At 45.7% G+C, this 114,344-nt stretch overlaps 3 protein-coding genes and 1 pseudogene across 9 annotated transcripts; all 4 read left to right on the top strand.

Moving 5' to 3' along the window:
- The first annotated feature begins 2,763 nt into the window (after positions 1-2,763).
- Positions 2,764-7,979, top strand: LOC129821660 (NLR family member X1-like; annotated as a pseudogene).
- Positions 7,980-8,916: 937 nt separating this feature from the next.
- On the top strand, positions 8,917-28,123 carry nherf4a (NHERF family PDZ scaffold protein 4a). The gene is made up of 11 exons (XM_055879483.1): positions 8,917-9,057; positions 10,265-10,447; positions 10,594-10,655; positions 10,830-11,041; positions 11,357-11,561; positions 25,577-25,713; positions 25,909-26,116; positions 26,424-26,620; positions 26,891-27,109; positions 27,389-27,613; positions 27,717-28,123. The coding sequence occupies exons 2-11, from the start codon at positions 10,434-10,436 to the stop codon at positions 27,747-27,749; spliced, it is 1,512 nt and encodes a 503-aa protein (XP_055735458.1). The 5' UTR covers positions 8,917-9,057; positions 10,265-10,433; the 3' UTR covers positions 27,750-28,123.
- A 3,711-nt stretch (positions 28,124-31,834) lies between these two features.
- On the top strand, positions 31,835-53,979 carry LOC129821808 (ubiquitin conjugation factor E4 A-like). 2 transcript variants are annotated; one of them, XM_055879481.1, is made up of 20 exons: positions 31,835-31,949; positions 33,702-33,873; positions 34,196-34,366; positions 35,190-35,302; positions 35,658-35,810; positions 36,676-36,835; positions 37,387-37,589; positions 37,807-37,998; positions 44,379-44,712; positions 44,850-44,976; positions 45,508-45,815; positions 47,106-47,238; positions 49,054-49,244; positions 49,361-49,461; positions 49,613-49,726; positions 50,339-50,513; positions 51,627-51,807; positions 52,106-52,253; positions 52,348-52,505; positions 52,762-53,979. In XM_055879481.1, the coding sequence occupies exons 2-20, from the start codon at positions 33,744-33,746 to the stop codon at positions 52,895-52,897; spliced, it is 3,228 nt and encodes a 1,075-aa protein (XP_055735456.1). In that variant the 5' UTR covers positions 31,835-31,949; positions 33,702-33,743; the 3' UTR covers positions 52,898-53,979. The 2 variants fall into 2 exon arrangements, with proteins under 2 accessions (XP_055735456.1, XP_055735457.1); XM_055879482.1 differs by lacking the exons at positions 31,835-31,949; positions 33,702-33,873 and having other exon boundaries at positions 34,281-34,366; positions 35,672-35,810.
- A 6,466-nt stretch (positions 53,980-60,445) lies between these two features.
- On the top strand, positions 60,446-114,073 carry kmt2a (lysine (K)-specific methyltransferase 2A). 6 transcript variants are annotated; one of them, XM_055879477.1, is made up of 35 exons: positions 60,446-61,440; positions 73,555-73,627; positions 75,460-78,830; positions 79,632-79,809; positions 80,053-80,287; positions 80,404-80,468; positions 80,554-81,117; positions 81,341-81,420; positions 83,476-83,715; positions 84,483-84,629; positions 85,350-85,448; positions 85,683-85,803; positions 86,966-87,079; positions 87,433-87,617; positions 89,076-89,129; positions 89,511-89,684; positions 90,047-90,157; positions 91,777-91,850; positions 96,889-97,091; positions 97,285-97,385; positions 97,480-97,617; positions 100,166-100,324; positions 100,636-100,753; positions 101,220-101,298; positions 101,392-101,552; positions 101,766-101,933; positions 102,041-106,652; positions 106,785-106,853; positions 106,939-107,117; positions 107,342-107,416; positions 107,583-107,757; positions 108,284-108,388; positions 108,621-108,704; positions 108,901-109,030; positions 109,367-114,073. In XM_055879477.1, exons 1-35 carry the CDS (start codon positions 61,195-61,197, stop codon positions 109,640-109,642), a joined length of 12,963 nt encoding a protein of 4,320 aa, XP_055735452.1. In that variant the 5' UTR covers positions 60,446-61,194; the 3' UTR covers positions 109,643-114,073. The 6 variants fall into 6 exon arrangements, with proteins under 6 accessions (XP_055735452.1, XP_055735451.1, XP_055735450.1 ...); XM_055879476.1 differs by having other exon boundaries at positions 83,473-83,715; positions 85,353-85,448; XM_055879475.1 differs by having other exon boundaries at positions 83,473-83,715.
- Positions 114,074-114,344: the final 271 nt, after the last annotated feature.

Genomic DNA, 114,344 nt, shown 5'->3' with positions numbered 1-114,344 from the left:
TGATATAGTGCAGATGGAAGAAATCCAACTGGATCATAGTCCCTCATCAAGATTAATACCCAGATATTTTTCCCATCTAAGTCGGGGTTTATCTAGCTCAGGCAGTGTTAGTCCTGACATAAGAGCATCGTGAACACAGGAAATGGTCTTGAACAGTGGTTGGTCTGCATGGAGTTGTTCAATAGGTGGCATCTTAGGTAGGTTCCATTGTCCCTTGAGTTTCATCCTAATTAAACGTTGTAGTTGTTAGACAAATGGTACTTCTGTTTCAGCTGTTGAAAGACATAAGAATTCCCTCCTCATAACAATGTTCCAGAAGAGTGATACCCTTATCGGACCATGCTCTAAAGTGACTATTCTGGAAATACATAGGAAGCAATCTATTGTTCCATAGAGGGGTTTTAGAAATCCCTCTTGTCTGAACAGCTTGTGCAGTCTGCACCATGCCAGGACAGAATGTATAATTAAAGGGCTGCCTGTGGTCGTTTTATAAAGATCCCGGGTCCCATTTGTAAAACAATTCTACCCCAGTGTCCTCATGTCTCTCAAACTTGTCAATGTTCAACCATAAGGAGAAGGACCATTATCAAACCTCTGAGCCACAAATCTAGACTGTGCAGCTCAGTAATACATTCTGAAATTAGGGAGGTTTCAGCCCCCTTTTTAAAATGTATTTTATTTAACCTTTATTTAACCAGGTAGGCCAGTTGAGAACAAGTTCTCATTTACAACTGCGACCTGGCCAAGATAAGGCAAAGCAGTTCGACACATACAACAACACAGAGTTACACATGGAATAAACAAACATACAATCAATAATACAGTAGAAAAAGTCTATATACAGCATGTGCGAATGAGGTAGGATACGGGAGGTAAGGCAATAAACAGGCCATGGTGGCGAAGTAATTACAATATAGCAATTAAACACTGGAATGGTAGAATGTGCAGAAGATGAATGTGCAAGTAGAGATACTGGGGTGCAAAGGAGCAAGATAAATAAATAAATACAGTATGGGGATGAGGTAGTTGGATGGGCTATTTACAGAGGGGCTATGTACAGGTGCAGTGATCTGTGAGCTGCTCTGACAGCTGGTGCTTAAAGCTAGTGAGGGAGATAATATCCAAATTGAAACTGTTTTTACCTCGGATAAATATTGAGGGTCTTATTCTGGTGACATGATGATCGAGGCTTGACAGCCGTTTGACAAATAAAAATATTATTGCTATTATCCATAACAATCTCATATTGTAGACTATACCCGCACAGCCTACCCGCACTGTATCTGCGAGCTTCTGGATAGAGCGCATGTGCTAGAACAAAGCAGGCACATTTGCTTTTTAACGCAACAGTGTGACAAAACTGTGACAAAACTGTTTGTAGAGTTGAAAATACATTTTGTGTGCATTAGGTCATCACACACTGATTTGTATCTGCAAAAAGTCATTTTGGTGGAAACACACCACTGGTGGGAGAATGTACATATTTTCTTTAATGCGGATTCTAGAGTATTTCGCATATAAATCTGTCGCCAATTGGATGGAAACCTAGCTAGTGGCAGAATAAATTCAACCACACATTTTCTTCATCACATAACCTGAGAACAACCTCTGTCCGGTCCATAAAGCATGCATGTAACAAACAGTTACATGACCTACAGCATGGTCAATCAAGTTCATGTTTCCGACATTTTCGGACTACTAAACAACTATTGATTTAGAACCATAGAGAGTTACCTCAAGTTGCAAAGAAAGCAGGAGCTGCCTCCAGTAGCTGTGCGTGGGTACCGGGGTGCCAAGCCGGGGGAAAATAGACAAATTACAACCTGTTGTGATAATTGTTGTTTGCTCTATAACCAGTTAGTTCATATGCCTTGACACTGTGATATATAGGCCTCAGGCCAAGACAATAAGAAGACAGTGGCAGAATAAATTCAACCACACTTTTGTTTCATCACAAAACCAGAGAGACACCTCTGTCCGGTGAAGTCCACGAAACATATTGAATGTTACAAACAGGTACATGACCTACAGCATGGTCAAGCAAGTACATTTTTCAAACATTTTGAGACTACTAAACAATTATTGATTTAGAACCACGGAAAGTTACAGCGAGTCGCAAAGAAAACAGGCTCTGCCTCCACTATTCCAGGACCATTTCAACTTTAACATAATCTAATCACCTCTGCTGAGTCATAATACAGTGACAACTAAAAGATACCAAAAAACGATTTAGTCCAAATCAACGTAAATTAAATATGATGTGGCTGTCCATGGCCCTGATTTGTGTGTGTGTGTGTGGGGTCTATGACTGTGTCATACAGTACAAGCTTTTAGTTTTTGTTATCCTAGGCTACCTGGCTAAAATGCTTGCTCGCTAGACTAACTTCCTTTCATGGGCAACAATGTGCCAAGCCTACTCAGCTCAACTCAAATCAAGTGAACAGGTCTAGACTTTATAGTGAAATGAAATTCTTACGAGCCTTCTTCCAACAATGCAGTTAAAAAAAATTATGGATAAGAATAAGATAAAAGTAACAAGTAATTAACTATTACATCTAGCTATATGTTGAACTTCCATCATCTCAGTCCAGGGCCACAATGTATACATTAATGGTTGGATCAGAATCGCCACTATAATCATTTACTCTATACTGTATGTATTATGTATTCCTTATAACCACTGAGAATGATATGATGTGGTGACTGTGTTTGTCTTTATATGTGAACCTCAGCCCGCTGACAAGCAGAGTCACTCCTAGGAAGATGAGCTCATGTCACAGGTTAGTCAACATTCTCTTCCACAGAAGTGCACATTTGACACAAACACCAAACCAACTCCTCAACACCCGGACATTGACATTTTACAGTTCCACCCCTACATACAGTGTAAACAGACAACACATAGGGGCGGTTTCCTGGACACAGGTAAAGCATAATACTGGACAAAAAAGCATTTTATTTATGGCGATTCTCCATTGAGCTTGCTTTTTAGTTCAGAACTATGCTTAATCTCTGTGTCCAGGAAACCACTCCATAATGTACTAGTCTTAGCGCTCAATCAGTATTTTGTGTGTCCTGGAGACATGCTACCTGTTGTGACACGAAAGTAGAGAAATAATCACTGTTGTTGAGTGAGCCTCTGTGTCTACCCCCACTGTTACGATCGTCATAATAAGCGGACCAAGAAGCAGCAGGATATGAGTACATCTTCTTTTAATAGAGATGACGAAACACGAACACTTTTACAAAACAAAACAACAAACGACCGTGAAGCTACAAACAAAGGTGCACACACAAGCTACAAACGTTAAACATAGATAATTTCCCACAATCACCTAAAGTCTATGGCTGCCTTAAATATGGCTCCCAATCAGAGACAACAATAAACAGCTGTCTCTGATTGAGAACCAAATCATGCAACCATAGACTTTCCTAAATACCTACACTGAACACAACCCCATACATACTACAAAACCCCCTAAACAATACACACACCCTAAACTAGACAAAAACACACAAACATCCCCCATGTCACACCCTGACCTAACTAAACTAATAAAGAAAATCAATATAACAAAGGCCAGGGTGTGACACCCACAGACAGCTGAGGCTTCCAGGAGGACTCTGGAGGAAGTTGAAATACTTAGATTCAGCCAGTGGATTTCATTCAAGGCTGCCCTTAACCCACATCCCTACGAAGTATGTGAAACGCTACGTAGAGATGTGGCTTCAATGACACAGATCGCCAGCGAGCATACCTCACAAGCCGACTGCTGCAACAGATTGGAGAGAAGCCGAGAAACCAGGAGGCCCAGTCCCTCATCGAGCTGCTTCATCACTTTTGACCTTCTTATTGCTGGCTGACTTGTGCCATCCTCCACTTTTTACATTTCACCAACGTCCAGGCACCCATAAGTACGCTAACTGGTATCCATACCAGCTTCCTGAGGCTCAACATTGGAGGGGAGGTGCTGGACACGGGTGAAAATGTATCTTCTCTCGAGCACCAGAACTCATTGATGCTCTATGTGGTCCACACTGTGGGCAAACTGGACTTTGACGGAGTCAACAAAAAGCACACTTCCTTCTCCGAAGAGGAACAGTTTGTTGGGGGGTAAGACCAAAACAGACAAGGAACTGACAAGGAACTCCGCACTGATGTTTTCGACTTCTTTCTGGTGCCCTGCGTCGAGACCAAAGGGTCAGAGGTTGATGAAAAGAAGAAGCACTATGTGTTTGCAATTCCCGACATGCAAGAGTACCTGTCTGCTCTGTACACCGCCCTCGTGAGAACAAGACAGCTCTGGAGAAGCTGAGCAAAGAGGTGACCGTGGCCATCGGACAAGTGGGCGAAGACGTGAACACCCTCATCAGCATCATCTCTAAGTTCATCCCCCTCGGGGTCTTCTCTGTCTTCAACCTGCTCAAGCTCTTTCCAAGCCTGTTTGAGAAGATCAGCAGCCACAGCAAGGGCCGCATCGCCCGCACCCTGGTAGCAGAGATGTTCCACAAGGAGGACAGCTTCAACAAGGACCTGCTGGACCAAGTACAGCAAAGCCTGCCGGGAGTTCACGGCCCCCAGCCCCAGGAGTGCCCTGGACAGCCGGTCCTTCCAGCTCTACCCCATCTTCATGGGCGGCCTGCTTCACTACGGGAACCGGGTTCAGCTGAAGCAACTGGGCTGCAGCATCAAGAGCACAATGGTGGCTCAGATCACATGGAACCTCAAGAAGCACCTGGCAGCGGAGATTGTGAAGTGGCAGCCCTCTGAGGAACTCATGGTCCTCTACGAGGAACTCATGCTCCTCTACGAGTACCAGAATCCCAGGCTCACGGCAGAGGTCCTGCTCTCCATCCGCAGCATCAAGCTGTCCCCCTTGCGCATGACGCCCCTCAAGTGCTTCGTCCTGAGCTCTGTGCTGGCCTGTATACTCTTGAGGTACCACCTGGAGGAGCTGGACCTTTTTTTCCTGTCATCTGACCAACGACCTGCTGACCATTCTGTGACCCGCCTTCTGCCACACCCTCAACCTCAACCCTCAACCTCAAGTAAGAGGAGGCTCGATGTGTGGGGCTTTAGTCAAGTCAACTTTTTTCGTTAGGAGCTTGGGAAATAGGATTCTCACCAACTCACAAGATTGACCTCTTGTATCTGTCCATGGTAACAGTCACTACTTACCACAGTAAACCGTCATATTACTAGTCTATTTTTCCATATACCCACTGTTCACGCGATTGAGTTTTGTTATAATTTTCAGAATACAGATGGTAAATCGAAGGTGGCCCAAAGCCTTATCAGTAACACTCCAAATCCTCTATTTACTGAGAGGTGTACAAACATGCAGCAATATTTGCTGCTTTTGGCTTGTATTGCTAATTAATGTTTGCCTTAAAATCATTAACTGCCAAGTGACATATCAGGTCCTGACTTGATCCATCCAGTATCATTCATGGTAGGTTTGACATTGTAGCCTAAATGTGTTCGACTTGCTGCGTAAAAAGTGTACTGATATTCTGATGCTGAGTATCGAAAGGAAGGAGCATTGGGAGTAAAAGGAGACTTTACTAGCCATAATATAACCTTTGATATCTATCAGGTTTCAGGTATGACCCAGATGCAGACAGTGTCGATTTTCTAGTACAGGGGCAGGCAAACGACAGGTCAAAGTCAGGCAGAGGTCAGTAATCCAGACAGGGTGCAAAAGGTCCAGAATAGCAGGCAGTCTCAGGCTCAGGGCAGGCAGGGGTCAATAATCCAGTGAGGTGGTGCAAGGTATAGAACTGCAGGCTCAGGGCAGGAAGAAAGGTCAAAACCAGGAAGGACTAGAAAACAGGAGCAAGAACAGACAGGAGCATGGGAACAGCTGCTGGTAGGTTTCACGAAACAAAACGAACTGGCAACAGACAAACAGAGAACACAGATTTAAATACACTGGGGATAATGGGGAAGATGGGCAACACCTGGAGGGGGGTGGAGACAAGCACAAAGACAGATGAAACAGATCAGGGTGAGAGATGTCTATTTTAGTGTTATCAGGTTATTGAGCCATGCCTGCTCTTTGGTTGTGGTTGTAAAAAAAAGAGCATTGTGTTACTTCATCAAGACCTGCAACATGGAGTTTAATCTGTGTTCAAGATTTTAATCTGGAGTTCACAAGTTTAAAAGGAGTGTAATCTGTGTTTTAAAAAAAATATATGTTATTGTTGTTCTATTGACAGTACGTGGAGGTTCGTGGTTTGCAAGCTAACACGTGTGTGGGCATGTGTTTGTGATAGCTGTGTATGCTTTTTTTTCTCTGTTGTCTCCAGTTTAATAGCCTGGGTCCTGAGTCCTGTATTCTCCTGAAAGATATACTACTTGACCCCAACAGTACTATTAGATCTCCACAGTAAGACACTGACTCTTTACCAGGTTCATGGCCTTATTGCCTTTTCTATGGCTCAAAAGGTAGACATTGGAAACAATAATATGGACTCATCAATGGAATTTACAACTTGAGTATAATTAAAGCTTTAAATAAACATTGCCTTATTTATTCATTTGCTTTGGTCAGAAAGGGGCAATTTCTCTAATTTAAGAACTTGCTCACTTTACACTTCAAATAAGATATTGAATGTAGGAAGATACAGACAACTTGTCCAAATGAGTGTTGGTCTAATGTCTAACTAACAGATAACATGCTGCTTCAACCAGTCTTCACTTGTCCAGTCTGAATGCTGATACAGTGCCCTGTGACTGTCCCTCTGTAGCCTGTGTTATAACCCCCTGTTGATGTCCAGGGCTCGCTGTCTGCTGGACACCCTGCCTGGGAACCAGTCTCTAATGCTGCTGTCCCTGATGCACATGGGCATGGGCAATACAGGGGCCCGCGAGCTTGACGAGAGGCTCAACAAGCACACTGGCCTGCAGGAGCTCAATGTGGCCTACAACAACATCGGGGACAACGCTGCTCTGACCCTGGTGGACGCCTGCAGTGAGCACCCGAGCCTCCACACTGTGCAGTAAGCTAATCATCACCGTATCAACATGTCCTGGAATTACAGTAAATTGGATTAGGTGGGGCATAAAATTATTCTTTGCTTGTGGGCCTACAGCTGCAGACCACTATATATATATAAAAGAAGAATTTACGTGACTCAACCACTATGGTTTCTTTAGTATTTTATTTGGGCTATTTTCTTTTCATCATGCACTTATTATGTATCGTCTGTTTGAATAAAATCGAACTTTATTTGCCACATGCGCTGAATACAACAAGTGTAGACTTTACCGTGAAATGCTTACTTACAAGCCCTTAATTAACCAACAGTGCAGTTCAAGAAGAAAATATTTACCAAGTAGGCTAAAATAAAAAGTAATAATCCAAAGTAACACTAAGAATAACAATAACCACAAGAATGTGTCTATATGTAGGTTATGTGTATACATTAATGCCATTGTGTTCCACAGCTTGTACCCGAATCCTCTCAGCAACGTCGGGAAGCAGTCCCTGTACGTGCGAGAAGTCCCATTGGAGCAGGGAGGCACGAGGCGGCGCGTGAAGGTGCTGGCCTCCGTCACCGAATGCTCAGACATCTCGGAGGACTGGCACCCCATCCTGAGCGTCATCAGTAAGAAAGCCTTGTCCTGGGAGCGAGAACTCATCTGGGAACAGCTGCAGATCTTCCACCGAGACCTGGAGTGGGGCAGGCAGCAGGCGCCAAGCTTCTGGGAAAGATGCACTTCCACAGGGTGGAGAACGGCGTCAGGCAGACCCTGCAGATGCTACTGAAGAAGATCCCTACAGGGACTGACGAGAGTGCCAAATAATGGAAAAGCAATGTTTGGGGATTTTAACATGAGCCATGATGTACTGTATGTTCAATGTGCGGTATTCAGTATTTACAAAGTCTTCCACTTTCAACCATAGCATAAGCCCACGTATCCATAGCCTTGAAGAATTTTAGCATGTGAGAAGTGGAACAGCCAAATCTATGCTAAATTGATTGAATAACATATATTAATGGTGTGAAACAAAGTGTCCTTTTCAAGCATAAGTAGGAAGGTGTCGCATACCCAATTATGCAAGTAGATATATTTGTTTTGGGCCTCCTTGTGTACTCTGTGTTCCAAATTTGTAGTATTTTGTATTTTCTCCCAGTTTTTTTGCTTGAGTATGTCTGTTGGTGTTTAAGAGATATTCAAGTAGGTTTGAAAGGAAATGTGTTGTGTTTGTGCTCATTAATTAGTCTTTCGCTGTTTTAATTAGGAACAATCAATTGATAAAATGCAGCAACATGGATTGATGCTTGAAAATACATTAAGTGTTGCATGTAATGTATTCAGTGCAGGCTGTGCTGTGCTGCATCATCAAACCTCCTTTGCTTACAAAAAAATAAATAATCATAGTTTATTGACCAATAGGATTACTTTTTTGCTCTCGCCACAATATAGAGAAGTAATGTGCACTTTTATTAAATGAATTGAAGATCACCCATTAACTTCAAAGTCCAAATCAATGTCATTACAGTGGGTCTATTTTGAAATGAATTACATCAGGTTTAGAATGGACAATGATCTACTCAAGGTCCCCGCACCAACACATTGAAACCTGAGGGCTAACCTAGATCCTCATAGCATTTCCAGATAGCCTCATTGCTGTTTTAGTCTCATTGTGCCACTAATCAACCAAACGTTTTGAACCATTCTTTCACCTGCAGTGTAGCACTCATGACCCCCAGTGGCCTTAACAGTGTAGTCAATATTGTCAAATTGTTGGTATCAGCTTAAAGTTGTTCAAGCTCGTAAACCATTTTATGATAGCACTTATCTAAGAAACCTGGGGAGTGTTTAGTGTTGTGATGGGTTACCAGGTCTGGTCACAGGTTAGCTAAACATTAAGCCTAGGAGGCCTAGTGTTATGGTGGAGGAAGAAGGAGTTACCGTCTCAAATGCTGACATAACAGAGGAATCTTAACGTCCCAATCTGCTGTGCACCTTGCACCTCCACACAACGTCGGGCAGCCAGGAGGACGTCCAGAAACAAGGACAGACAGCAGCCATGAGGTACACCACAGGTAAGAGTCTGTTTTTCTACGTCTAGACACAAGGACAAGAGGATATAATGTTCAATGTACCCGTTTTGGCGCAAGGCCTTTCTAAAGACCAGTCTCCATTGTTTTCAATGTCAAGACACAGACATGCTTCTCCGTTTCCCAAGGCTGGTCTTGCGTTAGAAATCGAACGAGTACACAATATGAGATTTGGATATTCGAATAGCATTTTACATTACAATAGCCTTGTGAGTGTGTTTTAAAGTGTGTTTTAATCATTGGTGATTAAAGGTAGCCTTCTGTGCTGTGTGACAGTGCTACGAAGTAACAAGTTTGATTCTAAAATGAAAATGAAGACTGTATTGTATATTTTTTGTGTTTTTTTTGGATGAATAATGAATTGTTAACTGCTACCCCCTCAGCACACATGAATATGCTAGCCTACATTGACTGCTGAATCCAAAATAAACATGTTGATAGTCAACATACAACATGGGCAGTCCTTTCTAGGTCTACCTATAATAGAGAATGAAAAAAGGTAGCATTCCTTTAATAAAAAGCCCTGTGATGAAAGCTGTCCGGTCCCGCCACAGCTAGAATAATGACAGTCAGCAGATAGCTGGGAACATGACACTGCAGATATCACCACTAACAACCTGACAGCCTGCACAGATCTCTCCTTGCCAAGAGGTTGAATGTGGGTGTGTGTCGTCTCTCTCTGTCTGTCGTCTCTCTGTGTGTGTGTGTGTGTGTGTGTGTGTGTGTGTGTGTGTGTGTGTGTGCGCGCGCAACAGTCGAGCAGGAGGGGAAGGGATGAATTCTGTATAAAAATGAGAAATTCTTGTATAAGGACTGGCATGCTGGGGCGTGTGAGTGTCCTCCTCATCCTAATGTTAGTCATTAGGCCAGGTTAGGATATTCATGATGAAAGACGAAGCCAAACCTTAGAATGACGTTACAGTAATAAGTAATGAATGACTTGACTGTGCCTCTCAAATGCTATGCTGCGACAGAAGTTTCTCTCACTACGATTCATTCATCAAAGTAATCTGTAAGGACATTTACTGTACAGCTCAACATAGAAAAATAGAAGGGCTGGACGCTGGAGAGACGTTATATCTCTGAGCTAATGATCACCTTTGATTGTGTCCGGACAGGGCCTGGTGAACATACAGTGCCGTCAGAAAGTATTCATACCCCTTGACTTATTCCACATTTTGTTGTGTTACAGGCTGAATACTTTCTGAAGGCACTGGATTTCATTTGGAGATGAGTAACCTGGATGTTTGGACCAAGGACACATAGCCACAGGGAGAAGGTCATTCCTGGAATCATTACTGCGGAGAAAACAAACTTGAGGGATTTTTATTTTTTCTGTCATTCTAGGTCTTGAGGATGCAATGGAATTTCCAAGGTACGTTTTTTTTGTTTTTTTGATGGCTATGAATTGGACTAGAGACAATTGTCATAATACAAAATAGGACATTAGCGAATATGTCCTTAACACACATCCTTAAAGCCAATTCATGTTTAAAACCTTTTTATTTTCCTTACTCAAAGATTCACCTTCAATCCGAAAGAGGGGATCGACAATCCAGCCTTGGTCATCTCAGACGACCCTGGTAAGGTTTGAGAACGAACACATCCAAAATCATCCATCATTTCCCAACGAATGGAAGATGGTCTGACTAACAGTAGTTCATCAATCATAGTACTCAAGATAAGCCTGACTTCTTTAGGTATCCACACACAATGCCCATGCTATGTCAATGGCAGTGTTTTGTCTTGCCCTCCAGAGCCAGACCCCAGTCCGGTACCCCGCCTGTGCCAGATAAAGTGCAAAGAGGGCCAGAGTTTTGGCTTCCATCTGCGTATGGAGAGGAGCTGCCAGGGCTATGTTGTCCGCCAGGTGGATCCGTGGAGTCCTGCAGCGCTCAGTGGGCTCATGGACGGGGACCGTGTGCTGGAGGTCAACGAGGACTTTGTCGACAACATGGAGTTCCCCAGGGTGAGAACCAGACATACCGTTATGCCAGTGGAATCATTGTGCACACATTTCTTAAAGCTTTGGCACACAGATGTGAGTTCTGTATGTAATGTGGGTCTGCTTCATCACATGTGGGTCAGAACCAGACTTTAAGAGATCTGAGAGAACCTCTTCTCTTACAATGTCTCCGACAGTGTCCTCTGCACATAAAGCTGCCACACACTACATAAACAGGCTCCTGCCCTATGAGCCATTCTGGCTCAGACAAGGCTTACCTGCTTGGTCTAAACAGAGTCTTTGTTTCTTAGCTGCAGCATGTTCTTCTCGGATTGACAGGTGGTGCAGAAGATCCAGGCGTGTGGGCTGCAGCTGTTCCTGCTGGTTCTGAAGGGGGAGGAGTATAAGGAGGCGCTGGCCCAGGGACTAGACCTCCAGGCTCTGACCAGGACTTACAGAGGGGAGACGTGTTTCCGGCCCAGGCTGTGTCACATCACCAGAGACCCTGTCTTAGGTCTGGGAATCAGCATCATCCCCATTGAAGGTAGTTCTGAATTATTAATTCCGTAATCTTTTTTTGCAGATGATTTGCCAAACAGTAGGAAGGAGAGCGGGGGAGACAGAAAGACAGAAAAGCGTGGAGTCAAATTTGAGAAATGGCGAACTGTGGAATTGAACCCAGGTTATCAACCTAGGTTGATTTAGGATTAGTCGGGAGACGGTCGAGAGATGATGAGATGTTTGCCACTCAATCAAACTCTGGCATCTTTCTCATCTTTTCAATATCAAAATCTTGTGCAGAGTTAATGTAAATTTTAAGACCTGCGTAGTATGATTATGAGACTGAAAATATTTGGCATGGGCCCTGAGCTTCACCATTGAGAGCATCTTGACTTCGCTCTTAGAAAATAGGGTTCCAAAAGGGTTCTTCGGCTATCCCCATAGGAGAACCCTTTTTGGTTCCAGGTGGGAACCCTTTTTTGTTCCAGGTAGAACTCTTTTGGGTTCCATGTAGAACCTTCTGTGTAAAGGGTTCTACCTGGAACCAAAAAGGGTTCTCCCATTCTACTAGATTGGAGTCCACCTGTGGTAAATTCTATTGATTGGACATCATTTGGAAAGGCACACACCTGTCTATATAAGGCCCCACAGTTGACAGTGCATGTCAGAGCAAAAAGGAAACCATGAGGTCGGAATTGTCCGTAGAGCTCTGAGGCTGCCACACTTGGATCTGTTTCACCTGTCCTTGTGATTGTCTCCACCCCCCTCCAGGTGTCGCCCATCTTCCCCATTATCCCCAGTGTATTTATACCTGTGTTCTCTGTCTGTTGCCAGTTCGTTTTGTTCGTCAAACGTACCAGTGTTGTCCCCCTTGCTCCTGTCTGTTTCTAGTTTTCCCAGTTTTGACCATTCTGCCTGCCCTGACCCTAAGCCTGCCTGCCATTCTGTACCTTGTCACATCACACTGGATTATTGACCTCTGCCTGCCCTAACCCTGAGACTGCCTGCCTTTCTGTACTTTAGGGGACTCCGATCTGGATTACCGACCTTTGCCTGCCTTTGACCTGTCGTTTTGCCTGCCTCCTGTTCTAGTAATAAACTTTTGTTACTTCAACACTGTCTGCATCTGGGTTTTCCCTAAAACGTGATAGTAGGAACTGGCCATGACTGACCCAGCAGACTCGGACCAGTTCCGCAACACCAGCTCCCCCCAAGGAGCCACCATTGGAAGGCACGAGGAGTTGCTTTGTGGTCTTATGGAAGGGTTCCAGACCTTGGCCGAACGCCATGACCGAGCGTTGAACACATTGCTGGAGCAATTCCACGGATTGTCTGTTAGGCAGCCTACCATGACGTTAACCTCCCAGCCCCTCAGTAACCTGGCTGTTACCAGCAACGCCTCCCCGGACCACCCCGGTTTACTGGGAAATCTGCTTACCTCCCCCGGAATGCTTCGATGGAGTCGAGCACGTGTCGGGCATTTCTCGCTCAGTGTTCCCTTATCATCGAATTGCAGCCCTCCTCCTTCCCCTCGGACCGCTCTAGGATAGCGTACCTCGTCATGCTAATGTCTGCGAGGGCTCTCGCCTGGCCAACGGCAGTATGGGAACAACAGTCGGCCGTATGCTTCAGTCTGGAGGAGTTCGTGGCGGAGGTAAAGAAAGTTTTGATGCTCCATTGTCCGGGAGAGAGGCTGCCTGGAAGATACTCCAGCTTCGGACTCCCGCAGTGTGGTGGCAGACTATGCGGTGGATTTCTGCACGTTGGCAGCTGAGAGTGCCGGAACCTGGAAGCACTGTTCGACATGTTCCTGCACAGAGTTTCGGAGGAAGTAAAGGACGCGCTTGCAGCCCGGGAACTACCAACGGATCTTGACTTGCTCATGGCCTTGACCATTCGGATCGATGGGCAACTACGGGAATGAATGAAGGAGAAGAGAGGAGATTCCACCTCGCCTCCGAGGCATCCCGGAGGTCCCCGTCGCCTCCGTTACCGAGAGAACCCAAGGCTACCTGAGTTCCCCCGAGAGTCTCCGAAGTCTGCCGATTCACCTCTTCCCGAGACAATGCAACTAGGTAGAGCTAGGTTGTCTCCAGCCGAACAGCTATACAGGCTTCACACTAAGATTTGCCTGTATTGCGGGACTACTGGTAATTTTGTCTCCACCTGTCCACTAAAAGACCAAGCTCACCGGTAGGAGCGAGTACTCTGGTGGGCCATACGGATAACTTTTCCTCTCCCTGTACTCGCACCACCTTTTCATGCCATTTTGCTGCAGCCCCTTTCCATTCTCATGGACGTTAGAGCAGTGGACGGGCGCTCTATAGGCCGGGTTACCCACAATACCACCCCCATCAACCTAGGTGTGTCAGGGAACCACAGCGAGATGATCCAATTCCTGCTTATTAACCTCTCTGGTGTAGCGTCCTCGACAACAGCCAGTGAAATTGCAGGGCGCCAAATTCAAAACAACAGAAATCCCATAATTACAATTCCTCAAACATACAAGTATTATACACCATTTTAAAGATAAACTTCTTGTAAATCCAACCGCTGTGTCAGATTTATAAAAGGCTCTATGGCAAAAGCACACCGTGCGATTAGGTTAGATCAGCGCCTAGCCACAGTAAACCATACAGCCATTTTCCAACCAAGAGAGGTGTCACAAAAGTCAGAAATAACGTTAAAATGAATCACTTACCTTTGATGATCTTACATTTACATTTACATTTAAGTCATTTAGCAGACGCTCTTATCCAGAGCGACTTACAAATTGGTGCATTCACCTTATGATATCGATATCTGATGGCACTCCCAGGTCTCCATGTTAGACAACAAATGTTTGTTTTGTTCGATAAAGTTCATCTTTATGTCCAAATACCTCCTTTTGTTCACGCGTTTAGTCCAGTAATTCAAATGCACAAGACGCGGGCACTAAGTCCAGACGGAAAGTCAAAAAACGTTCCATTACAGTTCGTAGAAACATGTCAAACGATGTATGTAATCAATCTTTAGAATGTTTTTATCATACATTTTCAATAATATTCCAACCGGACAATTCCTTTGTCTTTAGAAATTAAAAGGAACGGAACTCGCGTGACTAAACTAAAGGCTTTCAGCTTGAGCCCTGATTCAAACAGCTCGTATCCTCTCCCCCTTCACAGTAGAAGCCTAAAACAACGTTCCAAAGACTGTTGCCATCTAGTGGAAACTTAGGAAGTGGAATCTGACCCCATAGACACAGTATATTGGATAGGCATTCACTTGAAAAACTACAAACCTCAGATTTCCCACTTCCCTGTTGGATTTTTTGCAGGTTTTCGCCCGCCATATGAGTTCTGTTATACTCACAGACATCATTCAAACAGTTTTAGAAACGTCAGAGTGTTTTCTATCCAAATCCACTAATAATATGCATATCCTAGCCTCTGGGCCTGAGTAGCAGGCAGTTTACTCTGGGCACGCTTTTCATTCAGACGTGAAAATACTGCCCCCTACACCAGTGAGGTTAAGTCTCCTCAGGTTCCTGTGGTATTGGGATTCTCTTGGCTCCAGTGACACAATCCCATCATTGACTGGACTGCTGGTGCCATGCTCAATGCCTGAAGTCAGCGCAGCCTGCCCCGGGACGTCTTTCTGGGGGCTTGGAAGTTGTTCCTGACCTCTCCGACCTCTCCGTGTTCAGTAAGGCCCGGCCATTTTTCTTCCGCCGCACCGACCCTATGAATGCGGGATTGACCTTTTCCCAGGCACCACTCCGCCCCGGGGACAGAGACCAAGGCTATGGAGACATACATTGAGGATTCCCTAGCTGCAGGGTTCATCTGTCCTTTTGCCTCCCCCACCTCCGCAGGGTTCTTCTTTGTGGAGAAGGACAAAACCCCGCGCCTGTGCATCGACTACCGGGGCCTCAACGACATCACAGTGATGAACCGCTACCTGCTACCACTCATCTCCTCGGCTTTCAAAGCCTCTCCAGGGGGCCACCGTGTTCTCCAAGCTGGACCTATGGACACCTACCACCTGATGCGGATACGGGAAGGGGGTGAGTGGAAGACTGCCTTCAACACAACCAGTGGTCACTATGAGTATCTGGTCATGCATTTTGGCCTTACCAACGCCCCAGCTGTGTTCCAGGCACTGGTTAATGATGTTCTCCGCAACATGTTGATCCAGTTCGTTTTCGTCTACCTCGACTTCCTCGTCTTCTCCCGCTCCGGCCGAGAACATGTGCTCCACGTCTGACAGGTTCTCCAACGCCTCCTGGAGAACCAGCTTTTTGTGAAAGCAGAGAATTGAAAATTCCATCGCTCCATATCTCCTTCCTGGGTTACATCATCACTGCAGGGAGTGTACAGAGGGAGAGAATTAGAGGGAGCATGCTTAAATTCACACAGGACATCGGACAAGACAGGAGAAATACTCCAGATATAACAGACTGACCCTAGCCCGCCGACACAAACTACTGCAGCATAAATACTGGAAGCTGAGACAGGAGGGGTCGGGAGACACTGTGGCCCCATCTGACGATACCCCCAGACAGGGCCAACCAGGCAGGATATAACCCCACCCACTTTGGACAAAGCACTCACCATCATTACGACCAGGAATATGACTTTCCCGAAGCGGATCCTGTGTTTTGCCACCCAGGACAATGGATCTGATCCCAGCCGGCGAACCTAAACAACGTCGCCGTAAAAGGGGTAAACGGAGCGGTCTTCTGGTCAAGCTCCGGAGACGGGCACATCGCGCACCACTCCCTAGCATACTACTCGCCAATGCCCAGTCTCTTGACAACAAGGTTGATGAAATCCGAACAAGGGTTGCCTTCCAGAGAGACATCAGAGACTGCAACGTTCTTTGCTTCACGGAAACATGGCTCACTCGAGAGACGCTATCGGAGTCGGTGCTGCCAGCTGGTTTCTTCACGCATCGCGCCGACAGAAATAAGCATCTTTCTGGTAAGAAGAGGGGCGGGGGGGTATGTCTTATGATTAACGAGACGTGGTGTGATCATAACAACATACAGGAACTCAAGTCCTTCTTCTCACCTGACTTAGAATTCCTCACAATCAAATGTCGACCGCATTATCTACCAAGGGAATTCTCATCGATTATAATCTCTGCCATATATATTCCCCCCCAAGCAGACACATCGATGGCCCTGAACAAACTTTATTTGACTCTATGTAAACTGGAAACCACATATCCTGAGGCTGCATTCATTGTAGCTGGGGATTTTAACAAGGCTAATCTGAAAACAAGACTCCCTAAATTCTATCAGCATATCGATTGCGCAACCAGGGCTGGTAAAACCCTGGATCATTGTTATTCGAACTTCCGCAACGCATATAAGGCCCTCCCCCGCCCTCCTTTAAGAAAAGCTGACCACAACTCCATTTTGTTGCTTCCAGCCTACAGACAGAAACTAAAACAAGAAGCTCCCGCGCTCAGTTCTGTTCAACGCTGGTCCGACCAAACTGATTCCACGCTTCAAGACTGCTTCGATCACATGGATTGGGATATGTTCCGCATTGCATCCAACAACAACATTGACGAATACGCTGATTCGGTGAGCGAGTTCATTAGAAAGTGCATCGGTAATGTCGTACCCACAACAACTATTAAAACATTCCCAAACCAGAAACCGTGGATTGATGGCAGCATTCGTGTGAAACTGAGAGCGCGAACCACTGCTTTTAATCAGGGCAAGGTGACCGGAAACATGACCGAATACAAACAGTGTAGCTATTCCCTCTGCAAGGCAATCAAACAAGCTAAGCGTCAGTATAGAGACAAAGTAGGGTTGCAATTCAACTGCTCAGACACAAGAGGTATGTGGCAGGGTCTACAGTCAATCACGGATTACAAAAAGAAAACCAGCCCCGTCGCGGACCAGGATGTCTTGCTCCCGGACAGACTAAATAACTTCTTTGCTCACTTTGAGGACAATACAGTGCCACTGACACGGTCCGCTACCAAAACCTGCGGACTGTCCTTCACTGCAGCCGACGTGAGTAAAACATTTAAACGTGTTAACCCTCGCGGCATTCCCAGCCACGTCCTCAGAGCATGCGCAGACCAGCTGGCTGGTGTGTTTACAGACATATTCAATCAATCCTTATCCCAGTCTGCTGTTCCCACATGCTTCAAGAGGGCCACCATTGTTCCTGTTCCCAAGAAAGCTAAGGTAACTGAGCTAAACGGCTACCGCCCCGTAGCACTCACTTCCGTCATCTTGAAGTGCTTTGAGAGACTAGTCAAGGACCATATCACCTCCACCCTACCTGACAACCTAGGCCCACTTCAATTTTCTTACCGCCCCAATAGGTCCACAGACGACGCAATCGCAACCACACTGCACACTGCCCTAACCCATCTGGACAAGAGGAATACCTATGTGAGAATGCTGTTCATCGACTACAGCTCAGCATTTAACACCATAGTACCCTCCAAACTCGTCATCAAGCTCGTGACCCTGGGTCTCGACCCCGCCCTGTGCAACTGGGTACTGGACTTCCTGGCGGGCCGCCCCCAGGTGGTGAGGGTAGGTAACAACATCTCCACCCCGCTGATCCTCAACACTGGGGCCCCACAAGGGTGCGTTCTGAGCCCTCTCTTGTACTCCCTGTTCACTCACGACTGCGTGGCCATGCACGCCTCCAACTCAATCATCAAGTTTGCGGACGACACTACAGTGGTAGGCTTGATTACCAACAACGACGAGACGGCCTACAGGGAGGAGGTGAGGGCCCTCGGAGTGTGGTGTCAGGAAAATAACCTCACACTCAACGTCAACAAAACAAAGGAGATGATTGTGGACTTCAGGAAACAGCAGAGGGAGCGCCCCCCTATCCACATCGACGGGACAGTAGTGGAGAGGGTAGTAAGTTTTAAGTTCCTCGGCGTACACATCACGGACAAACTGAATTGGTCCACCCACACAGACAGCGTTGTGAAGAAGGCGCAGCAGCGCCTCTTCAACCTCAGGAGGCTGAAGAAATTCGGCTTGTCACCAAAAACACTCACAAACTTCTACAGATGCACAATCGAGAGCATCCTGTCGGGCTGTATCACCACCTGGTACGGCAACTGCTCCGCCCACAACCGTAAGGCTCTCCAGAGGGTAGTGAGGTCTGCACAACGCATCACTGGGGGCAAACTACCTGCCCTCCAGGACACCTACACCACCCGATGTCACAGGTAGGCCATAAAGATCATCAAGGACAACAACCACCCGAGCCACTGCCTGTTCACCCCGCTATCATCCAGAAGGCGAGGTCAGTATAGGTGCGTCAAAGCAGGGACCGAGAGACTGAAAAACAGCTTCTATCTCAAGGCCATCAGAGTGTTAAACAGCCACCACTAACATCGAGTGGCTGCTGCCAACATACTGACTCGACTCCAGCTCACTTTAATAATGGAAATTGATGGAAATTGATCAAAAATGTATCACTAGCCACTTTAAACAATGCCACTTAATATAATGTATATGTATATACTGTACTCTATATCATCTACTGCATCTTGCCATCTTTATGTAATACATGTATCACTAGCCACTTTAAACTATGCACTTTTATGTTTACATACCCTACATTACTCATCTCATATGTATATACTGTACTCGATACCATCTACTGCATCTTGCCTATGCCGTTCTGTACCATCACTCATTCATGTATCTTTATGTACATATTCTTTATCCCTTTACACTTGTGTGTATAAGGTAGTAGTTGTGGAATTGTTAGGTTAGATTACTCGTTGGTTATTACTGCATTGTCGGAACTAGAAGCACAAGCATTTCATTACACTCGCATTAACATCTCCTAACCATGTGTATATGACAAATAAAATTTGATTTGAGAGATGAGTCTTCAATAAAGACTTAAAGGTCGAGACAGAGTCTGCGTCTCTCACAAGGATAGGCAGATCATTCCATAAAAATGTAGCTCTATAGGAGAAAGCCCTGCCTCCAGCTGTTTGCTTAGAAATTCTAGGGACAATAAGGAGTTCTGCGTCTTGTGACTGTAGCCTACGTGTAGGTATGCACGGCAGGACCAAATCGGAGGGATAGGTAGGCGCAAGCCCATGTAATGCTTTGTAGGTTAGCAGTAAAACCTTGATATCAGCCCTAGTCTTAACAGGAAGCCAGCGTAGAGAGGCTAGCACTGGAGTAATATGATCACATTTTTTGGTTCTAGTCAAGATTCTATCAGCTGTGTTTAGCACTAACTGAAGTTTATTTAGTGCTTTATCCGGGTAGCCGGAAAGTAGAGCATTGCAGTAGTCTAATGTAGAAGTGACAAAAGCATGGATTAACATTTCTGCATTATTTTTGGACAAAATGTTTCTGATATGTTACATAGATGGAAAAAAGCTGTCCTTGAAATAGTCTTGATATGTTCGTCAAAAGAGAGATCAGGGTCCAGAGTAACACTGAGGTTCTACACAGTTTTATTTGAGACGACTGTACAATCATCAGATTAATTGTCAGATCAGAAGATCTCTTTGTTTCTTGGGACCTAGAAAAGGCATCTCTGTTTTGTCCGAGTTTAAAAGTAAAACATTTGCTGCCATCCACTTCCTTATGTCTGTAACACAGGCTTCCAGGGAGGGCAATTTTGGAGCTTCACCATGTTTCATAGAAATATACAGCTGTGTATCGTCCGCATAGCAGTGAAAGTTAACATTATGTTTCTGAATGACATCACCAAGAGGTAAAATATATAGTGAAAACAATAGTGGTCCTAAAACGGAACCTTGAGGAACACTGAAACTTACAGTTGATTTGTCAGAGGACAAACCATCCACAGAGACAAATTGATATCTTTCAGACAGATAAGATCTAAACCAGGCCAGAACTTGTCCGTGTAGACCAATTTGGGTTTCCAATCTCTCCAAATCGATGGTGTCAAAAGCAGCACTAAGGTCGAGGAGCACGAGGACAGACGCAGAGCCTTGGTCTGACGCCAATTAAAGGTAATTTACCACAACCTCAGTGCTATGATGGGGTCTAAAACCAGACTGAGGCATTTCGTATACATTGTTTGTCTTCAGGAAGGCAGTGACTTGCTGCGCAACAGCTTGAAGGTTTAGAGACCATTACTGTTTTCATGAATGTCTCAGGAGATATAGGATTAAAAAACTTGAGTGTCTCCCTTGATCGTAGGTCTTGGCAGTGTTGGGCAGACTCAGGACAACTGAGCTTTGGAGAAATACGCAGATTTAAAGAGAAGTCCATAATTTGCTTTCTAATGATCATGATCTTTTCGTGAAAGAAGTTCATGAATTTATCACTGCCGAAGTGAAAGCCATCCTCTCTTGGGGAATGCTGCTCTTTAGCTAGCTTTGCTACACTATCAAAAATAAATGTTGACTTGTTCTTATTCTCCTCAATTAAGTTGGAAAAATAGGATGATCGAGCAGCAGTGAGGGCTCTTCGATATCGCACAGTACTGTCTTTCCAAGCTAGTCGGAAGACTTCAAGTTGGGTAGCACCATTTCCATTCCAATTTTCTGGAAGCTTGCTTCAGGGCTCTGGTATTTTCTGTATACCAGGGAGCTAGTTTCTCATGACAATTTTTTTTTTTAGGGCTGCGACTGCATCTAGGATATTAAGCGAGGTTCAATTTAGTTCCTCAGTTAGGTGGTTAACAGATTTTTGTACTCTGATGTCCTTGGGTAGGTGGAGAGAGTCTGTAAGGGCATCCATGAATTTTTGAGTTGTCCGAGAATTTATCGCACGGCTTTTGATGATCCTTGGTTGAGTTCTAAGCAGATTATTTGTTGCGATTGCAAACATAATAAAATGGTGGTCCGATAGACCAGGATTACGAGGAAAAAAGATCCACAATATTTATTCCACGGGACAAAACTTGTCCAGAGACATGTTAAACAAAACCCACTGACTGGATGATGGCTCCGAAAGCCTTTTGGAGTGGGTCTGTGGACTTTTCCACGTGAATATTAAAATCACCAAAAATTAGAATATTATCTGCCATGACTACAAGGTCCGATAGGAATTCAGGGAACTCAGTAAGGAACACTGTATACGACCCAGGAGGCCTGTAAACAGTAGCTATAAAAAGTGATTGAGTAGACTGCATAGATTTCATGACTAGAAGCTCAAAAGACAAAAATGCAGTTTTTTTTTTGTAAATTGAAATTTACTGTCGTAAATGTTAGCAACACCTCCGCCTTTGCAGGATATGCGGGTATATAGTCACTAGTGTAACCAGGAGGAGAGGCCTCATTTAACATAGTATATTCTTCAGGCTTAAGCCATGTTTCAGTCAGGCCAATCACATCAAGGTTGTGATCAGTTCATTGACTATAACTGCCTTGAGTCCTCCCGGGTGGCGCAGTCGTCTAGGGCACTGCATCGCAGCGCTAGCTGCGCCACCAGAGACTCTGGGTTCGCACCCAGGCTCTGTCGCAGCCGGGAGGTCCGTGGGGCGACGCACAATTGGCCTAGCGTCGTCCGGGTTAGGGAGGGTTTGGCCGGTAGGGATATCCTTGTCTCATCGCGCACCAGCGACTCCTGTGGCGGGCCGGGCGCAGTGTGCGCTAACCAAGGTAGCCAGGTGCACGGTGTTTCCTCCACACATTGGTGTGCCTGGCTTCCGGGTTGGAGGCGCGCTGTGTTAAGAAGCAGTGCGGCTTGGTTGGGTTGTGTTTCGGAGGATGCGTGGCTTTCGACCTTCGTCTCTCCCGAGCCTGTACGGAAGTTGTAGCGATGAGACAAGATAGTAATTACTAACAATTGGATACCACGAAAATTGGGGAGAAAAGGGGTAAAAAAAAAAAGACTAACTGCCTTACTTACATTAAGTAGCCCAATTTTGAGATGTGAAATCTCACAATCTCTTTCAATAATGACAGGAATGGAGGAAGTCTTTATTCCAGTGAGATTACTAAGGCAAACACAGCCATGGTAAGTTTTGCACGATCTAGATCGAGGCACAGATACGGCCTCAATGGGGATAGCTCAGCTGACTACACTGACTGTGCTAGTGGCAGACTCTACTAAGCTGGCATGTTAACAGCCTGCTGCCTGGCCTGCACCCTATCTCATTGTGGCGCTAGAGGAGTTAGAGCCCTGTCTATGTTGATAGATAAGATGAGGGTACCTCTCCAGCTAGGATGGAGTCCGTCACTCCTCAGCAGGCCAGGTTTGGTCCTGTTTGTCCCAGAAAAAGGGCCAATTATCCACCATTTCTATATTTTGGAGGGGCAGAAAACAGTTTTCAACCAAAGATATAGTTGTAGAGCTCATCACTCCCCCTAACTGGGATGGGGCCAGAGACAATTATTCAATGCCGACATCTTTCTAGCTGATTTAAACGCTGGAGTTATGTTGCACTTGGTGATCTCTGACTGTTTCATCCTAACATCGTTGGTGCTGACGTGGATAACATTAATCCTATACCCTCTACCCTCGCCAGTTTTAGCCTTAGCCAGCACCATTTTCAGATTAGCCTTCACGTCGGTAGCCCTGCCCCCTGATAAACAATGTATGATCGCTGAATGATTCTTTTTAAGTCTAATACTGCAGGTAATGGAGTCGCCAATGACTACAGTTTTCAATTTGTCAGAGCTAATGGTGGGCCGGCTTCGGCGGCTCAGACCACGTAACAGGTGGAGGAGAGACCAGAGAAGGCTCGGCCTCTGACTCCGACTCGTTGCTTAAATGGGAAGAACTGGTTAAATGTTTCTGTCGGCTGAATGAGCGACTCCGGTTGAGCATTCCGACAGCGTTTCCTTCTAGAAGCCAAGAGAAAATTGTCCGGCTGCGTGGACTGTGCGAAGGGATTTATCCTACTATCTGTACTTATTGGTTAAATAGATGCTGTTTCATCCTTTCCTTCACTTCATTTACCCTTGCCGAACGATTGCATCTGAAGCTGGGCTTGCAGCACGGCTAACCTTACCATAAGCAGATAGTTCTGTGCATGTCCAGATAAAGCGTCCGAGGTGAAAAAGTAGAGCGAGGGAAAAATAAAAATATAAAATGGCTATTAAAAATTTGAACGTAAAAAACGTAAAGTTGTCAGGTAGCAAAGTAACGTCAGCAACAAAGTAACAACAAACCGCACAGCAGCACGTAAACAAGTCCATCGGCCCTTTCCCCATCTACAAGGTCATTAGCCCCTCTGATGTTTGTCTTCTGTTGCCCCGTACCCTTCGTATACAACCCACTTTTCATGTGCCTAGAATCAAACTCATGTTTCACAGTCTCCCGTTCTGCCTGCCCTGAACCTGAGCCTGCCGTTCTGTACCTTGTCACATCACACTGGACTATTGACCTCTGCCTGCCCTGACCCTGAGACTGCCTGCCATTCTGTACCTTTTGGACTCTGATCTGGATTACTGACCTCTGCCTGACCTTGACCTGTCGTTTTGCCTGCCCCCTGTTCTAGTAATAAACTTTTGTTACTTCGACACTGTCTGCATCTGGGTCATCCCTAAAACGTGATAGAGACAGGATTGTTGCGAGGCACAAATCTGGGGAAGGGTACCAAAACATGTATGCAGCATTGAAGGTCCCGAAGAACAGAGTGGCCTCCATCATTCTTAAATGGAAGAAGTTTGGAACCACCAAGACTCTTCCTTGAGCTGGCCGCCCGGCAAAACTGAGCAATCGGGGGAGAAGGGCCTTGGTCAGGGAGGTGACCGAGGACCCGATGGCCACTCTGACAGAGCTCTAGAGTTCCTCTGTGGAGATGGGAGAACCTTCTAGAAGGACAACCATCTCTGCAGCACTCCACCAATCAAGTCTTTATGGTAGAGTGGCCAGACGGAAGCCACTCCTCAGTAAAAGGCACATGACAGCCCGCTTGGAATTTGCCAAAAGGCACCTAAAGACTCTCAGACCATGAGAAACAAGATTGTCTGGTCTGATGAAACCAAGATTGAATTCTTTTGCCTGAATGCCAAGTCTCACATCTGGAGGAAACCTTAGACCATCCCTACGGTGAAGGATGGTGGTGGCAGAACATGCTGTGGGGATATTTTTCAGCGGCAGGGACTGGGAAACTTTTCAGGATCGAGGCAAAGATGAACGGAGCAAAGTACAGAGAGATCCTTGATGAAAACCTGCTCCAGAGTGCTCAGGACCTCAGACTGGGCGACGGTTCACCTTCCAACAGTTCAACAACCCTAAGCACACAGCCAAGACAACGCAGGAGTGGCTTCGGGGCATGTCTCTGAATGTCATTGAGTGGCCCAGCCAGAGCCCGGACTGGAACCCGATCGAACATCTCTGGAGAGACCTGAAAATAGCTGTGCAGCAACGCTCCCCATCCAACCTGACAGAGCTTGAGATGATCTGCAGAGAAGAATGGGAGAAACTCTCCAAATACAGGTGTGCCAAGCTTGTAACGTCATACCCAAGAAGACTCGAGGTTGTAATAGCTGCCAAAGGTACTTCAACAAAATACTGAGTGAAGAGTCTGAATACTTATGTAAATGTAATATTTCTGTTTTTTATTTGTATTAAATTAGCAAAAATGTCTAAACCTGTTTTTGCTTTGTCATCATGGGGTATTGTGTGTAGATTGATGAGGGGAAAAAACTATTTAATCCATTATAGAATAAGGCTGGAACCTAACAAAATGTGGGAAAAGTCAAGGGGTCTGAATACTTTCCGAAGGCACTGTACATACGCCAACACACACATGCATATTGACGCCACACACATACTGTACACGCACACAGACACACTTTCACACTTTTCACATATGCTGCTTCTACTTTGTTTATTATCTATCCTGATTGCCCAGTCACTTTTACCCCTACCTACACGAACATAATTACCTCAACTACCTCGTACCCCTGCACATTGACTCGGTACCTTGTACATAGCCTCGTTATTGTTATCTTACTGTTATTTTACATACTTTTAACTCTGTTTTGTTGGTAAAGAGCTCGTAAGTAAGCATTTCACGGTAGAGTCTACACCTCTGTTGTATTCAGCGTATGTGACAAATAAGATTTGATTGCCGAAGAGAGGATCTCTGTGGAGATGTTTGTTTGTGTCTGTTTTTATCTCTCCAGGTCAGAAGGGTCAATACATGTTGAGCACAGTAAGTGAGGGTCCTGCAAAGAGGGCAGGGGTGCGTAGCGGAGATAGACTGGTGTGGATCAACGGTGCCATGGTATCAACGCTCACCCATTCAGCTATCAGTAAAATGGTAAGCAGACAGGCCCTCCTTCTCAGAACTGCTCTTGGTAAACAAACCCACATGGCAGATGTGTGTGTGTCTCTGTATGTGTCTTAGTATGTGTCTTAGTATGTCTGTGTGTGTGTGTGTGTGTGTGTGTGTGTGTGTGCACGTGCAAGCATGTTCCTCACTTCTCCCTCAAGTTTATCTCTGTGTACTGATCAGGTGAAGAAATGTAGCGTCCATGTGACCATCCTAGTCATCGACAGAGAAAGTGAAGCGAGCTACATCCGACGGAAACTGCCCATCTTGCCTATCATGGCCGGCTCTCACAACCTGCCACACAGACCCACAACGATGCATCTGGTCCAGGGGTCAGATGGATACGGCTTCTTATTACGACAAGAGAGGTTGACTTCAGGGAGGCGTATTGGTGAGAATGATGCACACACATCATCTAACAATACACTTTTTTTGATAGAAACTTCAATTTGTATAAGCATGCATGACCATGTTACAAGCACCTACTATGACCACCTTATAATATCTTATTATCATCTCTTAATGATCCTAACTAAATAACAGTCATTTTAAGTCCGTAGAAAATGTGCTGCACAGAAAGACATACTATACACATTACAAACCTTGTAATAGGACATTAGAAAGACTCGTACATGCTTATAACAAGTAATAAACATTATACCTGCTGGCTGAGCTGAATTGTTTGTTGTTGGGTCCAGCTAACTTACTCCGTGAGGTGGATGTGGGGAGTCCAGCAGAAGAGGCTGGTATGCAGGATGGAGACTTGCTGCTGGCGGTCAATGGGCAGCCTACAGAGTCTATGGAGCATGAGGATATTGTCAGGACAGTGAGGAAGAGTGGCAACCAGGTTAGCCTCACCACCATGCCCATACATGGAAGAGACTTCTACACACAGGTGTGTAAGCGGACGGTGGTCATGTGCAGTTTGGAAATGAGGAGTTATGCGAGTTCTGGTGTTAGAATACTGATACTGTAGTCAGTAGGATCCTCTGAGTTCTCCTGGATTTGATTTTATTGAACCTCACGAGGAAATGACAGTAAGATGATGATTATGTTAAGATGTTGCTGAGATCAATGCTGACCCCAAATACAAGATTGTCTAAGAATTATGTCAACTAAAAATACCTTCCCAGTCAAAAACAGTCTATTCTGTTCCCCACCGCAGTTGGGTCTATCTCCCCTGCTATTCCATGAGGACAGTCTGCCAGAAGGAGAGAGGATGAGGAAGACACAGTCCCCTTGCGCTGAGATTCAGGATGGGCTGAGTAAAAACGAGCATGGCTCACTTCCTTGTCCAAGACTCTGTGTCCTCGAGAGAGAAGAACCAGGCTTCGGGTTTAATCTGGGCTGTGTTCAACATGAGCCAGGGACTTTCATAGGCCAGGTATTCCTTCGAACATCAACACCATAATGCCCTTATCATCGATCTCTCGCTCATTTATTTGTTGTAATCTCTATCATTATGTTTCCTGACATAAATAGGCCATTTGAAACATCCCCAATCAAAGTTGTGCTAATGAGTAACAGCTATCATCAATCAAAAGTTCCCGATATTGATCTGCTGTGTTGTTTTCCACATGCATCGCTATAATGAGGAGGGCAGGTGTTGAGATGGTTCTATGAGAAATGAGTGGCACGGTTACAGTTTTCTTTTGTCCTCCAGGTGGTGGTAAAGGGCTCAGGACATAGGGCCGGACTGTGGGAAGGGGATGTGGTTGTGGAGGTGAATGGCCAGAATGTCGAGAATGAGTACTTCGAGGACGTTGTGATGCTGATAAAGAAGAGCGAGTCGTCTTTGAAATTACTGGTTGTGGAGAGGTCAGGGTATGAGAGACTCAAACATAGTGGGCTTCCAATCACTCCTGGGGTCATACTCCACAGCACTCAGGTGAGGAACACTCACATGCATGCACTCACACACCCACACAGATACAAATATTAATACAACAGATTGAGATAAATAATACTTATTAATCTAATATATGTTGCAGGTTTCAGAGAAAACAAATGAGGCTTTCTTGTGATGGAATGCCGAGAAGTGATCCAAGTCGTTATGAAGACAACATTAGGCATCTCACCTAACAGAGGATCTGGCACTGGCACAGCATCAACAACAAACAGCTGCAGTCATTGGGGGCACTGCCATGGGGAGTCTGCTTCCATCTGAAACGGAGGATGTAATCCCTTCGCTCCACATCTCCCAATCTCACATGTCCTCTTTGTCAGGACTGTGCCGATAGAGCTATGCTATGACCTGCTTCTTGCAAAGGAGGATTTGCAGAGTAGATTGCACACCGTTTCAATTAGTAATATCTCATGTGTATATGATGGGATAATGAAGTTTAGGTTTATTCTAAGGTGACATCAGGATAAACAAAATAAAATGGGAAAAACATCAGTGGGGCTCAGTTGAGAATCTATGATCGGTATTGTATGCGATGATTCAAGGAGGTGCACAAAGTTTAAAGATCTATCACTAAGCACTTGACGAGCCATGCAATTGCATAAAACTAGTTCAATCTACAGTATATAGTGGGGCAAAAAAGTATTTAGTCAGCCACCAATTGTGCAAGTTCTCCCACTTAAAAAGATGAGAGAGGCCTGTAATTTTCATCATAGGTACACTTCAACTATGACAGACAAAATGAGGGAAAAAAATCCAGGAAATCACATTTTAGGATTTTTTATGAATTTATTTGGAAATTATGGTGGAAAATAAGTATTATATTCTATCCCCTGGATAGTGCAATAGCTTCGTGGTGGATGACTCAGCGTATGCGAAAGTGGGCGGGTTTGTTAAGGGAACATGACAGCAGCAGGAAGCTTGATAGTGAGTTTCCTGAAGTCTCACTGTTACGCACGCCTCTGAGAAGAGGGAACGCAACTCCCTGCTACAACTCAACTCTCTGAAGTGCAAGAGGTATGGACTGTAGGTGCGAGTAAGGATAACACAAAAGCAGAATTTACCGTTTACTAGGATTTATTTTCTTACACGGTAATATGGGGAAAAGGGGCTGGACGGAACCAAAGCAAAGAAAGTAAATATCAAAGCTCCCCCTCTCCTATCTAACCTGCCTACCCACTTACTTACCTAACTTAGCACCACCTGGTGCCCTAACCAAAATACAGGGGGTGGTCCGCCCAGTTCTTACCTAGTGTGCCTAGACAGTAAATATACTACGGGTATATGTATGCCCGCGGGCCTCTTGCCTAAGCACTCCCAAAGTGCCTTCTCCTTCCCCCCTGGGAACAAATGAAACAGAGTAATTATTAACGATTTCACAAACACTCACAAACACAGGACATAGCAAAACTGCTACCAACAACAACAGTACATACCACACTTTCTGATACACAACCAACACTATATCACAATCAAATTTTTCTCTCTCTCAATCTCCCTCTAATCTCTAAACCTCTACTCCTTATCTCATCTCTACTCCTTATCTCATCTCATCTCTACTCCTTATCTCATCTCATCTCTACTCCTTATCTCATCTCTACTCCTTTTCTCAACTCCACTCCTTATCTCATCTCTACTCCTTATCTCATCTCTACTCCTTATCTCATCTCTACTCCTTATCTCATCTCTACTCCTTATCTCATCTCTACTCCTTATCTCTACCCTCTCTCTCTCTCATCTCCTTTCTACTGAACAGAACACTGGCTTTTATCTTCAGGTGGCAACTGCTTCTTGACGAGGGGGCGGGGTCAGCTCCAATCATCAATTAGCCTGGGGGTAGACCAATCAGCTGGTTGGGGAGTACTTCCATGAGCCATCTCCTGAAACACACACACTAAAATACAAAACAGAACACAGAAACTGGGGAACGTAACACTCACAAGGAGATGGAAGACATGTCCGAGGACCGGGCGAGGAAGAGGGTGGATGGCGAGAAGAATCGAGACAGAAAGAAGGGCGCTAGGTACAAACCCAAACCGACTGCAAAATACAGAGTACTTTCTCCTTTGGGTCAAGTACAGGACAGAAAAATGCATGTTATGCGCCTGAAGACCCTGAGCAGTCGATGGATAGTGAACTTGAAATTGATCCTGACAAAAGTGAGGAGAAAGAACCTTCGTCATCAGGTGAGGTGAAGGCTTCCGAGAAAATTTCCAAGTTGACTCTAGCACAGTGGGAGTACGATTAGTGGAGAAAGTGGATCCATGCCTTTGGCCTACGCGTTTGTGGTATCAGTCTGGGTGAAGAAGGAGTTGGCTTCTGTCAATTAGGTCAAAGTATCCAGAGGTGGACATGTTGATTTTTTGTGTGTCTTCTGCTCAGATGGAAAGGGCGCTGCGCTTTTCGAGATGAAAGTGGTGTCCTGCTTTGCTCTCCAGCGCCATTGAAAGGAGTGATAACTGGGGTGGGTTTTAGGTGTTAAGGGGGATCAATTGAAGTTGGGGAGCCCTGGTGTCTGTGATGCACGCCATTTGGTGCGACTGAGGAAACCCTGTCAGTCCTTCTGAGTTCTGATGCCGAGTGTTTGCAGGATAAAGTCATGCTGAGCTATATAGGTTATCCCGTGAGAGATTTTGTTCCAAATCCACTATGTTGTTTCAGGTGCCAGGTTTATGGTAATGTTGCAGCAGTATGTAGGAGGGCGATTCCAAAGTGTGAGATATGTGCCGGGGGCCATAGGACAAAAGACTGTGCTTGTAATCGTAAGGACTAAGGAGTTTTTCAGGATAAAAAAAATAAAACTGAATGGAGTTAAGCACAGGCAAAAACCTAGAGGAAAATCTGGCACTGCCACCAGACACAGGGAGATTAATTCACCTTTCAGCAGGACAATAACCTAAAACACAATGCCAAATCTACACTGGAGTTGCTTATCAAGAAGACCGTGAATGTTCCTGATTGGCCGAGTTACAGTTTTGACTGAAATCTACTTTAAAATCTATGGCAAGACCTGAAAATGGTTGTCTAGCAATGATCAACAACCAATTTGACAGAGCTTGAAGAATTTTGAAAAGAATAATGGACAAGTGATTTCTCAATCCAGGTGTGGAAATGCTCCTTAAGTGAGTTGCTGATGAACATGAATGCAACATTTAAAGTAAGTTGTATTTCAGTAAAGACACAACATGATGACACATGGATACAGAAATAATGTCAATGCTCATTTTTATTTGATGCTACTTTGAAATATCTATTTTCCAGAGGGAAGTGAAAAAACGAAAAACCCATTTAAGCCAATATTGGAGAAACTGTTAAAAAAAATCCATGATCGCATTTAAGACAATCGAGCAACCTCTTGTAAAAAAACTAATCACGAACAATAACTAAACTATTTACATGGAAATGTATGTTAAAATACCTGTAAAAATAGGGGCTTATTACAACAACAACAAAAAACTATTTACAGCCAAACCTACAATAATCAGACTTAGGAACTAGTACTTATTCTGGTCCGACCTGCTCTTAAGGAACCACAAGGTGTGCAAGCCTTTGTTTAAGCCCAGTTCTACCAAACATGTTTGTACTAATAAACTGATTAGTAGAATCTGATACAAAAGACAAGTACAAAAGCACAACAAAAAAAATGATTGGATTTAAGTTGATGGGCCACTCTATAAAAGCCACCAAATGAGCATCAACGCTCCTCTGGGAGTAAAGTCCGGGTTTGGAAACTAGAAGTGTTCCTGAGTATATTGGACCCCCCCCTTTTACTGTGACACAATTTACAGATAATTTTGTATGGTGCAATATGTATATCCAATATGAAAAAAATTACTGGATTTCAGTTGATGGGCCACTACAAGCAACGCTCCTCTGGGTGTAAACTCTGTGGATTTGGAAACTAAAAGTGCTCCTGATTAGAATGGACCCCTCTTTTACTGCGACACAATGTACAGATTATTTTGTACGGTGCAATAAATGATAGGAGTACACACACAAAAAACATTGTTGACCATTTAGGCTTGAACAAACAAAGAACAAACAAATAAATTACATATCTTATAGGAATACTTTGTATGATAACTAGTATATAATATATCGATAGTTGTGCACATTTTCCATCATTTTCGTTCGAATTATGAAATGACAAATTATACAGGACGGGACATTTATTGTGAAGAGTTATAACGATCCGTGACCCGGACGTACTTAGTTATCCCTGCCTGCTTCACAGCGGTGCGAGAACCAAAGCAGAGGAAAGAAAGCTTTTCTAGCTAAAAAGGGAGCTAATTGAAATACACGTTATCTGCTGTTGTTTCAGGTATGACAATATTCCGACATTTGAATATCTGCTTTTTTGTTTGACATCTGTCAAAAGAGTCAAGTTTTGCCTCGCAACTGACAAAGTACAGCGGGCTTGACAACTTACCTGGATCATGTGCAGTCCATCTGCTAGCCTGAAGTTAACTAGCTTGCCAGCTAAATACGGCGACTGCTAGCTACTTGAGTGGAACCGGTGATTCACTGACAACTAGCTAGCTACATTATCAGCTTGCTTATTGAGTCATTATGCAATTGATTCGAGTTATCGAAAGATACGTGGCTAGTTAGCTATGTGCCCTTGCTTCAAATAACACATCACTTAATTCGTATGTTGTGATATGGTTACATCATCACTTGACAGCTCGTTAATTAGCTAGCCAGATACTAGCTAGCTAGTTAGCAATCTAACCAGCTATGCGACTAACTAGCATGTTACAGGTGTCCAGGTTACCACCACTTGACGTTGACAGACCCTTTCCTACGCATCATCATAATGATGATGATAATAATGTACTTACATTATGCAAAATCAAAGTGTAAGATGGAAGACGTCCATCTGTTGGCAGTCTGTCTATGCTGCCTTATTTCAGTCAAACCGTAAACATCCGCATTGATTCAGGACTCTGTACTGTAACACATGTGTTCCTCTGCCTTTATTTCAGTAAAACAGTAAACGTCGGCATTCAATCAGGACTCTACTGTGACATGTGTTCTACGTTTAGAAAAATGTAGGAGCACACAAAGATATTTAGGAGCAGAATGAAAAATATTTGAGGTATTACAGCAGCAATCCACAGTTGAAACGATAACAAAGAATGGTCCCCCCCACAGTTTCCGTCAAAAGGTTGAGGGATGGGTCTGGAGAAATATAACCACACTCAAATGTATAGACAGAGCTATGGCTGCAAGGACAGACTAGATATCAACGTTATAGTTTTAACCATGTTTTGAGGCTATACAGAGTTTGTTTACATTTACTCTGTTTACAGACATTGGAAAAACAAGCTATGTTTTGCCTTCTGATGGGGTAAGACAGTTGAACTAAGCTCATGGGGCATTATGTTATACTTTTCAAGAATCAATGGGTTTATATAATACATTTTATATGTTAAAATACAGGGTTTAGGGGCACAAGTTTAAAAAAATAAACATTTTAAGATTGAGATATAGCCTATATGATTCCTAGCTGCTTTTGAAGCTCATCACCTAAAGAAGTGCTCCCTTTTTTCTTTCTTTCGGTGCCACCACGTTTGCATGCCACTGAGGCTGTGGGCAAAGGGACAGCAAAGAATTCAATACAACAATTATTACCTGGGGGATTTTTCTTTTTGGGGGGGGGCACTAGTGCTACCAAAATTCCAGGTAGCACAGCAAATTATTTTGTGATCTTATGCCCCCAAAATGGTAGCACTGTAGAGCCCTGTCAATAAGCTAACCAGTCAGTCTGTGGTTTACAAATGAACATTGGGTTTCTGTTATTCCTCTGGCCTGAATGAAACTGCACACTGTCTGGGTTTAGCCTCGGGGGTACCAGTCTGTTCTGAGTTATCATTCCACTCCCTGGCACTCCTTGACACAGAGTAGCATATAAGGAGTGGATCGTTAGCAAACAGGTTTGGGATTTCAGAGTCTGGGTTCCCATGCATCCCCTGATTGCCCTCACAGACTGACACACTTGAAACAACTTCTATAGATTTGTTTGAACTCACCTAGTCCAGTGTTCCATACCACAGTGTACCTCTCTGTCCAGGCTGGTGCCAGCACCTGTTGATGGAGTCTATGCTCCAGTGAGATGACTGACCAGGGCAACAACAACCAAAACATCTCCCGCAACCCCTTCGCAGCCCTTTTCAGCTCCCTCGCCGACGCCAAGCAGTTTGCATCGGGCCAGAAGCCACCTTTGCGCCATGGCGAACCACCCTGTGAGTTACCCTCCCAAGGAGGAGTTACAGGGCACGCAGGCTTTTGCTCCAGCCCAGCTCTAGCACACATGACCTGACTAATCGGCTGCGTGGCAGGACCTTGATTAGCTCAATTGGTGGTGTTTTAGTGCTGGGTTGAAATAAAGGCCTGCAAAACCACGTGGCCACTCCAGCTCTAATGGTTCACTGTGCCACTTATATAGGCTATAGCCTGTCTGTATAACTTAAACACCACTGATATGATGCAGCACGCTCACTGACTTGACGTTTGACAATGACCTCATACGGTTTCTTATATTTGCTGGCTTATCTCGTATTGCAGCGGAGGACTCGGAGGGAAGTCAGTCCGAGTCGGAGAACTCGGACAGCATCGAGGACAATGACGACTCGGTTGCCGAGATCAGCCGCTCCTTCCTGTCGCGGCAGGAGCTGTGCGAGCAGCTCAACATCAACCACATGATCCAGAGGATCTTCCTCATCACCTTGGACAACAGTGAGTGCAGGAAGTTAGATTGGAGCGTATTAGGGCTTTTACACCGTGTTTGTTCTTCATTTAGGACACCTTTTGTCCATTGGAGTGGCAGCGTGATGCCACTTGTCCCTTCTAGTTTACTGAATCTTGTTATGTAAACAACCCTTAATGTTGCCTGGCTGGGTGTATATGATGTACCGTAGTGGTATGAACTAGAGCAAATAAGTCTGTTGTATGTGTGCCCATACACAAGTGATGGCTTGATTAATCACCCATCACCCCCCCCTGTTTTAATAACCAGGCCCCAATTTCGACTGCCTTCTTTATTCCCCTCTGTTTTCTGTTGATTGATCTGAGGTGCTGTATTGAGGCATGGTCAATGTGTGATTTACAGCTTTCTTCAACTCATGGGGATTCAGTACAACCATCCTTCCTGGCGGTCTTTTCTTCACGCCGTCACTGTGCGTACTAGATTAGACAGAGAGTGATCGGCTTGGCATCAGCCAACTGGCTGACTCAGGCTGTGTCATCAAGGGGGTCTACAGGTCCCAGATTACTGTCCGCCGCCTCCTCTTTTCCCGCTCATCATCCCTCACTGACTGGCAGGAAAGTGCCCCGATGACAGAGCCCCTGTCTGTCCATTTCTAGTCTTAATCTAATCTGTTCGTGCTCTTTGGTGCTGCTGGACCGCTGGCCTCTCTTAGGATTCCATTTCAGGGCTATCCAGTAAACAGTAAATGACTTACCCCAGCTCAATACTCATAAACTAGATGCTGGAATGAGTCATGAATGACCGTGTTTGCTCTAAGTGAAAAGTAAAACATGAACTATTGTTTGACCTCAGGTGACCCCAGTCTGAGAGGAGGCAATGGGATTCCTCCACGCTGTGTGTTCCTGGAGGAAATGGCCGCTGAGATGGACGGTCAAGATTGGCTGGACATGGACAACATTGAGCAGGTACAATAGGACTGGACATTGGTAATGGTGGTGGCGAACTGTTCGCTGGTCAGCTCAGTTGACCTCGATGCCATAAGATCCACATGTACAGTACTGTATCCTCTTCTCATACCGATTTCCTCGCTGGCTTGTAGTTTCAGGGGACTAGGCCTATTTAAGTATACAGTGCATCATCTACTCTAAGAAGATGGAATAGTGAAAAATGCATAGTGAACAAAGTTAATAGAGACCATATGCTCCACAAGGAGCAGAGATCAGTAAGTAAGTACATGAAGTTCATAGCACAGAATGTTGGCTAAGTTTTTTTTTTTTTTTTTTTTTTTTTTTTTTTATATATATATTTTTTTTATATCAGGCACTCTTCAACAGATTACTGATGCTGGAGCCAGGAAACCACCTCATCTACATGACCTCGTGTAATGCTGTAAATCTCTCTGCCGACCGAGACGCTGGGGACAAGTCCGCCATACCGTTCCTCTACGCCTGCTACCAGAGAGCCAAGGAAGAGGTGGGGTCACATACACAGCACTCACTCTCATTCCTAATTTCTTTCTCCACGAATTCCCAGCCATAATTCAGTCAGGAAAAGTGTGCTGTATAGGACCGTTTTAAAAGGCAAACACGGACTTTACAAAACATTAGGAACACCTGCTCTTTCAATGACTTGCCAGGTGAATCCAGGTGAAAGCTATGATCCCTTATTGATGTCACTTGTTAAATCCACTTCAATCAGTATAGATGAAGGGGAGACAGGTTAAAGAAAGATTTTTAATCCTTGAGACAATTGATTGTGTATGTGTGTCATTTAGAGGGTGAATGGGCAGGACAACAGATTGAAGTGCCTTCAAACGGGGTATGGTAGTAGGTGCCAGGCGCACCGGTTGTGTGTCAAGAACTGCAACGCTGCTGGGTTTTTCACGCTCAACAGTTTCCCATGTGTATCAAGAATGGTCTGTCACCCAAAGGACATCAAACCAACTTGACACAATTGTGGGAAGCATTGGAGTAAACATGGACCAGCATCCCTGTGGAACGCTTTCGACACCTTGTAGAGTCCATGCCCCGACGAATTAAGGCTGTTCTGAGGGCAAAAGGGGGGGTGCAACTCAATATGAGGAAAGTGTTCCTAATGTTTTGTACACTGTCTAAACCGTGCTGCATGGGACAATGTAAAGCGAAATAGTGTGACAAGGTAAATAGTCTTACTGAACATAATGAATGGACCTGTCTAAGGTTAAATCTGCTGTTTATTTCTAGATCATTTCAATCTGCATATAGGCTAAATAATGCATGTTTAGTTTGTGCTCCATTGCTGACAATGATGTGACAAATTCTTAACCTCCCTGCTCCCTCCTGACATTACACACCCTCAGGTCACCAAAGTACCGGAGAAGCTGCTGTCGTACGCAGTGCGCTGTAAGAACCTGGCGGTGTCCAACACACGCACGGTCCTGCTCACCCCCGAGATCTACATCAGACAGAACGTGTACGAGCAGCTACTGGATTTGCTGCTAGAGGGAGTCGGCGGAGCCCGTGAGTCCATTCAATTATTAAAGCCCCCCGACTGTCTGAGGATCCCGGTTCTGTTCCATCTCAGTAGCCAAAGAAAGTGGTGTTTGCTGCTCAGGTATCAACTGTTGAGGCCTCCCAAGACAGGATGTGCTGTAACTTAGTCTAGTCTGCACCCGCTGATGAAAGAACTGGTTTAGACTGGTTTGAACTTGTCTATCTGTATTTATTAGTGCATAATAGCCTCACTTTGCTGTGTGTTGTCGTATAAGGTCCTGATGATGTTGCGTGTGGTTTGTGTCCAGAAAAGGGTGGGAAAGATGCCTGTACAATACAGAGAGTATACTTTACTGAACTGTGTAGGCTATATATACAGGTTATTTTTTTCTGCTATATATACCTGAGCCCTTTTTTGAGCCAGGAAAAACCCTGTACACGTCTGGTTCTGTAAAGTACAGCATCTTTTCTGCATTATACAGGACTATTATACCAGGTTTTTACTTACCTATACCTAAGCCCCTTTTTGAGCCAAGAAAAACCCTGACATTAAGTGTGCTTTCTGTTGTGCGTTGCAGAGCTGGACGAGGTGGTGGAGTTCGCGGAGGAGGTGATCGCTGGCCTGTTGGCTGACCAGGAGGTACGCACCTTCAGCGAGGTGATCGGGCCCGTGCTCGATATCTTCCAAGATCGCGTGAAAGACTTGGATCTCTGCCAGCGGCTGCTCTTCTCCTACCTGGACCTGCTCCTCTACTTCAGCCGCCAGAAAGATATCGCTACGGTCAGGGGCCGTAATGCATCGTCACCATTCCTCTGGACTGTTTTGTACAACCATGATTATTACTTGATTATATTCTGTACTATTCTATTGTATTCTATTCATAACAAGATTATTGTTATTTTTTTACAACAACTGCATTCATGTGTCTGAGATGGACAACCTTGATCTCAAAAGTAGTTGACTCTTTGTTTATATACTTCAAATTGCCTTATTCCAGGTATTGGTGGGGCACATCCAACCCAAAGATCCCAACAATGGGCTTCAGTATCAGAAGACCCTCCTTGGCACTGTGTTGAGTATCTCTTGCCTGCTGAAGACCCCGGGGGTGGTGGAGGGTCACGGCTTCTTCCTCAACCCCTCACGCTCCAGTCCACAGGAAATGAAGGTGCAGGAGTCCAACATACACCAGGTAAGGGCACTAGAGTCTTTGGTCAAAGTAGTGCACTATATATAGGGAATAGAGTGTTATTTGGGACGGACCCCTAACCTTCTCGTCTTCTGTGTCTCCAAAACCCCACTTAGGCCTACATCTAGCTTACTGCCAATGGTCAGACACTAGCTTAGTCTAAGCTACACAATGTGTAGAATAGCAGGAAATTTGCTTTAAAACTGCAAAAACAATTATTCACCTCATAATATCCTGCAATTCTACACATTTTGCTATAACATTTTCTCTCTACCCCATGGCAGAATTTGTAGATTTGCATGTAATTAGTTTTAAAACAGCAACATTTTCTCTACACCGCATGCCAAAATGTAAAGAATTGCTGAAAATTTTACTTTAACAATGCATAATAATTATGCAATTATCCACTGCCAAGAAGGCAGGCACTAAAATGTTTTGTTCCACCCCAAAAGGCTAGAGACAGTTTCCCAGAGGTTTTCCTGAACTTTCCAATACCGTCACCATATTTAAAGGTGCAATATGTCACTTTTTGGGGTATCCAACCAAATTCACATAGAAATGTAGATCTGTCATTCTTGTTGAAAGCAAGTCTAAGAAGCAGTAGATTTGTTCTATGTGCTCTATCTCTATGCTTCCAGTCTTAAATTTCATTTTTGCGTCTTGATTTTCTACACCAGCTGAAAATACAATATTTTTGGTTATGGAAAATATATTCCGCAGCGGTTTAGATGGTACAATGATTCGCTACACTATACTTGCTTGTTTTGTCACAAACTGAAATTAGGAGAACTGGTGGAGGGATTTCTGCATAGTGCATCTTTAAGTCATTTGAAACATATTCAAGTTATTAACCTTAGGAACATAGCCACGCCAAGCCCAAAAGTTTGAGCACCCCTGTTCTAAATACCACTTCAATAGGTTTCAGACAATAACAGGGTATCATAGCATTCAGGGGTATTTTTTAAATCTGAATTTAACAAGAAATGTCGTGCCAAAATGATCCACTGACAACATAACATGGGGCTTTGTCCAGAGAGTTCACCACAAGATCTTATAAACACACCAGTAGAACAACAAGTGTAGGTTACAGTGTTGTTAAGGGATCACCTCCCGTGCCAGACTATGCGAGTGGAGCTGGAGCGGAGTGTGCCTAATTTCACTGGAGTGCGGCGCGAGATTCCCAAAGGCTGGAGCATCGGCTGTCTTACCCACTCCAATTTCGTTCCAGGAGAGAGATTCAGTAGCGCTCACTTCACGAGCTCTGGGCCGGCCCGACCCAGCATGCATTTGTAGTCTATTGGGTGCTGCTATAGCCCCTTGCTTTAGGTACTGTCATGGAGTTTGTGAAATATTTTCATAAAGGAACTGATAAAACACACAGGTGCTAAATTAAGGTGACTTACAAAGATGAGGACCAAGAGCAAGAGAGGAAGTGCGGTGATGTAGTGTTCACAACTAACGAATGATGATGGTGTACTTACTACGTGCACATGCTAAAATAAAGGAACGAGTTGGGTAGGTAACTAAGTGTGTCATTGTAGCAAAGTATTTATAAAGTAAAAATCTGATCTCTGAAGTTTTCTTCATTTTTGTTCTTTTATCTATACAATAGGCCATAATTTATTTTGGGTCAATAGGCCTAGCATATTCCTACTTTCAAGGAGGCTGTCCCGGACAAATAAAAATCTTGATCGACCGAAAGTTGTCTGGTCTTTCGACCAATCAATTGAGCACACCCTATGTGTTTTTATAAAATCAAATATGTGCATTGAGCTTGTCTAATGCTTTAAGCTTACAGTTTGATGCCTCGAGGGCGCCAGAGACAACCAGAAGAAAAAGAACTTTACCTGACCCAACTATTCTCCTTCCGCTCCTGCTGGCTTTGCCAGTAATAGGCTACACAAGGAGTCAGCAACCTTTCTCATGTGGAATGTCAGTTTATCTTACAATTTCTACCGATCTGCGTGCCAGGTATGGTTTTCATATGCAAATTTTCATGAAACAGTTTAATTTAATTTATAACGTCTTCATATCTCAAATTCATTGTCATGTGGTTAATCAAAAATTATCAATCTAAATGAAAATGATACAAACCTAAAAAGTAACTTCTATAGCCATTTCCATCTATGTAAAAAATAACCTACATAAAGCCAACAAATAAAAACATTGCAGCCTGCAGGTAGAAAATAACCAGATTAAAAATAAATATCCTATAAATCACATTGGCTACACATGGCCTGTCTGCAACGAACTTGAACATTGGGTCCGGCTCACAGACTGTGCTAGCGAATACACAGCTGTAGGCTATTTGCGCAAGGGATAAGAAGCCATGCTTGACTTGGGCAGGAGCTCACTGGAGCTGAGTACCGGCACCTCAAACCCTGTTAGTCTTACAGAATATTAGTTTCAAAGTATTGTGGAGCTCCTGCATCCAAATTTCAACAGTACCAGCACCCAAAATGAGTACCGGAACCTATTTCAGTCCAAGTCGGGCACTGATAAGAAGCCTATTTTATGACGTTTCCACTGGATCAGAGCATTCAATTTTTCCCTTTGATGCTGAGTGGTCATCGAAATGGAGAGGGCTGGAAAGATTTTTCAGATACATTGAGGAAGTATGAGAATTCTCAATGGATGTAAAAACAGACTTTGTTTGTTTGCTGTTTGAGGTGAAGAAAACATTACTTTGAGAAGCTCCACAGCTCATTAGTGGTGGTGTGTTAAGCCAATCAGGAATACTATCAGATCCCCAAATGGGCACATTTATATGCCTACATTTGCGCACAAGCCCGGTAGCCTCGTAAATGGAATTAAATCAACCAAAATGTGTTTCTCACAAGTGTAGCATAGGTTGTGCACTCTGCAAACAATGTGTCCACTCAGACAATGAGAACAGGAAGACTGGAATAATATTGACTGCATTAAAAGAAATGACTGTAACCTACTCATTCAAGGGTTTCTTTATTTTTTACTATTTTCTACATTGTAGAATAATAGTGAAGACATCATCAAAACTATGAAATAACACACACAGAATCATGTATCAAATCAAAGTTTATTTGTCACGTGCGCCGAATACAACAGGTGTAGACCTTACAGTGAAATGCTTACTTACAGGCTCTAACAAATAGTGCAAAAAATGTATTAGGTGAACCATAGGTATGTAAAGACATAAAACAACAGTAAAAAGACAGGCTATATACAGTAGTGAGGCTATAAAAGTAGCGATGCTACATACAGACACCGGTTAGTCAGGCTGATTGAGGTAGTATGTACATGTAGATATGGTTAAAGTGACTATGCATATATGATGAACAGAGAGTAGCAGTAGCGTAAAAGAGGGGTTGGCGGGTGGTGGTTGGCGGGACACAATGTAGATAGCCCGGTTAGCCAATTTGCGGGAGCACTGGTTGGTCGGCCCAATTGAGGTAGTATGTACATGAATGTATAGTTAAAGTGACTATGCATATATGATAAACAGAGAGTAGCAGCAGTGTGAAAAAGAGGGGTTGGGGGGGAGGGCACACAATGCAAATAGTCCGGGTAGCCATTTGATTACCTGTTCAGTCTTATGGCTTGGGGGTAAAAACTGTCTTTTTGTCCTAGACTTGGCACTCCGGTACCGCTTGCCATGCGGTAGTGGAGAGAACAGTCTATGGCTGGGGTGGCTGGGGTCAGTGACAATTTTTAGGGCCTTCCTCTGACACCGCCTGGTGTAGAGGTCCTGGATGGCAGGCAGCTTAGCCCCATTGATGTACTGGGCCGTACGCACCACCCTCTGTAGTGCCTTGCGGTCAGAGGCCGAGCAATTGCCGTACCAGGCAGTGATGCAACCAGTCAGGATGCTCTCGATGTTGCAGCTGTAGAACCTTTTGAGGATCTGAGGACCCATGCCAAATCTTTTTAGTTTCCTGAGGGGAAATAGGCTTTGTCGTAGGGCACCTCTTCCTCTTCACGACTGTCTTGGTTTGGACCATGTTAGTTTGTTGGTGATGTGGACACCAAGGAACTTGAAGCTCTCAACCTGCTCCACTACAGCCCTGTCGATGAGAATGGGGGCATGCTCGGTTCTCCTTTTCCTGTAGTCCACAATCATCTCCTTAGTCTTGGTTACGTTGAGGGATAGGTTGTTATTCTGGCACCACCCGGCCAGGTCTCTGACCTCCCTATAGGCTGTTAATCGTTGTCGGTGATCAGGCCTATCACTGTTGTGTCTTCTGCAAACTTAAAGAGGGTGTCGGAGTCATGCCTGGCCATGCAGTCGTGGGTGAACAGAGTACAGGAGGGGACTGAGCACGCACCCCTGGGGAGCTCCAGTGTTGAGGATCAGCGTGGCAGATGTGTTGCTACCTACCCTCACCACCTGGGAGCGGCCCGTCAGGAAGTCCAGGATCCAGTTGCAGAGGGAAGTGTTTAGTCCCAGGATCCTTAGCTTAGTGATGAGCTTTGAGGGTACTATGGTGTTGAACGCTGAGCTGTAGTCAATGAATAGCATTCTCACAGAAGTGTTCCTTTTGTCCAAGTGTGGAGTGCAATAGAGAGAGCATCATCTGTGGATCTGTTTGGGCGGTATGCAAATTGGAGTAGGTCTAGGGTTTCTGGGATAATGCTGTTGATGTGAGCCATTACCAGCATTTCAAAGCACTTCATGGCTACGGATGTGAGTGCTACGGGTCTATAGTCATTTAGGCAGGTTGCCTTTCTTGGGCACAGGGACTATGGTGGTCTGCTTGAAACATGTTGGTATTACAGACTCAATCAGGGACATGTTGAAAATGTCAGTGAAGACACCTGCCAGTTGGTAACCAAAAAAGTGTTATACAAATCAAAATATATTTGAGATTCTTCAAAGTAGCCACCCTTTGCCTTGACAGCTTTGCACACACTTAGCATTCTCTCAACCAGCTTCAAGAGGAATGCTTTTCCAACTGTCTTGAAAGAGTTCCCACATATGCTGAGCACTTGTTGGCTGCTTTACTCCACAGTCCAACTGATCCCAAACCATCTCAATTGGGTTGAGGTCGGGTGATTGTCAAGGCCAGGTCATCTGATGCAGCACTCCATCACTCTCCTTTTTGGTCAAATAGCCCTTACACAGCCTGGAGGTGTGTTTTGGGTCATTGTCCTTTTGAATAAAAAATGATAGTCCCACTAAGCGCAAACCAGATGGGATGGCGTATCGCTGCAGAATCCTGTGGTAGACATGCTGGTTAAGTGTGCCTTGAATTCTAAATAAATCACAGACAGTGTCACCAGCAAAGCACCACCACACCACCACCTCCATGCTTCACGGGGGGAACCACACATGCAGAGATCATCAGTTCACTTACTCTGTGTCTCACAAATACATGGTTGTTGGAACCAAAAATCTCACATTTGGAAAGATTTCCAATGGTCTAATGTCCATTGCTCGTGTTTCTTTGCCAAAGCAAGTTTCTTCTTCTTATTGGTGTCCTTTTTAATAGTGGTTTCTTTACAGCAATTCGACCATGAAGGCCTGATTCACGCAGTCTCCTCTGAACAGTTGATGTTGAGATGTGTCTGTTACTTGAACTTTGTGAAGAATTGATTTGGGCTGAAATTTCTGAGGCTGGTAACTCTAATGAACTTCTTCTCTGCAGCAGAGGTAACTCTGGGTTTTCCTTTCCTGTGGCGGTCCTCATGAGACAGTTTTATTATAGCGCTTGATGGTTTTTGCGACTGCACAATTTCCCGGATTGACTGAGCTTAATGTCTTAAAGTAACGGACTGTCCTTTCTCTTGGCTTATTTGAGCTGTTCTTGCCATAATATGGACTTGGTCTTTTACCAAATTGGTCTATCTTCTGTATACCACCCCTACCTTGTGACAACACAACTGATTGGCTCAAACACATTAAGAAGGAAAGACATTCCACAAATTAACTTTTAACAAGGCACACCTAGAACATAGTCCAAATAAAGAGAAACCCTTGAATGAGTAGGTGTGTCCAAACTTTTGACTGGCACTGTGTGTGTGTATAGAACACATTTTTTTGTTTAATTTTGTATTTAAAATTATAAGTAAGTCACAGCCTATATATGCAATTTATAGACTTATGGTTTAATACAACAAAATGTTTTTTAAATGCTGAGTGCTTTATGTCCCTATCAGCATTTGTCGCACTCGCAAGTGCTTCACGATTTATTTCTTTGTAGGCTATAGCATTGAAATAATATAGAGATTTTAATAAATGTAGCGAATCTGGATCAGCAGTTTTTGAGCTCAGAGACGTTTTTAGCGGAGCGGTTGGAAAAGACTTGGAGTGCCGGTGAGTGATGAGCGGGATTTCAGACCGCTCAACTCCGCTCACATACTCTGCTCCCGTCTACTTATTGACATATCCTGTCCTCCTTTCGTCCCAGTTCATGGGCCAGTTCCATGACAAGCTGCACCAGCTCCTGAAGAACCTGCTGCAGCAGTCGGGTGAGACGCGCCACCTGCTGCTCTCCTGGCTGGGCGGCTGCCTGCATGCCAACGCCGGGCGCACCAAGATCTGGGCCAACCAGATGCCCGAGATCTACTTCCAGATGTACGCCTCAGACGCCTTCTTCCTCAATCTGGGCGCTGCGCTGCTCAAGCTGTGCCAGCCCTTCTGCCGGCCGCGCTCGCCCAAGCTGCTCACCTTCAACCCCACCTACTGCGCCTTCAAGGAGCTCAGCGAGGAGGAGCGGCACAACCGCAACGTGCATGCCAGAGGTTTGTGTGCATGTTTGTATGTGCACTCTTGTATATACGTGCACGTGGGTATGGATCATTGGATGTCCTTTTTACATAGGTTCATATTTACTAACATAAAATAGAGAATCAACTATCATTTTCTCATTGATCATTAGGTCTGGACAAAGAGACGTGTCTTGTCCCCCTTCCCCCCCAGCAGTCGGTGGAGTACGCCCAGTCGTACAGCCTCCTCACTGAGAACCTCATCCTCACCCAGATGACCCTTCACCTGGGCTTCCACAGGTAACTAACTGGCAACGTTACAGAACATTTAGATATAATTAAAATGATCGGATAGATATGATTGTCTTTCAAGTAGAATAGGGAATCATGTCCGGTCTATTCAATGCATTTCTATCTGCAAATTTGTGAACATATCTCCTCACTGAATATACCCCAGACCTAGCAATGCTGTATCCATTTGATGAACGTTAGTATATTACTTGGTTTTGGGTTTGTGCATGAAGAAAGTTCTACTTACCATGTTAGTACACAATACCTTTGGTGCTGTTTCTCTGACCTAGATTAAGCCTGTTCCTTGACACACAAAATACCTCTCAGTGGAGGTTCTCCATTGAGCATGGGTTTAAGTCCAGGAGTCGGCTCGATCTGGCCCTTGGACTAGACTTGTGATAACATCTCAGTGTTATCCTTCATAACAGCTGAGCAATATCTACTGTGTCTAACGTTGTGAACTGGACCATGACAAATTTCAAGTGTTCACTGTGACATATGGTTAAGAAAGTTGTATTGTGTCTTCTTGCTTCTCCCTAGACTCCACGAGCAGATGGTGAAGATGAACCAGTCGCTCCACCGGCTGCAGGGTACGTGGCGGGAGGCCCAGCTCACGGGCGGCCCGGCGGCCGAGCAGCTCCGCGAGCAGTTTGAGCGCCTCATGACGGTCTACCTGTCGACCAAGGCAGCAGCCACCCAGCCAGGCATGCTGCAGTGCTGCCTCAACCTGCAGGCGTCCAGCGCCACACTCTTGGTTCAACTGGGCCTCAGCAACCAGGGGCCCGAGCACGCCCAGCTCTCCTTCCCCCTGCCACCGCTACACAACAGCCTGCTCTGTCACATGCCAGGTTGCTACCCCTCCCTCCCGCTTTGTCATTTTGACCTTTTTTTTGCGACTTAGTTAGAGTATTTAACTACGGTAGGAAAGGCAACCAAGTATCCCAGTCATTGCAGGTAAAGCGTTCCGTCAACCTTGCTTGTTTACTTACTTAGACCAATCGCCCCATGAGTAGAAAAGGCCATCAACAACTCAACTTTTGGCAGTCTTCTCAATGTTGCGCCATCAACCTTAACGTCACGTTTTCAGTCATTTGACAGATGCTCGTATGCTGACTTGCGGTCAGTGCGTACAATAGAGGTGCTAAATCAGTGGTTTTCAACCAGGTGTGCCGTAAATGGCTTCCTAATCTTGAGCATTGTGTTGAACACTCACTTATAAACATGACCTGTGGAGTGGGAGCAGCGGTGCCGCTCAGATAATACATTCAATGGCCCATGGTTCTATCTGTATCGTGGTTTCAAGTCCAGTTCGCTCAGGCTGTTGTAACATTTGTATTTTTTTTTGAGGGGCACGCATCACGAGCAAAGTCATTTGTATCATTTTACTTCGCCTGTGAGAACCATTTAGCATAGGCAAGTCTGATTTAGGCTTAGCTATATCACAGCCTCTGCCATAGAAACAAACGGGTGCAAATTGGAGTGGGCTTTGTGGTTGCACCTTTACAATGTAGAAAAGCGCTCGTCTCTAGCTCAACCCTTTAAAATTTTCAGACCTATTTTAAGACTTTTTTTTTTTTTTGCACAGATTGCGGGACCCTCTTAAAGGGGTACACACAAATGAGTCCCCATGAGTAAGGTACTATTAAAAAAAATAGTTCAAATAATCCCCATTTTAATCTATAAAATAATGTTTGTCACAGAAAATAGATGATTTGGAGTAAGGATCTGATAAGATGGAGGTCGTTACCACAAAATTAATGAATAGGGCCATTTTAGGTGTTTTTATCCCATCAAGATGTGCCACGGTTCATAAAAGGTTGGGAACCACTGTGCTAAATAACAGCAAAAAATAATAATAATTTGCACAATGACAGGGCTATAGAAGAGTTGTGAGAGAATAACACAAGTAGAGAGCAGAGGAGGCTGGCGGGAGTAGCTAGAGGAGGACGGGCTCATTGTTATTGCTGGAATGGAATTAATGGAAACATCAAACACACGGAAACAACGTGTTTGCCTCCATTCCAGCCATTAAAAGAGCCCGTCCTCATGTAGCCCCTCCAACCAGCCTCCTCTGGTAGATAGTTTATTAAGACTACTAAGAGGGGTTGGTTATCAAAAGGATTCTTGTACGTCTGCAGAGTTCTTTGCGGAGAACTTGGGAGATTTCTTTGTCTTCCTCCGCCGCTTTGCCGACGAGGTCCTGGAGTCTTCTGCCGAGAGCTTGGAGCAGGTCCTCAACTTCATCACTGTGTTCATGGGAAACGTGGAGAGGTAGGGGAAAGAGGGGGAGGCATTGAGTTCACCCGTGCGCACACACAGTACCAGGCCAAATGTTTGTGCATAATATTAATGTATCCTGGTACATACACTACTGTTCAAAATTTTGGGGTCATTTATACATTTCCTTGTTTATTTGAAAGAAAAGCACATTTTTGGGCCATTAATATAACATCAAATTGATCAGAAATACAGTGTAGACATTGTTAATGTTGTAAATGATTATTGTAGCTGGAAACGGCAGATTTTTCATGGAATATCTACATAGGCGTACAGAGGCCCATTATCAGCAACCATCACTCCTGTGTTCCAATGGCATGTTGTGTTAGCCTTTTAAAATTATAAACTTGAATTAGCTAACTGATCGTTAGAAACCCTTTTGCAATTATGTTAGCACAGCTGAAAACTGTTGTTCTGATTTAAAGAAGCAATAAAACTGTATTTCTTTAGACTAGTTGAGTGTCTGGAGCATCAGCATTTGTGGGTTTGATTACAGGCTCAAAATGGCCAGAAACCAAGAACTTTCTTCTGGAACTCGTCAGTCTGTTCTTGTTCTGAGAAATGAAGGCTATTCCATGCAAGAAATTGCTAAGAAACTGAAGAACTCGTACAATGCTGTGTACTACTCCTTTCATAGAACAGCGCAAACTGGCTCTAACCAGAATAGAAAGAGTGGGAGGCCCCGGTGCACAACTGAGCAAGAGGACAAGTACATGAGAGTGTCTAGTTTGGGAAACAGACGCCTCACAAGTCCTCAACTGGCAGCTTCAAAACACCAGTCTCAACGTCAACAGTGAAGAGGCAACTCCGGGATGCTGGCCTTCTAGGCAGAGTTGCAAAGAAAAAGCCATATCTCAGACTGGCCAATAAAAAGAAAAGGTTAAGATATGCAAAAGAACAGACACTGGACCTAGAAAGATTGGAAAAAGGGTTATGGACAGACAAATCTAAGTTTGCGGTGTACGAATCACAAAGAAGAACTTTGTGAGAATTTATGAGACGTATGAGACGCAGAAGAAATGAAAAGATGCTAGAGCAGTGCTTGACGCCATCTGTCACGCATGGTGGAGGCAATTTGATGGTCTGGGGGGGGATTTGGTTGTGGGAGATTTGTACAGGGTTCGAGGGATCTTGAAGAAGGAAGGCTATCAAGCCATTTTGCAACACCATGCTATACCCTGTGGACGGCGCTTAATTTGAGCCAATTTCCACCTACAACAGGACAATGACCCAAAGCACTGCTCCAAACTATGCAATAACTATTTAGGGAGGAAGCAGTCAGCTGGTATTCTGTCTATAATGGAATGGCCAGCACAGTCACTGTATCTCAACCCTATTGAGCTGTTGTGGGAGCAGCTTGACTGTTTGGTACGTAAGAAGTGCCCATCAAGCCAATACAATTTGTGGGCGGTGCTTCAGGAAGCATGGGGCGAAATCTCTTCAGATTACCTCAAGTTGACAACTAGAATGCCAAAGGTCTGCAAGGCTGTAATTGCTGCAAATGGAGGATTCTTTGACGAAAGCAAAGTTTGAAGGACAATATTATTATTTCAATTAAAAATCATTATTTATAACCTTGTCAACGTCTTGACTATATTTCCTATTAATTCTGCAAGGACATTTCTAAGTGACCCCAAAACATTTGAACGGTGGTGTACAATACCCTGAGGACTGTTTATCTCAATTGTGGATCGCCATTGGCTGTTACAACAGTCACTCTTCTGGATGTGATATTCCTAAGGGTTTTATGCGTCTACCATTCGGACTCATCGATGTTCCTATTGTGTTACTCTTTACCCATGTTCCCAGGATGAAGAACCCTCATTTGCGGGCGAAGCTGGCAGAGGTGCTGGAGGCGGTGATGCCCCACATGGAACCGATGTCGGCTGGCACAGCCCAGCCAATCATGTTCCAGCGTCAAAGGGTCTTCTGCTCCTACCACCATGCACCTCACCTGGCTGAGGCACTCATTGCTGTGTTTGTGGACATTGAGTTCACTGGTGGGTTTAGTGTGTGTTTCTTGCACACATGCGTTTGTGTGTGTTAGAATCTAAACCTTTGTAATGAAGCTCAAGTGCATGCATGTGACTTGTATGTTATTGACTTTTCTCCCCAGGTGACCCTCACCAGTTTGAACAGAAGTTCAACTACAGGAGACCTATGTATCCCATCCTCAAGTACATGTGGGGGAAGGAGAGCTACAGAGAGAGCATTAAGGCAAGCTGGTTTCCCTTTTTTTCTCTCAGTTATTTAGATGGTACCACATTTAGAGTAGTCCTTATTGAAGACCGCACAAAACGCACGGCTATTGCTTTTTCAGTTTTGCACCATAACGCCCCGAAATTCTTATGTGGAATGTTTACTTCAGAGTCTTGCTGTTTATGCATCCGAGAACCTCGAGGCCATGAATCCTCCACTCTTCCTGCGGTATCTGAATCTCCTGATGAACGACGCCATCTTCCTACTCGACGAAGCTATACAGGTGAGAAACTGTCAGCGTTTCGCTCTCGTTTTATTAAAAGGACATTCCTACCGTTGACTTATATCCATCTCAGTAGTGGCTGATGACACTTTAAATCGGCGGGCGGTCTCATTGTAATGCCGGGAATGGAATCAACGAATGGTATTAAGCACATGGTTTCTATACTTTTTATACCATTCCATTACGATGAGTCGTCCTCACCTCACCAGCCTCTACTGATCTATCTTTTTATTCATTTTTTGGGGGACCTAAAAGACTGTGTTAAAAACATCAGCAAATCAGCTCCAATTGGTTTTCATTTTGGAAATCTGTTCCAAAGTATTCCCACGCACAATGGAGAGTTACCGTATATGTGATCGTGTACAAATGTGAGCAAGGTTTGAAATTATTATGTTTAAATAAAATATGTCTGTGTGAGCTTCTTGCAGTCAATTTGCAGTCTACAAATTATTTATTATTATGTTCTGGCCGCCTGACTATCCGCTCAAGAAGAAATTGGCCCTCGGCTGAATCTAGTTGTGTATTCCCTGGTTTATCCGAAGATCCTACGTTTTAAACTAGGCCCAATTTTTCTCACTACTTCTCTCTGATCTGGTCCTTTTTCTGTGGTAGTACCTGAGCAAGATTAAGCTTCTGCAGCTGGAGAAGGACCATGGTGAGTGGGAGGGCCTGGCTCCTGATGCCCTCAGGGAGAAGGAGTCCAGTTTGCATATGTTGGGACAGCTGGCACGCTTCCATAACATCATGTCCAACGAGACCATCGGCACGCTGGCTTTCCTCACATCGGGTTAGTTGGAGAGGGAGGATGAATGGATAACAATGAGTGGATAATGTCTTGGACATGCGTCTCTACCTAGAGCTACACAAACTATGGCTGTTTGTGTATATATTTTTTTTAGACATCATTGTCCAATTCATTGAGCAGAATTAAGAGTTTGCCCTGTTTTAAGGTAAATGGCAATACTTTATATTTGATGGCACTGTGTTGTACACTGAGGATACAAAATATTAGGAACACCTTTCTCATATTGAGTTACACCCCTTTTTGCCCTCAGAACAGCCTCAATTTGTCAGGGCAAACGCGTTACACAGGCATGCTGGCCCATGTTGACTCCAATTTTGCCCACAGTTGTGTCAAGTTGGTTTGATGTCCTTTGGGTGGTGGACCATTCTTGATACACATGGGAAACTGTTGAGCGTGAAAAACCCAGCAGCGTTGCAGTTCTTTTTTATTTATATTTTTTTACTCCTTTTTTCTCCCTAATTTCATGGTATCCAATTGGGTACAGCTGCACCAATGTGTCGGAGGAAACATCTGGTCAGCGTGCACTGCGCCCGGCCCGCCACAGGAGTCGCTAGTGCGCGATGAGACAAGGATATCCCTGCCGGCCAAACCCTCCCTAACCCGGATGACGCTGGACCAATTGTGCGCCGCCCCATAGGCCTCCCGGTCGCGGCCAGCTGCGACAGAGCCTGGACTCGAACCCAGAATCTCTGGTGGCACCGCTAGCACTGCGATGCAGTGCCTTAGACCACTGCGCCACCCGGGAGGCTCAGCGTTGCAGTTCTTGACACTCAAATTGGTGCGCCTGGCACATATTACCATACCCCGTTCAAAGGCACTTAAATATTTTGTCTTGCCCATTCACCCTCTGAATGGCACACATACACAATCCATGTCTCAATTGTCTCAAGGGTTAAAAATACTTATTTAACCGGTCTCCTCCCCTTCTTCTACACTGATTTGAAGTGGATTTAACCAGTGACATCAATAAGGGATCATAGCTTTCACCTGGATTCACCTGGTCGGTCTGTCAGGGAAAGAGCAGGTGTTTGTTCACTCTGTATATATGAATATATTGAAACTCCTGCTCGCTTCTCCCTCTCCATGATATCCCAGAGATCAAGGGTATTTTTGTGCACCCTTTCATGGCCGAGAGGATCATCTCCATGCTCAACCACTTCCTGCAGCACCTGGTCGGACCCAAGATGGGCGCCCTGAAGGTGAAAGACTTCAGCGAGTTTGACTTCAAGCCTCAACAACTGGTCTCCGATATCTGCACCATCTACCTTAACCTGGGGTAGGTTTCAAAAAGGCAGTATTTCAAGGCTAATACAAGGCTCAGAAGTTTTTTGGGGGGTTGAAATTCACTTGCTTTTTCCATCTGTACTTCAGTTGATCAAATATTTTGAGCGTTTGCCTGGAGTGCCAGGTGGGTGGTGTTTGCATGTTTTGGATGGTTCAATTGTGCCAGGCAAGCATAGCTAAATAAGTTGAACCTTTATTTTTTTTAAAGTACAATTTGTATCCATGTGTGGCATATAAGGTGGCTATTTGGTTTCTAGTGACTCTAACCATGTCTGTTTTGTCTTCGGCAGTGATGAAGATAATTTCTGTGCCACTGTCCCAAAAGACGGGCGCTCCTACTCTCCCACGCTCTTCTCTCAGACTGTCCGAGTCCTGAAGAAGATCAACAAGCCCGGAGAAGTTATTGTGGGTTTCGGTCTCCTTGCTGACAAAATAAAGGTTAGATCTGTATAAAATCACATTACACTGTACCACTATGCCCTCGCCATACCATAACCCTAAATGACTAACTACTGCCTGTCTCCTGTCTTAGTCTCATGCAGACCAACAGCTGCAGGATGAGGAAACGTACGCGGACGCCCCAGATGACTTCCTGGACCCCATTATGTCCACGCTGATGCTCGACCCTGTGCTGCTCCCCTCCTCCAATGTCACGGTTGATCGCTCGACCATAGCACGGCATTTACTCAGGTGACTGATCCCTTAGGAGTAGTATGTCTACGTGCTGCTGGTTTATTCCAGGGACTGCATGCATCAAGCATCTCAGAATAGGAGTGCTGATCTAGGATCAGGTCCCCCCCCCCCTGTCCATGTAGTCTTATTCATTGTGATCTAAAAGGCAAAACTGGTCCTAAATCAGCAGTCTTACTTTGAGCGGCTTGAAACATACGGCCCGAGATCAAGTTTTTTTGTACGATATTGAGTATCAATTTTCATTTCCCTACAGCGATCAGACAGACCCGTTCAACCGCAGCCCACTCACCATGGACCAGATCCGGCCCAACGAGGAGCGGAAGCAACAGATCTTACAGTGGCTGGCCCAGCATAAGCAGGAGCGGCTGCAGATGGGCCCTAGTGGCTAGCCCTGGGATCTTCTCAAACAAACTATGACTGTACCATACCTTCCCTCACCTCCTTACCGACAGTAGTATGCTCCACTTTGACTCATCTCCATGTGTGCTTGCCTTCAAGCTTCGGACTTCAAACCACGTGAGACATTGGTATCTCCCTCTCATGCAGAGCACATCACTCAAATACCGTCAATGGAAGATCCCAGGTCTCAAAAACTGTCAAGAGAGCAGGTAGTGGTGCAATTGAAAACCGAGTTGCACTGCTACATTCATGTGCCCTATGGTGGTTTTAGAATTCTGCGCCCTGCTACAGAGAATATGCTGTTTACCATTAGTGGTTGCAGTCTGGTCAGAACCACTGGTCTAACTGGACAGTAATCGTTTAGCAATTCCTAAATGATCATCAGCTCTGCCAAATGTTTTATATTTTAAAAGTAGGTGAAGTATACTGAACTTGGACTTCAGAACAAGAAAATGTCATATGTCTTATTAATTGCCCCTTGTCTCTATAGTACCCATAAGGTCTATATGCACCATCCATCTACGAACCTAAACAAGATTATCTGACGTTATTTAGCATTTGCAATTGAAATAATTTCTTACGCAAGCATATAATACCCATTGTAATAAAACGTGGGCAAACCAATCTTAATTTAAAGAATCGGTGCCTAAAACCACCAGCCTTGCTTTAATTTCATCGACCAGACATTTTTCAAGTTATTATATTGTCTTTGTTGCATTTGTGGTATCAAATGCCCTGTCAATGGATATGTCTTATATCCTAAACAAGAGATGGTATGGACAATGTAGGAGTTGGGGTGTCACTTGCTTTGGTTATTTACAAAGCAGTTTGTAACTTGTGCGAGTTGCTCTTGTTTGGAATTTGTGACTTAATGCAAAGTGAAGTGTGATTTGCTGAAGAAATGAGTAGAACATGTGTGAAAGAATACCCATTTGATAGCATGCATTTGTATGTGGTATATCTACTAACTTGATGATTACCCGAGTGAAATTATAATGCAATATTTTAACTGTCAATGTATTTTGAATGTACTCTATGACTAATAAATAAAAAGCTTTGATGTGTTACAGTATCCATCTTTTGCATTACTTCTTCCAGTAGCCTAATAACAGGCAATAACTCATTTATTTCCAATACTCATTCATTAAGTACTAAAGTTCACATAACAAAAGGATAATTGTATGGTGTATTAGGAACTGAACAAGATTTTTACCAACCAACACTATCCATTTACGCTGAACAGAAATATAAACACAACATGCAAAGTGATGGTCACATGTTTAATGAGCAGACATTTGTTTACATCCCTGTTAGTGAGCATTTCTCCTTTGAATGTTCTATTCTCTACCATAAGCTGCCTCCAACGTAGTTTTAGAGAATTTGGCAGTACGTCCAACTGGCCTCACAGCCGCAGACCATGTGTAACCGCGCAAGCCCAGGATCTCCACATCCGGCTTCTTCACCTGGGGAATGGTCTGAGACCAGATACCCGGACAGCTGATGAAACTGTGGGTTTGCACAACTGAAGAATTTCTGCACAAACTGTCAGAAACCATCTCAGGGAAGCTCATCTGCGTGTTTGTCGTCCTCACCAGGGTCTTGACCTGACTGCAGTTTGGCATCGTAACTGACTTCAGTGGGCTCACCTTTGATGGACACTGGCACGCTGGAGAAGCGTGCTCTTCGTGGATGAATCCAGGTTTCAACTGTACCGAGCATACGAGTGGGCGAGCGGTTTGCTGATGTCAACGTTGCGAACAGAGTGGCCCATGGTGGCGGTGAGGTAATGGTATGGGATGGCGTAAACTACGGACAATGAGCACAATTGCATTTTATCAATGACAATTTGAATGCACAGAGATACCGTGAGGAGATTCTGAGGCTCATCGTTGTGCCATTCATTCGCTGCCATCACGTTTCAGCACAATAGTGCACGGCCCCATGTCACAAGGCTCTGTACACAATTCCTGGAAGCTGAAAATGCCCCAGCTCTTCCATGGCCTGCATACTCACCAGACATGTCACCCATTGAGCATGTTTGGGACAATCTGAACGGACGTGTACGACAGCGTGTTCCAGTTCCCGCCAATATCCAGCAACATCGCACAGCCATTGAAGAGGAGTGGGACAATATTAAACAGGCCACAATCAATCAGCCTGATCAATTCTATGCAAGTTAGATTTGTCACGCTGCATGAGGCAAATGGTGGTCACAGATAGTGACTGGTTTACTGATCCATGCCCCTTTCTTTTATTCAAGTACAGTGCCCTTGGAAAGTATTCAGACCCCTTGTCTTCAGACTCTTTGCTATGAGACTTGAAATTGAGCTCAGGTGCATCCTGTTTCCATTGATCCTCCTTGAGATGTTTCTACAACTTGATTGGAGTCCACATGTGATAAATTCAATTGATTGGTCATTATTTGGAAAGGCACATTCCTGTCTATACAAGGTCCCACAGTTGACAGTGCATGTCAGAGCAAAAACCAAGACATGGGGTCGAAGGAATTGTCTGTAGCGCTCTGAAACAGGATTTTGTCGAGGCACAGATCTGGGGAAGGGTACCAAAACATTTCTGCAGCATTGAAGGTCCCCAAGAACACAGTGGCCTAACCACCAAGACTCTTCCTAGAGCTGGCCACCCGGCCAAACTGAGCAATCGGGGAGAAGTGCCTTGGTCAGGGAGGTGACCAAGAACCCTATGGTCACTCTGACAGAGCTCCAGAGTTCCTCTGTGGAGATGGGGGAACCTTCCAGCAGGACAAACATCACTGCAGCAGGAAGCCATTCCTCAGTAAAAGGCACATGACAGCCCACTTGGAGTTTTCCAAAAGGCACCTAAAGACTCTCAGACCATGACAAACAAGATTCTCTGGTCTGATGTAACCAAAATTGAACTCTTTGGCCTGAATGCCAAGCATCACGTCTGGAGGACACCTGGCACCATCCCTATGGTGAAGCATGGTGGTGGCAGCATCATGCTGGGGGAATGTTTTTCAGGTACTGGGAGACTAGAGAGGATCGAGGCAAAGATGAATGGAGCAAAGTACTGAGAGATCCTTGATGAAAACTTGCTCCAGAGCGCTCAGGACCTCAGACTGGAGCGAAGGTTCACCTTCCAACAGGATAATGACCCTAAGCACACAGCAAAGACAATGCTGGAGTGGCTTTGGGACAGGTCTCTGAATGTCCTTGATTTGCCCAGCATTAGCCCGGACTTGAACCCGATCGAACAGCTCTGGAGAGACCTGAAAATAGCTGTTCAGCAACGTTCCCCTTCTAAACTGACAGAGCTTTAGAGGATCTGCAGAGAAGAATGGGAGAAACTCCCCAAATACAGGTGTGCCAAGCTTGTAGCGTCATACCGAAGAAGACTCGATGCTGTAATCACTGCCAAAGGTGCTTCAACAAAGTACTGAGTGTCTGAATATTTATGTAGATGTGATTCTTTTTTATAAATCAGCACACACTGAAGCCACTCCTGCATTGTCTTGGCTGTGTGCTGAGGGTCGTTGTCCTGTTGGAAGGTGAACCTTTGCCCCAGTCTGAGGTCCTGAGTGCTCTGAAGCACATTTTCATCAAGCATCTCTCTGTACGCTCTGTTTTGTGATGGCACCGGAGGCTGCCGTGTTGCCAATCATGCTATTTAGTTTTTTTTCTCTCGCATTGTTCGTAACTTGTTTTGCTGCTACCGTCTCTTATGACCGAAAAGACCTTCTGGACATCAGAACTGTAATTGCTCACCTCAAACTGGATGAAGAGTTCTTCAATGAGTCGGACGGGAGGGATATAATACAGACACCCGACCAGGCCCAGATCCCCGTTATTCGCTGGAGAAGGAAAAGGAGTCTTCACGGAAAGAAATCAGGCTGCCTTGTAAGCATCAGGCAACGAGTGGCTAATCTTCTTTCAATCGCTGGAAAATAAATGGGACGAACTGAAAGCACATTTATCCTACCAACGGGACATTAAAAACTGTAATATCTTATGTTTCACCGAGTCGTGGCTGAATGGCGACATTAAGAACATACAGCTGGCGGGTTATACGCTCTATCGGCAAGACAGAACAGCAGCCTCTGGTAAGACACGGGGCGGGGGCCTATGCATTTATGTAAACAGCTGGTGCATGTTATCTAAGGAAGTCTCAAGGTTTTTCTCGCCTGAGGTAGAGTATCTCATGAAAAGCTGTAGACCACACTATCTACTTAGAGTTTTCATCTGTATTTTTCGTAGCTGTCTACATACCACCACAGATCGATGCTGGCATTAAAACGGCACTCAATGACCTGTATACCACCATAAGCGAACAGGAAAACGCTCATCCAGAGGCAGCTCTCCTAGTGGCCGGGGACTTTAATGCAACCAGAGGGGAAAAAATTATATACCACCTTTACTCCACACACAGAGAAGCGTACAAAGCTCTCCGTCACCCTCCATTTGGCAAATCTGACCATAATTTTATCCTCCTGATGCTTTCTTACGAGCAAAGATTCAAGCAGGAAGCACAAGTGACTCGGTCTATAAAAAAGTGGTCAGATGAAGCAGATGCTAAACCACAGGACTGTTTTGCTAGCACAGACTGGAATATGTTCCGGGATTCTTCCGATGGCATTAAGGAGAACAACACATCAGTGACTGGCTTTATCAATAAGTGCATCGAGGACATCAACCCCACAGTGACTGCACGTACATACCCCAACAAGAAGCCATGGATTACAGGCAACATTCGCACTGAGTTAAAGGGTAGAGCTGCCGCTTTCAGGGAGCGGGACGCTAACCCGGAAGCTTAAAATAAATTCTGCTATGTCTTCTGACGAACCATCAAACAGGCAAAGCGTCAATACAGGACTAAGATCGAATCGTACTACACCGGCTCCGATGCTCGATGGATCTGGCAGTGCCTGCAAACTATTACAGACTACAAAGGGAAGCACAGCCGAGAGCTGCCAAGTGACACGAGCCTACTAGACTAGCTAAATCACTTCTATGCTCGCTTCGAGGCAAGTAACACTGAAACATGCATGAGAAAGTACCAGCTGTTCAGGACAACAGTGATCACGCGCTCCGCAGCCGATGTGAGTAACACCTTTAAACAGGTCAACATTCACAAGGCTGCAGGGCCAGATGGATTACCAGGATGTGTTTTCTGAGCATGCGCTGACCAACTGGAAAGTGTCTTCACTGACATTTTCAACCTCTCCTTGTCTGAGTCTGTAATACTAACGTGTTCCAAGTAGACCACCATAGTCCCTGTGCCCAAGATTACTAAGGTAACCTGCCTAAATGATTACCAACCCGTAGCACTCACATCTGTAGCCATGAAATGCTTTAAAAGGCTGGTCATGGCTCACATTAACAGCATTATCCCAGAAACACTAGACCCAGTCCAATTTGCATACCGCCCAAACAGATCCACAGATGATGCAATTTCTATTGCATTCCACACTTCCCTTTCACACCTGGACAAAAGGAACACCTACGTGAGAATGCTATTCATTGACTACAGCTCAGCATTCAACACCATAGTACCCTCAAAGCTCATCACTAAGCTAAGGACCCTGGGAAGAAACACCTCCCTCTGCAACTGGATCCTGGACTTCCTGACGGGCCACCCCCAGGTGGTAAGGGTAGGTAACAACACATCCGCCACGCTGATCCTCAACACGGGGGCCCCTCAGGGGTGTGTGCTCAGTCCTCTCTTGTACTCCCTGTTCACTCATGACTGCACGGCCAGGCAAGACTCCAACACCATTCAGTTTGCTGATGACACAACAGTGGTAGGCCTGATCACCGACAACAATGAGGCAGCCTATAAGGAGGAAGTCAGAGACCTAACCGTGTGGTGCAAGGACAACAACCTCTCTCTCAATGTGATCAAGACAAAGGAGATGATTGTGGACCACAGGAAAAATAGGACCGAGCACGCCCCCATTCTCATTGACGGGGCTGTAGTGGAGCAGGTTGAGAGCTTCAAGTACCTTGGCGTCCACATCACCAACAAACTAACATAGTCCAAGCACACCAAGACAGTCGTGAAGAGGGCACGACAAAACCTATTCCCCCTCAGGAGACTGAAAAGATTTGGCATGGGTCCTCAGATCCTCAAAAGGTTCACCATCGAGAGCATCCTGACTGGTTGTATCACTGCCTGGTATGGCAAATGCTTGGAATTCAACCGCAAGGCACTACAGAGGGTAGTGCGTACAGCCCAGTACATCACTGGGGCCAAGCTTCCTGCCACCCAGGACCTCTATACCAGGCTGTGTCAGATGAAGGCCCTAAAAATTGTCAAAGACACCCTTGTCATAGACTGTCCTCTCTGCTACCGCACGGCAAGTGGTACCGGAGCGCCAAGTCTAGGTCCAAGAGGCTCCTAAATAGCTTCTACCCCCAAGCCATAAGACTCCTGAACAGCTAATCAAATGGCTACCCAGACTATTTGTATTACCCCCCCCCCCCCCCTTTGGAACGCTGCTGCTACTCTCTGTTATTATCTATGCATAGTCACTTTAATATACCAATATACATATTACTTCAATTACCAAGACACTGGTGCCCCCGCACATTGACTCTGTACCGGTTCCCCCTGTATATAGCCCCGCTATTGTTATTTACTGCTGCTCTTTAATCATTTGTTATTCTCATCTCTTCGCTAAAAAAAGTATTTTCTTAAAACTGCATTGTTGGTTAATTAAGGGCTTGTTAGTAAGCATTTCACTGTGAGGTCTACACCTGTTTTAGTCAGCGCATGTGACAAATAAAATTGGATTTGAATTGATTTGACTTCGCTCCGTTCATCTTTCCTTCGATCCTGACTAGTCTCCCAGTGCCTGCCACTGAAAAACATCCCCACAGCATGATGTACATTTCTACCTCAATTACTTCATACCCCTGCACATCGACTCGGTTCTGGTACCCTGTGTATATTGCCAAGCTATTGTTACTCATTGTTTATTTATTCCTTGTGTTATTATTTGTCTATTATTTATCTTTTCATTTTTCACTCTGCATTGTTGGGAAGGGGCCCTGTAAGCATTACACTGTTAGTGAACCTGTTGTTTACAACAAATCTTGAAGGGTATGGCTTCTAATTGATATAAGTAGCTGAGATGAAAGTGCAATTTGTTTCTGACACATAGTTTAAATATTTTAAATTAGATTTATTTTCAACTGCAGTGTTTGTGTTTCTGACATCTGAAATAAGAAATCATATATTACATAATATTGTGTTATACAGGTAATCAAGTTATAGTCTAAATATAGTTGAAGTAACTGTTATACAAATAAATAATAAATTAACTATCATTAAATTAAGACTGTAAATTAAGTATTTCAGAATGTCGTGTGTTTCAGGTACAATTGCAGGTGCATTGCAATTTTAACACTTCCAATTGTAATTAAAAGTTTAATAGCAGACCAAAACCAGTGTTAGTGACTGTCTTGTACAATTGTGTTGTAGGATTTGTGAAAGTAAGCAATTTATGCTTTGCGTTTTCATGATTTTGGCACCAATCCCGATCGATGTCTGGCCCATATTTGACCACGTTCCTTCTGCTCATATCAGGTTGTTTATGGCGCAATATAAAACAATTACTTAGCCTAGCTACTTCCTGATAGAAATTCAACCAAGTGTATGTGTATTCGCAGTTATATTTTTTATTATGTCAAATACCTAGCTAGTTGTTTCAATCATTGTTTAATTAAGAAAACGTATCTATTTTTTTTTGGCAGTCTACACTTTCGAACTGACGTTACGTTGTAAGACACGGTCTAGCTAGCTAACGTTAGATACTTTAATTTCCAGTCTGCCATTTGGGATTTGTCGACTATATGTAATTGATGTATCTATTGGCATAGTTGTGAAGATCAACGTTAGCTAGCTATTAGCTGTTCGTTAGCTAGCTACGACTTCTCTGCTCTGTTTGACTGCGAGTTCGTGGCTTTCTAGTTAGCTGGCAGCTACACATCTTTCATGTGGGCTAACGTTGGATGGATCATATAATTAGGAATTTAATCGGATCTCTGAGATGGCTCAAGCATCAGTAGCTAAAGACTGTTAGGTGTTTTTCCGGACACGGCCCTGGAACCTGTTTAGCTAAGCTATGGCTATACTCTTTTTGACTAGGAACATTGAATAAATGCATATTCGGGGCCACTTTATCTTTACCCCGCAACATGGATACGGATGTTTTTCACCGTGGTGAAGGGTGCGGGGGTTATGTGAAACGCTGGTTTAGGGCTACGCCCACTGAGCTCTCTGATCTTAGGGCAGACAGGCAGAGTGTAAAATGGCGCACAGCTGTCGGTGGCGGTTCCCCGCTCGGCCCGGAGGGAGCAGCAACTTAGGCACCGGGAGGAGAGCGGGCCGAATCCGGGTCACTGCCTCCCTTCGAAGTAGCACAGGGACCCACCCGAACACGGCTGGGCTCGGACCCGGCTTTGATGCTGCGTTACAGGTCTCATCTGCTATCGGTTGCAACCTGCAGAAATTTCGGGATGTTTTGGGAGAGTCGAGTGGTTCAAGCAGCGGGGAGGTAAGTGAAAGACCAACTTGATTGTGGTTGGTTGTTAGCTAGCTTGCTAGCGTGAAATAGCTGCAATGAGAAGTGTAACATTAAGTGCCGAACACACGCTAGCAATGGTATAGTACCAAGGAAGTTATATGTTGCTGCCTCCGTATTCGGTGTTAGGAGTGTGACTCAACTTGTCATCGCAGAGTAGTTAACTTTTTTGTTTGGCCTTGATCTCCACACTGGGTATCAATCTCATCAACATGCTTCAATCCATGTGCTGTTACTAACGTTACGTTATCCCTTTCACAGTGATTCACCACACAAATCACAACAAGGAAGCCCGTTTAGGATCAGTAGCTAGCTGAGTAGCACCAACGGTGCTGATGTTGTGAATAGTTAAAAGTAGCCTGGTGACTTTCTAGACAAAATTTGGCCAAAGTGAATTAATTATTGTCTGTCTAGTTGTCCAACATTGCCACAGAGGCGAAAATAGAGGGATGCGATATAAATCTACAGTATCTGGTTAGCGGCCATTGTTGGCTTAGTTGTGGAGTGGTGACTTGTAGGGATAGAGCCTCATCATATCTCACCATCAACTCCTCTCCAGAGTTCAGGATTAGGTCCTACGAGCCAGTGTGATACAGTAACTAACCAGCGTGCTAACGTTGGCTCAGTTTTTGGTACATTTCTGTGATGCTAGTGTTACATTGATTAACACTGTAGCATGGGACCTCCCGGTTAGCGAGCGAGGTTCCTGTTTGAAAACAAAACATGTCAACTTGGGGAGGACAAGTAACCTGAACTTCATGTTTTTGATTCTTGTTAAGGCATCTAGTTACCTAACGTTAATTATACTCAACTCTTTTGAATTGCCATAACCTAGCAACGTTACAGCCACTTTTTTGCTAACATTGACTAGCTTAGCATTAAACGTCTATAGTATATTGAGGAGTTCAAGAAGCTGTCGTTATCCATAGCATGCTGCGAGGTGTCAGTTCAATGCTAACCATCGAACGAGGCTATTTACCTTGCCTAAATTATCAGCTAGCTACTATTCGTCTTTCTGTCTTGATCCACGCTTCTTAAGTTGCTAGGTAGACGCTACAATAGTTAGAAACAACATTGTCGAATTAGATATTTGGGTATGGCTAATGGTCGGGGTAGCTTGCTAAGTGATGGATTTAGCTTTGTAGTAAGACTCGCACATTTGGCTAAGTGTTTAGCTCATGAACCTAACGTTACCATGCTACGCACTACGCCACGGTAGCTAGCTATTGCTGATACATAGGAAAATGGGAGGTGGACATGTTTTTCCCCGTCTTCACACAGTGCGTAGTACCAAAATAATGTCGGCATTGTGGACATCTGATTAAGTGCTAGCGAACTAAATTTTTTGTTGGGCTGAGAATGGTTCGCCAGTGTCATGTGTGTTTGATGTGTGTTCCTCCGAATTCCATCTTTCTAGTACTGACGGTAGGCTAGCGAGCTACAATAACGAGCCTTTTTTTTTGTCGGACCTTGTGATGTGGGGGTGTGTTCGGGTTTAGCGAACTACCATCTTTATTTTTTCATGACGAGCACGCGTTCAATGCAGTGGGAGTAGACCCTAGTGTTGTAGTAGAATCGGACATGGCGGGTAACTCAACACTTTATCAACGTTGTAAGATGTACTGTTATAGTAGAGTACTTATTGGGGTAATTCAGGTTTGATGTTTAGAAAATATATTTTGAGGGTTCTTCAGTCCCTTACTCCCTCGTGTGTGATTTTCAATAAGCCCCTTACCCCAATAGTTCTTATGATATCTGGAAACACTGATTCTGTCCTGTGTGTGTATACACGTCTCCTACCCATCACTAGTAGATTAGCCGAAAGGTTAATATAATCTACTTTGATGTTGGCCAGTGCTATGGAAATGAGTCCCTCTGTCTGGGCTAACACATTTTTTTAAATAGGAAGGCAGATCAACATGTCCCCCTATATCCCAAGACACACAAAGAGGGGGAAAACACGCTGGGATGCGGTGGGGACATACGGCCAAAATCCCAGTGTAACTTGCCACTCATGTAAGTTGCAGACACAGCATTGTGATTTCATTCAGTGGCTGTTGCGCCTGGGCAGGATTGTTCTGGCTCATCGCAGCCTGCTGAGCTCACAGAGCAGCCGGACACTGAGCCCCGCCTTCCAAGCAGACCCAAATCCACTTCAGCCACACAGGGGCCGTCTGAGCTCAACTTTTCTTCTGACAGCTGCCACTTTGGAATAGATTAGCCAAGCCTTTTGGGTTCCCTCAAAAGAGGGCTTGTAGATCATTGTTGTTCAAATTGCAGCATTTGTAGGCTATTGAATTGGGTGTTTAAATGTTTATTGATCCAGCCAAATGATGGTTGTCTATTTAAGCGCCCATCTGCCAAAGGTGTCTTTTTTGGGACATTTGTTTGGCCTTTAACAAAAATCAGACTCACTTTTGTTTTGTCTTTAGAATCAAACCACCCTCTCGCTTGACTCCGATTTAAGACCAATGTCAATCCCTCACACAAGTGCAGCTGAATAGATGTTAGCAGACTGAATGCTTTGCCTCACTGGTTTTTGCTAAGTGTTGTGTTTGGGCGGAAGGGGTCCAGCAGGTGTTTGCCCTATTTATATGACGGAGCTCCCGTCCCTGAGACAGTGTGTGGATCCAAGCAGGAAGCTTTGTCTGCTTTTATTCCAGCTTTCATGAAGTGCAGACGGCTGAAAGAGCACAGGCACAGATATCAAAGGGTGAAGAGCGAAGCTTCCTCCCCCAGGGACAACGCTGGGAGGAGAATTAGTCACACACCCTCCCATCCACTGCTTTATTCTGCTCTAGCAGGCGGCCAAAGGGTTTTCACCTCTGCTTTCAGGGCTGTGAGAAAGCCATCAATTGTGTGTGGGGTTGGTCCCCCATACTTTATGCCCCCTATTACACCTCGCAGGAGGCGTCTTCAGCTTTGTTTTGATTAGGGTGCTGGTTGGAGCTGCCTCTCTCTGCCACTGTGGGTGTGAGGTGTTGGGAACATGAGCCATCAATTCTAGCAGTATCTGTTTTTTTTACCCAGTATTTTGGCACCCGAGAGAGACGAATATCAATCTTTAGTGGGACACTTAGAATTCCCTTTATATTTTATTTTTATTGAATTCTTCCGAGACTCCCTAATGGCGCAGCGGTCTACAGCACTGTATCTCAGTGCTAGAGCCATCACTACAGCCACCCTGGTTCGAATCCAGGCTGTATCACAACCACAATTGGCCCGAGTTTGGCTGGTGTAGGCAGTCATTGTAAATAAGAATTTGTTCTTAACTGACTTGCCTAGTTAAATAAAATAAAAAAAATCAGTCATTGGCCAGAGCAATCTGACCAGAATTCCCCAGTGGCCTTTTATTAGGAATGTGCCACCGGAAGGGCATGTAGATACAGTATGATCTCCGCCCCAATTGAAATTCAAAGGAGGTGAGGAGTATCCTTAGTAAATCGGAGTGAAGCCTCTAGCTCTCCATTCGGCTGCTCAGAGGTATCAGTGTGGATTTAGAGGGAAGGCTGCTCCAAATTACTATCATGAGAATACGATCAGGAGGCCCATTTGTCTGTACCCAGCTCTAGACCTTTTCCGGTTTTTGTTTGGTTTTTATTCTTGTAGCCCGCATTGAATAATACAGTAGTACAAAATATCATGCCGTTTTATCCTGCCCCTCCATTCATTGCATCAATCGCAATTGTTAAATAAACACAGATTGAGTTCTCCCCGTGCTCGTAATCTTATTCCCTGACCACGTTCAGAATTTTCAAACTGCAAAGCAAGTTTCTTGGCATATGTATATATTATTTTTTTGACACCTTTCGATATTCACTTGGGGTTCAGCGCAGTGATGTACAAGGACTGTCTGAAACTTCGAAAGGCAGATGTCTCTACGGATAATTATACAGTATGAAATTATTTAGAATTCTGGGGGAAGCGTCAAAGTTAACTTTTAACAATGCTAGTAATTAAAGGGGGACTTAAGGTTGTCTAGGCATTTAGATAGCTCCAAACTTCCAAGTTGATTTCTACAGCTTTCAAATATGCCAGGGCTGAGAGTTAATGATCAGTTGCACTACATGATGTGGATATATGGGGTTACAGAGATGGCAGGCAGCCACGTGTGTGTGGCGCATCAGCAGTCCTGAAGAGCAGAGCGGAGCAGCCCTCAGTGACTCTTATTTACTTTGCGTTTTAAAGGGAGCTACTGCTGGGACTTCTCTGCCTGGTGTTTAAAATGACAGTAAATGTTGAAAGTAGACAAATACATTTTATAAAGCGTCAGCTGAATATTGCTAACTAGTGTTCTCTTCTGATCAAAGAAGAGTCATATTGAGCTTCTCACCTCGCCCACATACACCCACTTGCTAGTGATGCAAAACCGAATACCGCAAACCACTTTTACATCCGCTCTGATAGTTATGTGCTCGCAAGGGACAGGCCCAACTAGCAGACCTGAACATGAACATCTCCGCATTGAATTGGACTTGTTGCTCTGTTTGAACTAATCTATGAGGAAAGACTAGGCAATTCACGATGTAGGTTCAAATTAGCATGTTGTGGATGGAGAACAAACACAAGCAGGAGTAAGAAAGTGTGAGGTCTGAGTAGACGACAAAGGCTTTCGTCACCCTCTTCTAACAAGAGCCTTCCGACTAGGCGGTGAGGAGTATCCATAGTAAATCGGAGTTTAGCTTCTAGCTCTTCATTCGGCTGCTCAGAGGTATCAGTGTGGATTTAGAGGGACGGCTGCCTATGCATGCTGCCTTTCATCCCCTTTCTCCCTGACTGTACATTCTACATTTTTATTCATTTAGTAGACACTCTTATCTAGAGAGATGTACAGGAGCAATTATGGCCTTGCTCAAGAGCACAGACAGTTTTTTTTTTTTTTTTTTTTCATTTCTTTTTAAATTTCTCTCACCTAGTCGGCTCGGGGATTCGAACCAGCGACCTTTCGGTTACTGTCACAATGTTCTTAACCGCTAGGCTACCTGCCGTAGCATGTGGCTCCCTGTCCTGCAAGCGAGCCCATAAGCCTTTATGGTTTCGCAGCATGCTGCGCTCCCCGGGTTGCCTGTGGGCGCGGAGTGAGTGTGTGCCTCTCTAGCGCATGGCTGGCTGCACGGGGAGTGGGAGGCTTTTAGTGTGTGGGAGGCTTGTTTAGATTGGGATTTAGCTTGCTTCTGTGCGAGCGTGTTCAACCCCAACCCCTTTTCATCCTCACAGTCCCCCTGGGGACATGCACAGGCTCAGTTGCTGTACCAGGTGGTCAAGATGCTGCCCCCCCCACCTCCCCCTTTTACTTACACACACACATCCTTCTCTTCTGCCCATCCCCCTTTCCTCTTCCTCCCCTCGTGTTTTGGCTCTGTTGTTTACATCTTGCGGTGTGGTTCACGCGAAGGGAGGACGAGTGTTTGTGTGAGTGCCAGAGAGGCAGAGCCGTGATGTCATCGAGCTACTCGCGTTTGTCGCTTTCCGGCCCCCTTAGTTCCCTGCAACCAACCAACAGCTATAGCAGGCTGCCTGAGAAGATGCTGAGAAACACTGCCTGTATGAACTGCAGCTCAGTGTCAGAGTTGAAGTGAAAGATGGATCGATGTAAAAATTCAGGTATCAGTGGGCAACAGGATTTAAAAATTAATGAATTTAAAAAGGAAAAGCTGGTCATTTAAGGCTGCTATTATATTGTAAATGATCAACACTTGTCGTCATAACCAAAAATCTAGGCTATATGCCAAATTAAATTGCAGCTGACCGAATGTGGCCTAATCACTATATTAATAGTAAATGTGATGTTAACAAGTTGGCTGTGCTATTCAGGTTGGAGTTAAAACTGTAGTGTGGACTCCTAGACAGCAGCTGCTCTACAAACTGGGCCGAAGGGACTTAAACTGCAGCCCCACATGCTGCTATAAATAAAGATTATGAAATGACACACCCCCACTCCTCCGACACGGAGTGACACAAAAGACTTCCAAAGGAACTCTGCGATATTAATCTCACCAGCCCTAGGGTTGGATGGCTGGGGATGATCTGTGGACTGTGGCTAGTGGGGGTGAGGCCTAGCTATGGTGGGATGCAAAGATGGGCATCTGAGGCCTTTTGTGTTTTCTGACATGCACGTATGAGTTACCTTTGGTCTCTCAACTTGCCCAGTTGTCCAAGTCTAATGGTCAGTACTGCCGACTGTCATAAACAACAATACTTGTGATAGTTAAGCTGACCAGATAATATAAGTTGCTGTTAAATTCACAGGCGTTTTGCGGTTCATGAGCTGAGTCCCACCTTGGCGTTGGAGGACATTGAGTCCGTCTGTCTCCTGTTTTATCGGCTTCATCTATAATTACTGTTACACACTCATCCTGTGGCCCAGACATAATTACAAATGGAGGGTCCTGGAGACTGAGTAATATTCAATTTCTGTCCAATTCCAAGTGAGCGGAGCGGCTCTTTAATTGAATCAATCCAAGGACACACTTCCTGGTGCTGTGATTGTGACTCGTTTTATATCCTGGTTATAAAGTATCCCACACTCCGCCATAGAGACTGCACTGATTTAGGTTCACCATCGCCATGTACAGTTGTAGACGAGGGTTGTGTCCCATATGACACCCTATTCCCTGTCTAGCGTGCAACTTTTGACCCCGGGCCCAAAATTAGTGTTCTAAACAGGCATTTGAGACGCAGCCTAGTCAACTGAGAGATCACTATTAGTCATGTGTAACATGCTGTTTGGGTTGCTTTGGAATGATTGCATTCCGGGAACTCCTACAGATGGCCTCGTTCACTGTGCCTTACCTCAACATTTTAGAAGAGAGAAACATTTAAGAGGAAAGTAAAATAAGTACCCCAATAAGTGAATGTGTGTGTTATGTCAGGAGATGAGTTGTCCAATCAGGCCCTCTCAAAGATTACCTGACTGAGTGGGTGACATCACAGCTGATGTTAGGCAGCCTAGCAACCACTGCTGCTATGGATACCCGTTTGCTTTGATGGTACTTCCTGGAAGTGAAGAGAAACAAATGTAATTCTCAACGGTGCAGTAGATATCATTTAAATACATCTGTGTAGCCCGTGACCATCAAATGCTATATGAAATGTTTCCTCAGAGATTTTAGAACTAAACCAAGGTAGGCCACAGCTTGTCGTTTCAAATGGGAACAAATGAGCCATAGTGGGCAGAGCCAAGGACGAGCTAGATCCGATGGCGCGTTCTAGCATACATTAGCATATTTCTGTTGGGGAACGTCTGCTCTGAAGTGCGCATGTGCAGTAACTCAATTCGCCTTTGCATTCCTTATTAAACAATGCCATTTTTTGCAATTTTGTCAAAGGCTAAGATCTACAAAACCTAGTCCACTCTGTTGGTAACAGATTCTAGTTTTGGGAACAGAACTGTATTGAGATCAAATGTTTCATCGATAAGTACATTTGCAGAATGTCGGCACAAATCCATCTTCTCCCACTGCCGGCCACTGGGATTCCTCTCACTACCATATTTGGTAGTGAGTAGAAACGCCAACCAGATGCTTCACATTTTATACATCTGATGAAATATCTATTTGTAGCTTCTCTATCTAGCAATGCTACTAGGCTTATTCAGCAATTTTCCTTTTGAGGTATAGGCTACTAAAAATCCTTAGTTCACAGGGTCCTGTTAACGCAGAATTCTGTGTTTTTCACACAGCAAAAAAGCGAATGTCTAAGAAATATCTTGCTGCTTTTGTTAACGCATCTTAAATGCTTCTTATTACGGATGTAAGATATATCGTAATCGGCTAGCTAAAAATGCCAACACCGGTATCGTCCCCATGTCTGGTTTTAACGCAGATGATAACCTCTCTTGGTGCATGAACCGCTAGCGGGACACCTATGACAACATCCAGTGGAATTGCAGAGCGTGAAATTCAAATGACAAAAATCGTAATATTAAACATTCATGAAAATACAAGTGTCATACATAGTTTAAAAGCTTAACTTCTTGTTAATCCAACCGCGTTGTCAGATTTCAAAAAGGCTTTACGGCGAAAGCATACCATGCGCTTTATCTGAGGATAGTGCCCCCACACCAAAATACTTTTTCAACTAGCACAGGTGTCACAAAATCACAAATGGCGATTAAATAAATCACTTAACTTTGAAGATCTTCCTCTGTGTGCAATCCACAGGGTCCCAGCTACACAATGAATGGTCGTTTTGTTCGATGAAGTCCTTCTTTATATCCAAAAAGTCAGTTTAGTTGGCGCAAATGATCTCAGTAATCCACTCGTTCAACATGCATACAAACAAATCCAAAAAGTTACCAGTTAAGTTCGTCCAAACAAGTCAAACAATGTTTCTAATTAATCCTCAGGTACTCTATCTAAATAAATTATAATATTTAAGACGAAGAATAGTATGTTCAATAGGGAAGATAAATAACGAAGAGCGAGCACCTCATTCACGTGCCAACAAGGTTACTTTTCTAATGAGACACCTTGTAGTTCTTCCAACTACTTGCTCATTTTTCAAAAAAACAAGCCTGAAATCATTTTAAAAGACTGACATCTAGTGGAAGCCATAGGAACTGCAATCTGGGTCCTATCTATTTGTATTTCCCATAGGCTAGCTCTGAAATGGCCTGTGACCTCCCCAAAAAATCTGGATGCATTTTCCTCTGGTTTTGCCTGCCATATCAGTTCTGTTATACTCACAGACATTATTTTAACAGTTTTTTAGAAACTTTAGAGTTTTCTATCCAATGCTACCAAGTATATGCATATCCTAGCTTCTGGGCCTGAGTAACAGGCAGTTTACTTTGGTCACGTCAGTCATCTGAAATTCTGAACAAAAACCAGTCTCCAAAACAGGTTTTATAAACCGATGTGAAATCTACCGTGCATACCTATATAACGTAGGTACATGACCTAATAACGGCACGTGAATTTGCGCTACACGTGCAACACAGCACTCCTAACCTAGCCCACAATGTCTGCTGTGTGGATCGAGCAGTCATTTGAAAGAGTAAGACATTTTTAGCGAGTCAACTCAGGCGAAATTCATTAAAGCCAAGATAATGGAATTCATTGCCCTTGACAATCAACCGTTCTCAGTTGTGGGTGATGTTGGCTTTCGCCGACTGGTCGAGCACCCGGTACACACTACCACTATTTTTTTTCCAGATGTTGCCCTACCGGAGTTACACAGTAATAGCTTCACAACATACATACTATGGAACGCCGTTTGGGTCTTTGCGTGTCAAAAAAGATAGTAGCACTGTCAAAGCTGTACAAAAAAAAGTCTGTGGGGCCTCCCGGGTGGCGCAGTGGTCTAGGGCACTGCATCGCAGTGCTAACTGCGCCACCAGAGTCTCTGGGTTCGCGCCCAGGCTCTGTCGCAGCCGGCCGCGACCGGGAGGTCCGTGGGGCGACGCACAATTGGCATAGCGTCGTCCGGGTTAGGGAGGGTTTGGCCGGTAGGTATATCCTTGTCTCATCGCGCTCCAGCGACTCCTGTGGCGGGCCGGGCGCAGTGCGCGCTAACCAAGGGGGCCGGGTACACGGTGTTTCCTCCGACACATTGGTGCGGCTGGCTTCCGGGTTGGAGGCGCGCTGTGTTAAGAAGCAGTGCGGCTTGGTTGGGTTGTGCTTCGGAGGACGCATGGCTTTCGACCTTCGTCACTCCCGAGCCCGTACGGGAGTTGTAGCGATGAGACAAGTTAGTAATTACTAGCGATTGGATACCACGAAAATTGGGGAGAAAATGGGATAAAATTAATAAAATAAATAAAATAAAATAAAAGTCTGTGCGTGGCCGGTGTTTACAATACCGCATTGGTAATAAAGCATAATTTGTTTGAATGCAACTGCTGGGGTAGCTAGCTTTAGCTTGCTACCTAGCTAGCACCAAAGTAACCAACCTGAAAACATTCACCAGTAGAACCTGCAGTCATTTTCATTATTCTTAGCAATGATTTAGGGATCCTTGTGAGTAAGTATTAGCTAGGTTGCCACTTGTTGTTCGCCTATTGAAATTGAACTTCAGTTCATGAAAATTAATAGCTAGCCAGCTACTTAACCCTGTTTCCCAAGCTAACATTATAAGCAGCCAGCTAGCTTCATCTGTCTAGTAATGCTTGACCGGACCGGGTTATGTGTTGTGAATATATCCACAATAAGGAGTAGGTACAATAGTGGAATTTGCAGTTTGACTTAAAAATAAAAGTATGTAATTGACAGTGATGCAAATGAATAGATATAGTAGCATTATGCCATACTTTTATTTTGAAGGCTAACCGCAGATTCCACTATTTTACCTAATCCTTATTGTGGCTAGCTTCACATAGATGGGTCCGACCACCAAATAAGAACTGTCTAATAAATTAGGGTTATTTTAGATGACGCCTAGCTATGTAGTTAGCTAGCTAACTATAGCTACTGAAACAGATGTGTTATTTGACTCGTCAAATAGTGTTAGTATCTTTTTTGACACACAAAGACCCAACCGGCATTCCATAGAAATCCTGGTTGAGAATGAAACGACTGAACAAATGAACAACGAAACATCACAGCGTGTGAGTGAAAGAAAAACGGTTTGGTTATGTTTTACTGGTAATGGGGACCTACGTAAATGCCGACAAAATAACTTTTGGTTAGTCTGTGTGTGTGACCTTTTATTTAACTAGGCAAGTCCGTTAAGAACACATTCTTATTTACAATGACGGTCCGGATGACGCTGGGCCAATTTGTGCGCCGCCCTATAGGACTCCCAATCACTGCCGGATGTGATACAGCCTGGTTTCGAACCAGGGACTGTAGTGATGCCTCTTGCACTGAGATGCAGTGCCTTAGACCGCTGCGTCCATGTGTGTGTGTGTTAGCTATTTAACTATACTAGAATGCTTAAAAGGCCGCAAAAATTGTAAATATCGGTTAATGTTTGGACAATATAGGATATCGGTATCGGCCAAAAATATCATATCGGTGCATCACTACTTCTTATTGTAACTCCTGCTCGACATCAGACACATTTTGTGTTTCAGTTGCTCTTCTCCAGGTTGGGAATTCAATAACAGGCATTATATCAGCAGACTGCGCTCTGACTGATGTGTAGCTACATTTCTCTGCTACTTTTCTCACTGTAGCCTAATTTTCTCAGGTAAAATGCAAGATTAACTTCAAGCCAAACAGAAAATGTAACTGGATACATTGTTTCTATGATAGACATTTAGAAATATCATGGCCATGGATCATTTTTGCACAGAGTACCTTGCTTTTTCATTGTGAGCTAATTTACTTGTGGCTCCTAGCCAAATAGCGTTGCACTTCTGTTGTCATCTGATGAAAATGAAGATATTTTCTGCTGAATTATGTTTTGCGCTAATGTGTTTTCTGTGAAGGGAAAAGTATATTTACACGCCCCTGATCACCTGAGCACGCCCCTGAATACTTGGCTTTCAGTATAAAACGCAGATGAAATGGTTGAAAATGCAGATTTTTATTTTTATGGTCTGCATTTGAAGATTTCGATTTCTGAACTCTAACGCGACCCCTACTTCAATTGCTCTTCATGGCTTTTTGCCCCTGGCCTCTCTCTCAGATATTTTAGACGGTGAGACTGTTTTTCCTGAGCGTGTCCTAATCAGCATAGCATTTACCTAAAACAGGAAAATGCTCGACTGACTTGTGGTTTTGGAATTACTGTGTTACTCAGTTCCGAGTTGGACATTTTCAAATTGAGAATGTCTAGCGTTCTGACTGAACCTTCTCCAGCGGGTTTAGGCACCTAATCCGGAAAGCATAGGGAAACGGAATGACTGGAACCTGACTAGAGGGAGTCAGCAGCCCGGTGAAAGTGAGATTGTACTACCGTCATTTTTTAAGGGGAATAAACTCTATCTTCGTTATGGGTGATTTCAGTACAGGGATGACTGAAGTGCACAGCTAGGCCTGAAATATTGTGGCTTTGATTTCTGAATCAGTTTATTCATTCATCACTTTGACCTTTAAAAAAAACAACAACACATTAATCATGCTGCTATTCTATTGAAGTATTTCGGCAAACGTGTTAACATTTTTCCTCAGATTTCATGTTTCTTGTCTTTTCCCGCCATAGGAAGGAGCATTTGGAGGCTTTGGTACAGTCAGTGAACACCGAAGAATGCAGAGTCAGTCAAGGACGTTGGCAGGTGAGGTACTTTTGGTCATGTAGTGTACATAAATAAAAACATGTTGGACGAGCAGGCGTCCACATCTCATTCCAAAATCATGGTCATTAATATGGAGTTGGTCTCCCTTTGCTGCGCCACTCTTCTGGGAAGGCTTTCCGCTAGATGCGGGAACATTGCTGCAAGGACTTGCTTCCGTTCAGTCACGAGAGCATTAGTGAGGTCGGGCAGTGATGTTGTGCGATTAGGCCTGGCTCACAGTTGACATTCCAATTCATCCCAAAGGTGTTCGATGGAGTTGAGGTCAGGGCTCTGTGCAGGTCAGTCAAGTTCTTCCGCACCGATCTTGACAAACAAATTCTGTATGGACTTCGCTTTGTTCTCGGTGGCATTGTCATGCTGAATCAGGAAAGGACCTTCCCAAAACTTTTGCCACAAAGTTGGAAGCACAGAATCGTCTAGAATGTCATTGTATGCTGTACCGTTTAGGGGCCTAGCCCAAACCATGGAAAAACAGTCCCAGACCAATATTCCTCCTCCACTAAACTGTACAGTTGGCACAATTTTTATTTTATTTAACGTTTATTTAAAGTCAGTTAAGAACAAAGAATGACGACCTACCAAAAGAATGACGACCTACCAAAAGGCTTCCTGCGGGGACGAGGGCTGGGATTGGAATAAAATATAGGTCAAAACACACATCATGACAAGAGACAACACTACATAAATATACCTAAGATGACAACACAGCATGGCAGCAACACATGGTAGCAGCACATGGCAACAGCACATGGTACAAACATTATTGGGCACGGACAACAGCACAAAGGGGAAGAAGGTAGCGACAACAATATATAATGCAATGCACCCACAACTGTCTGTGTCTACATTAGGGCAGGTAGCGATCTCCTCGCATCTGCCAAACCCAGATTTGTCTGTTGGACTACCAGATGGTGAAGTGTGATTCATCACTCCAGAGAACGCATTTCCACTGCTCCAGAGTCCAATGGCGGCGAGCTTTCCACCACTCCAGCCGACGCTTTGCATTGCACATGGTGATCTAAGGCTTGTGTGTGGCTGCTCGGCCATGGAAAACCATTTCATGAAGCTTTCGACGATCAGTTCTTGTGCAGATGTTGCTTCCAGAAGCAGTTTGCGACTTGGTAGTGAGTGTTGCAACCGAAAACAAACAGTTGATTTTTGCACGCTTCAGCACTTGGCAGTCCCATTCTGTAAGCTTGTGTGGCCTACCATTTCGTGGCTGAGCCATTGTTGCCGAATCCACTAATTTGAAGCGGTGTCCACATACTTTTGTCTGTAGTGCATTCGTAAAGTATAAAGACCCCTTTTACTTTTTCAACATTTTCTTACGTTACAGCCTTATTCTAAAATGTATATATTTTTAAAAAATCCTTGGGAATTTACACAATACCCCATAATGATGAAGCAAAACAGGTTTTTAGACATTTTTGCACATTTTATAAAAATAATAATAACTGAAATACCACATTTACACATGTATTCAGACCCTTTACTCTGTACTTTGAAGCTCCTTTTGGCAGCGATTACAGCCTGGAGTCTTCTTGCGTATGACGCTGCAAACTTGGCACACCTGTATTTGGGGAGTTTCTCCCATTCTTCTCTGCAGATCCTCTCAAGCACTGTCAGATTGAATAGAGAAATTCGCTGAGCAGAAGCTCTTTTAATGCCCAAGATATTGGAATGAGATGTTTGACAAGTAGGTGTCCAAACACTTTTAGGTGTGTGTGTATATCTATCTCTCTGCTCTCTCAAAAGTAGTAGAAGTAGCCCCACTTATTTGAAACCCATTATTTTTGTTTGTTTTGTACCAGTTACTCCCACGCAGGAGAAGAAGCCCAGAGGCCGACCCCCGCGGGCCATGACTGCACAGAAAGGGCCCGCAGGCGCCGGCCCTTCCCCCTCGCCTGCCTCGGGGAAGCCCGAGGGCCAGGAGTGGCCTGTGGAGAAGGCCAAGCGGCTGCCCGGGAGGCCGCCTGGCTCTGGAGAGAAGAGGAGAGGCCGTCCTCCGGCCTCTGGCACCCAGAGGAGTTTGCAGGCCGGCAGCCATACAGACAATGACAGCGGGCAGGTGGGGCAGGAGCACAGCTCCACAACTGCACACCGCAAGGACCGTGACGAGGAGAGGAAAGCCACAAAGAGAACGCCCCTGGGCTCCGTGCAGCAGCACGACACAGAGGCCAAGCCTCCCAAAGCGAGCCGCGAGTCCAAGGTGACCAAACTGAAGCGGCTGCGGGAGGTCAAACTGAGCCCACTCAAGGCCATCGCCAGGAAGTGTGTGCCGGTGCCTGGCGTGCCCCGGCGCAGACGAGGACGGCCTCCCTCTGCCGAGCGCCTCAAAGCCGAGGCTGCTGCTGCCCAGGCCTCTGGTTCAGAGGAAACCAAACAAAAGTCCTTCGGCGTCCGCCGGGACAGAGATACGGACCCCCACACTCCTCAACAGCAGTCTAAGCTCAGGACGTCCCACTTTGCTGAAGAGGACGACAGCCCCGACGTCCACAGCTCCTCAAGCCCGCTCCCCTCGTCCTCTCCCTCCAAGCTGGGCAGGCCACTGAACCTGAGAACCAGCCCTCGCCACATCAAGCCCGTGCGAATCGTTCCCCCCCCCAAACGCACTGACGCCTCAATCGCCAAGCAGCTGCTGCAGCGCGCCAAGAAAGGTGCGCAGAAAAAGAAACTGTTAGAGAAGGAGGTGGTTGCCATAGGAGGCCAAGGGGCGGCAGCCATGGAGGCAGGCATCCGGAGGAGGAGGAGAACGCAGCTGAAGAACATCAGGCAGTTCATCATGCCCGTGGTGAGCACCGTCTCGCTGCGCATCATTAAAACCCCAAAGCGCTTCATCGAGGACGAAGGCAGCTTCGGCGCCTCTCACCCCCACATGAAGGTGGCAAGGTTAGATGCTGTCCCGCCCCCCGTCGCTGCCCCCCAGCCCGCCTCGGCCTCCTCTCCCATGCGGGCGTCGACAGCTCTAGTCACCACCGCCGCTGCTAAAGCCGTGACCGCTACTCCGGTCGACACCATCCCTCCCCCGCCTCCCACTGTCGCACCCAGCAGGGCCACGGCCGTGGCGGCCAGCCTGCTCAACAACAGCTGCAACAACAGCACCAGCAATGGGCGCTTCAGCAGCAGTGTCGCCTCGTGTGGCTCCAGCGCTGTGTCCCTGCACTCCTCCCAGCTCTCGTCGGGTGAGTCGTCCCGATCTAGCAGCCCCAGCCTGGACGACTCGTCGTGCGACTCCCAGGCTTCGGAGGGCACTCAGGCCCTGTCCGAGCCTGACGACGAGCATGACGACGAGCGAGACCACTCCCCGTCCTCCCAGGGAGAGAGGGAGGGGGACATGCTGCACTCCTCCAGGCATCCGTCAGAGCCGGAGCAGCGGGTTCTGATTGAGCGGGGCCGGAGGGGCCGCAGAGGGCAGGGTGTGGGCAGGGGCAGCCTTGGGGCGAGGGGAAGAGGCAGCCTGGCCACCGGAGGGAAGAAGGCTATCATCAGCCCGGCCACGGGAGTTTTGATGTCCAACTCTCAACAGGCTGCCTCCGCCGCCTCCTCGTCTTCGTCCCCCCCGCCCCCCCCTCTCCTTAGCTCCCCGCAGCAGGCTCAGTCAGGCTCCAACACAGCGGAGCATCACCCCCACTCCCCTTGGATCCTGCCCCACCCGTTTCTCCAGGGCCAGTCATTGGTGCTCTCCAGCCTGCAAGACAAGCGCAGGTCCATCCTGAGAGAGCCCACCTTCCGCTGGACATCTCGGTCTCGCACCGATCAGCAGTACTTCTCCTCCGCTAAGTATGCCAAGGAGGGCCTTATCCGCAAGCCTATCTTCGACAACTTCCGCCCTCCACCTCTCACGGCTCAAGACGTGGGTCTAATGCCCCATGGCGCTGGTGCCGGGGGGGTTGCTCCAGCGGGTTACCCTGCGCCAGGCGGTGGGACCGCGGCGGGCACCCGCCTGTTCTCTCCACTGCATCACCACCACCACCACCAGCAGCACCCCTCGTCCCGCTTCGAGTCGCCACTCCAGAAGCGCAGCCCCCTGCTGCGCGCCCCGCGCTTCACTCCCAGCGAGGCGCACTCGCGCATCTTTGAGTCGGTCACCCTGCAGTCGTCATCGGGGAGCAGCCCGGGATCGCTGTCTCCCCTCCAGTCCTCCCCCAAGTCGGGCCGGTCGGTGAGACGTAAGAAGAGGACGACCCCGGGACCCCTGCGAGGTCAACCCCGGTCCCCCTCACACTCCATGACCACGCGGAGCAGCCAGCCAGGTGCCCCGCCTGGAAAAGGTCCCTCTGAACTGTCTGTGCTGACAGGCTCCATCTCCACTGGTGCCAGCAGCACCAGTAATTCCTCCAGCTCTCTGCCCGCTAGTGCCTTAACGCCTGCCCCTTTCAGCACCTTCTCACCGGGCCCCCTGGGCCTCTCCACACACGGACCTTCCTCCTCCGACGGACATAGAGCAGCCGGGAGCCTTGGTGGTGGTGCGGGTGGCAACTCCGCTTCTTGCTCCTCTTCCCAACTCTTCTCTCTCTTCACTTCCAGCCCCCAGGAGACGGGCCGCGGTGCCGGGAAAGGGGGGAGAGAGAGGAGCGCCTCGGCTTCCCGGGACTCGGCTCCTGTCAAGGAGAAGGAAAGGGAGACCGAGAAAAGCAGAGAGCGTGAGAAAGAGAACAAAAGGGAGGGCAGAAAAGATTGGGAGAGGAGAGGCAAGGCGTCCACTCCAGACGCCTCTCCCAATAGGACACCCAGCCTGTTTGCTGGGGAGGGGAGGGAAGGGGAGGAGTCTCTGACCTCCCTCGCTCCTAAAAAGACACCTGGCAGGAAGAAGTCTGTTCCTGTGGACTCGGCTACAGAGGCAGCACCTGTAGACAGGGCTGCAGTCCACTCCTCTATTCCCCTTATCTTGACCAAGGGCCGCCTATCCAAAAAGACCCGTCCTTCGGAGAGGGGGCCAGAGGCTGAGCTTGGGGAGAAGGAGAAAACATGTGCCCCTGCCCAGCAGACAGGCCTTCCCCCAGGGCAGACCGGCAGCAAGAAGCCCCCGGCGGTCCCATCCTTGGGTTCCATGCTGGCGCACGCCGAGAAGCAGCCTGTGGCCGACAAGCGGGTGGCAGGCCTGCTGAAGAAGGCCAAAGCGCAGTTGTTCAAAATCGAGAAGAGCAAGTCGCTGAAATCCCCAGACCATCCTAAAGTTCAGGTTAGTTCCCCTCTTCCTCCCCCGCAGCCTCTTCTCCGCTGACTAGGCTATTTCTGTTGGTGTACTTGATATGTTTCATTGCTATGTCCTCACAACCACAATGAAATCATCTGACATGATTCTGAGAGTGTTTGCTGCCATCAATAGCATTGTGAGTGTTTTGAACACAGACTGAAACCTGATAGCAGGAATGTCCCTGAAAGGTTTTTTTTCAAGGGGAATTCTGCCAAACCACTTTGTGCATTATGCAGACAGAAGTGCACAAATATGTTCTCCTTTAGAACCCCCCCCCCCCCCCCGAAAGATGTTTATCTTAATAAGAGGACTGTCAACTGGTAAGAGAGCCTTGAGAATGATGGTTTCCAGATTAGAGCTGTCACGATACCAGTATGGTGATGCTTGATTTTCCACCAAACAAAAAGATCTTGAAGCAGACTGAACTCTACGCCCCTTTTAAAACGTTGCTGTATGTAAAATATTGTAATGTAGTCTATAGCTTGGAAAATAAACAAATGTGACTGCGATAACAGGCTGTGTGTCTGCAACATAACTCTTTTCCTCAATAAATGTAAATCTGCTTCATGCTTTGTTTCCTTTCCACGAATCAGCAGAGTTTCGCGATACTGGTATTGGGACAACCCTATTATAGTAGCCCCTTCAGAGACTGATTTAGAGTTAACATAGATGTTTTGTTTTTTGTTATAATTTTTTTTTATTGAAACACAGTCCCAGAATTTGGGCACTTTATCTCGAGCCAGTGAAGTTTCAACTGTATTGATTTTTTGGGCTTTACTCCACCAGAGTCACGAGAGCGACTCTTCGGAGACGTCGGTGCGAGGGCCGCGCATCAAGCACGTGTGTCGGCGCGCCGCTGTGGCCCTGGGCCGCAACCGGGCCGTGTTCCCCGACGACATGCCCACTCTCAGTGCCTTGCCGTGGGAGGAGAGGGAGAAGATCCTGTCGTCCATGGGGAATGATGGTGAGATCCGTGTTAAACGGGCACGCCCCCTTTTTGAAAATGTGTAATGAAGTATGACCCCCTCGCACACTCAAATGCTTCTCCAACAAATCAATGAAGTCATGGTGTTTGAGGGTCAGGGCCGTATCTTATTCTGTTTCATATGTTCCTGGTCTGGCACCCTATTACAAGAGTGATTTACCTATTTCCATTTGGGACCTTTTTTGATTCGTCACCATATTATGCTGCGAATGCCCACCCCAGACAAATCTTCAGTGGCGGGCTCGGAAGAGGCGGAGCCCCAGTCCCCTCCCATCAAGCCAGTGATGCGGCACACCAAGATCATCCAGGAGGGAGGGGCGGCGCCCAGGAAGGGGCGGCGGTCGCGGCGCTGCAGGCAGTGTCCCGGCTGCCAGGTCCCCGACGACTGCGGAGTCTGCACCAACTGCCTGGACAAGCCCAAGTTCGGAGGCCGCAATATCAAGAAGCAGTGTTGCAAGTGAGTATGAGAAATTGAGAATCCTGTTATGTTGACTTGAGCGATTATCCCAGTCACTCATTTCACGCCACAATGTTTGAATATGTGACTGACTGTATGCTTGTATGTTGTCGCAGGGTCCGAAAGTGTCAGAACTTGCAGTGGATGCCTTCCAAGATTTTTCTCAAGAAGCAAGTGAAAGGTCTGTGTCTGCATAAAGCCACAATGTCTTTGTCATTCACAGTTCTCAGTGTAATTGATGGGATTGTATCATTTTTTATTTTTAGGCAAAAAATACAAGAAGAAGAACAAACTGTCTGAAAAAAAGGAGGCATTACACCCCGTCAAGGGCCCAACAAGCACTGAGCCCAGTCTCAAACAGGTCCCGCCCCCTTTGAAGGAGGAGCCCCCTCGCAAAAAGAGTGTAACCCCTCCCCCGAAGCCAGGTGAGGAGAAGCAAAAACAGTCACCGCCACAGCTGCAGTCCCCCCCAGCCGACAACCCTACCCCCCCAAACGACCAGGCCCCCAGCTGCACCACCGCCCCTGGGCAAGACCAGAAACATCCTGCAACGGCACCCGCGGGCGCTGCTAGTAGGAAGGAACGTAAGCCCCAGCAGCCCACCCCTCCCTCCTCCCCTTCCTCCTTCTCTTCCTCATCGTCCTCCTCACTCCAGAGCTCCCCCTCCCCACCAACACCCCAGCCCCAGCAGCCACCACAGCAGCATCAGAGGCCACAGCCCACCCAGGGGACTGCAAAAAAGGAGGGCGCTGGGGCTTCCAAGTCTCCGCCCACAGAAGCCAAGAGGAAGCCCCAGCAGCAGAGCTTAGCCACGCCCATCACAGACACAGGTAGGAGGAGCCATAGCATGAAATCTCCAATTGTAATGGTTATGATTACCCCTTGCTGAAATGGCTAGAATATAGCTGTTTTCCCTTGCACGTTAGTATATCCAACTGTTAATGCTATTAAATAATATAATTAAGTTTCTCTCTTGATGCGGTCTAAAGCACTGATTTGCTCTAAATGGGATAGTAGCTAATGTGGGTACTCTTATAACCTGTGTCCCCTCAGCACCCGAAGGGAAACAAATGAAGAAACAGGCATCTCGCTCTGTCCCACCGCCACCTAAACCCACCAAACCAAAAGAGAAGGTATGTTCTGCACTAGGGCTGTTGCGGTGACTGTATTACCGCCACACCGGCAGTCATGAGTCATGACCGCAGTAAAATTCCATGTGAGTCACGGTAATCTCCTCTTATGCACTCTGGACATGCGTTGGTAGTACCTGACTCGCTAACAACCATCAGATCTCTAATGGCCTGATACTCAGGGCTCTATTGTCCATCGAACCACTTTGACATCAATGTAAATGCATTCAAACATCACAAACACTTATCATCAAAACAGTATCATGCTTTTAAAACTCACCTCACTGGGTATGATACATTTGAAGGATGAAGTTCAATAGCCGATTGAAACTGAGTGAAAACACACACACACACAGTACCAGTCAAAAGTTTGGACACAACTGCTCATTCCTTATTTTTACTATTTTCTACGTTGTAGAAGAATAATAGTGAAGATTTCAAAACTATGAAATAACATATGGAATCACGTAGTAACCAAAAAAGTGTTAAATGTCTTTTATATTTTGATTTGTTCAAGTCTCTTTTTTTTTCTGGTTACTAGCTGCAGAATGCTGTGGTAGCCATGCTGGTTAAGTGTTCCTTGAATTCTAAATAGATGACTGACAGTGTCATCAGCAAATCCCCCACACACCATCACACCTCCTCCTCCTCCATGCTTCACGGTGGGAACCACACATGCGGAAATCATTCGTTCCCCTACTCTGCATCTCACAGACATGGAGGTTGGAAGCAAAAATCTCAAATTTGGACTCCAGACCAAAGGACATATTCCACCGGTCTAATTTCCATTGCTCATGTTTCTTGGCCCAAGCAAGTCTCTTCTTATTGGTGTCCTTTAGTAGTGGTTTCTTTTCAGCAATTCAACCATGAAGGCCTGGTTCACGCAGTCTCTGAACAGTTGATGTTGAGATGTAGCTGTTACTTGAACTCTGAAGCATTTATTTGTGCTGCAATTTCTGAGGCTGGCAACTCTAATGAACTTAACTTTTATGGTTACTACATGATTCCATATGTGTTATTTCATAGTTTTGGTGTCTTTACTATTATTCTACAATGTAGAAAATAGTAAAAATAATAACCCTTGAAATGAGTAGGTGTTCTAAAACTTTTGACCAGGTAGGTAGGTATGAGAACCGGCAGAAAAGCGTCCTAAATTTGGTTTTCGAGTGCATACGGTTGACATGTCTTCCCCTGCTCATTTGATAATGGGTCATTCAAAACCAATTTGACATATTAGTAAAGACAAGATTAAATTGAGAATTGTGTGATTGTTGAAATTGTGATCACTTGACGAGAGAACAGCACGTGCAACCTGTCATTCACAACTAAAGGTGCCAAATAACTCTAAATCTAGCATATAGGACCTGGTTTTTAAGTGATTACTTTTACGCTCAACACAGCCACTTCATATGCACACTTGCTCTGGAGTGGAAAAAAATGTCCTTTTTATTTTATTCAGCCAAGTTCAATTAAATAGTTCTTACTATACAATCATATAGAATAATGACACAGGACTTATAAGCATATCTTGTCTGCTAAATGAACAAGCTTACAACCTATGGCATGGTGCGTAGCCAGATAACATACAGTAGGCCAACTCATCTTCTTCTGAAATACATTTTCTTCATATCATAATGGTTCGTTAGACCTGCCTAAAGAATGTATGGATTCATTGTCATGGTGTACATTTTTAAATAGATTTTATTAGACTTTCTTCAATGTTGATGTTCCAAATATGTGCATCAGCTGCTTGTATGTGGCTTGTAGCCTATCCGTGGAGCCCTGGAAATGTTAGATGTGTTTCTGTTTGTTAGCGGTCAGTTACCGTGAGACCGGCAGTCTTTTGCATGACAAGAACCGGCTGACCAAATTCCATGACCGCCACAGCCCTATTCTGCAGTTCCCTTTTATGACGTGACGTTTTTGTAAGGCGATGCCAAAGGCAAATAAATGTCCATCTTTGGATGGGCAATAAAGTGATATACAAATATATTCCATAAGTCTCATGCATGCCCCTTGGCCTTCATCCCTGACCCCTCTCCTCTACCTCCCCAGCAGCAGAAGCCGTTGGCCACCAAACCTGAGAGCAGTACTTTAAACTTGCTGAGCACTCCCTCGACTGGAGGCACCGCCAAGCAGAAAGTGCCCTGCGACGGAGTGCACAGAATCAGAGTGGATTTTAAGAAGGACCATGACGTGGAAAACGTGTGGGCCATGGGCGGCCTCGGCCTCCTCACCTCCGTGCCAATCACCCCGCGGGTCGTCTGCTTCCTCTGTGCCAGCAGTGGCAACGTCGAGGTGAGTCACGGGTGCCTCTTGCAAGCTCTCTCTACCCAGGTGAGGACCGGCTGGCCCCACTCTCAAAATGAGGGAAAAGGAGAGCTGCTTTGTATTTCAACAGAAGAATTTAATAAAGTGAGCTACTCATCTAACATAACATGGTGGTACACCCCCTGGACAGGACGCTAGTCTATCACAGGGTTCTACCGGACAGCACCAGCGGGCCCACTATGACATATCAAAGGCTACAAATGGGTTTGGACGGTATCCAGATTTACATACAGTTTCTGTACAGTATACTGTATTACCAAAACAATTTAGGCAACAAGGGGATTGATTGTCTCTGCTGTAACCAAGAAGCTTGATCTTGCCATCTAACCACTTAGCTAGGAAGTTGGCTAACCAAATGCCTACCTGGAGCCCTGAGCTGGATATAATTTATTTGGCACATCTTAGATAGTCAACTTATTGTTAGTTATAAGCAGTGGTGTAGAACGCCCCCGTGAGGGTATTGATAATCATACCGTCGGAATATCTAAATACCCTAGTATACTGTATAGTATACAGCAACAAACACTCAGCTAGCACACAGATCACATGGTTTAGACCCTTAGTGGTAGTCTTCAGGCAGTTCAAAGTGTCTGAATAATACCTCTCTCACACACAGCCTTTTATATCCACATATCCCACTTTAGTACCCATTTCTATTAATTTGATCCGACTGAAAACTCCCCGCTGACTGTGTACTGCACCGGCACGCCTCCCTCCCTCTCCTTCTCCTCCAGTTTGTCTTCTGCCAGGTGTGCTGCGAGCCCTTCCATCTCTTCTGCTTGGGGGAGACTGAGCGCCCTCTGGAGGAGCAGTGGGAGAACTGGTGTTGCCGCCGCTGCCGCTTCTGCCACACCTGTGGCCTACAGCACCAGAAGACTAAAGTAAGGCTCTCCTTTTTGAATGATTTGAGTGTGTAACGAAGGCTATTTAGTGGTTTGGGACTTTGCGAATGCGTATTTGTTTGTGGTCATTTCTAGAAGTAGACCAGTAGCGTCAGTCGACGTGTCTTCTACTGCTTGTGGAAAGAAACACACGCATGTTAATCCACAAAGTTAAAGCAAAACAAATTCGTTTGAAATCTCATAATGACACACGCCCTCATTTTCCTGAGTTATCAGATTGGAAGGGGATTTTCCAATATGCCACGGGGATTTTTCAGAAAATATTCATTACAGAACCAGTTACTGTATCATGCTGTTTACTCTTCTTTGTCATTCTAATCAGGGTTTTGATCCAGACAAATAACAATGCATGTGTCCCAAATTGTTCCCTGTTTAGTACACTACTTTTGACCAGATCAGGTCAAAAGGAGTGCTCTAAATGTTGACTACGGTGTCATTTGGGACTCGGACCGTAACAATATCATGATGAAGGCCTTTTGGTATGCACTATTGGGAGGAAAACTTCCCACCGCTTGTCTAGCCTATGCTATATCATTATCCCTGTAATGTCTGGCTCTTTTCAATGTCTTCCACAAAGAGGTAGAGAGAGATTTAAATTTCAATGGTACTTAGAGCTTCAATGTTTGTCTAATTACAAAGTCTGAGGCAAGATGGCAGTTAGGTTGCTAACTTGCTACTCTCCACCTTTTCTTCCCCAAGCAGCAACTTCTGGAGTGTGAGAAGTGCCGAAACAGCTATCACCCCGAGTGCCTGGGACCCAACCATCCCACCAGACCCACCAAGAAGAAACGGGTCTGGGTATGCATCACGCCATTCTTCTCCTGCTCCCTCCTCCAAGCAGTACAATGTGTTTTGTTTTGTTAGTGTATATCTGGCCAGCAGACCCAAAGGTTAGGGCTAGGCATAGAGATCGAAGTTGGAGAAGTTTAGGGTAAAGTTTGGACGGGTTAACTGCCTGCCTTTTTTGTTTAACCATTAATTGTCATTGAATTAATTTGTCATGAATTCTCCCTCTGTCCTCGTTGTGTCCAGATCTGCACCAAGTGTGTTCGCTGTAAGAGTTGTGGGGCCACAAAACCCGGGAAGGCCTGGGACGCCCAGTGGTCACATGACTTCTCCTTATGTCATGACTGTGCCAAACTCTTCGCTAAAGGTGAGTCACAAGCAGGACTATGAATAATCATTTTTATGTTGGCGACTCTGGTGCTCCCAACTTAAAATTAGGAGCAACACATGGAATTTAGGAGCACCCAGAATCTTTTTTACACGATTGATAGAGATTCAGCCTGTATTGGGCCTATATAAATTCTAGATACTTTTTGAAGCACATATTTTTTTGCCCTAGAAACGAATATGTAACACTCTAAATACACGTTTTGTTTATTATAAAAGCTTAAACGTTGATACGAATACCTGTCATTGAAATGAGTCTTTTGTGGAATATTAGGTTTCCACATTGTTTAAAATAACTATTTTCCTATTGCGATACATTACGCTGAAAATGGTACATAGTCTCTTCAAAACATCAGGTTTGTAATGACAACATGCAAGAGATCTGTCAATCATTGACGTCCTAAAGAAGCCATCCCTTTTCCTTTCTGTGCCACCCAACCAGGTTGTTAGCCAGTCAATAAGGTAACATGACTGAACAAAGTGTAAACAAATGGTTAACAACGTCCACCCGTGAGTACTTTTAGAACTGCCCAACACGTAGTTTATGAATGTATAATGCGGTCTCGGCGAGCTGCTATAGGAATATTAAAAATGTTGCAGCATTAATATGGGTCAGCTCTTGACCTGGTTGGGCTAGAGGCAAGCCGTTTTCGCTGTAGTAGTGGCACAACCATGACGCTAAAGAATATGCACTCGCTAGTTTCTCTAGGGCACTTGGAAACAACGATACATGGACTATTTTTCTGGGAGATAACAATAAGTCACACAGTGCTCCCAGAGTAAAACATGGTCGCACAGCAAAATATTTTGTCACACGTGACCAAATTGAGACCTCTGGTCTCAAGTAATGTAGAATGATGTAGCTCTACAGTACTCGGGCTATTGTCTCACTGTCTACATCTGTAATTGACCAAGGAAAATGTCAAAAGCATTCATTAGGGGGGCACACCGATATATAAAATGTTTTGCTACAGAATACAATGTTTCTAGTTGGCAAAGTCCAGGTAGTCCCTTCTGGTTTCAGTCAGTTTTGTCCCTAAAGAACATGACCCTGGCATCTGTCTCCTCAGTACTATGAGAAGGGTTGAGTAGGGTCTGGGGAGAGATTATTTTTCTATGACCCAACGACTTGTGTTTTCCAGGTAACTTCTGCCCCCTTTGCGATAAGTGCTATGACGAAGACGACTACGACAGCAAGATGATGCAGTGTGGGAGGTGCGACCACTGGGTCCACTCCAAGTGTGAGAACCTCACAGGTTAGCGGGCGCTCTTGTTTCTCACCTCGACTCACGGGGAACAATGCCATCTTTCAGTCTGTCTGTTTCTCAACACCTCTCCCGTTATGATGTGATACAGATTTGAACTCGGCACCGCTCTCTCTTTTGGCTGCTATATGTTCACTACTTAGGGGGTATTATATTTAAATGTGTTGATATCAATTTCAACTTCTGTTGATATGCCCAAAAACACTTGTAAAATGCCTTTCCGTTGTCATATACTCGGCATGGATCTGTTGTCAACACTTTTGATACGGAGAATTGACCAACCAACTGATAAATGAGTGTAAAAAGTTAACCTCCCTCTCTGCTCCCTTGTCTCCCACTACCAGACGAGATGTACGAGCTGCTGTCCAATCTGCCAGAGAGCGTGGCCTACACCTGCACCAACTGTACGAAGCGCCAGCCGGCCGAGTGGAGGACGGCCCTGGAGAAGGAGCTGCAGGGCTTGGTGCGCCAGGTCCTCACCGCACTGCTCAACTCCCGCACCTCTACGCACCTGCTCCGCTACAGACAGGTGAGGAGAGAAGGGGATATCGGGTTGCATGTTTTGGCCCAGGAGTTTTTCCTGACCATGTAACTTCACCAGGGAAAGACTTAAAGCTCTGGTTGTGGGGTGTAACCTGGCCAAGTTTTTCCTGCTGATGTGACAGGGTCAGGAAAAACTCTGGGCCCTGGATTGTTGGCTATAACTAGGGCCTAGAGTTTGGTCACATAACCAGGAAAAACACCTGGCCCAACAGATTAAGCTGTGGCAAAAAGTATGTCAACCCTTTGGAATTACCTGGACTTCTGCATAAATTGGCCATACATTTTCAGTCACCACAATAGACAAATACAGTCTGCTTAAACAATGAACACAAACAATTATATGTTTTCATGTCTTTATTGAACACACCGTGTAAACATTCACAGTGCAGGTTGGAAAAAGTATGTGAACCCTTGGATTTAATAACCGGTTGACCCTCCTTTGGCAGCAATAACCTCAACCAAATGTTTTCTGTAGTTGCAGATCAGACCTGCACAACAGTCAGGAGGTATTTTGAACTGTTCCTCTTTCCAAAACTGCTTCAGTTCAGAAATATTCTTGGGATGTCTGGTGTGAACCTCTCTCTTGAGGTCATGCCACATCTTCTCAATCAGGTTGAGGTCAGGACTCTGACTGGGCCACTCCAGAAGTCGTATTTTATTCTGTTGTTGATTTACTTCTGTGTTTTGGGTCATTGTCCTGTTGCATCACCCAACTTCTGTTGAGCTTCAATTGGAGGACAGATAGCCTTAGATTCTCCTGCAAAATGTCTTGATAAACTTTGGAATTCATTTTTTGTCGATGATGGCAAGGTGAGGCAGCAAAGCAGCCCCAACCATGATGCACCCTCCACTATAGTTTACAGTTGGGATGAGGTTTTGATGTTGCTGTGCCTTTTTCTCCACACATAGTGTGTTTTCCTACTCAACTTTTAGTTTCATCTGTCCACAGAATATTTTGCCAGATTCTCTTTTGCGAACTTCAGACGTGCAGCAATGTTTTTTTTGGACAGCGGTGGCTTCTTCCGTGGTGTCCTCCCATAAACACCATTCTTGTATAGTGTTTTACGTAACGTAGACTCGTCAACAGAGATTTTAGCATGTTCCAGAGATTTCCGTAAGTCTTTAGCTGACACTCTAGGATTCTTCTTAACCTCATTGAGCATTCTGCGCGGTGCTCTTGCAGTCATCTTTGCAGGATGGCCACTCCTAGGTAGAGTAGCAACAGTGCTGAACTTTCTCCATTTATAGACAATTTGTCTTACCGTGGACTGATGAACATCAAGGCTTTTATAGTGACTTTTGTAACCCTTTCCAGCTTTATGCAAGTCCACAATTCTTAGTCTTTGGTCTTCTGAGATCTTTTGTTTGAGACATGGTTCACATCAGGCAATGCTTCTTGTGGATAGCAAACTTACACTAAAAGTTTTTTTTTTTTTTTTTTTAGGGCAGGGCAGCTCTAACCAACATCTCCGATCTCAGCTCAAGGATTGGACTCCAGGTTAGCTGACTCCAATCAGCTTTTGGAGATGTCATTAGCCTAGGGGTTCACATGCTTTTCCCAACCTACACTGTGAATGTTTAAATGATGTAGAATCAATATAGACAAGAAAAATAAAATAATTTGTGTGTTTTTAGTTTAAGCAGACTGTCTATTGTTGTGACTTAGATGACGATCAGATCAAGTTTTATGACCCAACTTATGCAGAAATCCAGATCATTGTAAAGGGTTCACATACTTTGTCTTGCCACTGTACATATTTTCTTTGTATGTCTGTGACATGTTAGGAGAGCAAATGGATCAGATGTGTTTTGTAATTTGACTGTCTCCTCTCCCCCCCCACCCCTCCCCCGCTATATCTCCATCTCTCGCTCTCTGTAGGCTGTGATGAAGCCGCCTGAGTTGAACCCCGAGACGGAGGAGAGTTTACCCACACGTCGCTCCCCCGAGGGGCCCGACCCCCCGGTCCTGACCGAGGTCAAGCCCCCCAACGACTCCCCCCTCGACCTGGAGTCGGTGGAGAAGAAGTTGGCCACCGGGCGCTACAAGTCTGTGGTGAGTCTAAAATCACATCCCACTCATGTGATCTCACAACCTTGCACTTTTTGAAAACGCATTCAATCAACTGCCCCGCAAAAGCATTTGTTTTTATATTTGCAGACTGTGTTGTCTCAGTCCATTTCAATCCTTTCATCCCATCAGCATCCACCCAGCATTGTGTGAGAACAGGAGCTATGTTTGTGTGAGTGCAGAGCCACATCATCCACAGACACCGGAGTAGTGGCATGAATGCTCATCCCCCGGGGGGAGCTCTCTTCGCTCCGAGTTCAAACGCAGTTCACGGTCAGAGAGCGGGATGAGATGGAGGGCAGTGTGTCACTCACTCAGTGTGGTGTTTTCTCTCTCCTCTCTTTCAGCTTGAGTTCAGTGACGACGTAGTGAAGGTCATCCAGATGGCCATCAACTCAGACGGCGGGCAGCCGGAGAACAGGAAAGCCAATAGCATGGTCAAGTCCTTCTTTATCCGGGTGAGGAGATCCAACGGGAATGAACCTACAGAGAGCTCGCTCAGCCTCCGCTTCAGTAGTATGCTGAAGAAATGTATATAAACGCAACATGCAACAATTTAAGATTTTACTGAGTTAGTTCATTTTTAGATTTGTGTTTTTATTTAACCTTTATTTAACCCCTAAGGAAATCAGTCAATTTAAATAAATTCATTAGGCCCTAATCTATATATTTCACATAACTGGGAATACAGATATGCATCTGTTGGTCAGAGATACTTAAAAAAAGAAAATTAAGTTAGGGGCTTGGATCAGAAAACCAGTCAGTATATGGTGTGACCACCATTTGCCTCATGCAGTGCGACACATCTCCTTCACATAGAGTTGATCAGGCTGTTGATTGTGGCACGACAATGGGCCACAGTATCTCTGTGCATTCAAATTGCCATCGATAAAACGCAATTGTGTTCGTTGTCCGTAGCTTATGCCTGCTCTTACCATAATCTCACCGCCACCATGAGGCACTCTGTTCACAACGCTGACATCAGCAAACCGCTCGACCGCATGACGCCATACACCTGCTCTGCGGTTGTGAGGCCGGTTGGATGTACTGCCAAATTTTCTAAACAACGTTTGAGTCGGTAGAGAAACATTCCATTCCCTGGCAACGGCTCTGGTGGACATTCCTGCAGTTGGCATGCCGATTGCGCACTCCCTCAACTTGAGACATCTGTGGCATTGTGTTGTGACACAATTGCACATTTTAGAATGGCCTTTTTTATTGTCCCGAGCACAAGTTGTTCCTGTGTAATGATCATGCTCTTTAATCAGCTTCTTGATATGCCACACCTGTCAGGTAGATGGATTATCTTGGAAAATTAGATGCTCATTAACAGGGATATAAACAAATTTGTGCACAATTTGAGAGAATTAAGCTTTTTGTGCATATGGACTATTTCTGGGATCTTTTTAATTTCAGCTCATGAAACATGGGACCAACACTTTACATGTTCCATTTATATTTTCGTTCAGTACGCTAGTATTCACCCTGATTTGACTCCACTGGTAGACGGGCTGCTTCTCAAATGGTAGGGTAATACTTTTGACCAGGAGCAATGGGGCTCTCGTCAAAAGTAGTGCACTATTTAGGGCGTCCCAGACTGTACCTTTTTTTTAAGGGCCCAATGTATCTGTTTTTATCTCCATATTAAATCATATCTGTGTAACAATTTAAGTACCTTAATGTGTTTTTCAATTAAAATGGTAAAAAAAAAGAAACAGAAAAAGCTTCTTAGCAAAGGGCAATTTCTCAAGCAAGAATTTGGCTAGGAATGTCAGTGGTCTGAGTGGGGAAGGGAAAACTGAAAATGAGCTGTTATTGGCAGAGAGGTTTGGAACTCTTATTGGTCTATAAACTAATTTACCGCATGGCGACGTCACCATGGAAGGCCAAAACTCCATCCCACCAGGCTGACATGTCAGGTGGTCTTTTCAAACCGCTCTTACACTAAAAGGGCATTTTCATAATTTTCACAATATTACTACAACCTCATAGTGTAGAAATGTATATATAACACATGCAACTCAGGTTTTTGACTGCAGTGGGCCTTTAACGTCTATTTTCCCCGTCTCTGTTGCAGCAAATGGAGCGCGTATTCCCTTGGTTCAAAGTCAAGGAGTCCAGATTCTGGGAAACGCACAAATTCTCCCCCAAGTGAGTGTTAACAGCAACATATCAATGAGATTACACAAGAGACTAATAGATCGGTACACATGCTGCCTGTCACATTAATGATTCATATTGAAATGACAAACTGAATTATTGTTACAGTAGATTATGACTCAAGATATAGCTTATATCTTAAGTGAACTTAACTTTTCAATGTACTCTCTGATCCTCCCATGCGTTGTAGGCCTCTGTATCTGTGTAAACACTGACAGACCCGCTCGAGGAGCCAAGTCCCATCTGAATGTTTAGATCTCTTCTTGCCATAGATCATGAATTGTGCATGCTCCCGCTTCCATTGTGAGAAGGGGGGCCAGCCCGTGTCCCTTTTGACATAATGAGCTTTGAACACTCCTCTGTGGTCGCCCTGCGGTTTTAGCAGCGGCGATTATTAGTCCTGCCTTTCAACCCCATTTGTTGATTTAAATATTTAAAGTGCGTGTAGCAGCTATTTCTCAATGCCAGAAACGCATATAGTAACTTGGAACACCCCTAAGAGAACATTCTCAAATCAAAAACGTATCTTGATTTTTATAATACTGTAATATTGTTCTAGAAGTTTGGTTTGAGGTTTTCTCCAAATCAGCTCTAACTACGGAAAACAATCCGACAAAGCCCCGTGGTCAGCATTGCACAGTGAGGAATCAAAAAGCCATGCTCACCCTTCATATACGTAAATAATATAAAAATTATTTACGAAACAAGTTGTGGCTTAGTAGTATGGAGCTAGCTAGCAATTGCATAGGAAGTATTGCTGCACCCTACCACACAAAGCTTGGCCATCTTAAATAAAAATCAAGTGCCAGTGTGCCTCTATAGCAACGCAAATTAAACACTTTGGCAAAAGTGCGATACATTTGTAAGAATGAGGCGGGCAAATTGGGCGTCTACTCGTCAATCTGCGGGGCACAACGATGGAAGGGGGGCTTCAGCGAAGCATTGCTTTTGAAAGTGGATGCTGTCCCTACCAACAACGTGGCTTATAAAGTATTACAACAGCCAGCAGAGAGAGCATTATTCAAGGATTCACCGTGTAAGTGAAAGAGCTAGCTTATTACAACCAACTAATTCCAGCATGACTGCAAAAATGGAAGAGCCAAGTGGAAGGGGGAGAAAGTAAGGAACTTGTCTGTCAGCCCTGCATTAAAGACAAAAATTGGCTAAAGAAAATGGTGATAAATAAAGTGTACCAGTTTCATTTAAGGACCCCAAAATTGACAGCTGCTCCATACAGGTTGCAGAAGAGTTTAAGAGATTTTCGATGTACCGATTCCATGGCACATGGTTTATGAACTGATACACAAAACAATGCTGGATTATAAACTTAATTTTTCAATTTGAATTATTATACAAAATTCTTGCAGTAATGATAAATGGGATATAACCTTCCCAGATCTGCAGATTTTTCTGTGATGAGACTGAATCATTAGGTCATTTGTTTTGCTACTGTCTGTATGTAGCTTCTTTTTGGTCTCAGGTCCAGGAATGGCTGAAGAATTGCAATGTTTACCTGGAACTAACTGCAAATAGCACTGCTGGGTAATTAAGTCAGTCAATCGATGAATAATACTCTTATCAAAAATGTTGCTTTAATTTACAAAATGTAGAATCTATGAGAATAGAAAGGTTCAGAACTTTTGTGAAACAGCACAGTTGAAAAAAGGATGGGACTAAAATCGAACACAACTATTGTAAATGGTACTGCATCTGTGAAATGTATATAATATGTATAAGCTGGAAGTAGAAGCCTAAGTGTTGTTGTCCATTAGTTTACTCCAATTAGGCGAGGGATCAAATCGAATCAAATTGTATTTTACCTGCGTCGAATACAACAACCTAAGAATGAAATACTTACTTACAAGCCCTTAACCAACAATGCGGTTTTAAGAAAAATAAGTTCCGCTAGCGGAACCCCTCGCGGACAGCCAATGAAATAGCAGGGCGCCAAATACAAATCTCATAAATCCATTTTCTCAAACATACAAGCATTAGGCACCATTTTAAAGATTCAAATTCTCGTTAATCCAGCCACAGTGTCTGATTTTCAAAAATGCTTTACAGCGAAAGCTCCACAAACGATTGTTAGGTCACCACCAAGTCACAGAAAAACCGAGCCATTTTTCCCGCCAAAGAGAGGAGTCACAAAAAGCACAAATAGAGATAAAATTAATCACTAACTAATCATCACTAATCACTATCTTCATCAGATGACACTCATAGGACTTCATGTTACACAATACATATATTTATATCCAAAAATCTTATTTTACATTGGCGTGTTACGTTCAGTAGTTGCAAAACATGCAGTGATATTGCAGAGAGCCACATGAATTCACAGAAATATTCATAATAAATGTTGATGAAAATACAACTATTATACATGGAACTTTAGATACACTTCTCCTTAATGCAACCGCTGTGTCAGATTATGCTTTTTCCGTCTTTTTTTTTTTTTTTTTTTAAATCTGAGAACGGCGCTCAGAGCTCAAACCAGCCAGAGAAATATCCGCCATGTTGGGTAGTCAACATTATTCATAAATAGCATTATAAATATTCACTTACCTTTGAGGATCTTCATCAGAATGCACTACCAGGAATCGCAGTTCCACAATAAATGCTTGTTTTGTTTGATAATGTCCATCATTTATGTCCAATAGCTTCTTTTGTTAGGGCGTTTGGTAAACAAATCCAAAAGCGCGATCTGGTCCATTCGGACAAAACGTTCAAAAAGTTATATTACAGGTTGAAGAAACTTGTCAAACTAAGTATAGAATCAATCTTTAGGATGTTTTTATCGTAAAAGTTCAATAATGTTCCAACCGGAGAATTCCATTGTCTGTAGAAAACCAATGGAACGAGAGCTACCTCAAGTGAAAGCGCGTGACTGAGAACGAGGCTGTAGGCAGACCCCTTAGTCAAACAGCTCCCATCCAAACCCCCTTCACATGAGCAGCCGGAAACAACGTTCTAAAGACGGTTGACATCTAGTGGAAGCCTTAGGAAGTGAAAATTAACCCATATCCCACTGTGTATTCGATAGAGGGGAGTTCAAAAACTACAAACCTCAGATTTCCCACTTCCTGTTTGGATTCTTTCTCAGGTTTTTGCCTGCCATATGAGTTCTGTTATACTCAGACATCATTCAAACAGTTTTAGAAACCTCAGTGTTTTCTATCCAATACTAAAAATTATATGCATATATTAGCATCTGGGACTGAGGAGGCGGCAGTTCACTCTGGGCACGCTATTCATCCAAAAGTGAAAATGCTTCCCCCTATCCCAAACAAGTTAAGTAAAAAAGAGTAAAATAACAATAGTGAGGCTATATACAGGGGGTACCGGTACAGAGTCAATGTGCGCGGGCTCAGGTTAGTCGAGGTAATATGTAGGTAGCGAACCAGAGAGTAGCAGCAGTGGTAAAAGAGGGGGCAGGGGGACAATGCAAATAGTCCAGGTAGCCATTTGGTTAGCTGTTCAGGAGTCTTATGGCTTGCGGGTAGAAGTTAAGACTTGACGCTCCGGTACAGCTTGCCGTGCTGTAGCAGAGAGAACAGTCTTTGACTAAGGTGGCTGGAGTCTTTGACCATTTTTAGGGCCTTCCTCTGACACAGCCTGGTATAGAGGTCCTGGATGGCAGGAAGCTTGGCCCCAGTGATGTACTGGGCCTACGTATTACCCTCTGTAGTGCTTTGCGGTCAGAGTCCGAGCAGTTGCCATACCAGGTGGTGATGCAACCAGCCAGGATGCTCTCGATGGTGCAGTTGTAGAACCTTTTGAGGATCTGAGGACCCATGCCAAATCTTTTCAGTCTCCTGAGGGGGAATAGGCTTTGTCGTGCCCTCTTCACGACTGTCTTGGTGTGTTTGGACCATGATAGTTTGTTGGTCATGTGGACACTAAGGAACTTGAAGCTCTCAACCTGCTCCACTACAGCCCTGTCGATGGGAATTGGGGCGTGTCCGGTCCTCCTCCTCCTGTAGTCCACAATCATCTCCTTTGTCTTGATCACTTGGAGGTAGATGTTGCTATCCTGGCACCACACGGCCACGTTCTCTGACCTTCTCCCTATAGGCTGTTTCATCGTTCTCGGATCAGGCCTACCGCTGGTTTGTCGTCGGCAAACTGAATGATGGTGTTGCAATCATGCCTGGCCATGCTGTCATGGGCTAACGGAGTACAGGAGGACTGAGCAAACACCCCGGAGGGGCACCCGTGTTGAGGATCAGCGTGGCAGATGTTGTTGCCTACCCTTACCACCTGGGGGTGGCCCGTCAGGAATTCCAGGATCCAGTTGCAGAGGGAGGTGTTTAGTCCCAGGGTCCTTAGCTTAGTGAGGAGCTTTGAAGGCACTACGGTGTTGAACGCTGAGCTGTTGTCAATAAATAGCGTTCTCACAAGTGTTCCTTTTGTCCAGGTGGGAAAGGACAGTGTGGAGCGCTACTAAAGGCACTTCAACAAAGTACTGAGTGGAGGGTCTGAATATTTCAGTAATATTTAAGTGTTTTTTTTATGGGTTGTTGTGTGTAGACTGAAGGGAAAAAACTATTTTAATCAGTTTTAGAATAAGGCTGTAACTGAATGCTTACTGAATGCACTGTATATTAGTTACTAAACAGAACCAACTACATAAATATCTGATGGGGTCCATTATCTGCTACCGTGGCCTTTTTTGTGTTTTGGCTAATTAAAGTTGTAAACCCAATTTAGTGAGTCGTTCAGAAGGTTATAAGCGGTTAGATTATAATTTACATTTTGGATTGTCTGCGCTCTTGAAAATGTACCAAATGCACTGCTTTGAGGTATAACAGTTTGAGAATTATTGCAATCTGTGTTAGACCCTGTTCATATGTTGTTGCTGTACTTGGAACTACTGTGTTCACTGATCTAAATTGACATAGTTGGTGAAATCAATGCAGTGGAAAAACTTGCTTTCACCAATTCAATGTTAACACTTCAAGAGTGGAAGGATGTGTTTATAAAGGTTTCAAACCGGGTCTGAGTCTCTACCTGTCTGTTTCTCTTGCAGCAGTGGCCTCCTCCCCAACGCCGTGCTGCCCCCCTCCCTGGACCACAACTACGCCCAGTGGCAGGAGCGCGAGGAGATCGCCCGCGCCGGGCAGCCCCTCAGGAAGAAGATCATCCCGGCCCCTTGCCCCAAGACCCCCGGAGAGCCCTACTCCCCCCCTCCGCCCCGGCCTCTACTTCCCCAAACACCCCCTATGCTCCACGGTGAGTCTGCTCAACACAACTATAGGGCAACACCTAGGTACAAAAGTAGTGCACCTTTCCCTATATACTATATAGGGAATATGGTGCCATTTAGGTTACACACCTACACTAAGTATTTAATGGATACACTTTTTGATACTGTTTCAGTTGCAGGAAATGATGTGTTTGTGGCTTGCTTTCTTGTCTCTCTCAGACCTGAGCTGTGAAGACAGTCCTGAGCTGCTCCCACCCCCTGGCGTCAGCGACAACCGCCAGTGTGTGCTGTGTCTCAAGTACGGAGATGATAACACCAACGTAAGTCGAAGTTGTGCTTAACACCACCTTAGGAGTCGCGATTAGTCGTGGTACAGCTCTTGATCGTGCTCTTTGCGCTTGCGTCTGGTTCCAGGAGGGCGGCAGGCTGCTGTACATCGGGCAGAACGAGTGGACCCACGTGAACTGTGCCCTGTGGTCAGCCGAGGTGTTCGAGGATGATGATGGCTCTCTGAAAAACGTCCACATGGCCGTGATCCGAGGGAAACAGTTGGTAAGACTAATAAACCAAAATACCTATTTGTACGAGATGTACAGTGCTTTCGGAAAATATTCAGACCCCTTGGCTTTTTCCGTATTTCTTTTACTTTACAGCCTGCGAATCTACACACAATACCCCATAATGACAAAGCGAAAACAGGTTATTGGAGATTTTTGCTAAATTTATTATAAAATGAACTTATTTAGATAAGTATTCAGACCCTTTGCTATGAGACTCAATTGAGCTAAGGTGCATCCTGTTTGCACCAAGAAGGGACCAAGAACCCTATGGTCAGTCTGACAGAGTTCCTTTGTGGAGATGGGAGAACCTTCCAGAAGGACAACCATCTCTGTAGCACTCCACTAATCAGGCCTTTATGGTAGAGTGGCCAGACGGAAGCCACTCCTCAGTAAAAGGCACATGACAGCCCACTTGGAGTTTGCCAAAGGGCACCTAAAGGAATCTCAGACCATGAGAAACAAGATTCTCTGGTCTGATGAAACCAAGATTGAGCTCTTTGACCTGAATGCCAAGCGTCACGTCTGGAGGAAACCTGGCCCCATCCCTAAGGGTGACGCATGGTGGTGGCAGTATCGTGCTGTGGGGATCTTTTTCAGCAGCAGGGACTGGGAGACTAGTCAGGATCACAGCGACATGTAGAGATCCTTGATGAAGGATTTTGGGCTCCCGAGTAGCGCAGCGGTCTAAAAAACTGTAACTCTGTGCAAGAGGCATCACTATAGTACCTGGTTCGAATCCAGGCTGTATCACATCCGGCCGTGATTGGGAGTCCCATAGGGCGGCGCACAAATGGTCCAGTGTCGTCCGGGTTTGGATGGAGTAGGCAGTCATTGTATATAAGAATTTGTTCTTAACTGACTTGCCTAGTTTATTTAATAAAGGTTAAATAAAATAAAACATTTAAATGTTTAATGAAAACCTGCTCCAGAGCGCTCAGGACCTCAGACTGGGGCAAAGGTACACCTTCCAACAGGACAATGAGCCTAAGTACACAGCCAAGACAACGCAGGAGTAGCTTCGGTACATGTCTCTGAATGTCCTTGAGTGGCCCAGCCGGAGCCCGGACTTGAACCCGATCAAACATCTCTGGAGAGACCTGAAAATAGCTGTGCTTCAATGCTCACCATCCAACCTGACAGAGCTTGAGATGATCTGCAGATTAGAATGGTACTAACTCCCCAAATACAGGTGTGCCAAGCTTGTAGCCTCATACTCAAGAAGACTCGAGGCTGGAATCGCTGCCAAAGGTGCTTCAACAAAGTACTGAGTAAGGGTCTTAATACTTTTGTAAATGTGATATTTCTAAACCTATTTTTTCTTTGTCGTAATGGGGGTGTTGTGTGTAGATTGGGGGGGAAACATTTTTTTAAATACATTTTAGAATATCGCTTTATCGTACATTTTGGGGGGGGGAAGTCAAGGGGTCTGAATACTTTGCGAAAGCAATGTTTATTCTTAGTAAATGGAGATTCTTACTTTTGTATGTATAGTGTATATTAATTTAGTACACCCCTTCAAATTTGTGGATTCGGCTGTTTCAGCCATGTGTTGCTGACAGGTGTGTAAAATTGAAAGCAAAGCCATGCAATCTCCATAGACAAACATTGGCTGTAGAATGGCCTTACTGAAGAGCTCAGTGACTTTCAACGTGGCACCGTCATAGGATGCCACCTTTCATCAGTTCGTCAGTTGGAGCAGTGGAAATGCGTTCTCTGGAGTGATGAATCGTGCTTCACCATCTGACAGTCCAACGCACAAATCTGGGTTTGGCGGATGCCAGGAGAACGCAACCTTCCCAATGCATAGTGCCAACTGTAAAGTTTGGTGGAGGAATGGTTCATGGTTAGGCCCCTTAGGTCCGGTGAAGGGAGATCTTAACGCTACAGCATACAATGATATTGTAGACGATTCTGTGCTTCCAACTTTTGGGAAGGCCCTTTTCCTGTTTCAACATGACAATGCCCCTGTGCACCAAGCGAGGTCCATACAGAAATGGTTTGTTGAGATCGGTCTGGGAGAACATGACTGGGCTGCACAGAGCCCTGAACTCAACCACATCAAGCACTTTTTGGGATGAATTGGAACACCGGCTGCGAGCCATGCCTAATCGCCCAACATCAGTGCCCGACCTCACTATTGCTCTTGTGGCTAAATGGAAGCAAGTCCCCGCAGCAATGTTCCAACATTTAGTGGGAAACCTTCCCAGAAGAGTGGAGGCTGGTATAGCAGTGAAGGGGGGACCAACTCCATATTAATGCCCATGATTTTGGAATAAGAGGTTTGACAAGCAGGTGTCCACATACTTTTGGTCATGTAGTGTGTGTTTCACTTGAAAAGGCATGTTGCCATTACTTGATTCTGTGCATCATTTGCATTGTCTTCTATTATGCATGCTCTTGATAGTAAATATACGAAAGTGTCTTTCTTTAAAAAAAAAAAAACATATTTATTATTACTCAAATGACCTTGAGTCGGTGTTGTTGAGTATCTATCTATGTCTAATGGCAGTGTCCTGTGATGTTTGTTTTCCTCCCGGCAGCGCTGCGAGAACTGCCAACGTCCCGGCGCAACAGTGGGCTGCTGCTTGACCTCCTGCACCAGAAACTACCACTTCATGTGCGCCCGGCAGCGCCACTGTGTCTTCCTGGAGGACAAGAAGGTCTACTGCCAGCGCCACCGGGACCTCATCAAAGGAGAGGTGAGACGCAAAGCAGAACTCCTTCCTTATCTTCTCCAGCCCCACCTCCCTTACCCACCTGCAGCATCACACACAAAGAAACATCTAGAACATACCAAAACTTTACAGATAAAAATGTTGATTCAATGTCTTTTAAAAAAAAAAAAATTTTTTTCAAGCTCTGGCTTACTGGTAAAAGGTAAAAACAACATGCATGCAATTAGCCCGTATCTATCGAAATCATACTGCAGCATGGGTCAAACTGAGGTCATGGTGAGGAGAAGGGCGCACTTGTAGGTACTTTGTTTGAAATGCATGACTTCCTTGCCCAGGTGGTGTCCGAGTCTGGCTTCGAGGTCACGCGGAGGATCCTGGTGGACCTGGAGGGGATCAGCCTGCGGAGGAAGTTCCTGACCGGTCTTCAGCCGGAGAACATCCACATGATGATAGGTGTGTGTGTTTATATTATCCCCCCTCCACAGCCATATACAGAGACCTCTATGGACTAGTCCCAAACGGCACCCTATTTCCTATTTATGGCATTACTTTTGAAAAGGACCCATATGGCTCTGGTCAAAAGTAGTGTACTATATAGAGGATAGGGTGCCGTTTGGGATACACCCTACATATGGCTCTGCTTACTCTGTAACCTCTCCCTGGGAACCCCAGTCGTTATCTGATCATATTTGATCTATTCCAGAGCTATGCAGCACGCCTGATTTTATCAAATGGTCAACTGATCATCAAGTCCTTGAATTAGGTGAATAAGCTGTGCTATTTCAGGGCTTTCCCAAAGTAGTAAAACGGCCAGGGGCGTCTGCGGAGTTTTGAGACACTAGCTGGCCCAACAAACATGTTTCTGAATGGCCTCCTTGGATTGGGGGTTCTACCTTTTTTGTTTTTTGTTTCATCGCAGGCTCCATGACCATCGATTGCCTTGGAATACTGACCGAGCTTTCGGATTGCGAGCGCAAACTCTTCCCCGTCGGCTACCAGTAAGTACACACAGTGCCGCGGCTGTCCTTTTTTAATGTGAAGCGGTCAGTGCAACAGAAGACTGATCAATTTGCTGGTTTCTGTCGCCACAGGTGTTCCAGGGTGTACTGGAGCACTCTAGACGCCCGGAAGCGGTGTGTCTACACCTGCAGGATCCTGGTGTGTCGTCCCACCGTGGTGGAGCCGGACCTAAAGAGTGCTCTTCCAGAGGAGAACCGCACCATCTCCCACAGCCCTTTTACGCCCATCTTAGGTGTGTGTGTGAGCCAGAATGCTACATTATTCATTGCGGCACTGCATTTGGTCGAGTTCGTAGCCGGCGTGTAAACGCATTCACTACGTTTATTTTATCACGTGCACAGGGTACCGCAGGCGCAAACGGTACAGTGAAAATGCTTACTTGCGAGCTCTTCCTCCAAAATGCAGCATTCTGAAGAATTGATTGCGTTAAACCTTTCGTTGACAGATAAAGCCCTGTCTCCGGTGCCCGGCCCTTTTGACTCTCTGAAGCCCTCCAACCGCCTGTCTCTGCTGCCCTCCAGCCCCAATCCTCCTAAAGTTTACACACGGAACAGGCACCCAAGCTACCCCCCGTGCCAGCGCTCCCCTGGCTCCAGACCACTTCCATCCCCAGGTATCTTCCAACTTTACCCCCATTTACCTCCAACTGTCAGTGTAAACTCCCATTCACACGTGGAGACATGCAGTATGGTGAAATGTGTTTATGTCCATGTTTTGCAGGCGGATCCTTTCAGTCGGCCCATGAGATTGTGACGGTAGGGGACCCGCTTCTGAGTTCCGGCCTAAGGAGCATCGGCTCCCGGCGCCACAGCACCTCTTCCCTCTCCCCCCAGCCCAGACAGAAGGTAGTCTCCCCTCCACAGGCCGGGGTGGCTGCCGCCATGAACCAATTAGCCCTGGTCTCTTCTTCCACCCCACCCCCTGTGGTCTCCTCTTCCTCTGCCTCCAGAGACCTGGGTCTAAGGGATACGGGGAAGCCGCCCGCCAGCGGAGTCCGAACGCAGAGCCGCGAGACTAGCTCACTCAGCCCTGGAGGTCAACACAGACACCACCACAGCATCTCTGAGATGAAGACAGACGGTGGGAAAGAAAGTGCGCCTGGCAAGCAGGCTGTGGGAGAGAACCCCAAACTTTCTCCAATGGCCCCAGGGATGGCAGGAGCGAGCCAGGCCTCCCCACCACCAGGTACATGTGTCCTGACAGGGCACCAAAGGGCCAGCAACAGCAAATCCCAGGCGGAGAAGGGGAAGCAGGGCGGGAAGGTCCCAGACCTGTCGGCTGGCGTCACGCTCCTCTCCCGCCACTGTGTCACCACGACCCTGTCCAAGGACAGAGGTGGTGGTGGTAGTAGTAGCAACCCGGCCAAGGAGGGAAGTGTGACCTTGGCGCAAGCCTCTAAAGATTCTGGGAAATTGGGGTCTCCCCAGCCCCTGTTCCACAAAAGCGTTGGGAGGAAGTCCCAAGACTATCTGTCGGGGCCAGCCCCTGCCGCCGCCATGAAGCCCCTGTGGTCTTCGGGGGCTGAGGATGATTTCATCAAACGGAGCTCCCAAGCCACCCCGGCTGTTCCCTCCAGCTACCCGGCCGCCACCACCAAAGACAAGCACTCCAAAGTCCGAACAATCGACAGCCGAGAGGCATCTAAAGAGAGGGAGAAGACCCCTCAGAACAGCAACAAGAACCCCACGCTCAACAACAACAATTCTAAAGACACTGTTGGAACCACTAACTCTCCAACCCCGACCTCTCAGAACTGCAACAGCAAGGCTGCAACCCTCAGCAACAACACCAAAGCCATTGGCAAGAAGGAGGTGGAAAAGCTGGAGAATCAGGGAAGAGGATCTTCAAAGAGCAGGGAGAGATTCTCCAGTCCTGAGAAGAACAGCTCCAGCCTAGAGGCCATCAAGCAGCCCAGGTTAGCCTCGGAGAGAAGCATGAGGGCTTCACAGGTTCAAGCAAGAGTAACAGCCAACGAAGTCGCGGCTGCTCGAGACAAAAAGCGGGCTATAGTCAAGGCGTCCCTGACGCCGCTGAAGACCGACCCGAACGGGACTAACACCGTGAGCACTTCCTCTGACTCCTGCACCACTACTTCCATCTGTCCAGTGGGCCTGGAGGGACCCCCCCACCGCAGGTCTTCCTGCTCCGTGCTCTTCTCCCCGTCGGCCTGCTCGGAGAGCTCAGAGTCGACCAGCCCGCCACTGCACCCGGAGGACCGCGAGGAGAAGCGCCTCCTGGCTCACTGCACCAAGGACGAGGGGACCAGCGACAGGGATGACCACGCCTTGCTGGAGGAGGAAGGCGGCGACGGGGACAAACGCCACGAGGACGACAGTGACTGCTCGGGCTCGGCCAAGCGACGTTACCCAAGGCGCAGCGCCAGGGCCCGCTCCAACATGTTCTTCGGCCTGACTCCTTTCTACGGGGTGCGCTCCTATGGAGAGGAGGATATCCCTTTCTACAGCAGCAGCGGGGACGGGCCTGGGAAGAGGAAGGCCGGGGGCAGTAGGCGCTCGGCCGAAGGCCAAGTGGACGGGGCAGACGATAGGAGTAACTCCTCCTCAGGGGACAGCGGAGAAGAAGAGGAAGGGGGATTCAGCCAGTGTTCCAACAAGGATCCATACTATTACAACTTCACCCGCACCATCATCAACCCCGGCCCTGTGATGCCCTCAATCGAGGGGATTGACCAGTGCCTGGGGAGGGGCTCTCAGCTGCAGCGCTTCCTGAAGGATGATGAGGAGGAGGAGAGGGTCGTTGCTGCTGTGGATGGAGTTCCCACCCGGAGCCTCCTGAGCCACCAGCAGATTGGCCAGCTGGACGGCATTGATGACAGCTCAGAGAGTGACGCCAGCGCGAGCACCACCAACACCACCACCACGGCCACCGCAGCGTCCTCTTCCCACAAGAGCACAGGAAAGAGGAAGGGCAGAGAGAGGCACATGGAGAAGCTGGAGCACGACTCTGGGAAGGAGGCGGACAACAGCAGCGGAGGGGGTGGGAGCAGCGGTAGCAGTAGCAACAACAGCCGAGAAGGCAGAAAGAGCCAGAAGGACAGCTCTCTCCCTCTGGGTGGGGTGAAGTCGTCCCAGAGACAGGACCCTCTGGAGGCCCAGCTCTCACTTAGCACTGACCTGCTCAAGTCGGACTCGGACAACAACAACAGTGACGACTGCGGCAACATCCTGCCGTCGGACATCATGGAGTTTGTCCTCAACACGCCCTCCATGCAGGCCCTCGGGCAGCAGCCTGAGGCCTCCTCCTCCGAGCTCCTCTCCCTGGACGAGGGCTATGGGGTGGGCGTCAACCGCCGCAAAGACATCCTCTTCGAGGACTTCCCTCGGCCGCTGGCCAGTGCTGAGCCCGCGGAGAGTGGGGTGAGCACGTCCATCTCGGTCGAAGAGCCATATGGTCTGCCTCTGGAGCTGCCCTCTGACCTCTCTGTCCTGACCACTCGCAGCCCCACGGTCAACAACCAGAACCATGGCGGCCTCATCTCAGAGGGCTCAGAACGCACCATACTGTCCCTGGCAGCCTCTGACGATGCCATCGCAGAGAAAGGAGGTGAGGACAAGCAGCAGAGAGGGGCCGGTGTGTCCCCTGAGAGCCAGCAGGAAGGAAGTGGAGGTAGCCGAGAATCTCAGGTAAGAGAAGGCCACATGACCCCGGAGCAGTTTGAGCATATCACTAGTTCCTCCCTGGGCCAGGTGGTCGAAGCAGATAACCAGGATCTGACCAGGAGCTCTGGGACCCCAGTCCTACCCAGCTCCCCCACTCTGCCTCTTCAGGGACAGAAGTACATCACTGCTGCATCTTCAGTCAGCCCCGGACCCTCCCAGGTGGCCAGCATGGCCGTCCAGACCACCTCTCATTTAAAACCAGGCCCGGAAAAACTCATAGTGGTCAACCAGCATCTGCAGCCCCTCTACGTCCTACAGACTCTCCCCAATGGTGTCACTCAGAAGATCCAGATCAGGCCATCGGTCAGCGCAACAGGAGTGATGGATACCATGACTCTAACCACAGGGCTCACCACCGGGATAACCACCTCCCAGCCCATCTTTCCTGCTGGGGGTAAAGTGTTGGGCACCATGTCCCATCACCCTCAGATCCATACTTTCACCGGCACCACCCAGGCGGGCTTCCAGCCTGGCATTCCCAGCACCCCCTCCGGCCTCCTGATCGGGGTGCCCTCCCACGAGCCCCAGATCCTGGTGACCGAGGCCGGACGGAGGCACGACCTGGCCCCCAATGTGACCATCGTGTCCAGCGCTGCCTCCATCTCCACGTCCTCGGCAGTGCTCGCGTCTGGACACGGCAAGAAGCGACCCATTTCCCGTCTCCAGCCGCGGAAGACCAAGAAACTAGCCCGCTCCAGGAGCCAGCCCACCCTGGCCCCGTCTGAGGTGAGACCCAACATGACTCTGATCAACCTGTCCTCGCCACAGATAGCCCAGTCCGGACTGGTCGAGCTGGGCACCCTGACCACGGCCGCCACCACTTCTCACCGCAATGTCCCCAACATTATCAAGAGACCCAAATCGGGAGTCATGTACTTTGAGCCCATCCAGCAGAGGAGGCCTCTTCCCAGTGGGCAGCCTGGCATCCTGGGCCACGACTCTTCCACCCACCTGCTGCCCTGCACTATCTCGGGGCTCAAACCCAACCAGTCAGCAGTGCTGAACATGGTGTCCATGGCTCAGCCCAGCGGGCCCGGAGGCCTCATTGCACCAGGCTCTGTCTCTCTCAGCACCCCGGTGCTCAGCTCCTCTGAAATCAAGGGACCCATCAGCAGCCTCCTCTTCAAAGCCACCCCGCACAACCTGGGCCTTCCGGAGCAACAGATGCTCCTCCAGTCTGGAGCACCTTTGATGTCTCAGCTGTGCAGCCCTGCCCAGACCTCCATCGCCAGCAGCATCTGCGTGATTCCCTCCCATCAGACCATCAGCATGTCCGTCAGCCAACAGGTGGACCCGGAAAGCGGCACTTTCCAGCGGCAGCAACACCCGCCAAATGCTAGTGGACATCCTGTGGCTCTGGCCCCCAGCCCGGTCTCACAAGACTCCGGCAAGGGACATCCGGTTGGAGTGTTCTCCCAGAGTTCCCGCTCTCAAAGCTCAAGCGCCATGCCTATATCCAGGCCCTCATCAGAGCAGAAACAAGAGCTGAAGTGTAGCTCTGCAGCAACGGCATTTACGGGCTCTGGGAAAGGGAAGCAGAAAGCCAAGCGGACGAGGCAGAGTCCAGACAAGGCCAGCGGGAAGAAACACAAGGGTTGGCAGACAGAGCCTCCTCGGGAGACGCAGGGAGACCGGGCACCTTCCACTCCTGGGTAAGATTCTCACATAAAAGATAACTCATGAAATAATCAACTAGGACTATACTGAGTTCGCTAAACGTGTGTTATGATACTATGGTTTCCACCTGCAACATATCCATATTTGAATTCCCTCTACCACTGCAGCTCTAGAGAGCCAGTCTCTCCCGAGTCCATGGACACAGGCAAGCCCAGAGACAGGGGCACCTGCAAAAGGTAAGTAATGCAAGCTTGCCACCCATTTCCATTTTTCTATACTATTAATATGTCCAATGGGTAATGTTTCTCCTGCTCTAACCAGTAAAACCAGTGAGTTCCCTGAGGAGAAAGGCGAGACCACCGCTGGCTCTCTACTGGTGGCCACCCCTGACCAGGAGGGTTGCCGCAGGGACTCTTCTGTGGACAGCAAGCCCAAGAAGGGACTCATCTTTGAGATCTGCAGCGACGATGGCTTCCAGATCCGCTGCGAGAGTATCGAAGGTATCCGAAGCCCTGACCATATCCTCTTGCTCTGTTTCCGTGCAGCATGGTTATGACGCTCAATGGTAGAAAATAGCTCTAAAGTTATTGAAGTGAATGTGTAACAGTCAAGGTCTCTTATTTCCAAATCCTCGTACAGATTAAGAACTAAATGTGTACTTTAATACTAACACTGTTATGAGATGCTAAGCTGGCCTGTCTTGTCTTCTCCCTCTGACCCACAGAGGCCTGGAAATCCCTGACAGATAAAGTCCAGGAGGCCCGCTCCAACGCCAGACTCAAAGAGCTCTCCTTTGAAGGTAAAGTACCACTTATCAGATTTTATTTGCTTGTGCCGGTTCATTTCTTTTGAAGAATGAAACGGTCACTTATCACAAACTTTTTTTTCTCCCTCTGTACCCCTCGACTCCTTCCTTTGTTCTCTCTCTATCATTCTTTCTCTCAATCTTATTTTTTTCCTCTCAGGAGTGAACGGTCTGCGGATGCTGGGGGTCCTCCACGATGCTGTGGTGTTCCTGCTGGAGCAGCTGTATGGTTCCAGGCACTGTCGCAGCTACCGCTTCCGCTTCCACAAGCCCGAGGAGGCCGACAAGCCCCCGATCAACCCCCACGGCTCGGCCCGCGCCGAGCTCCACCACAGGTACAGCCCTCTTCCAACACTTAAAGGCAAATGTACCGTCTTTTCTTCTATGTATTATTATAACGAGGTCCCTTCTCCTGCCTTGACCAGCGTCCATGTGCATCCTGCCGTCATCCTTTCCTTAAAGTCATCACTTGAGTCATGACTGGACAGGTGAAGACCATGTGGCGCAGACCTTGCGTTCACCTGATGAATCATGTCTAATCATTGATTAGTTCAGGAAGGATGCACTTCTAAAGTTTTATTTTTTATGTAGCTGGACCCAGGTCTCTCTTAGTTTTCGTTTGATTGTTGAAGAAATTCAGATCTATGCATTCTACTTCAGCAATTAATATGTAGTGAGCCGTTTGTACGCTGGCTCTCTTTAACGGATGTTTTGGAGCGGATAACTGCGCATCTTCCTTAACAGATCTCAAGTCACTATTTGGGAGAGGGTTAAGAGAGGGTTAAAGAGAGTCTGTGTCATTGAGTTGTGTTTTCTTGCGCCATCTGACCTGTGTGTCTGCTCCGTCTGCCTTCGCCGCAGGAGGTCTGTGTTTGATATGTTCAACTTCCTGGCCTCCAAGCACCGCCAGCCTCCCGAGTACAACCCCCACGAGGAGGACGAGGAGGTGCAGCTCAAGTCTGCTCGGTGAGTCACGCCGCCCTGTTACACAATTCCTGTTTTTCGTTTATTTTTTACTTCAGAAAATCACGATGGACTATTTCTTCATTGTCCGTGTCATCGTTACAATGGACTTGTAGTCTGTCGTCTTGGTTTTCTGTTCACGTCCCTGTATCCACCTGTTGGAGCCTCACGGTGGTAGTAGACCATCCTTCCTTCGTTGGAACTCGTAACACACTCTGCTACTGTTGTTTTTCAGCCGGGCCACCAGCATGGACCTCCCCATGCCCATGAGGTTCCGACACCTGAAGAAAACGTCCAAGGAGGCGGTGGGAGTGTTCAGGTTAGGAAGACGCTGGCTACGTGACGTTTTTTTTTTTACGTGATACAAATCCAAATTCAGTGGTTTTAACGAGAAGAGGAACTACTACCGCAGCTTTGCTGTAGCTACGTCCTTGTTCCATAGAGTGGGGTTTAAAAGCGGGAAAGCCTTTGTTGAACCAGTTGTCACTGAGCCCCTGTGTGTCCTCCCCTCACAGGTCAGCCATACACGGCCGAGGTTTGTTCTGCAAGAGGAGCATCGACGCGGGGGAGATGGTGATCGAGTACTCGGGCAACGTCATCCGCTCTGTCCTCACCGACAAACGGGAGAAGTACTACGACGGCAAGGTGAGAAGAGAAGCCAGGCGTCAATGGGGCACAGTCCTCTGTGCTCATTCGCTTTGAGTCTGAACAAGGGTCACTTTCGTTAGGCAAACTTTCTGTAACGTAGCAGATAGAAATGCCACGAAAAGAACTTCCGTGAGTCCTTATTCTACTTGTCAGAGAGAGACGTTCTGCATAGTAAAGGTATTTCTATCTGAATGTTCTATAATGTTGGGCCCTGCTGAATGTGGTTTTCATGTGTCAACAGCATTAACCAGTCAGGATCTTTTAGTCATTTGATAATGCAATCCTCAGCCAATGGCGTCTCACTCTCTTCTCCTCCTGTCCCTCCCTCTGCAGGGCGTTGGCTGTTACATGTTCCGCATCGACGACTACGAAGTGGTGGACGCCACCGTGCACGGAAACGCCGCCCGCTTCATCAACCACTCGTGCGAGCCCAATTGCTACTCGCGTGTCATCAACGTGGACGGGCAGAAGCACATCGTCATATTTGCCACGCGCAAGATCTACCGCAGCGAGGAGCTCACCTACGACTACAAATTCCCCATCGAGGAACCGGGCAATAAGCTTCCATGCAACTGTGGAACCAAGAAGTGCCGCAAGTTCCTCAACTAGCCCCCCACTCTGCCGTGCGATGGTAGTGGCGTTAGCGGGCTTTCTCCCACTCTGCCGAATCAGTCGCCTCGACTAGCGTGGCGCCATCCATGCAATGCCAGGTCTTAGTGATGCTTCCAGTACTGCCCTCCCTTTTTGCTGTACGGCTTGTGCAGAAAGAGGCGCGTTACAGACCGGGTTAAGTTCGAGACGAGCTCTGTTTTTGAAAGAGAACAAATTATTATTGTGCCTCTGGTTGTTTTTGTTTACTTTTCAGACTCTGCGAAGTCAAAGGAAATGGTAACTGTGTAAGATTAGCAATTTTCAACGTTTTCTGTCTCTGAATGATTCAAAAAGATTTTAAATTGCCCTTTTTGTTCTGAGTTTTAACATCACCTCACATTATTTTTCTAGAGATGATATCTCAATTCTGTGTGAGCATAGAATCCATTGATTATGTGCACACAGAAAAAAGAAAAAAGAATTGCCACCTTGTAAGAGTTCCATTTTACACACCAAAGTGCAATTTGTGGAAGGGAATTTTCTCTGCATTTTAGAAATAGAACGAGGACTTATTAGAACTGATCAGAGGGCGCTTTTCTCTTGGCCTCATCTGTTTATACACATCTGCCTGTCGGAATGTGCGTCCTGTGCAGCCTTCGGAGTAGCCGCAATAACATAAAGCTTTGCTTGGGCTGCTTCGCTGTGTATTCAAAGACACTGTAAATAGTTCTTATGCCTGTCCAGAGCAACAAGTCGCAAGATGTGTTAGGAAGAGAAACACTAGAGGGAGCCGGGGTCGAAACGACAGAGGGAAAGAAAGAAGCCTGTAGATTTATTTATTTTAAATGTGTATATTATTGTTAAGCGCGACTGTACTTGTACAGAGTCATTGTCAGACACGTAGTCGGGTGGCGGTCATTACATTGTCGTGGCCGTGACTAGCAAGCTAGACTGAGATTCTGGTGGACTGACAGTTGAGGGACTGACTTATTTCGTTTTTTTTTTTTGCTGTAGTAAATGTTATTGTTGGTTTTGTGTAGGAAAAATGATAGACTGAGCCATCTATTTGTATCGCAGGTATGCACTCGTTATGTCTTTATTCGAAATTTGGTTAGAACAGAGTCCGGAATTACAGCGATGAGAACCAAACGTCATCCCCCTAAATCTGATTTCCCCTTAAGCCCATTTGAAGTTTGAAATGATGGCCTATTTCATGAATTACTGTTGCAAAGGAATTGTTTTTTTTATTTTATTTTCGAATCGGGTCATTTGAAGTCTTGTCTCTTCTGGCCCTTTTTTGTTATGGGCAGAAAAATATCATGCTTGCTTTGAGAATGTAAATAATATATATATTTTTCTATACAAACGACTAAAAAGCACTCACTAGTGAATAGCACTTAATGTTATAAATAGTATTTATATTTTTAAGAAATCGTATTTATTTTATTGCCATTTTTGTAGGAAATAGAGGTTTACAAACACTAATGCTTGGTCTCTACATTTTTATTGAGCTGCCTTTTTTTCAAAGCTGTTTTTTCGTTGCCGTTTTAATTTTATTTGTAGCCTGAATGTTTCTTTTTGGATTCCAAAGACTGAAGCTGTCGCTCCCCGCTGAGCCCAGTCCACCAGTAGCTCTATTTGTCAATCAAGGACATTTCCATTGACTGCATGTTAGCAGCATGGCATTATTTTATGCCCTTGATGGAGTCTGTTAGTGCTCATCTTTTGGAATAGCTGTCTGATATCTCCTTTTTTCCAGCCTTAATTCCACACACCACGCGGAGGTGCCATTCAGACCTGGGCCGTCTCACCGTGCGCAATTCGTTCACGTTCATCTTTTTTCAAAAAAATTGTCTCTACAAATTTCAACGTCTCCCTTTTGGGATCAAACGCGCTCCAAAATCGGCTAACTGTAAGGACATAACACGGCTTAACGCCCATAGCCACATCAGCGCTCCAAGATTCCCCAAATGGAAGTGTTGCCTTCATGTTAATACTGTCAATGTTTTGTCGTGTTTCTACTCGACTCCCTCGTGAAGTCCGGCGTTTGTTTCGTGGCGTTTTACATGAGACGGGCTACACATGGAAAGCTTTTTAGAAGCTCGGTAGAAGCTGATGACGTTAGGAAAGGTTAGAAGAGGCTAACCGTTACCATTGGCCACAATTCAACCTCTGTTAAGAGTTCATCAACTCGATCTCTTGCTTTGCATTTGTTGTAACTGAGCACGCTTCGTTTGGCGAACTCTGTGACTTGTAACAGTAGTAGATTGACAGAAGTAGTCCCGGTTTTGGTGAGAATTGGGACATTGGGTACAGAAAGTGGATAGGTTGATGACAGGCATATATTTCCTCGAACGAAGCTCACCAAATTGCTGCTTTGTGCAACTCTGGCTCCAGTTGTCCTGTAGCGAGCCACTTCAGGCCAGTGACCTTTTTGTTATGTTTTTGGTTTGTCATCCGTTTTTCCTCGTAGTCTGTTGACTTTATATCTTGTAAGGCCGTCGCAGAATCTCTCCAACCCTTACCCTGCCCAGGCTGTGAAGTGAAACCATAACTTTGCCAACACATTGCACTTGTGACAGGCACTGACTTAACATGGGAAATGACTTTCTACTCATTGTAAACAAAATGGGTTCCTAATGTTTTTAAAAAACCACAAGCACAGGTACTGTTTGTAAGCTCCCTTAGGAATTGTGGCCCCCAGGAAAGTGCACTTCTGCTCGACCTTCTCCCAAGTGTGTAAGGGACGTTCAGAGTGCAGGGACCACTCTGGAGGCCAATAGTGAACACTCCTCCACCTTGCAGCCTGGGTTTTGCCAGCTAATTCAGGGATACAGTTTTGGTTCAGCTCTCGCTGTCCTCCCATCCTGGCTAGCCTTAGGGTGAGGCACAGGGTCATGCTGAATTTTGCTGCTAGGTCTTTAATGAATGTATATACAAAAACTAAATTGTGGTGATTTCTGGTATCAACCACGGTTTGTTTTTGAGTTAAAAAGAACCCACAAAAAGACTGGGAAGATGAGCTCACAGGACAGTTTGTTTGTTTGTTTCATTTCAGGGGGGAAAAGATTGAGGGACGGCATTCTAGTTTAACGTCAAAAGGTCACACTGAATAAACGAAGACTTCAAAGATAGCTTTGGTAATCCTTTTACTAATCCCAAAGGCTCCGTCTCTGACTCCTCTACAGATCCATAGCAGTAAAGTGTGATGTTTCAGTACTTGGTGAACAACAACCCATTAGTCAAGTGTTTTTAAATGGCAGATAGATTCCGTTGTTTCTTGGACTTCATAATACCATGCCACACCAGTGGCCCTCTTCCTTCACTTGTAATTATGCTATATATACATAAAAACATATACAGAAATAGTAACATGTACTTCAGTATCTATACAATATACGGAATGAACAGACAAACTTAGTTACAGTAGCAAACAGCAGGTTTATAATGGTTAATAGCAATGTTCAATGTACTCTATAATGGTTTTGTGTTACAGTATCAGTTTAGAATAACTAACGTACATCATCTTCTGTATATTGATGTCCAATACCAGTTTCCCTGTGCCTGTGTATGCTCCATTGGCAGGAGCATTGCAGTTTCTTTCTTTCATTTTTTTTTCTCCTTCCCGAAAAGAAACAGTATTTATGTAATAAGATGTATAACGTGGTTGTGAACTTCTTGAAGTCAGCCATTTTGTTTTAGTGTTTGGTTGTTGTCGTGAATGTTTTTATTCTTTGTAAATTCTTAACAGGGATTTTAGACTGCTTACTTGATGGTGGTATAATTGAGTTGAGTTTGTGGAGACCAGGAAAAAAAACGAATCCCACCAAAATGTTATTTTACAGTCTTCCATGTCTCCCTTACCACCCCTCTCTCTTTGGAAGCTTTGGTTGTACTTATGTATTGTTTTATAGAACGTGATGATGATGATGCGTTTTTATTTATTTATTTTGTGTATTGGAACATCCATGAATTTACAGGTCACGGTAGTTGCCGGAACCTGCTTGAAAGAAGTTGGGAAAAATACTTAACTGTATTTGTAATTTTATAATTGTTCCTTGTGTATAGAACGTATCAGCCTGAGATGGGACGTGGCGTCAATGTGAGTTGGCGGTAGGACTTGGAAACGGTTAAACGGCTCTTCTTATGCCTTGAATATACCTTTGTCTTATTAACACTTCCTCCTGAACTCCATGAGAATAATGATGATGATGATGATAATAATATTTTTCCCTATTAGTTGTACATCAGTGTTCTCTCATCTGTCACAGAAATGAAGGAAAGTTAAACCACAATAGTAAACCACAAACTACTTAAGGTTGAATGTATAATTAGGAAACACAATTGTACATAACTGTAAAAAGAAAAGTTTCTAATCATGTTTATTTTCTATGCACTTTTTTTATTTAAGTGATAGTTTAAATAATAAACATGTCTCGTTTACTCTTTCTTAAGGCTCCGTCTCCGTTTCTGTAACTTGTTCTTTGTCAACCTAGAGCATAGTCCACATATTGGTATGTTTTAATGATAATATGCAGGGCTAGGTTTCCCGATAGCGATGCAACGTAGGCTTACAAATGTTTTTAACCGTGCATTGTTCCTACAACGGGCGAAGATGTAACATGCGTTTTCCAAAACACCACGCAGAAAGCGCGTTCGCTAAGTGTTGTTTGGAGCATGTAGATACTGATGGGATCGAAAGAAAGGCAGTGCTGCTCTC

The sequence above is a fragment of the Salvelinus fontinalis genome, chromosome 24 (assembly GCF_029448725.1).
Source record: "Salvelinus fontinalis isolate EN_2023a chromosome 24, ASM2944872v1, whole genome shotgun sequence".
Taxonomy (NCBI): domain Eukaryota; kingdom Metazoa; phylum Chordata; class Actinopteri; order Salmoniformes; family Salmonidae; genus Salvelinus; species Salvelinus fontinalis.
Note: the sequence above shows the minus strand (reverse complement) of the source record. Positions and strands in the feature narration are given on the sequence as shown.

Bases quoted from the DNA above. Each gene is read 5' to 3' on its own strand.
- nherf4a (XM_055879483.1), top strand. The intron at 11,562-25,576 runs GTAGTTCTGAAT...TTATCTCTCCAG, and splicing joins CAGCATCATCCCCATTGAAG to GTCAGAAGGGTCAATACATG. The intron at 26,117-26,423 runs GTGAGAATGATG...TGTTGGGTCCAG, and splicing joins GACTTCAGGGAGGCGTATTG to CTAACTTACTCCGTGAGGTG.
- LOC129821808 (XM_055879481.1), top strand. From the start codon at position 33,744: ATGACTGACCAGGGCAACAACAACCAAAACATCTCCCGCAACCCCTTC. The intron at 35,303-35,657 runs GTACAATAGGAC...TTTTTATATCAG, and splicing joins ACATGGACAACATTGAGCAG to GCACTCTTCAACAGATTACT. The intron at 37,999-44,378 runs GTAAGGGCACTA...CTTTCGTCCCAG, and splicing joins AGGAGTCCAACATACACCAG to TTCATGGGCCAGTTCCATGA.
- kmt2a (XM_055879475.1), top strand. From the start codon at position 61,195: ATGGCGCACAGCTGTCGGTGGCGGTTCCCCGCTCGGCCCGGAGGGAGC. The intron at 73,628-75,459 runs GTGAGGTACTTT...GTTTTGTACCAG, and splicing joins TCAGTCAAGGACGTTGGCAG to TTACTCCCACGCAGGAGAAG. The intron at 101,299-101,391 runs GTAAGTACACAC...CTGTCGCCACAG, and splicing joins CTCTTCCCCGTCGGCTACCA to GTGTTCCAGGGTGTACTGGA.